At 43.4% G+C, this 144,179-nt stretch overlaps 2 protein-coding genes across 6 annotated transcripts; one reads left to right on the forward strand and one right to left on the reverse strand.

Moving 5' to 3' along the window:
* Nucleotides 1–629: 629 nt before the first annotated feature.
* Nucleotides 630–22,590, reverse strand: LETMD1 (LETM1 domain containing 1). Of its 2 annotated transcripts, XM_072991077.2 has the most exons (9): nucleotides 22,331–22,590; nucleotides 15,645–15,796; nucleotides 13,335–13,450; nucleotides 11,106–11,188; nucleotides 7,793–7,979; nucleotides 5,336–5,437; nucleotides 4,776–4,928; nucleotides 3,598–3,694; nucleotides 630–1,709 (listed from the first exon to the last, which is right to left on the reverse strand). In XM_072991077.2, the coding sequence occupies exons 1-9, from the start codon at nucleotides 22,468–22,470 to the stop codon at nucleotides 1,636–1,638; spliced, it is 1,104 nt and encodes a 367-aa protein (XP_072847178.2). In that variant the 5' UTR covers nucleotides 22,471–22,590; the 3' UTR covers nucleotides 630–1,635. The 2 variants fall into 2 exon arrangements, with proteins under 2 accessions (XP_072847178.2, XP_072847180.2); XM_072991079.2 differs by lacking the exon at nucleotides 15,645–15,796 and having other exon boundaries at nucleotides 22,331–22,460.
* Nucleotides 22,591–31,261: 8,671 nt separating this feature from the next.
* On the forward strand, nucleotides 31,262–97,337 carry SLC11A2 (solute carrier family 11 member 2). Of its 4 annotated transcripts, none has more exons than XM_078384618.1 (18): nucleotides 31,262–31,362; nucleotides 44,294–44,377; nucleotides 53,099–53,223; nucleotides 55,223–55,348; nucleotides 57,857–57,976; nucleotides 60,946–61,052; nucleotides 64,184–64,254; nucleotides 65,609–65,676; nucleotides 66,300–66,455; nucleotides 67,727–67,885; nucleotides 68,874–68,960; nucleotides 70,336–70,455; nucleotides 72,196–72,345; nucleotides 75,346–75,419; nucleotides 84,072–84,225; nucleotides 84,656–84,709; nucleotides 90,109–90,141; nucleotides 94,333–97,337. In XM_078384618.1, exons 2-18 carry the CDS (start codon nucleotides 44,344–44,346, stop codon nucleotides 94,408–94,410), a joined length of 1,716 nt encoding a protein of 571 aa, XP_078240744.1. In that variant the 5' UTR covers nucleotides 31,262–31,362; nucleotides 44,294–44,343; the 3' UTR covers nucleotides 94,411–97,337. The 4 variants fall into 4 exon arrangements, with proteins under 4 accessions (XP_078240744.1, XP_020640184.2, XP_078240745.1 ...); XM_078384619.1 differs by lacking the exon at nucleotides 31,262–31,362 and adding an exon at nucleotides 31,607–31,721; XM_020784525.3 differs by lacking the exon at nucleotides 90,109–90,141.
* Nucleotides 97,338–144,179: the final 46,842 nt, after the last annotated feature.

The following is a 144,179-nucleotide window of genomic DNA, read 5'->3' on the forward strand; positions in this document are numbered from 1 at the left end:
CATACTCTGCATCACGATTAAAGAAAACCTTAGACAACAAGCAACTCCAAGGTCTGTTGCAGTCTAAGCATGGCCACAGATCAAGAGACACTCCTGTGCCCTGCCAGGATGGATAAAAACCAATTTTTTAAAAAATAACTTTTTTGATTTAAATAATCAAAATCTGATATTTCTTTAAAGAATTAAATCAACCCCACCCTGCCTTCTAAAGTCATTTCTGCACTTGGAAGTCCTGGCTTCCCATACTGGAGCAAGGAAAGCCCTTTCTTTATAGTGACATGCCACATGGTGGTTTCCTACTTTAGGTAATTTTTTTAGCCAAAGCAGATCCTCCATTGTGAAACTTTTTTCTCAAGAGCTGGGAACAAGTAGGCTTGGTTTGTTGCAGTGAACAGCTACTACTCCCTATCACAAGAAATGAAGTAGGGCATGGTTTTATTGGCCTTACTGCTGCTTTAGCTACACTGCAATGGGAAAGGACACAACCCAGTATATTTTATTATTCCAACAACACACTTGTCAGTGTTAAATCCTAAAGTCCAATTCTTTAAAGTGCTCTCTCAGTAATCAGAATTGAGTCACAAAAGGAATCAAGTCCAGGTTCTTGAAGGACACGAAAAAAGTATATATTTGTGTTTTATCCACCTTTAATGGAATACTCACATATTCTATACAGTTCAATTAGACATTGACCATTCACTCCATGTCATTTTCCTACATCCTGAGAATGAATTCAAACACTAGATGACCCAAGGTGGGTGTGTTTCCCTTAATGTATTCCCTTGCCAGTTAACAGGTTTTGGTGTAGAAGACTTCCCTCCCTCCTAGTTGAAGGGCTCCTTAGACCTCCCTAGCGACCACTACTTTGAAGTATAATAAAAATGCCTGTGTCAATTTATAGTGGAGATGTGTAAATTCTCTCAAGTCACTCTGTATAAATATGGCAAGTAATATGCCCATCCATTCTGCGCCTCCTTTTCAAACACACTTCATGATGCCACCTGGAAAGGGATGGTGCTTCTTTTCAGAACAAGAGCATGCTTCAAACACCAGCAAGATTTGAAATACAGAGGTGCTGCTCTGAAGCAATTGGTTCCTGCTCTTCTAGAAAAGGGTCACAGTACTATTCCCCCAGCCTTTTGAAAGTAACATTATCCCTTAACACTTAAGAGGGAAGGTCTATTAGATAACTGCAGCAAAAGCCATAGAGAGCTTAACTGTTCAATACTCGTTACCTCCTGAAGTGTTGCTGGCTGGCGGGGATTCAATGTAGTATGAAGAAGTCACTCCCCCCAGGCAGTAGCCAGCACCTCCTTCAGCTGCCCTCTCTTGCTGTGGGGCCTACAAGGTACTTGCAGAGCCAGACTTAAATAGAAACCTTGTGGGCTATTGTTCAGTGATACTCTGGCAGTTCTCTAGTGTGTCTGCAGTGTAGTAGGAAGACTTTTAGTTTTCATGTACTGGTTCCTCTTATCTTTTCCTTCAAGGATAGTAATTGTTGGAGAAACCTTGTCTTCTAGACTCCGGTCCTTTTGCCAGCGTAAGCAAACATCCCATTTCCTCTTCTGGTTCACCCAAGAGCAGTGGTGCAGCATTTTTTTCAGTAGTTGTCCAAGGGAAGCTACCTGGCATCCGTCAGCTCTTGGAGGAAGGGGCAAAGTTGGTAGACAGTAAGACCATGCCATGGGCTAAGAGTGACGCCTCGGAATCTGAAAAGGATGAAGAGTATCTCCACTGTATTTACATAAGACACGCATGGATGCAACACTGGGTGATATACTTGGACACTACAGAAGGGCTTTTCTAAGAACAACAGGAAGGGGGCAACGTGGCTTCTCCTGAAAACCCATGTCCTCAATAAAGCATTCGGACAGTTGCCTTTAACAGGACCCCTGACCTACTGCTCAGACTTGGGTGCGGGGGACCAAGGACCTTGTTCCCACTACACTACTGACAACTGGCAGGCTTGTGAGGCAAGTCTTTTTGTGGCAACTACATTCTGGTTGCAAGACACTTCCATGACACACACCCCCCGTGACATTTCATTGTTTTCCTAAAACAGTCTTAAGAGTCTTTAGGCCACAACTTCCTTTCTCCTCAACAGTAACTCTGCAGTGTTCTGAACTGTTTAATCTTGATTGTTTCCATTATTCTTTTAGTGAGTTTTTTTTTTGTAAAGCGTTAACCAGATGGGTTTTTGCTTAATGGTGCAGAAAAGGTGGGGTTTATATTTTGATAAGCATCCTCACACTCTGCTATAACTTGGCCCTCATTCTTCATTTACTATTGTTTCTATTTGCCCTCCTTCTTTCTCTGCCAATCCCCAGACCAAAACTTAGATTACAAATTTACTGGAACAAGGGCCCATCTAGTTCAGCTTCCTGTATCTCACAGTGGCCCCACCAGATGCCTCTGGGATAACACGAGGCAACCAGATACCTGTCTCCTGATACCCCTCCCCTGCAGCTGGCGTTTGGAGGCACCTTCCTTTTAAACCTGGAGATTATACATCCCCATCATGGCTTGTAACCTGCAATGGACGTTTCCTCCAGAAATCTGTCCAATCCTCCTTTAAAGGCATCTAGGCCAGATGTCATCACCACATCCTGTGGCAAAGAGTCCCACAGACTAAAAACACGCTGGATAAAGAAATATTTTATTTTGTCTCTTCTTACTCTCCCAGCACTTAATTTGAGTGGATGTCCCCAGGTTCTAGAATTACATGAGAGGGAAAAGAGCTTCCCTCTATCCACTTCACCCATCCCCTGAATAATTTTATACATCTCAATCATGTCCCAGGGATTTGTTAGGTTGGCTGTTTACTTGGCTTTTGCAAGCTTTTCCTACTTTCCTTCTCTCACTCATGGATACAGCACATAACCAGTTCAGTATTGCTTCCACTGCACGGGGGCTTTAAAAAGGATATTCTTAACAAGTAAATTATTTCAAGAGTACTAAAGCTGGCCCCCTCCCTTTTATCCTTCCACTGACAGCTGAAGACTAATCTTTTCATACCTGCTTTTAACAATCATGACTGAGACCCTGAATGCCTTTTAAAGTTTAGATAGTTTTTAATTGATTTTAATTATTCAAGTGTACTTTAATTAGCATATAGTTTTTTTTAAAAAAAATGTTTAACGTGTGTTTTTAATTTTTTTTCCCCTCAATACCGTGAGCTGTTTGGGTCCCCTTATCGAAAGAAAGCCAGCCTATAAATAAAATAAACAACAAAGCAGAATCCCTTGAATTTTGGCACTTTGTGTTTTTTTTAGTTACAGAATACTTTTCCTACCAAAGCTTTCAACAGTTTTCTGCAGTTTCCACTGACGGCAAATAGCCAAGTTCACTGTCTAGCGCAGCCCATTTTGTGAACTTAAGTTTTTGTGGCCAGATCAATCAGTGCTTCCATGTCCAGCTATGAATATGTGAAGAGAGGAAGCCAACTGAAGTTCTGATATGCTAACAAGCAGCATCAAGAGTAGAAGGGAGTTAGTAGCATCCAACTTCTGACATGCTAGAGGGGTAAGCCAGGGATGCCATGGGAACTAGAAGGGCAGTTCTAACACAAGCTATTTCCCCAAATTCGGCTGTTCATACCTTCCAGTGAACAGGAGAGTGCTAGCCATTGGTCCAACCACATCTTGCATGCTGATGGGCTAACGTGAACCGAATTCAAGCCACGAACATAGCAAGCCTGCAAAAGAGGGGCACACGGTGCTGGATACAAAGAGGTGCTTTAAAATAGTCATTAACACTAAGGAACCACACCTAACTTTTTAAGGTAAGGACTTCAGATTATTTTTTTAAACCTCTCGAGCAGTCTTGATTCGACATGGGATGTTCTAGTGACAAGGAGTAGTGGCATTGAATTCTGTAAATATGGCTGGATAGGGGTCTTCTGGGACAGAACAGGACAGGATGAGGTACAAAGACCCTGCTACTAAGGGATTCAGACTTTCAGAATCCAAAGATGCTGACTCTGAAAGCATCTTTAGAACATTCAGAAAAAAAGTCCGAGTTGTCTGGCTGGTCTTTCCTTCATTTTTCTTGATAGGCAGTCCTCATTTTTAATGTGTGATGAAGCACAACAGAATTTCAGAATAACAGGAACTTATGCTCCATAGTGCTTCCAACAGAGACACCTTTGACAAGTGCTTAGTGGGCACTATCCATCATCTCTTGTATTCTTTGTCATTTCAAGTATACTTTTTCATTTGGAATAGTAAAAGGTAAAGGTTCCCCTTGACATTTAGTCCAGTCATGTCCAACTCTAGGGCGCGGTGCTCATCCCCGTTTCCAAGCCGTAGAGCCAGTGTTTGTCCAAAGACAGTTTCTGTGGTCACATGGCCAGCGTGACTAGATATGGAACGCCACTACCTTCCCACTGAGGTGGTACCTATTTATCTACTCACATCTTTACATGCTTTCGAACTGCTAGGTTGGCAGGAGCTGGGATGAGCGACGGGACCTCACTCCATTGCGTGAATTCAATTTTACAACTGCTGGTCTTCCGACCTTGCAGCATAGAGGCTTCTGCGGTTTAACCCACAGCGCCACCACCTTTGGAATAGTACCTGTATGCTAAATTTATTTGCCACTACTAGCATTATTTAGTCTCAAGATACATCAACTGCATCAGACACATTACCAGTTTTCCCAAAATATCCACTTGGCATAGTTCCAGGTATAAACACAGACACGCATTATCAGTCTCTGTATCAGAAGATACAATAAATGTAGGCAAGTTTTCATGTACAGTAAAGATTTTATCTCACCACTTGTGCTTCTTCATCTGTCAGCTGTCTGACCCCCAGTTTAAGCATGGCTCGGTCCAGTTGGTGAACCTCTTTCACGTGGGTCCGCAAGCGATATCTTAAGAAGAAGGATGGCAATCGAGGGGTCAGGAACAAAACTCGGCTGAGAACTTTCTGAGGATGAGAGCGAAACATGAATTTACAGTATGGGAGGCACATAGCAAGGCTTTTGGAGTCACCCTGCCATTCAAATCAAAGCTGAGTATTAAAAATAAAAAATAAAAAAGGTGAGCACCTCCTTTTATGAAGGGGGATCTGGGGTGAGTGGGTGGATCACTTATACAACCAGGCAGCACAGACAGAGAGCAAATGCAATACAGTCCCAATTTAAGGCCAGGATATTAGCTGTGGCACTTCCAAGATTTATAACTAGGAAGAAACATGACACTTTTGGTTTTCCAAATGTCTCCAGCAAGCCACAGCGATAAAAGCTCAAATTGGAGCAGTCAGTGGTGGTGGATTCATCAATGGATACCAGACGGTCGGTACAACCCCACTTAAATTCTTTGAATGAAACTTACCACTTGCTGCACCCTCAGCTGCTGAATGCCAAAGGGATGCCCCACAAATAAGGTCCTCACAGCTTTAAGTTCTCTTACATTGGGGTGGCATCCGTCCTGGACCTTGAAGATGAAAAGAGCCTTACTGACAGAAAATCACCTTCCAAATCAGAAAAGGATGTTAACAACCTCATCTGGAGATTACCCGCAAGAACCCGAGTAAGACCAGGCTCTGGTCTCTTACATCTGAGCGTATTCTTATCCCTTGTCCCTCACTGTTGTGGCCATCAATCACAACACACTCTGGTTCAGTGTGAATAACAATTGCAAGCCATCAAGTCCATACCAATTTATCTGATCCTTTCCAGAGTTTTCGTGGTATAGACCAGTGGTTCTTAACCTTGAGTGACTCAGGTGTTTTTGAACTGCAGCTCCCAGAAACCCCAGCCAGCACAGCTGGTGGTGAAGGCTTCTGGGAGTTGCAGTCCAAAAACACCTGAGCAACCCCAAGGTTAAGAACCACTGGTTTAAATCTCCAGGTTAAACTCACCATGTTCTGGTTATCTGGCTGTGATGCCAGAGGTTGTGAGTTTGATTCCCCACTGTGCCTCCTGGGAGGAAAGCCAACTTCTTTAGCCTTGGGCAAGCTGCACAGCCCCAGAGTTCCCTCAGAAGAAAGTAACTGTGGTAAATTACTTCTGAGTACACTATACCAGGGTACACCTGGGAAGGGTGACAATAAATCAGAATCAACTTGACGGCACATAATAATAATTGCTATTACTGTTTGCAAACATTTGATCAATCTCTTCTAATATTTTATCGCTCTGCATGAGTAAGGTGCTTTACCTGTTACGCAGAGGCAAATCTGAATTTGCCACTAGTTCCCAGCTCCCTTGCAAGAAAACATGCTGGAGACATTTGCACATTCAGATTTGTTACTATCTTGCTTTACTCTTTGGGGTTGGGTTTTATGTGTGTTTGTGTGTTTGTGTGTATCCTGTATGTGCTCCAAAAGTAATGTGAGGAGAGAACAAAAGACTGCTTTCTATCGAATCAGAGTGTTTCGTCATGAAGCCCGGGTTTTTTTTAGGTGTAAAGTACTTGGAAGCTGTTTACCCTTCCTGAAGGCAAGTGGGACACGGTCCCTTCAATGATGCCACCCCTGCAGAAAAATGGAGTACAGTAGTGCGGAAGCCTGTCCTTCAGTTCAGTTAGATGTTAAGACACTGTACTGCCATGGCAAGGAAACAGGAAGGAAAAGAACAGAACAAAGCAGAATTAATTAAGGTGCGTCTATGCCACTCAGGGATAGTACTTTGAATCCATTTTAACTGTCATGATCCCATTCTGTGGAATCCTAGGATTGATATTTTCATCATGCCCTTATAGAATTTGCTGCTATAGAGCAGTGGTCCCCAACCTTGGGCCTCCAGATGTTCTTGGACTACAACTCCCAGAAGCCTTCACCTCCAGCTCTGCTGGCCAGGATTTTTGGGAGTTGAAGTCCAAGAACATCTGGAGCTCCAAGGTTGGGGACCACTGGTATAGACGATTCAGAAGTGGTTAACGGTTCGCTTCTTCTAGCTTGCTGGTGTTGTGCAGCTTGCCCAAGGCCACACAGACTGTTTTTTTTTTTTACAAAGCATAGTGGGGAACTGAACGCCAAATACCTAACTAACTTCACCATTTACTGCATCAGAGGCAAAGCTATAACCAGAAAACATCTTCCATCCATCTGGCTAGGACTGTTCGCCATCTAGCTCCTCCTTTCCAAGAACTATCTCTCACAAAGCCAAAAACACTTAAATTTATTTATTTGTGTCTAGTATTTGGTCCCTTTTGTATCAGGTCTATTATAATAATAATCCATTGTTTAAAACTGTGAGGCACTCTTCAAGGGTGCACACTGAGTGGCCAGTATGTTCATGTCAAAAATGAAAAATGAGGAAGGATGATGTATAACTTGGACTCTCGTACAGGTGTTAAATTAAGGTTTTGCATAACAGCAGTTTTTAAAACCTATGACATCTTTCCAAAAGGATTTCATGATAATTTTTAGAGATTTACAATAATTCTCTGTTGCTGAACTGACAAAGCAAACACAAAGAGTGCTGATTATATATAGTCCCTTAGCACTTAAAGCACTCTTTGGGGATTTAGAATTTAATTATGAAGGTTACCCATTGCCTCAACCCCTATGAGCTGAGTACTCAATTTACTGAACTCGGAAAGCTGAGTAAAAATTGAGATGGCTACCTGGGACTGAACTTGGTTTGTAAGCAGAGTTTTGGCTGCAGTACCGCAGTATAACCACTGTGCCATGAGGCTCCAACCACTAATAGGAATAGGCCATTAGGAAAAGAAGAACTTGAAATAAGATAAGTATACTGAGACCCTCCTGAAGAGTGAAACCTATTTGTGAAAACCCCACAGAACAGTCTCTCTATCAACAGGGACTCCCTAGACACGGCGTACCTTTTTGCAGAGATCTAGCATCTGTTTGCGAAGCTGTGGATCAGCGATGCAATGGGAAAGACTCCTCAGCCCATCAAGCACTTCAGGGTATGCCTCCCTCCTCATGTTGTGGTAGGTGTCCAGGAATTCAGCTTGCTGTTTGGGAGTCCAAAAGTGCCGTATCAAGAGTTGCCTTGGGAAAAAATACCTTGGGAAAGGAGAGAAATAGCAAGATGAACACAAATGGACGAAGGTGTACAATACACTACTATGGGACATCCAAATCTGGGCCTGAGACACCCCCATTTCATACCAAGAAACTGGCTCTTGTTATTTCTACCCATCATGTCCTTCTCTCGTACTTTACACTATTCAGGAAGCTTCTGTCAGGCTAAGGGAGGAGGAACCACCTAGGCAGTGACTGAAACTTCAGGTCCAGAAAGCTAAAACATCCTGTTGAGCCTTCCTTTGAGAAACCAGCCTTTGCCTATATGCTCAGAATTTTTTCCAGACCTTCCCCACAAACATTTAAATTAGCTGGAGCAGTTTTAGAAAGCCTCACTCCAATCTGACATCCATAACCATGTTGGGCTTTTCACTGCACCCCTCTCTAGTGCTCCAGAGGTTTTTTAGAGCCCCCGGAGCAGAATTTTTGGGTGCTTGGGTTTGCAGCAGGGAGGAGAGATGGAGCCTACCACTTAAGCTGGATTGCGCACCATTGCTGGAATGGGCCATCAAGTCGCTTCTGACTTATGGTGACTCACAGGATTTTTCAAGGTACTGTATGTGAGATGCCTAAAGAGTGGTTTTACCCGTGCCAGCTACCTGGATAGCTCAATGGTTTAAGTATATATCTGCTGGGCAAGAGGCTGAGAGCTGGATTCTCCACTGTGCCTCCTGAGAGAAGAGACAGCCTGTAAAGCTTTGGGCAAGCTGCGCAGTCCCAGAAGAATAGAATGGTAAACTGCCTTAGAGTGGTTGTTGTAAGTTTTTTTGGGCTGTTTGGCCGTGTTCTTAATGCTTTATGCATGGAAACCATGGAAAAGTCACCATAAGTTGGAATCAACTTGACAACACATGATTATTTATTAATACTCACCAGCGTCCTAAAATAGTGTCACAAGTGTAGAGTCTAACAGAATATTTTACTCTTTCACTTTTAACAGTCCACTATGGATGAACTTTGTGTCACCTCTATCTTTCACAAAATTTAAACATCTAACTTATTTTGGGTGGATACTGAGCTGATCTGCTACAGGTGCCTGAAATCTAGATTGGGCTTCAAGTCCAGACTGCTGTCCATTGACCACAGCTGTCTGTGGCTGCTGCATGGGAGCTGTGATTCTGCACAAGTACACTGGCGATTTTATTTAATTGTCCCCCTGTATTCTAGGGATAGGGATGTGGTAGCGCTGCGGGCTAAACCGCAGAAGCCTGTGCTGCAGGGTCTGAAGACCAGAAGTCGTAAGATCAAATCCTCGCGACGGAATGAACTCCCGTCGCTTTGCCCCAGCTCCTTGCCAACCTAGCAGTTCAAAAGCATGTAAATGTGAGTAGATAAATAGGTACTATCTCAGTGGGAAGGTAAAACAGCGTTCCCTAGTCATGCTGGCCATGTGACAGCGGAAACTCGTCTTCGGACAAGTGCTGTCTCTATGGCTTGAAAAGTGAGATGAGCACTGCGCCCTAGAGTCAGACACGACTGGACTAAAAATGTCAAGGGGAACCTTTACCTTTACTATTCTAGGGAGAGTTCAGGCTTGATGTGAAATAGAACCTACTTATTGATCTTTCTTGTGGTCTGTGTTATTTATCTCCAACTCCAGACTGTCCAGCTTTCACATTTGATCAGAGTAACTGGGAATACTATAGGGTAGATGAACTTCACCTTGGTCTCCAGGGACACATCTCTGCATTTGAGGATCTTTTCTAGTTCCTGCTCTTCCAAGTCTCAGTTTTCTTCGGATTTCTTGGGAGCACTCTCCATTTAGATTGAGGAGTGAACCAAGATACAGAAAATCTTTAACAATTTTGAATTCTTCATTTTAAACATTAAAATTATTTAGCTCTTCTGTAGCCATGATTTTTGTCTTCTTAAAGTTCAGGAGCAGTCCTCCTGTGGCATTTTGTTCTTTCCCTTTCATCAGAAATCATTTCAGGTCATTGCTGCTCTCTGCCAGTCGCTTGTTAGTTGAACTCACGATTAACATTATCATCTAATTTAGCTCTAAGTCATAATAACTGAAGGAGTGGATAAAGTCAAACTTGGATCATCTAGAAATTATTTACCTTCAAGATCTATTCTATCTGTAACTGAAACTCATCTATACAGTTAAAATTAACTTTTATCCTGGGCACAATTGTGCGACTCATCTGAGCAAGGTTTCTTATTGTGAACTTTATGTACCAAGCAGCAAAATCTTTTAGCAATCAGTGTTCTTTTTTCAATTACAATATACTAAATCTGTCTCTCAATGTCTGCATTAAAATATTGGCTGAAATCCTGTTGCACAGTTACGCAAGTGGCGTAACTTCCATAAGCAAGTTGCCATAAATTAAAAAATCTTCACAGATTATCAGTTGCATGCTGAATCATGAGACTCAGCATGCAGCAGGTAAGGTCCACAGAGATTTCTAAACCTACAGTAATTTGTCTCTAGAAGTTGAGTCATTTGCACCAAAAGATTTTAGCTATTGTTAAGCGTGTGTGTCATGCGACGGCTGATAAAAGCAAGCACCAAAGAAATGTTCGTTTATGCCTTATCAACTTTGAATTCTCAAGCTGCTGGAACAGATTTGTAATAGATGGGGGAAGAGAGGCATAAGCTGCTGGACGAATGCACAAGGCAGCACTGATAAGGACACCCTTGAGCAACGCTCCCACAACACCCCAATTTTTTTCCTATTTTATCTCCTGGCAGATTTTAAAACAGCTTGAAAGTTCCTCTGGGAAAAGAGCAGAGAAAATTTGCAAGGAAAAGGTTGGAATGGACATATGATCATGTGGATTGTTGCTGAGAACAGCAGGCGATTCTTTATAGCTTAGGCATCAAAATTATAAAAAAACATAGAATTATATCATTTGGACGTTTTCCCCCAATTCCTAAAATATGCCTTCTTTAGTCTTATTGTTACAGCTGCTAAGCAAACAATTGTACTGCAACAACCCTCCCACCAGAAGAGCCAGGAACTGTGTGTAAGTGAAGAGAAAGAAAGAGATGAAAGCCCTGTTCATACTGATGGATATTACAAAGGTTACCAGTCAGATTTTTTTTCTACACAGTACGTATAACTCAAGGACCCTTCACTCGACTAGGCACAAGGATGTACTTACATGAGTAAAAGAACCAAATAGTTGGCAAACGGTGGAAGAGCAAGAATCCCAACTGGAATTGCCTTGATCAGGTCTCTGCGAAACTATAAGAAAGGAAGAAAGGAAGGGAAAAGGGGAAAAGGAAAGGAAAGGAAAAGAGCTTAATAAAGCATTAGGTCTAAAGCTTTATATTTGTATCCCAGCGGATACAAATAAGAATCTTGACACCACAGGTGCCATAGTGGTCCATTCCTGCCCCCCAGAACCAGCCCGGTCCACTTACTGGGCTCCTCACAGTACATGCGTCTGTTGGCAGTGACATCACGCCCACTGCAAGAACTGGTTCCGCCGGTGCTGCCCTGCCTCTCCCGTCAGCCAACCACTCAGCAGCTGAGCAGGGAGACTCGTCTTCCCGCCTCCTTGCCAGACTGGTCAGCTGTAGGGAGAGGCAAGGCAGCACCAGTAAGATTACTTCCGCAATTGGTGCAATGTCACTGCCAACAGATGTACGTACATGCTGTGAGGAGCCCAATGAGTGGGCTGGTTCTGGGGGGCAGGAATGGATCGCTATGGCACCTATGATGCTGAGCTTCATATTCATATCCCTCGGTATACAAATATATATATATAAAATTAAATCCAATTTTAGATCACACTTCAGAATTATCTCTGGGACACACAATGGTAACCAAACACATGAATAACCTTCTCTCTCTCTCTCTCTCTCTCTCTCTCTAGTGTAGATTGAACAGTAACTGCATTCTGATTTGTGTAGTGTGAATATAAAAGAATTTGGCTGGAAATACCATCATCATTTTAGAAATGCAGAGTTGGAAGGGATCCTATGGATCATCCAGTTCAGCCCCTGTCAAAGAGGCCAAGTGGGGAATTTAACTCCCAACTTCTGTCTCTGCAGACTGAGCTATCTGGCACTGAGCTATCCAGCAATCCAGCTGTTTTGTGTAAGACAGCACTCTTGTCACCGCAGGATGACGTTTTCATTCAACAATGACTATTTCTTCAAGGGTAGCACTGCCTTTTTTTGGGGGGGGGACTATTTGTTTATTTATTTAGGCAGCCTATCATTTGGACTGGCAATAATGACACCAGTGATCCTCTGATGCATCTGATTTAAAATCAGGCAGCCTCAGAGTGCCCACAGCCTTTTGGTTAGCAAGTTCAAATAAAACTGGGCTGGGGAAAATATTCCACCAAACGGGCTGGCAAACCATGTCCAAAAGCCAACTGTACTTTTTGTGTGTGTGTGTGAGCGTTTCGTCCTTCTCTTATGTGTCCTACATGCTAGCTCAACTCAACAAGAGCATAAGCACCTATCAGGGCTACTCTCTCTAATAAATCGTGTGTGGGCCAAACAGCTCTTGGCCCGGAGGAATTACTAAAATCTGCCAGATGTAAAGCTGGACATGTTTTTCTTCTACTTACAGAACATCACAGTGATGCTTTTGACCTCATCTACTTCACGGTTTACATGGCTATTGTTGAGATATTAGTATTAAAACTGTTGAGTTACTACTGGTGAAATCTGAACTGTCCATGATCAAACGCATCACTGAACATTTAACAAGACAAAAGCAAGTTCACATAAGGAGATACCTGGGTGGTGGCATTACTGTGCATGACCTTCACTCCTATGTATGAACAAGGAAAACTGACTCTCGTGTGTAATCTTACGGAAGACCCATTCTTTCGGAAGGGCTATGACCTTTCTTTAATGGAGAAGAAACAATACTGCTTCCTGAATTGTTATTTATTTATTACTTGAGGTTTTGCCTACAGATATTTCAATTAGAGTGACTGCACCCCTGGCAAAAGACTTCAGGTGACCCCTCGGTGGGACTGAAACAACTATCTGGGCCCTTGAAACCAGTTGCACCTACAGTAGTCTAACTCAAGTGCAAAAGGATACACAGCCTAAGATTGTAAACCAAGAAGCAGATGACCTTCCAGAACAGAACCAAATGCGTTTAATCAACATCCTATGAAGCAGGAACACATATCCTTCCAAGTGCAGGGGCATGTCCTCAGTTGAACATTTGGTTGATTAGACTGTCCATTGAGGAACTGTTGCAAGACAAACATAGAGGGTGGCTTTCCTTATGTAGGAAAGCTGGCCATTATACTCAGACTGCCTAGAATAATCAGTCATCTTCACAGCAGAGCACACTGAGCTTGGCTACAGAGCCTCAAGAGTTCAGTAAAGAAACCAAAAAGTATTGAATAAAAACTTACTTGTCTTAGTCTCTCCATCTCCCTGTATGGAAGCTGATGAAATTGAATATTTTTATGTGACATGTTTGTTTGTATTTTTCTTATTTCTCTCGCTTCTGAAATGAATATCCGGACCCCTGTACAAAATAATAATAACAACAATCATCATCATCATAACAATAATAACAATAATATTTTTTTAAAAAATATGTTTTCCCCTCAGATCTCAAGCTGGGTTATTTATTAACTCCCAATCCTATGGTAAATTATTTTCCAAAACAGTCATCTTTCCAGTTATCAGAGAGCATCTCTTCTTCATGGTCTCTGTGCCTAAGTCATTTGGCCGGTTCTTGCGCAGAGATGTCAAGAGACTTGTAGCACTGAGTAGCATGTTTTGCTAGAAACCTCCAACCCTACGTTGATGCACGTGTCTACACTGGGTTCTCACCTTTGCTCCTAATTCATTTTACCTACCACATTGGCACCAGGCTGAGAAAAATCTCTCCTTGAACAATGCATTCTACTGTGTGCGGCTTCCTTTCTTTGATCCTATTTCTTTTGTCTTTGTTAATCGTCCATCTTTGCCTATCACCTTTATCTCCACCTGCTGGCTTCATCTGGCAAAATGTTCTGCTACTGGGGATCCAGAATAGTCCTAGGACCAAAAAAGGCCTTCTTTCAAATATGTGTGGAGTGCTAGGCCAAAATCCCACACACCAACAGCTGCTTTTTCTGCTTGGAACTGTAACATGCTGTGGAGAAGATGCCAGCCAAAATCTCTCTTACAGTGGCACATACAGATTACATGAATCTGGCCTCTTCATATGGCCTTTACAGCAATCTGTTCCCACCTGTCTCAGTCAATGGAGCCCACGTCAGCCTTCTCCTCAACCACTGGTTTTGGAACAAGCTTCACCCACATCCGAGTCAGCTGAAATGCAGGCCTCCCTGGCATCACGGCTTGTTGGGAGCTTCCCCAGGTGACGTCTAGAAAACAACAGCACCGGCCGAAGCTTCAGCCTTGAGGAAGTGTGCCCCCCTCTCCCTACTAAAGCACGACAGGAAGAAGGTATCCAGGGAGGATCCTTCTAAATTCTCTCCACAGGACTGTGATCAACAGGTGGTAGTGATGGGTCTCTCCTCTGGCCTCATGAACTGCAGGGTCTGCTTCCCACTCTTTCTTAGTTTGTGCCCTCTGCTATATTCTGTCTCACTTAGGTACCAGATAATTAACCAGGAGAAAGTGTAAGAAAAGCTTGAAGGCATTGCCTTCATGGGAAATGTCACTGCCTACTAAACTCTCTCTCTCTCTCTCTCTCTCTCTCTCTGTGTGTGTGTGTGTGTGTGTATGTGTGTGTCAAATTCAGGTATGGCTTTGTATGCTGCTCCTAGCCCATCAAGGGCTCACCCATTCATACACAATGACCTTCATTGTGGGTAAGCTCCACAATGGCCTCAGTTGGCCAGCTTGCTTCTAGACTGGTGTCAGAACAAGCTCAACCTCACTTGAGAGCCATCATCTCCCTCACTGTTTTCCTTAGAGGTGTTCCATTTCAAATAAGTTCTGCATGACTGCCACTCATTCTCAGTTTTCAACTTTCATCAGGTGTTAGCAACTGGACATAACAGCACGGAATCATGGAGTCTTTGGACAGAGTCTGTGTTTTTGGTTGCCAGTCTTATGAGCCTCTCCTCCCACCCTACGGTAAGCCACAGCTTACTCATCATCCACCTTGGGGAGGCACAGAGATCATGAAGAACAAGCTGTTTACCATAAGTGGGCTCTCTAAGTGGTCATAGGTGCACTCACACAACTCTCCCTCCTCAATCTGGAAGGATCTGGTGTGCTCAGGGGAGTCCTTTTCTGCAGCAGACTGGAATGGAGAGGAAATCTGGAAGCCTAATGTATATACAGTACTATGTATCTTAGCATGGGAGCACAGTTCCAGCCAAAATGGGTTGCTCAGCTCTCAATGTTTCCAGATGTCTTTGTGCAGGCACAGCATCAAACACGTGCAAGTCCACCGATGGCAACTCAAAGCATCACAGTTTACAAAATACTTTTTCACATTATGTCTGAACTACTGTATCTACATCCTCAGTTATTATGGTAAGAACCTATTCCATAAGTTTCGCTGTGATGCAGCTGTTAGTTGCAACTGCCCTTCTATGAGACACAACCCAGATGTTAAGGCAGTTGAGCTAATAATGAAGATATTATTCCCACTCTATATATGAACTTCATTCTTACAGTGTTGCTTGAGTAGTACAGCCATGAAATGCATGAAGGGATATTATGATCTGCCCTTATTTCTCCAAGTGAAAACCCACCTTTTTTAAAAGTTGAATATAGCTGATGGAAGCGTGGGAATGTTCTTTCCAAATATCTTTCCCATTTGTTATTCATGTGTTTGACTTTTGAAACCAAGGTGGAGAGGAAGGTTTTAGAATGTGCCTTATCAGAGAACTGGTACACTGGAGGTCTACAACAAAAAGAAATGCAGGCATCTCTGAGCACTACTGTCATGCAACGCTTCTTCTACACAAAAAGACACAGCCACAGTACTTATAATGGTGAGGATCTGCTGCACCTGACCAATGTGTAATCTAACAGCTGCACAAAACTAATTTATGCCCCAAATTCAATAAGCAGGAACACATTTTCAAAGGCATCAAGGATAACTATTGGTAGTATAGGTCCACAATTTCATGCATTTCTGAATGCATTTTTACCCAGGAGGAGCCTCCTGGCATAGTGGTTAAACAGCTGTACTGCAGCCAAAACTGAGCTCATGACCGAGGTTTAATCCCAGGTATCCGGCTCAAGGCTGACTCAGCCTTCTGTCTTTCAGAGGTCAGTAAAAATAGTAAGGGGGGGGCAATGTGTAGCCTGCATAATTAACTTTTAAATCACCCAGAGAGTGCTTTAAGTGCTATGGGGCAGTATAGAAGTAGCACCTTTTGCCTTGCTTTTTACCCAAGCACACCCCTGCCAAACTCTAAATGCAAGGCTTGTTTTTAAATGACCATGCTTAATAAGAACGCATAATAAATACTTTCCAAACCTTCTGAAAGACAGTATGACTGTTCCCTTTTAAAGGTCTGCTTTAGAAAAATAAAGATAAAATAAGTTTTTCTGTGGAAAGACAAAAATGCAATGAGGAAGCATTTTTTACAGTCCTGACTCCTGGAGTCAAATGGTTACAGGAAAGACTTCTCTTTTTAAAGCTTAACCCGGCAACCACAAAAATGGATGCTGATAAACAGTTTGCATGTAATTCTAAGTGTTTATTATGTTTTAGCCATCAGTGCTGCCACATGATTAACAGCATAGATTAACTTGCATATCAGCAAAATATATCAGTGGGTTCCTTAAATAGGGAGTGGAAGGGCAAGCATGTAAGCAATTGCCCAACTCTCTCCTCCTCCCATGACCAGTGCATAATTGATCTTGAATCCAGTGAGAGAACAGCCAGGAGACAGGCAGCCTTCCAGAGCCAGGAAAATACTTGCATGATTGCTCTTTTACCCTTTTTTAGGCAACAGCATACTGGCCACTGCATACTGCAATACAGGTGCCATTTTGGAATGCACAACTCAGTTGTTACATGACCAAGCATAATAAGAGCCCTACTGGATAGGCAAAAGGTCTCTCTTTATCCCAGCATTTTGTTCCCATGATGGCCACATACTTGCCTCTAGCAAGACTGTAAGCAGGACAGGTGAGAAAGAATGTCACCACACTGGTACATCCTATATCCAATATTGGGAAGCATACTTACTTCTCTTACTGAGTAACATTATTACAGTTGATACTGAAGTAGTACTGTATGTAGCCATCATGATTAGTAGGCATTGGAAATCATATCACCATTAAATTGTCTGATCTGTTTCTAAAGTTATCCAGTTGACAGCCCTCCCTGCATCTTGTAGCAGCGAATTCTAGAGTCTAACCGCACTGCGGGAAGAAAATGCTTCCTTTGATTCACCCTGAATCACCCACCATTCAGCTTTAGTGCATGACTCCAAATTCTAGTATGATATAGATAGTGAGAAAAGCACATCTTTAACCTCCTTTCTCTACTTCCTAATCCTTTTGGACCTATGAAGATTAGGCAAGACTCACTGGAGAAATCAATAATGCTACAAAAAGTTGAAGAATGGCCTAACATGAGATGAACTGACTCAACAAATGAAGCTATGCAAGATATGAGCAGAGCATAGGAAGTTTTAAAGGTTATTAATTCATAGGCTTCCCTATTTGGAAATGACTTAACACCACACAACAAAAAATATGCTTTCCCTTATTCATGCTTCCCCCCCTTCCACAAGTTAAGCATTCCCAGGTAAAGTAACCTTTCTTCATACAAACACTGTTCAAGACCCTTCTTAATTCAGGTGACGTTCCCCAAAGTAGTACAAATGTTTTGTGATATCCTTTTCGAAGTGTGGTGACTAGATCTATAAGTAGAGTCCAAGGCATAGTTCCATCTGTGACAAGAAGCCTTCTCTCATAAACCAGGGTTAGAATCCCCCGACTGAAATCCTGTTTGTGGAGCGGAAGGCAGTGACAATTTCCAGAAATTCAAGTCTCCTCTCCTTAGTCTGCATCCCCAATGGCTTCCCCCATGATGAAAGTGATTCAAAGGGGACTTGAGACCTTGTGGGGAGGGATCAGAAATCTGAGGACATCAGCCTTAGCATTCCAGCCACTGGTGAACTGGAATGCCATCTCCCCCCCCCCCTCTTTTCTTTCTCTTTTGTTCCATTCTGGTACAGCTGTAAATCAGAACAGCAGCAGTGAAAAATAAAAAAGGTGCATCTGCTATTTAGTTTCTGTCTTGCCATTAAAGATTGCCCAGTAAAACTTAATTAATCAACCACTGAAATTTAAAGTTCACGTGACCTTCACTCCAAACAAAAGGGCAGCCCAATCAACCCACCTTTAATAGAAATAATAGTTTTAACCAATTTTACATAGAAAAACGTATTCCACCCAGCTGAAGTATGGCTTCCAAAACCGGAGTTGCAACCTGTGTTACATGCTAGACAGACAGAAGTGATCACTTCAGGCCACAAATGGAAGACACTGAGACATTCAAAGGAATAAACTGCCTCCTAGGGACACATCTCCCATGTATCATCACCACAGAGAGAAGCCATCACACAGGCAAAAGGGAGAGAAATAGAAGGCTGCAGAGACGACAGTTACATGGACAGATGGGGCTCTGATGTGAAAGGGGTTAAAAGAAGTTTAGATAGCCAGGGTTCCACTGTGAAAAGCAGGCAGATGAGATTTGGCAGGTAGACCTGATCTCTGGCCTCCTCGGGCCAATGAAAAAACTAGAAAGAGTAAAGAGCCCCATATTCATGGGATCAGAGTCTGCCATTTTCATTTATCCACAGTCTGAAAATATTAAAGAAAAAAAACTAGAAATACTGCACGTATTTGACAATGTATTTACCAGAACTGTCCTCTAGAGGGAGCCAGAGGCCATGTAGTCTTGTTGAAGACTATATTTCTGGCTCCCTCTAGTGGCACGTTCTGGTAATATAAGTGAAAATACATATTTCTGGATTTCTTTTCTTTTTTCTTTTGCCCTGTTACCCTGTTTCTCCAAATATAAGACCTAACCTAAAAATAAGCCCTAGTGTGATTTTTCAGGATGCTTGTAATATAAGCCCTACCCCCAAAATAAGCCCCAGTTAAGTGAAACCCCGCCCTCCACCATTATGCAGCAACCAGAAGAAAATGACATGATTACCTGAACAAATGTAAATTGTTGCAAATAAGTCCCAATGCATTTGAGAGCAAAAATTAATAGAAGACCCTGTCTTATTTTTGGGGAAACACATAGTATTTGCTATTATCCATGGTTTTCAGTATCGGGGGAGGGGGGCTTGGAATCAAACCCCAGATATGGGGGTCCTACTGTATAAGATTCTTTCTCATTAAGATGAAAAACTAAATGCCAATTAAAGGAAAGATCAAGCTTCTCATAAGCAAGTCACATTAGCAGAAATATCAGTGTTGATAGCAGATACTGAAAGAAGAGAAATGTGCCTGGATTCTTCACATACCAAGCACCTCTCTGAAGAACCAGACCACGTTAGGGGGTCCCCTGGACAACAACAGCCCCTGTGCATCCTTCCACTTCAGAAGCACCAACATGAGTCTGTACAAAAACCACCAATGCAACATTTGATGTTCTGTGCCTTGAAATGGTCAAAACCACTAGCTCTGAACTCTGAGTAAAGCAAAAACAAAATTATTTCTTCAAGATATTGCTGTTGCCTCAGAATATGTTTCATCAACCAAGTCAAGGAATACACCAGAGAACCGAAAGATTTAAAGGCTATTGAAATTAGTCCAAACATTACACTACCATCAGTTTTACTAAAAATGAACAAACCAAAAAAAGTGTGCAAATTTATAACCCTTTCTGATTTCAGCAATATAATTCCACTCCAAACTCTATTAATTTGGCATATGTATTTATGTTAAGTTTAACCAGTTCTGGAGTAAAGAACAAAAATACTGTTTAAAAATTTGTTGGGTATCATCCTATTTAATAATAAACTAAAATGAATGAAACAAACAAACAAACAAACAAACAAACAATGCCTGCAATAAAACACTAGTCTTGACAATTGTAAAAGAAAATATTCTCCCAAGAGAATGTTGGAACATTACAACCTGCAAATGATACTTTCAGAGGCTTTGGCTGGGAAGGAGCTGCAGTGAATGTCAGTCAATCCAGTAATAGCCAATAAAAGTTCCCTCTCTATCTCACACTCTTTCTCCCTGCCTTTTTCCAGTCTGGGTTCTGTCAGTGTTAGCAGTGAAACATTCTGTCAGCTATGCAACCAGTCAGTTAGTTAGTAACAAAGCTAATTAGCTAGTTAAGCTTAGTGATATAAGTTAACATTTTTACATTATGTTTTTATCTGTGAAAAACTGTGAGTAAACAGAAACATTTTATTCTTTCTCATTACTCGTCACTGAGTGAACATATTGAGACATAAAGTGCCTGTTGAGGTAAACTAACAAATAAGGGGTGGTCTGCTGAGGGGGATTTGTAATTCAATTTGCTCTGTAGGTTCCTGGTCGAACCATTTATCCATTGCATAATTACAGAAAATTACAAAATTTATCTTTAATTTTATTAAGGGAACACTCAATTTCCTCATACTGTCTGCCCTAAGACAGAAGACAAATTAATACTGAGTACACTTCTAGTCACCACACATCAAAAACTGGATGCTCCAAAATCAGAATTACAACTAAACCCCCAAAACAATCCTATAAACATACTCTTGGGAACACTAGACCAAATACAATGGACACATCTTCTGGAGTCACAAACCTATGACAAACTCACAGAAAATGATACATTTGTCAATATACCATAGCTGAAGTTTTCAGCACAGATTAGCTACAGCTCTTCAAGGTTTCAGATAGCAGTTTTCTCATCCCTATGTACCTGGAAATGCAGTACTGTACTGTACTTACTAAACCTGACATCTTGTGCGTACAAAGCATGGGCTGCCCTAATGAAGTGCAGCCTCCCTTTGACAGCAGAAAATTGGCCCATCAGGGAAGTAGCTGACTTAACTTGAAACGCCTTGCTCCACAAGTTTTGTACATACAGCACAGCACAGGTGGACTTAACAGTGGTATTTCCTCTACTTGTAAGAAAGGGCACCAGCCTTATGGCTTCCTGGAATTTTGAGGTTATGTAGAAGTCAAGTGTTTGGGCTGGTTTAACAGTACTGCAAAGTGAACTGATATACAGTGGTGCCTCGCAAGACAAGTGCCCCGTTTAACGACGAAATCGCATTACGACAAATGTTTGCAATCGCAAAAGCGATGGCAAAATGATGTTTCCTATGGAGGAATTTCGCTTTGTGATGATTGGTTTCCTGCTTCAGGAACCGATTCTCGCAAAATGATGATTTTCGGCCAGCTGAGCGGCGGTTTTGCAAAATGGCCACTGGGTAAAAAAATGGCTCCCCACTCTTTTCTGGGACGGAATGCCCGCGCTATGGAGGATCTTTGCTGGACGGTGAGTTTCAAGCCCGTAAGAACACATTAATTGGGGTTTAATGCGTTTCTATGGGATTTTTTATTTTGCATTATGTTTTTGTTCTACAGCGATTTCGCTGGAACGAATTAACGTCGTAATGCGAGGCACCACTGTAATTCTGAGACTCTGCTCTGCGTGCGATTGTAATCACATTTTTTCATGTCAGGTTTTTGCTTCAAAAGACAAAGAAAACCTAAGATAACCAAAGGGCAGGTTTTGTTCAAACATTCTGTCACTCATATACAAGTGGTATTATAGGTAAACCTTTAGGATCTTGCACATTTTAGATAGATGCTGTTGACAACCCCTTAGATTCTGTGGTGTCCCCTTTATCACCCCGTTCTGTTACCAATCCAATCCTGGTTTGCTTAGCAGGACCACATGATGCAAGGCTAGAAACACCTTAAGTCTCCAGGTGCCTGGGTGACTTTTCGTGTTCTCTTGCATAAAAGCCAGAGGGGGGAAAAACCACTTTCTATACTTAAGAGTGACTTAAATACGTGTTTGTTACTTACTCTTCTAAGTCTATGCTTACATCCCTACAGCTTGCTTTGCAGCGATTCTCAACAGGGCCTACATTTCTTTCATATAGTGTTTATGGCCGTGTCCGCCCCCGCCCCCCCCCCCCCACACACACAAAGGAGAAAAAAAGGCTGAGAATGGCCATGTTAGAGAGTTTCCCTGCACAGAATCCAGTAGTCGTTCTTGCTCCTCGTAGGGCACTTCGCTGCTGTGGGCTGGAAGGACGATGGAGCTCGGCTACCCCAGCCGCCTCCGTCTGCGCCCCGGCCTTTTCCCACCTGGGGACCCTCCGACCTGGGCGCCAGTCCCGTTCCCAAGCCCTCGCCGGGCAGGCGAGAAGCGCCCACGGGTTGCTGGACCTGCGGGAACGCGCCCCCCCTCCCAGGAGGCGCCACGCCCGCCACTCACCTCCACGCCGGCCCGGGGGGAAGCTCGGGCGGCCGTGAAGCCCGGCAGAGGGAGGCGACGGGGCCAGGAGCGCGGGAGAGGCCGAGGCGCCGGCCGGAGCCGCAGCAGCGGCGCCAGCGCAGCAGCACCAGCAGCGACATGGCGACGGGCCCGAGGCGCCCCAAACGAAGGAGGGAAAAGGCAGTTCTTTCTACTCCCCCCCCCCCCCGGTCCTCGAGGCGCCGCGAGCCGCTCCAGTCCCTCCGGAACACGCCTCACGTGACTCGTGCGGGCGGAAGAAGCTCCCGCGGAAAAAGGGAGAGGGAGAGGCTGCCCATCTCTTCCCTCTCCGGATGGAAACCCCAACCAAGGGGTCACCGCAGTCTCCGTCTCCCAGTCGCGTTGAAGCTCCGTGTTCGGGCTTTTTATAGAGAGATGCGCTGCCTCAGGCTGTGAGGAACGACACTAGGCAACTCTGACTCGGGAGTAAAGCCCGCCGAGAATTCTTGCTCAGCAAACGTTGGATAGGATTTGCAATGTCTGCCGCAGCTGAAGCTGGACGGAAATCCGGGGGGGGGGGAGGTGAAGGGTGTCCTCCGACCCTTGCGCATATTTTTCCCCATGGCATTGGCTTTCTGAGAGGAAAAGCCACTTCGTGAAAAGGCGAGGCAAAACGCGCCTTGTCTTTTATCGGGCTTAAAAGTGGCCGAAGCCATCTTTCGCATTTCTTCACCAAAGGGACTCTAGTGGGTTCTCCTGGAGGCTTCCAGGCGCCGAGAATCGGCGAGGTCAGAAAGGAGCTGCTTTATTTGTAGGTGCAGAATCGACAGCTCCTGATCACAACAGGCACGCACAAGCGCCAGTCCCAATTAAAAATAAGCTTTTGGGGTGGGTGGCTTCCAAGTTGCGACTCGACTCTAGTCACTGGGGCACAACAACAACAACACTCCAGTCGAGTCACTGGTGATGAACTATGGTTCCCATTATCCCTGGTCAGCATGGCTGGTGATTGGAGAGAGTGGGGCCTGTAACCTATCAATATTTTATTTATTTATTTATTTATATTGTCATTGTAAGTATATACACAGTATACCCATACAATGAAATTCACAGAAACCCAGAGACCAGACACATGCACACACATAAAATTCCCCAAACACTCCCCACCCACTAAAAGTCCCCCACTAAAAATACAAACATCTACACTGCAGGCCAAGTAACACAGTCCAACTAACTATTCACTACTGGTGGTCTTTAAGCTCATTATTAAGTGTAATTATAGCTCTGGGATAAAAACTATTCAGAAAACGTGTGGTCCGAGTCTTAATTGTTCTATATCTTCTGCCAGGCGGCAACAGTTCAAAAAAGTTATAAGCAGGATGGGAAGAGTCTCTCAGGATGCTGTGTGACTTCCTCAGACAGCGGGATGTGAAGATGTCATCCAGGGTTGGTAGCTGGAGCCCGATGATATTCTGGGCAATTTTAATGGTTCTCTTTAGAGCGTTTTTGTCCGCTACAGAGCTACTCCCAAACCATGCCAGAATGCCATAGGTTAGGATACTCTCAATGGTGCTACAATAGTATGACAGAAGTAAATGCTGAGATAAATTTATAAATATCTGGAGACCGTCAGTTGGGAAGGGGTGTGGAGAAGGTGATGGCTTCAGCTGACTTGGCCTTCAGTTGCACCCATGAGATAGATACCTTCAGCAACCCGGCAAGTGCTGCATTTGCTTAGATACCTCAGTCTGGAAGACTCGGGGAGCCTGATGTGTGGGAAAGTGGTGAGCAGGGTGGCCCAGGAGCAGTGATGCAGAAGAAATGAAGGAGGGTAGCCTGAAGAAAGTGGTGGGTGGAGGTGGTTATTTCAGAAGAGGAGACAGGTATGAGAGAAGGTAGAACAAGAATATACTGTAACTCCAAGGTTGCACTGTACAGGGAAGAAAAAGAAGATGTTGGCAGCACAAAGGGAAGAGCTAGAAATCTGCAGCTGATGTGAAAGACAAGGTGGAATCTTAAAAAGGCACACTTCATGCTTGTGGAATGTCCTTTCTTTAAAAAAAAATACACCTAGAATTCTATGAGATCTGACTACGGTTGCTTAGTGCAAAAGATGCAGTATTAAAAAAAGAATTAAATAATTCTCAGCCTAGGAATTCATTATGAATGCCTGAACTGATGCTAGTCCCAATGCCATCAAACTCTCTCCCCCCCCCCATTTAATCAGTATAAATTGGGCAGAAGGGATACTTTCCATTTATCTCTTGTTGAATAACTGCGAGTCAGGTATCCTGCCAATCACCTCAAATTACTCAGGGGTCTCCTGGTAGAACCTCATTTGCTTCTGTCCACCCGCCATTGCAGAATTGCCTTTAAGCACGGGCAGGGGTCAAAGTCACCTTAAGATTAGTTAAATGTCTTACTCATAAGAATGTATGTTTGTAAAAGACCTTTAATTTTGCAGTATCCCATAGTCTATTACATTTTATCTCTGAGTAACCTTTTATCCTTGTGTTAAAATAAAGCCATAGAGCAAAACAGGGCAGGTGCTGGTAACTTAGGTCCAGAAGAATCCTGCTTCTAACTGTGAATTTCTCTGGGTAACTGAATTATCTTTCAACCTTGCCAATTTAACAAAACTGTGAGAATGAAGTGAGATAAGTCCTGCCTATTATGTCCTGAAGTATTTAAAAGAAGGGTAGTATACAAAGGTGACTAAGAGTGCAGTTGTATACATGTTGACTCAAAAGTATGTCTGATTGATTTTTAAGAGTTTATTCCCAAGTAAGCAAGCCTTGGATTGCACGTAAATGGTGGCAGTTATCTCAATGTCACCTCAGGTGACCAGAATCCCATCTCATTTCCTTCTAAGCAAAGAACACAGTATCTTTTATTTTGACCTTTATTCTACTTCCCCATCCATCATAAGTATTAGCATCTGTCACGTCTGCATACAGGTGTAACATTCCCCAAGTGATACTATAAGAACTGCTGAGTTGAGGAAAATTTCAAGGAAATGCTTGCTTGCTTTTGTGGATGTGTTTAAGTTTTTTCACTTTTCTAGTGGCAATTTCTCAGCCTCCTTAAAAAGTAAATTTTGTTTTACCTCATGTCGATATTTCCTTGCCATTGTGCCAAGGACTTTATTCTCAGTACAGGAAAAGAAGGCTCAGTCTCCCTGCTTGACAGTAATCCAGATGGAAAGGTGGCGGGGGGGGGGGCGGCGGCGGCGGTTTGTACAGGCAATGAATGATGATAGGAGGAAAGGTGGGGGGGAGAATGCAAACTAGGTCACAACTAACAAAAGTCCCAGACATTTTCTTCTTAGATGAAGCTGGCTAAAAGATCTCCCAGATTCCTGTGCAGTTGTGGACTAAGGAACAAGGAGGCAAGGAGGTCTTCTAATCTCTTGGAATGATGAAAGTCTGGTTGGCCATCTTGGGGATGTTTGAGTTCCTTAATGGAAGACAGGAAGGATATAGAAGGATGACATAAATGTATCTGAGAAGGTGAGTTGTATGGACAAGACATCTCCTATGACAGGTATTTCCATCTTCTTCAGCTCATGGATCCTTTTGAGGGTTGTTGCGATTTGTTTCTTCTCAGTTTTCTTCCATGACAGAGGCTGGATATGTGCTCAAGTAAAACTTACAGTGAAATCCTATAAAGCTGTCTACTTGAAAGTAACTCCCATTTAATTCACTGGGACCTACTCCTAGGCCAATGGATAGAGGATTGGAGCCTGAAATGCATACACTATTGACTTTTGCTTCTGCTTAGTTTTCATGTCTGCTTTCCTCACTTTCCACTACTAAATTCACCCTTCAAACCCAAGAATAATATGGAGGCTCAGAGCCCACACCAGCTTTTTTCTCAAAGACATTATATCATAACTTACTAAAAATCTAAGAAGAGGTCTGTGGATTGCCAAGGGCCCTGGAATCCAACATCTTGTGACCCACCATGGCAAATCCTAGGCCTCCATTATGCTCCCAAGCAGGGCACAAAGGCTACAGCCCTCACTTTTTCTTTGTTCCTCAGGAACTCGTATTTGCCAACAAGGTTAATAACTGTTAACAGCCTTACTCTCCCTGAACATTTCTAATCTCCCTGATTAAGGTTGTGCAAATCTATTCATCTTTTTTCTCTGTCATAAACCAGTTAAACGCAAGATGAGAAACCCATTTTCAGTCAAGAGGTGCATATTTGCCACTGCTAAAGTTCGCCTCTAAGCATGTTAGCCCAGGCTCCAAAAAAAGTCACAGATTAATTGAATGTCCAAACTTTTCTTTAAAAAGCCACTCATCTTCAGAAAACTTTTAAACCAACATATGCTGCTTATATACTGCCCCATAGCTCTTGACGCACACTCTGAATGGTTTAAATCAGGCTTGTCCAACCTGCGACCCGAGGGCTGCATGCGGCCCAGGTTGGCTCGTAATGCGACCCAGTGCAATTTTTTATTTTTAAAGAAATTCCAAAGTTTCAAGCTGCGGCTGGAATGCGGCTGGGGCACATCACAAAAGTGGGGGAGAGAGAGGGAAGGAAGGAAGAAGCAGGAGGGGAGAGGAGAGGGGGGCTGCGTGACTGCATTGCGCCATCCCCATCAATAGATGGCCCCATAAAGCCGCTGGAGTCGAAGCTGGCAGCCTCTGCTGTCTGAGATCGCAGCTACTGGTAACCGCGCTTGGAGCAGGGCTGCGGAGGACGGCTAGGGTTGCCCCCCCATGCGGCCCAAACCAAATGTATGTGCGGCCCAAACCAAATTTTCATCTTCTAATGTGGCCCAGGGAAGGTGAAAGGTTGGACACCCCTGGTTTAAACTTATGCAGGCTACACGCACGCACGCATGCACACACACAGTGAGCTGAGTACTCAATGGTACTGACCTTGGAAGGATGGAAGTCTGAATGAATCTCAAACTGGTTGCCTAAGCCATTTGGAATCAAACTTAGGTCATGAGCAGAGTTGACTGCAGTTCAGTCCCTGTGCCACAGGACTCCTATTAAGACTGAAGAAATCTTTTCATAAAAAATTTAAGAACTGGATCTTCTCAACATTTTTTTGTTGGAGGACTCCGTAACAGTCTCCAACCAGGAGGCTCTTATCAGGCATCAGCTTCAACTGGAAAGTGGCACAGGACTAAACTCTGTCCCATCAGAATGAAGCGATAGTAAAACGATGTGTTTTCAGGAGGAACAAAGAGGTATTGAAAGTCACAGAAAAAATGACAGTTGTAAGTCAGTTGAGGGTTTTTGTAGAGATGGTGAGAAAAATAAGTATCAATAACATCAGTTAAACAGGCAAGTTAAGGAGAACAAGTGCTCCATTTGGAAGGACCCTTAATTAGTAACAGCATTGAAACTGCTTGCCCTGTAGCTCCCCTCCATGCTGCTCCTGTCGTGTAGGTTCGGGAACTACACAGGCAGAGTAAATAACCATCTTCATCTGTCACTGTCTTTTCTACTGGAGCAAATGCTAAAAAGTGTGACATTAGTTGTATGTACCACATGACCTCCGGATTCAGTGCCCACCCTCACAAAAGCAGGCGAGCAGTTGTGCTTCCAAACTCTTCTTTGGGAGGAATCCATGATAAATTTTTCAGCTGCCTTGACATTTCTCAGAACACAGTCTGAAAGCCTGTTCTAGGAGGATTAAAATAGGATTCTTTGTGTAAATTTTTTAAAAAATGTCTGCTTATTAATCCTTGCAGGGCGGAATGGTGGCATCTTTCTCCCGCTCCTTGTGTCAAAGCTAAGGTCTAACATTCCATCACAGAGTAGATGCACTAAAATGGAATTATGCAGATAAAAATCTTGATTCCCAGTGGTTGAGTTCTCATCAAAAGCAAGTACAGTAGCAGTTTCTATCCTTATCTCAGTCATTTCTTTGGAAATCTTACCCATTCACAATCTGTTATAGAAGTACTGGCTACTATTCATTCCTTTGGTAAAGAAGTAATGGACAGAACTTGGAGATGATATTATACATGAGGAATAAGGAACTCCTTGGCTCTATAAACTCGTTTGGAATTTCAGCTCTAGGAAGCCCAGAATGGCCACATCAAAGAATTATAGCAGGTGTAGTTCAAAACACGTAGACAGACAAGATTCCTCACTCATAGTAGAGAGAACAAAGCTTTTAATACTGGATATGCAGACCTTCTGTTCCCAGAATTGGACATTTCAAATAGCACTGATCAGTGACACCATTTATCTTATATTGATCTGCCTAATGGGACTTATCTGGACTGTGTGCACCAACAATGGAAAATGTGTAGCATTGCCAAGTTTTGATACTAATAATCAAAATAAAGAAAAAGAAACCCACCCACAAATCAGCCCAAGCCAGTTCAAAGTTCACAATATCTTACGAGGAAATAATGGCAACGGTGCTTCAAGTTTCACCAAATGGCTTTTTAAACCCCCATCACAGTATCAGTAACATTAAGAATAATCCTGTTGCAGCGAAGTCTTGGACTATCAACCGCAGCAGTGAACAGGCCTGGTGTCAAAGTTCCCTGTGGCCAATTAATTCTCCATTAATCATGAGTCAGTTGCATAATTATTTTTAGAGCAATCTGCCCTTACTAGATGTAATTGTGTGTAGTTACAATTTTTTTTTACAGGTAGAGGGATAATGGGTTTGGCTGCAGTATTTCAAATAACCCTGCCCATTGCCATTCTGAGAACCAGCAAGCCAGAAACTCCCTTATCTTATCAATCAGAGACACTTGTATATATGGAAGAGATGTGGGCTTTCCTTGTTTTGTGGCGGGAGCTGGGGAATAAGACACTAACTTTGTTTCAGTATAATGCCTAGAAAACAGCTCCCTGAGCAAAACTGTGAAATGCGTAAGTATTATTTATTATTTGAGATACAAAGAATGAATAAGAACTCAAACTGAGATCAGATTCTGTTCTGCTGGGCAATCTACTTTTAAAATTTTATTTAATTTTAAATTTTGGCTGTAGCATTCAGCTTGACACAGTTGTTTTAACCAGGTAGGGATAGTTACATTGCTGGTATTTTCTTGCTGTCTCCAGTAAAATGGAGTAGATTACATGAGCTAGTCTGATGTGTGGACAATAGAGACTTCTGTTGGATTTGAGAGCTCTTCAATTTGCAAAGTGATTATCTATGAAGGAAGAGAAGATATACACAGAAGCAAGAATGTCTGCAGATGCTTTTTCCACCACTGTACGATAAACTGAAATCCTCCTTCCTACATGTTAAAGATACAAATGCCCTGTTGTCTGTTGTGTCTCCTCACTCTTGCCCTGGCTTTGATATTTATTTGGTTTGTTGATTCCTTGCCTAATAATTGTCCACAAACCTTTGTTCTAAAACCTCCGGGAATTCAGTGGTTCTAGGGCATGGTCTGTATGTGTGGAATACATTCACCTTCCTAAAGCTAAGGACATCTGGATCTGATCAGCACGTGGATTGCAACCACTTGAGACCCCTATGTATGTATAACTTGTTAAATCCTATGGATGGAATAATATGAATGATGAACAAAAAAATAACCTTAGTTTCTGAAGAGAAGGAACAAGAACTTCACATAAGAAATCTAAATTTAAGCATTTGTTCCATTTGTTTTTTTTTTATTTTGTTCCAGACATCATTGTCACAGCTTCTAAAAGCTCCCAACTCTATTGTTTGAATGGAAATTCTTCACAGTGTGGAAACTCAAGTGTTAATAGTGTTATTATGATTGTAAAGATTAATTAAGTTCCCACATTGAGATAAATAATTCCAATCTGATTTTAAAAAATTGGCAGCTGAATGGACCCTCTGTAGATGTTACAGCATAGTTCATTCCTGGGAGCCCTTCAAGGTAAGTGCAGACAACATTCACCCTGAGGCAAAAAAGGTGAAAATCAACTTGATTTGATGGGGAGGCTGCCATGTTAATATGTCTGATCATTTCACATATAAAACGGAGGGTGGGTCTGATTTGGGCATCAAAAGTGGTACAAACAGCAAACTAGTTCTCACCAAAGCTGCATTCTCCATGCATAAGAGACGAAGTATCAGCAGTCTTGAGGAAATATGTATTAAAATATTTAATTAAAAGTAGGCAACCTGAAAACAACTTGGCAAAGACTAAGCATCTATTTGATGGTCTGACTGTTGGGGATGGTGGATGAGGGAGAATGCAATGAAATAAGCAAGAAGAGGTTCTGGTTTACAGATCCCTGAACTTGACCACTCCAGGTCAGGATGCAATACACTACTGTGTTATAAGCGAGCCTCAAGTTATTTATTTCTTTTAATTTGTATGCCACCTTTCTCCCAATTAAGGGACTTGTGGCAGCCCATAAATTATTAAAATACAGCCTGAACAAAACAACAATAAATTACAATACAAAAACAAATATATGACAGCATTAAAACAATTACAGTACTTAAAACTTTTTTTAAAACCTTAAAATGCACATAACAGTGTCTAGTACATGAAAGCAAAAGTTATTCAATTAGTTTTTAAAGGCCTAATAATTGGGGAGAATAAGGAAGGGCCCAACGGGGCAGCCACAGGAAGGTTCTCTCCTGCCTCCCCACCAAACATGCCGGAGAGGATGGTGGTGGGACGGAGGGAAGGGGCTCCCCTGAAGACCCGAGAAGGCTCATAGGAGGAGATACGGTACTCCAGATAGCCTGGACCCAAACAATAGTGTATAGGACTTTCTAGGTCACAATAACCAGCATGGGACAGGCAGCCCACGAAGGGGTGGCCAAAAGTACAATACGTATAAGGTAATGCCACTCCCCGCCCGCGTGGATTTAGTACTGTACCAAGATACATTTCTGGGGCCTGCTCCTCTATCGTGTAGTAGCTCTATGGTTACATTCGTTTCTCTGCCAGACCTTGGTGGAGTTGCACTAGGGGGCGCGGCGCCTCCTCCTCCTCCCTGTCCTCGCTGTGTCAGCCTCTCTATGGTCACAGGTAGACGGAGCCAATAAGGACGCGAGGGGCGGGGCGGGCTTCGCTAGTTCTGAGCCATGGAACAGGGTCAGGCATGGCTGGAGGACGGGCGGCCGTGGCTAAGGTGAGGCGGGGGGTGGGGTTGCGCGCGCCTCTCTCTCTCTCCACCGTGCATGAATTATGTATATGGAAGTTGTGCATCGGAACGGGGTGCTTTCATCGGGGTGGGACGAACTCGGGTTGTTCTTTTGTGGCGCGTATATTGGTGTACGCGTGTCTCTTTGTGCATACGTGTAAGGAATGTCCCACGAACGTCAGGATCGATGGGTCCATAGGTTAACGTGTATCTTGGGGAGGAGACGCTGGAATAAAGGAGGCGAGTGGTGCGGGGAAAGGAAAAGCGAGGCAGGTCATCAAACAGCCCCTTTGCAGGTCATCCGATACACGAAGGGGAGGCTCTGTTTGTTCCACTCGAACAACCGGGTGAGGCGGGGGGGGGGGGGAGAAAGACTGTTTTGTGGTTTGGTTTTCGAAATGAAGAGGGACGGCATGAAGGAGAACCCAGGAGTCCCGAGTTTGCCCTCCTGGGCCGGTGTCTGTAGAGAAATGGGGTCTCTTTCCCCTGCCTTCTGCATTTTCTTCTCCGGAGTCCAAGGTCTTGGGTGTGTGTGTGTGTGTGTGGTTTTTTTTTTGGGGGGGGGGATGTCTCCCGTTAAGAACTTATGCGAGTTTTCCGCAGGAAGGGGTCTTGCGGTCACTTTCCACCACAGGACGCGGACCCCGTACTTAATGGGTGCTCAAAGTCTCCTGGCGGAGTATTGCCCCTATAACGCTTACCCCCCCCCCCCGTCTCTGTTCTGCTCTTAGTAGTGGGCAGGATCCTCCCTGAGTGCGGGGAAAAGAAGGGGGGTGGGGGGAAGATTCTGCCCGGCGCTTCTTATCTGGCCTCTGCGCCCAAGGAGAGGGCTCGTCCTCTTATCGCTACGGGGCCCCAGTGTCTGGCTAGGGGACAGAAGACCGCTGATAACCATTGTGTTTTTCCAGAGCAAACTGGCTAATCCTATCGCAACTGAGATCCGGGGTGGGGCGGGCAAGAAGATCTCTCCCCCCCCCTTCTGAGTTGCAAGGCAAACGCGACCTGAGAGTTGTAAATGCCGTGATAATTTACCTTTTCCTTTCCTCGCCTTCCCCTGTTGGATCCGTTCCGTCATCCTAGCTAGTAACGGTTGGGTGAGCTAGCCATTAGCGAAGGAGATTTTTATGATGGACTTCGAAGACTGAGGCTGGGTTGTAACTGTTTGTATGTGACTTTTTAACAAGTCACTGGAAGCTTGCATCTCAAGGCCACCGCCTTATTTCCAAGGCTCCGTATATAGGGGCAGAATATATCTCCCTTCCAGTTACAGAGACCATATACCTAGGAACACAAAATGTTGGAAACCAACAGATAGAGTCACAACCACCATGTCCTGCCTGAGAGTGAACTAAATGTGCACAACTAGCCCTTGATGGAAACATAATACATGGGCTTAGGTGCCCCAGCTGGATGCCTCTGAATCATGTTCTTAACCATATAGCAAAAATCTGCTGATAGCATTGTTTCTTGTATACCTTAATGTATAACATTTCATGCAGAAAAGGCATATTTTTGTAGTAATGGTGTCTAAAGGAAAGGTAGGAGTGTTTTTTTTTTTTAAAAATTCATGTTTTGGAATGTGATTGTTTTAGTGGGGCATCATTCTCTAACTCAGCAGATGGGTTGTTCAAATGTGAAAAGGTCTCTTGATAGAGGAATGGATGTACTTCTGTGTTCACAGGTTTATAGTAAAGACGCTAACCCCCAAATCCCAAAGGTGCTCTCTGCTCATTATCATAAGCTATGGTGGGGCAGGGCTGCTGTGTCCTAGAAGAAAGCTCAATGGGATGAGTAAAATAAGGGATCTTGGATAAGCAGGAGATCTTTCAGTTTGGGGCTAAAGCAAGCAATATCATAGCAGGATTGTTTCTTTTTACAGCCTTAACATGACTGCCACTGAGTTTTAGTACAAAATCCCCAAATCTTTCTAATCCCCAAAATCTTTCTAAAAGGCCTTTACTGATTCTGTTTGATCTGGTAGCAAGAGAAGCACCCACCTTTTAAGGTGCCTCTAAGCAGGATAGTAATTATGGCTCCATTATTTTCAGTAACAGAGCTGCTATAGCTCAGTGGGTTGGAGCACTGGACTACAAAGCCAGGAGCTGGGGGATTGAATGTCTACTGTGTCTCCTCCTACATCACCCAGAGCACATGTGGTTGAGCTGGGGTCACATGTCCTGCCATTATGTGGTGGTGGGAAACCTGTATTGGTATCAGAGCTCCACCAGAAGGAAGGATGAGGGAACTACTTTGGAGTCCTCTTATACTTTAAAAAAAACTCTGGGAGGGTTAACATGTCAGAAATGATTTACAGCACATCATGATTAAGATTTCATGATTGGGGGAGTTCATAGCAAGATTTAAAGAGTTATTCATATGATTAAGGTGTATCTTATGTAATGGCAGAACAGTCTATTCTGAGGTAGGCACCTCTGAGTTCAGTGGCACTTAGCTGAGAATATAGTGGGATTTACTTCCAAGTAAATAGGCCTATGACTGCACTAGAAATAGCACTCCCCCGCCATGACTGTGGTTTTTTAAAAAATAACAATTTTTGTAAATAGTCAGGTGTGTGACGCAGTTCAAGTGCTCACTTTAAAAAATCCAAAAGGATGGAATTGCTTTTTGCCATCTGAAAAGAATGCCATGTATGAAGAGTAAGATACTCAGAAGTATCTCCTGCTGAGGAATAATTGTGGGCAGTCTGAAATTTGGGGGGAAGTAGGAAGAGAGTCCTCAGCACTTTTGCCATAAGCCCCCTTCCCCCCCACCCTTGAAATTGAGACTTAGGAAGTAATGAAACTGTTCCTCGGTGTGGTATTTTCCTGAGAGCAAGAAGGTACATTTCATAACAGCTTGTGTGGCCAAAGCTCTTTCAGTTTAACAGGATGCCTTTGATTTAAATGCTGCTAACTGCATATTATTTCTCAACTGAAATAACGATCAGTCCCATTCATGGAAGGAACCCAAAAGGAAGAGGAAGTAAAAACATGCAGTTGTGCTCCCTTTAGGTCCTAAACTAAAAGAATGGATTTAGAAAGCTCCAATGCCAGGTTCACATGAGTCTCTGACAAATATGAATACTGGCCTCCAGAATGCAGGTAAGGGCCTTCATTGTATGGGTAAGTTATTAGGAATCCTGATAAATATCTTAGAAAGGGTAGAAGCAGGAGAGGAATGGAGTGGCAGGCCTGGCTGGCAGGGGGAGCAATAGACAGTGACAGAAGAGAGATGTGGCAAACCCTTTTATTTTGGATCATGTGGAGCTCCCATATGCTATTAGCCTCATCCCCAAAGTCAGTACTGTAGTTCCCAAGCTTGGGATCCCTGATGTTCTTAGACTACAATTCCCAGAAGCCTTCACCACTAGGTTTCTGGGAGTCATAGTCCAAGAACACCTCAGTTACACCAAAGTCGAGAAGCCCTGCCATAAGTGCTTCCTTGACTGTGCCTTGCAGGAACTTCTAGGTGGAAGAGGAATTCACATCCCTCTCCAGCTTGCTTATGGGAATAGTCTGCTTCTCCTGTCCCTCTCCTCAGGTGTACCTTGTAATGTAGATCATAACCGTATAGCTTTTCATGTTCTCTGAACTCTGCCAGAATTGCTTCTGCAGCTAGATTTTAGAGACTCTTGCTCAGATTTCTGGTCCTGAACATAAGCGCTGTGGGTTACTTTGTACAGGCTTGTCTCTCACCTGTAAAGTGGTCCAAATACGTTTGAAATTCCTTGATAATCGGCTTTGATCTGACTTTATTTTATAAAGTCAGATCTCTGCACATAAAAGCCTTGGCCTAATTTAAGCCAGTAATTACTGTTGGTGCTGAGTCATACATGTTGGGCATCCTATTTATAAAGAAATGAAGAGCCACAGAAGTTAATGAATCATGATCATAGGATCTTGGGGACAGGAAAGAGCTATGTAATCATTTCATGTCTAGCCACCTTCTTGTTCAAAACAACATCTCCTTCTCTTCTGAACAGTAACTTAGGGAGGGGGAATTTTATATATGGAAAATAGGCTGAGACAGAAAAACCTCAGGAAACCCTCTTTTCACATATTGCATTTGTCCTTAGCTCAAGACTGTAGCTTCCGTTATACAGTATCAGAGTAATTCCTTCTGTTGATACAGAATGAAGAGCAATAGCCTCTTCTGTTACTGCTTTGTTTCTTCCCTGGCACTTGCTAAACTTTCTCCCACCTACACCCCTTGGTGGCTTTCCCTGGAGCAATCTCTTTCCTGTGTTTCCCTTCTCAACTTGTTTCTTGAGTAATATTACTGAAATTAAGTGAAAACTAATTCTGGAAGCCATTTTATATGCCAACTTTTGTATTTCCAGCATGTAACAGTGTGCACTGGGAAGCAGAAAGAGGTGGCTAAATTCATTTTTGGCTACATCTGTTCAAGCAGATTCTTCTATTGAAGTAGTTTCAGAGAATGTTATTCAGCATATTTTGTCCTTCCATTTTAAATCTTTTTTTCCCCTTTCTGACTCCTTACTTAAGATGTAGCTCTGTGTTTCTCTGTTTATATGGGTACTCAAGAAAATAATGTCTTTTTGTTTTATTAACCAAATCGAATTTTACAGGCTTGAAATGAAAGGCCTTTTAAGACTTCTTTTTCTTGGCCTCAGGACCTCATAGATCATGATTACTTTAGGCACCTTGCTATAAACATTCCTTCCCCCAGTGGAAAAATTCCACACCTGGAAGGGTTCAGAAACAGTACTTCTTAAAAAAGGATGCTACTCCTTTCACCTTAAAAAACTTTTTAAAGCATTTTTTTAAACGAAAGATTTTCCCCTCATTGATATAGTCCTGTGATGGTCCTGGACCTGGAAATTGGCCCCCAGAGTCAATTATTGTACTGTACATGAAATGTTGCTCAGCATCAGATTAAGGAATCATGTTTCCTTAGTTCTTTTCTAATATTATTGTTTCATGTTAATGTTGGCAGTGATTATGTTTAATTTTAAAATTAATGACATTCTTAAGTAGAGAATACATATATGTTAAAAACCATAAACTCTGTTACGTGTTATGATTTTCCCAGTTTCTATGTGTTGATCATTTTACAGAATGATAAAATGTCTTAAGTTATAACACATGAATTATAGGGTGTAGGAGGACGGTTAATTCCAGAGTTCAGTGGCAAATTACATTTGTAAATAAGCTTAAAAATTTAGGCTCCAGTTCTGCCCACTCACCATAGAGAGCAAACCCTATTGAACTCAATAGAGCTTACTTCTGAATACATGGATCCAGCATGGCAGTGTTAGTATCGTGCTGTCAGTCACTGGACACCTCCCAATGTCACTATTAATCCTGTTATGAAGATGGAAAATTGTAGTGAGGAGGTATCACTTGATGCAGTCCATACACAAACTCCCAGACAGAAGTGGGGCAGAGTCAACTTTGACATGCCATCAGTTAGATCATACTATCTCCCAGTCTTGTGCGACTAGATCTGTATGCCAACAGTTGAAGAACAACAGACAGGAGCTGAACTATTATGCTATTTCAGGTTGTTTGCAGAACCCAGATGAAAATTTTATTTACTCTAAATAAAGCCTTGGCCCCATTCTCTGCTTCTCTGCACACCTGTTCATGCAAGAGGGCTATTGAGAAGAGGGGATCCATAGTTTTTTGGCACAGCATATGGTTTACATTGATAAGGCTTGAAAATAAAACTGAAAAACTGGATATTTTTTTTTAAAAAAGCACACATCTGTGAAAGACTTCCTTAGAAAGCTGTTACTTATTAGCCTGCAGTACTAAGCGAAATGGACAAACAGTTTGATTTGGAATAAGATTCAGATGTTCGTATTATTTTCACGGTGGTTCCTCTTGTGGATGTTTGAGTCCTCTGTGCACTTATGAGAGAAATCCATCCGCGGAATCAGCCTCTTCATCTTCCTTGCAGTTACAACCAAACATTGGAAGTAACAAATTAAAACTTTAGGACAGCTTAAACTTTAGACATTAAAACTTTAGGACAGATTTACTGCCAATAATCCCTTGCTCTTCAGTTGTGCTCAACCTTAGAGAAGGATTTTCAAAAGAGTAGAGCAGAGGAACAGTTTTCAAGCAATACGTGCGAAGTGGCATGTACAAGAAGATGCTGTCTATGTAAATTTGAGGCATTCCCGAGCAATGCACAGAACCAGCCATCTTGGCTGTTCTCCATATTGTGGCCAAAAAAGCCACCCCATACTGATTTCTCACATATACTGGTGGGATCTCGTGGGCTATCCAGGAACGGAGGGCTGAAGCTGTGGATAGAGGATTCCACAAAAAGATAAATTTGGGGGAAAATCAACTTGACTGCTAGGAATTATGAGCAAAGGACTTGACAAGCAAGTTGGCAGACTTATAATGCCATAAAACAAACATCCCGAATGGCAGTATTTGGATCATTTTGTGGAGTACTGCACTCTGTTTGCCCTGTCTGAGAAAATAACTTTAAAAGGTGCAGAATACAAGAGGCCTGGATTAAATTCTCTGTTGATGAAAACTTAGTTTGTGGGTGGGTGCAATTACATGGGTTTTAAACAACTTTTTTTTTTTTTGCAGACTTTTAAATACAGTAATTATGCATGGTTTGGAGAAAGCGAATACAGCTTCTTTTCTCCCTTGCCTACTACTGAAACCTGAGATCATCTCCAGTAGGACAGAATGCCAATAGGATGCTCAAAAAGAATTGTCCACATATTGTACGGTTAATAGAATTCACTTAGTTCCTAGTCCATCACTCTATCCACTGCACCACACAGGCTTGGAATGCTTCAAAAGGGGATCGGAAAGTAACATTCATGAAGGAGCATACTTGTTACTTTTTAGCCAGGATAGATAAGGCATCTCCAAATTTAGAAGCAGCTTGCCTCTGAATGGTTGTGGTGGCAGCAATATAGCAATAATTATATCATGCATTCCTTGTCGGCTTCCCAGAAATATAAGAAGAGCAGGCCCGATCAGAGGAATACGGTGCATGGAAAGTTTATGTTAAAATTCCTTTTCTAAACTATGCATAGGCCCAAATCCTTCTGGTGTTTGCCTACCTTGCCATGGCTAATTGCAGCTAATTGCCATTGTGCCAGAGTACATCTTGGTCACATATGTGATTTTGTGCCTAATGGTGCAACAGAGATATATCCTGACATCTCATCTATTTGCTTCAGTTAGCCAAAGCAAATTATGTACCGTAAATCTTGTGTGGACACTGGTAGATTCCTGCCATAGCTTGGAATTTGCTCAATCTCTGAAATTAACAACAGATCTACTCTGGGGTGACCTTTTTTCATTGAGTTGTCTTGTATAACCATATGATCTTCTTCCGGCTTGATCATTGTCAGTGTAGAATCCGTCACCATTAATACATCACTTTATGTTTGCTTATAATTTGATCTTGTCAGCAAACTGAACCAACCCCGCTGAATGCCAGTCTAGAATTGGGAGCTACAGGTTCAGCTCCTCAGTGAGACATTACAGTTTGGCCTACCTGACAGGGTTGTTGTGATAACAAAGTGGAGAGAAGAGCCATACATACTGTCATGAGCTCATTGAGGAAAGATGGGATCTAACTTTTGCTCTTAAACAACCATCTTTTCTGGTTCTATAAAAGGACTTATTTTCTTATCCTGTCATTGCTCTGTTTGCAGCGCTAGCTACCAGCTGGCTATGATGAAGGCAGGTGATTGGATTATACTGGGAGGAGTCCAGTGTGGTTGTGGGGTTGCTTGCAGCTCTTGCGGCTGTTGTTGTAGCCCCCCCCCAACTTCCCACACCTCCTTCTTTCCAGCAAATAAATGTGAATTTCAGCTTCTTTAATTCACCTGTTAAATAGGTCAGCGTGTTTCCATGGAACATTTAGCACTCCGAAATAGAACATTGTTTAACACTGAAGGTAAATTTCCATCCAACTAGGGTTTAAGTTTTGGTAGTCCTGTGGGGTCCTGGGGTACAGATAATAAGTCCCTGGATTTGCCAAAATGGTCCCAGCTCTTGGACCACATGAATCTTTGGTCTGATCCATCTGGGTTGATCTTCCATTCTTAGGCACTGTTGCGTTTTAGACTATGGAGTGCAGCTTCCATTGCCTTCATCACATGGCTTCATGTCATGATAGTGCTGTAGTGAAACACTTCTGTTTGCTGCACATCAAAGGCTTCTCTTTTGCCTCCAAGGTAGATTTCTCAAGTGGTGCATGTTGTTTAATCAAGCAGTAGGTCAATGAAGTTGGATTGAATGGGGACAAATGGTTGGGCTTCATTGGACTGTGTTCTGGCATGACTCCCTGGGAAATGCTCTTGTAGGTTGACCTGCAGGCCACACCTTCCTGTAGCTCAGACAAAGTGTGCTGTGTTTTCATATTCATACATACTCTTCTTTGGCTCTGGAAGCCCTCTTTGCTGATTCCTTTGGGAAAATGTGAGAGCCACTAGGCAAACCTCCCGTAAGCTTCTTATCTTGAGATATTTTGGATTAGGTGGATATAAACCAATGCATCTGGGGGGGGGCATCAGGTTGGGGGAAGCAGTAGTAAGCCACTTTAGCAAAACACTCAATACAGAATGGGACAGTGTTGCTGGAATTACACATGCGTATGCAGACACTCTTGAGGAAACAAAGCTTTTGAAAAAAAAGAATTGTTGTTAAATTGGAGTGTGCAACTTTGATTTTAAGGAAAGATTCACAAGATCCGTACGAGATGTCTGTCTTGCTTGTTAACCCCTGTGAATTTTGCCTTCTCGTGTCTATAAAACCTGTTTTCACATGTATTTCTTCATGGTGGTGGTGGGGAGATCGTGGCTGAGACTGAACTAGTTCTGTCTGCCCCTTACATCTGCTTGCTACACTTTGTGCTCCAGGTTGAGGTTGCTGAAAAATAAGAACGTATATGCATATCCAAATGAACTTTATCTTTTGATTACCATTTCGTCTTTTGCCTTTCTGAGAGCTTTGAAGTCCTGGACCCCCAAACTGAGTTCTTGCACCCATCCTCATCTTATTCTTCTGTGCTTTTTAACTCTAAATTTCTTGGGTTTTTCATCGCCCTGTTCTGTCTGTCACCCTCTTATTAGGCACTCCAAAAGGGGTGCAGGATTCTGGAGACAGTGCAGCGTGTCTTTAAACTTTCCCTCTCATTCTGAGTTCTTCTGTCATAGCCTTAGAATGCCCCATTCGGTGGGAGGTCTGGGCTCTAGACTTTCAGTTTCAGTTTGCAGCCATCCTTTGCCTACCTTTATTTTTGTCCCGTATCCCATACCTGAGAAAATATTTTAAGAAAGATGGAATAGCTATCCAGTGCCTTTCAGCTAAGAGCAGTAGGAGCTCTCAGTCTAGAAACACCTCCATCCTTGGATGTGTTTCCATTGTGCCCAAAGCAGAACTCAAGGTCTATGGAGAATGGCCAGCGTTGCCCCAAATGTGTTCTGGTTTCTGTGCTGTCAGGTGGTTTTCTAAAATGGGTTCTGCCCCATGAACAGCACCATCCAGTATAACCTAAAGTACGCAGTGGGTTTGTAAAGTTGGGAGAATGATACAAATTTCCCATGAAGCTGTCCTTTACACGTGTTTGCAGCTATTCCCAGTAAAATCCTATGCTTTTGAAATGTTGGCACAGGTAACATCCTCTACCATTATGAGATTTGCAGAGTTTATTATGAAGAAAGTGTTCCTTTGTTCTGGGGAAAGATTAATGGAGAGCAAACAATTTTAGGAAAGTGCTAAAACAGCAATTCATTATCTAGCAAAAGATATGAAGGTCTTAGACAGAAAATTGGAAAAACATGGGGCTTATTAAACATTTTGGAAATATATGGGAAGTAATCTTTTATGATTTTTTAAATTTTGGAATGAAATTAACGATTTTTGAGACAAAGTTTTAAGATGTGTAGCGTGAAGTCTTTTATTCTAATCTTCAGCATTAGAGAAGGATCGTAATTGTGTGTACCTCACACACATAAAATTCAAAAAGGTTACTTGTTTTATTATAAAATCTAACTTTATATGCAAATAAGTTGATAATGTTACGGTTATAATAATAAAATACTGTATTTCTTCAGCTAATCTATGCTGTAGTAGTAAATTTTGAGGCATGCATAACCACACCTTGAAGGAGAATTTTGAAAATGCAAGTTGCTGGTTTGATTTGTATCAGCAAAACCACTTGTAGCAGTTTTGATCTCTACCAAGAAAAGGCCATTGGTAAAACCAATGGGTCTTGCCCAAGTCCATATCACCCCATCAAAGTGTAATACAACAAAGGTAATGACAATGAGTTTGGTGTAGTGGGTAGGATGTCAGTCAAGACTTTAAGAGATCTGGGTTTGAATCCTCACTTAACCATAGAGATTCACTGTCAAACCACTTAAATATCACACATACCTCGGAAACCCTACTGTGGTCACTGTAAGTCAGAATCAACTTGATAGGCCCAAAACACACATACACACAGCAGATGTACTACTAATGAGGTACTAATGAGGTAATAATTTACTAATTACCTAATGAGGTAATAATTTAAAAGTAAGTTGCAACTGGAGTAGATCTATTGAATCAGTGGAGATCTGGTGAATCAACAGCTATTGATATTCAAAAGGCCTACTCTAGTTGTGACTTAACTACTGAATTTCAGCCATTGTTGCCCAAGAGCTATTGTGAGAATTTTCACCACCAGCTACTGTGAGACTCCCTCCCGCCCTGCATTGTGAACTGTTAGAGAAGTTCAGAAGGACATTGAGGAGGTGACATCATTGTTCCTGCTAATAAAAAAAACCTGCTTTATCCCTGCAAACTGTGGCTCTGCTTCAGCAAAATGAGTAATACTTTCTTTTGGTTGCTGCAGCATTTGTTTACAAAGGTATTTTTCCACTTTTCATATGGTAGAGAGTGAGATACATGTGCAGAGTAGAACAATGAGCAGCATTCTCTTTTATCCACCTTTTCCCCTAGTAAAAGCATTCATCTATGCTTTAATGTCTGCAGTCATATATGCCTGCTACTCCGAGAGTTAGCTCCATGAAACAAAATTGACTTTCCAAGTAAACATGCATAGAATTGGTATGAAAATACCATAAATATATGGGCTCGCACCGTTTTAGGTACACACTGTCTGTTGCGTGTTAAAACAATACAATACGTTTAGGTTTGATAACAGAGTAATTATTGCCTTTAAAAGTTTCTGTGGCTATGGCTTTAAGATCTGCAGAACTTTTATACCTCCTTGTGAGTAGCAAAGGCAAGCAGTTTGATTTCTGTAGTTACTTTTGGTGACAATAAAAGCTGGTAGGAGTAAACAGAGCATGAGAAACTTGGGAGGAGCATCTATAAACTCTGATAACCTGTTACCCATTTATCCACTTTTCCCCAAAAGTCTCCTGTCCCCCATACATGTGTTAAAATGAAGCAGAGATGCATGTGTTTCTTGTATAAATTAATCCTGAAAAGAACCACATTTACTGATCCGTAAGGTCCGACTGAGTCCCATTTAGCTGCATCAAAATGTTCTATTTACTTCAGGGGTCATAGGCTACATGAATGGCCCCAAGTATGTTCCTGCAGCTTCTGAATCCCTCCTGGAACCCCCACTTTCATGGGGCAGAAAAGATGTCAGAAAGGGAGACTAAAACAAATTCTTTCGTCGCAAAGTCGTTTCTGATTATCTGCAGCCTTGTGAGTCAAGAGACTTTGCCATTAACACCCCTACTCAGGTCATAGATTCATAGAACAATGGAGTTGAAAGAGGTCTGTAAGGCCATCGAGTCCAATCCACTGCTCAAGGCAGGAATCCAAATCGAAGCAGATCTGACAGATGGCTGTCCAGTTTTCTCTTGAATGCCTCCAGCCTTGGAACGCTCACCACCTCCTGAGGTCACTGGTTCCGTTGTTGTACTGCTCTAACAATTAAGAAGTTTTTCCTGATATTTAGCCTAAATCTGGCTTCCTGTAGCTTGAACCCAATATTACATGTCCTGCACGAGATGATCGAGAACGGGTCTTGCAAAGACTTCCTACTGTCTTCCTTCTGCTTTTCCAAGCATTGTTCTTCTCCCATGAGCCTTGTCTTCTCATGATATATCCAGAGTACAATCGCCCACATTTTAGAAGTTAAAAATAATAGATCTTATATGTGTTTCCTAGTTTGTTTGTTTTTTAGATGATGCTTAGGGACAGATGTACCACCTCATCCCAGGGTATGCTTTTGGTTTGCAGGTACCCATTGGTTGCACACTTCAGATTCTGTGTGTAATACTGATACTTTGTGTAACCTCTTCCATCACAGCAGATGCTGGGAAGGTGGGCTCTCCCGTCATCTGTCTTCACCTGGGTGGCAGGCAAGGCTTATGGAGCGATAGACCCATCCACACAGTGGAAGCATGGGCTCTAAATCCTTTTTGATCCCTTCAGCTTGGGTTTCATGAGTTGAAGATGTTGCATTGTGTGACTGTACAACTATGGTTTGAGGGAGGGAGCAAGGTTGCTGCCATCCTTTAGATCTAATATCCGTATGTGTTAGACGTGTACCAACCCTCTTTCCAATGTGCCAACATCCTCTGTCTGGTTAAATGCAATATGTGTGCAGACTTGTGCAGGGTTCGGTACCTTTTGTTCCTTTTTTACACACACACACACACACACACACACACACACACACACACACACACACACACACACACACACACACACACACACACACACACACACACACACACACACACAGAGAGACAGACAGAGAGAGAGAGAGAGAGCTTTCCAGTATGCCTTTTTCTTCAGCTCAGACTTCTGAGGGAGAGTGAAAGATGATGTATCAAAGGACAGGAGGCCGTAGCAGAGCCTCATCAAATTGCTTGGTGTAATCTTGCCCTAATTGTGGATTTAATCTCTCTTTCTCTGTCTGTCTCTCTCTCTCTCTTATGCAGTTGATGTGACTCCTTCTGAAACATCTGACCCTAAAGAGAAAGTTCCCGCCATGACGCCTGGGAAGGAGCGTGAAGCATTATATGGTAAGTTTACTGTTTCATCAGTGTGTTCGCTAGGGATATACATTGTGTATGGGGATGATTACAAGGAAATTTTAAGATGCACTCTAGCGTATGGGATCATCATGTTGAGTGCTGTGGATATACTTACTGCTGATTCCTTTCCCTTTCTTTGGAATACATCTACATAGAGAGGATCCACTGAAATAAATGGGACTTGTTAATCACCAGTGATCTCCTTTGGTCTCTTGCTTCCTCCAGGACTAATGTTGGGTTTTGCCGTCCAGAAAGACTGGGTAAGAAATGGAGGCCAGCTCTCTAGCTGACCCTCATTAGCTCAAGTCTTCTGAAAGGTGACTTTGTGGAACTGAGAGAGAGGCTCCAGAAATTCTTTATCTGTCACCAGGTAAAACAGCCCAGTAGTGCTCTGCAAGATAATTATTCTGGCCTCTAAGATCCCGTTATCACTGCTTCCCAGCCATTGTAATGAGCACGTCTCAGTTTGTCTTAGATTTCATTGGCTTATATAGCGGGCAACGTCTCCACATAGGCCACAAACTGTTTTGTGTCTGCAAGACTTTCTCAGAGGTTTGTTTTGTCCCTGATTTTCAATTGTTTGAACCTTCCTTCATTATAAAAGTATATAACTTAATCTAATGTAAATATAGATTTTCCTTATATCCAAAACGAGATGTTGTTGTAAGGAGCCTCAGTCAGCTATGATGGGGGTAGTTGCTATGTGCTGTCAAGTTGATCCCGACCCATGGTGACCCTAGGAATGAGTGACCACCACAAAGTCTTGCCATTAATGGCCCTGCTCTTCTCTTGTAGACTCAAGGCCGTGGCTTTCTTTGAGTCAATCCATCCCATATTCAACCTTCTTCTTTTCCTGCTGCCTTCAACTTTTCCTAGCATTATTGGCGATGATTAAATTTATATAAATGACTTCTACCAAAATTATTTTGGCCTTTATTCATCTACGAAGAAAATAATAATTCTCCTGAACCCCTCTCCACAAGGTGACGACTGTACCTTTAACAGTAGATTTAAACTAGAGGATGTTTCAGATTAATTTAAATAGACCAGTTTAATAGAATGGTGACTTATACTGGGCCATTTATTGATGTGATTTAATGTTTAATCCTGGCTAGTGGTGGCTCCCCAGCCCTTCTTGGAAATGCTTGGGACTGAATCTGCGATCTTTTGAATACAAATGGTGCGCTCTGCCATTTCAGCTACAGCCCTTTGCTAGTTGGGTTGAGTCTCTTTATTCTAACTGAGAAATGTTTTGCAGTATTGTTACTCAGGCCCTTGTCTGTATAAGCCTGTTAGTTTCTTATTGAGAAGAAACAGAGGATGATTCCTACTCTATCCATGCCATGTTTTCCTAATTATAAATGGTTTCTAGGTTGGAATGAATTTTGCTCCATGTGGACTAGAATCCTAGCTGCAGGCATGCGTGAAGCTCAGTCCTCTGTTATTGTGTTTTCACTGAGCCGCTTGGAACAATAGATCCCTTGGTTCCACTTCCAAAATTCCAGCTGGAATTTTCAGCATGTATACATTACTGAAACAGCGATGTCTACGTTGGCTTGGTCGTGTCATGAGAATGGCTGATGGTCGGATTCCAAAAGATCTCCTGTATGGAGAATTAGTGCAGGGAAAGCGGCCCAGAGGGAGACCACAGCTGCGTTACAAGGACATCTGCAAGCGGAATCTGAAGGCCCTAGGAATGGACCTCAACAGATGGGAAACCCTAACATCTGAGCGTTCAGCCTGGAAGCAGGCGGTGCATCATGGCCTCTCCCAATTTGAAGAGACCCTTGCTCAGCTGGCTGAGGCAAAGAGGAAGTCACAAAAGCAGCAAAACTAGGGAGCTGGACAGGGGACAGATTGGATTTGTCTCCAGTGTGGAAGGGATTGTCACTCTCCAATCGGTCTCCTCAGCCACACTAGACGCTGTTCCAAGTCCTCCATACAGAGCACGTTACCATAGTCTCTCAAGACTGAAGGATGCCTAACCTAACTTCCTAAATGTCCTTAGCCTGTTCATTTTTACTTTTCATACAAGTACTGAAAATTCAGTTTGAACTTGAAATGCTTTCTCCCTTTCTTGGAAGGAAAAATCTATATTATTTTGCGTGCTGTCTCCATGCCGTTCATTTGCCTGAAACAACCTTCCTTTAAACAGGCCTGAAACTCAGCAAAGAGTCTCTCTGCTTTTATTGGCCTGACAAGGAGGCATGAAACGACTTCTCAGGGCAGAACTGTTATGCAAGTGTTGGAACGCCACAGCGTGCACTCTTTTTACAGTGAGGAATCCAGTTGTGTCAGGAGGGCTGAAGTACTGAAACAGTGCATTAGAAATTGGCTGGCATTAGTCTGGTTTCTCTCACCTCCTCAGATATGTTCCTTGCAGGTTTTTTGGTCAGGATGGATTACAGTCAGATATGGACGAAGGGAGTCACGGGCAGTGCATCCTGGTGTTAACCACTTGAGTCAAGCCGTTCTTAGTTACATAGCCACTTGACTACTGCCATGCATTCTACATAGAGTTGCCCTTGAAGAGTGTCTGAGAAATTTATTTGGCATAGCATGCCGCATGATGAGTTTGTATTATTAAAATTGTAGAGTCCCTGTATTGAAAAAACTGCACGGGTTGTTGTGCCCTGTTCAAATTTATTTTAAGTTTTTACAGTGCCAAATGGCTTTCTTGAAAATGCTAATAGCTGTGAAATCCTGTTTGAGAGGACTTTCTTTGATGTTGCTCCCAGATTGTGTCAGATTGGCTGCTGGTTCCCTTTATCATTGATTTAGAAAGGGGTGTGAACAGAAATGTCTTCAAACTGACCTTGCAATGCTGTTTCATGTTTACTGGGTGCTGTGTTATTTTAATGGCTTTATTTATTAGGGAATTTTAATTGCATCTGGTTTGTTGGTTTGTTTACCTTTCCTTCTTGAGCCTGTAAGTTGACTTGAGTGCAATTGCTCAGTGGAAAAGCACATTGAGAATGCAGCAATTAAATAAATAAATAAATAATGTACTTCTGATCCTACTTGGGGACAGTGGAAGAGGGGGAAACTGCAGTGGCAGAAGCACTGCATCCTGAGCCTTACCAACTTCACATCAGCCTGGTTGGAAGGTGGAAGGAGGTGGATGAAGAGAAAGCAAGTCCTCCTGCTCTACAGCTGGCATTTCCCCCCTCTGTTTTGTGGTATGTTGGCAAGCAGAAGAAAGTTTTGCCCCTCCTTTCCTTGGAAGAGGAGAGATAACTATGGGCGTTTCCTGGTTTTCCACCCCACCGAGAAGGTTAACAAGACTGGCCATGTATCATGTTCCCCAGGGGATGCTCCCTTTCCTCCGAGACTGAAGATGTAGGCTGTGGGTCCACAGATGATTGTATCACAACAAATCTGCTAGCCTTAAAGATGCTGCATGACTGTACTAGAGGAACTGTGGGACAACCTTGTGGAAATTGCCCCAAGTCTGTTATGCTATATATGCACACGCTTGGAAATAAGTTTCAGTGAATTGAGATTGGACATGCATCTGAGTAGAATCATGTTGCATTGCAAAAGCAGAATTTTCCAGCGTTGTGGAATCAATTGAACAGCCCTTACATTCCTTCTTTCTGGGTTTTAACGTTTCTTTCTAACAGAATGCTCTCAGGGAGCCTGTGAATGCAAAGTAAACTAGTTAAACAATGCCTTTCAATCTTTTCTGAGATATCAACTTGTGAGTTGCAAAGAATGCATTTCTAAAATACGATTTTTAGGAATCTGAGCTGGCTTTTCATACATAGGAAAAACTGCATAGTTCATGCATTTGTCTCTTTTTTCCCCTGCATTGTCAAAGCTGTGATAAATGGAGAATAGAAAGCAGTTTTAAATTTGCCAGATATAGTAGACTAACTCAGATGTACTCACTACCAAACATGTTGCAAGGATGTTTTTTTTTTTAATATATCTGACAATATTTCATCGATTGTAGCCCAGAAGAGGATTGAGGGGTGCTCCATTCTGCATGCAGAACCCCATTGTTCTCCGATCTCTGCAAAACTCTAATTTCCACCATGATTTCACCGCGCTGTTAGGTCAGGACAGTTGCGTTATTGATAATACTCAACAGTTGCCTTTAGTTTATGATCTAAACTGTCCTTGCTCACGTTACTTGTGTAGAGTCTACTGACTGGATGAATCATGAACATGAGGAGGCTTGACTCATGGCCCTTTGCATCTGGCATTGTTTTCATTGGTATCACACAGGGGTCCATTCTCTTATTATTCACACTAGAGGAGATAGGCTAATTATAAAATAACTGTGGAAAGAAACATTTTTCTTAACCTTGGCCAGTTTCCTCTGGCCAAGATTAAACAGTTTTCTCTGTTTCCATTTTACATACGTGAGCTTTTAAAGGTGGGGTGAAAAAAGCATTACCCTCAAGATTTTGTTGGACTGCAGCTCCCGGGGGCTCTTCCCCATAACCGGTGCTGACTAGCGTTGGAGGGAGTTGTAATCGAGCTGCATCTTGAAGTGGCCATGCTTTGCCCACCCTTCCCAGAGGCCTTCGTCATTAGCTGTGGTGACTGGAGTTTCTGGGAGTTGTAGTCCAAGAACACGTGGGTTACGCACATTTGGGAACCACTGCAGTAGATGACTGATAATAAACTATGGCTTGTTTGCTCCATTTCTGACCTTTATGTCCATTTTGTATATTTTCTGTTCAGCTCTTTTTTTTTCTCCATAGTTGAGGAATAAACCACATTGACTGGCGGAAACGTGCCAGAGGCAAGCCTCATTTCTGGGTTCAGATCTAATGGCAAATCAGCATTCATTAGCCAACAGCAAATAATAGTTTATCTGTGTGTGGTTTGGATCTCTAACCATGTCAGTCTTTCCTCCTGTCTCGTGTCTGAGCGAGGGGTTGTGGCAACACATATGTAGGAGGAAAACCTCTAGTTCTTAATGTGTAAGACGGATGATAAAAAGATGAGGAGGAGGCAAAATGGACATGGAGCTAGAGTGTCTGCATTCTCCTCTCAGTCAAATACAGTGGTGCCTCGCAAGGCGAGTGCCCCATTTAACGACGAAATCGCAGTATGACGAAGGTTTTGCAATCGCAGACGTGATCACAAAACGATGTTTCCAATGGGGTTTTTTTCGCTTTGTGATGATCGGTTCCCTGCTTCAGAACCGATTCTCGCAAAACGATGATTTTCCTACAGCTGATTGGTGGTTTCAAAATGGCCACCAGGTTAAAAAAAGGGCTCCCCGCTCTTTTCTGGGACGGATTCCTCGCTGCACGGGCAGCGAAAATGGCCGCGCTATGGAGGATCTTCACTGGATGGTGAGTTTCAAGCCCATAGGAATGCATTAATCGGGTTTTAATGCGTTTCTATGGGCTTTTTAATTTCACATTATGAGGTTTTTGTTCTACAGCGATTTCGCTGGAACGGATTAAGTCGTAATGCGAGGCACCATTGTAGTTCATAATTATGTAAATCAGTGTTTCCCAAGGATGGGCAACCCATGTGTTCTTGGACTGCAGTTCCCAGAAGCCTTCAACACCAGCTGTGCAGGTGGGGATTTCCGGGAGTTGCAGTCCAAGAACACCTGGGTTACCTAAGTTTGGGAATCATTGATGTAGGTGATGAAGTAAGGGCAGAGTTATTTTAATGGCTTGCCTTGCCAGTGGAAACAGACAGACAGACAGACAAACAAACAAACAAAAAGAAAATGTCTGTACCATTTTGGTGTTCCCTGTCATGCAGCAACGGAGAGATTGCTTATTCAATCCTCCTTTGGCCCTGGCCGGTTGTAGATAGGAGTCACTGCCATGAGGTCAAAACCTCCTGCACTGGCCGAAGTATCCCCTGCCCACTCCAGACTTGATGAAAGCCTTGCTTCCTCTGGCTTACCACACAGTGTGGCTCATTGTGAGCAGAGAAGGCTCAACTGGTTCCTCAGGCTTTCCATGGAATGCAGTACTTTATTTAGCAATCTACGTTTGCTGCGCAGTATACACACCTTCCGAAGGTGAACATTCCAGCTTCTTGCTCTCTGCCACAGCCATGAAGTACTAACATAGTTTCTGTCCAGGAGCCAACTTTTCAAAGCACAACTTCTGAGAAGTTGGTTCACAGCAGGTGGATCTTGTGTGCGACAATTAGTGTTCCTTAAGAGTTTCCCGTCTTTGTTTCACTTAGCTGGACAAGGTGAGTTTGGCCCCTTCTGGGGGTGGCATTCTTCCTGCAGTGGTGGTGGTGGTGGTGGTTGTGGTTTTCGTTACACAATGAGGCTGTTCTTTGAAATTCTCCAGGTAAACAGATCGGCTGAGTGGCATCTCCCTTTTATTTGGGAGGCGGGGAAGGTGGAGATGGAGGAGGAGGAGGAGGAGGAAACCAGTTCACTCTTGCAAGAGGAAACTGTGTGTTCACGAGTTTATTGTTCACTGTTTCTAACTATAAATTGATCATTTCCACACATCCAAGGAGGCAGGTGTAAGGGAAGCTCTGCTTTCTTGGTCTCTGGATGCAGAATGCCGCATGCAGAATACAAGCTAGAGTATAGGAGTGAGTATAACTGGAGTGCTGGGAGCTGCTATGGAGAGAGGAGGGTGGGGGAGAGCAAAGTTTTGGGTCTTGATCTAACATTATTTTTAGTCTCTTGTAATTTCTCCCTCTGATAGAGGGAAATGTTTTAGGTGGATTCCTCCTGTGGAACTATAGCTACATAGCCTTTTTTGATGTATTATTCACTAGGGTCAGAAACAGGAAGCGTGTGGCCCTTCAGATCCTGTTGGGCTGTAATTCTTGGTATTCCTTGTATTTTGGTATGCTGGGTAAGACTGAGGGGAGTTGTAGTCCAGCAGTGTCTGGAGAGCCAGAGGTTGCCAACTACCGCAAACAAGAATGGGTGAAGGAAGTCAGCTCTCCTCCTGTGCCTGCCGTGGATATAGATGGGTTCTAGGTCATGCCAGAATTTGTTTCATTTTCTAGGTTTGTCTAAAAAAACTGCTATCTTGCAAGATTTTAAGATCAGATTTTCATCTAAGACAGTGGTTCCCAACCTTGGGTAAACTAGGTTGTTCTTGGACTGCAATTGCTAGAAGCCTTCACCACCAGCTGTACTGGCCAGGGGTTCTGGGAGCTGTAGTCCAAGAATTGCCTGGGTTGCTCAAGGTTGGGAACGACTGATCTAAGAGCGACTCAGAGTCAGTTTCCTTTCTCTCTAGCAGGCTCCTCTTAGGTTGGCTTTCAGAAGCCCACTAGAAGAGTATATAGGCTGTACTGTGATGATTCCTTAAGGAGTGCTTGAATACTTTCTAAAAAGTTGTGTGTTGTGGATATACCCAGTCCAAATCTCAGGGCGCATCTACAACACACAACACCGCTCTCTCTCTCTCTCTCTCTCTCTCTCTCTCTCTCTCTCTCTCTCTCTCTCTCTCTCATTGGCCTCAGTGCCATTTCTGGGATGAAATCTTGCCAGTTCCCAGCTGCATCGAAACAACAGGTGGGGTCCTCTTGCTAGAAAGGCATTATTTTGGTGTGTTATTTTGCAGATGCCTAGGTGACACCATCAGTTCACCTTTCCTTTCCCCCATCACCACTGTGAGGAATTCTTGAGAGTTTGGGAAGGCACTTTGCTTCACCCCTTCATGCTCTCATCTTTGGGACTTGGTTTGCTCTTGGCTTCAGTGTTGTCTTAGCATGGAAAAGAAAACTTCACAATTTGATTTGGGAGTGAATCCTTTTTTTAAGTGTCAAATTTTATGTCAGAATTTCATCTGATGAACCTCAGTTATGGATATGAACTACTCTAACATGTTTGATGCTACCTGGATGGGATCGGGTGGTAAGGGTCCTCATGTGAATCAAAGTTGATTGTGCTCAGGTTGGTCCCAGGCTCTTTATAATCATCATCTGCAGAGCTGGAAAGGGACCCTCTGGATCATGGAGTCTAGCCCCTGTCAAGGAGGCCCAGTGGGGAATCGAACTCCCAACCTTTGGCTCCACAGCCAGAGCCCTAAGTTACTGAGCTATCCTGCAGTTCATTTGCCTGAATGGGGGGGACGTCATAACACATGTAGATACTCAAAGGTAAAGATAGTTACAACCATTATTTCTGCTGTTTTATTACTGAAAGATAGATAAAACAGTGACAGACAAGTCTTTCCCCCAGATCTTTAACTTAATTGAGAGTATAATTCTAGGCATATGCATTCAAAAGTAAATCCTGTTGTGCAGTGTAGCTTACTCCTAGGAAATAGGAACAGTTTAAATAGGCAGTCATAATTTTTTGAAAGAGTCTTGTCTTACGATGTATCACATGTATGATGTTTGTACTGTATGTGTTCTGCCTTGTGCCCATAGTAATTCTGTAGGGAATGCCACTTTTTCTGTGCCTCTGTTCGAAACACTGGCGCTGTGTGTGGGGAATCAAGTCAGATCAAAACTCTCCTGGGTTTTGGGGCCCCAGCCATTTTCCCTCTAATTTTCCACCAGTGCTGGGTGGCAACACTGGCTGCGGGTGCACAGCGCTGATGCATCGCTGCACGGCTGCCGCTCACCCGCACAGCTTAGAGGGAATGTTGGTCCCTAGTCTTGGCATTGGTGAGGGCTGTGATGTAGAGGCAAATGTTTGCTTTGGAATTTGTGGCTAGGGGAGCCAACAGGATGCCCCGTGCATTGCTTCTCTCTTTCTACGGGCCCTTTATAGAAACGTTTGTCGTTGTGTATTTGCAGAAGATTCCTCTGGGGATGGTGTCAGCACCATTTATAGTGGCACAGCACCACCGCAACGGTCAGACTCCACCGATGAATTCACTACCTACTTTGATCAGAAAGTGCCTATACCTGAAGATGAGAAGGTCAGTGGGGGTTGGGCTTGGCACCACTTCTGATTTGGAGCGGGGTGAAATCTGTAGGTTTCCCAGCTCCTGCACAACCTCATGCCCAAAACTGCCAGTATGTAGAGAGCAAGTAACTCTTTTACAGTGGAGGCTGCCCAGTCAGTCATGCCCCTCCATGACTGTGAGTGCTTTGACTTCCTGGGGAAAAGTTGTGTCTCCTGCAATAAACTATGATTAGAACATTCTTTCACTGATGAGAAGGACACCCGGCAGAACCACACCAAAGGCAGCCTCCTTCCACGAGACTGTCAGCTGTATCTCTGTGTGGCCCGATGGCCCTGGGGCTTGCTGCTTTCTGGTTCAGGTTAGTGATGTATAAAAACACAAGGATGGATGCTTCTGAGATGGGGCAGCTCCTGTTCTTTAAATCCTTTAAAATAACCTCTCCCAGTTTGAGTCTCTGCAGATGATTTTAACTTCAGCTTCCCCTGTCCCATTGGCCCTACTGCTCGAGGTGGAGGGACCTAGATAGAGGGGAGGGTGTTTTGAAAAGTAAACCGTAAAAACGAAGGCTGTCTTTGGTGTTTGGCTTTAAAGGAACATGCTTTGGGTACCTGGGTTTTAGAAGCATGACGCCAATGGCTCCCAAATGTGGATCTCCAGAAGTTGTTGGGCTTATGACCCAGGCACCTTGGCCAGTGGTCAGGGATTATGGGACTTGTAGTTCAGCAGCATTTAGGGCCCCAGTATTGGTGATCACTGCATTCGCCTCAGACTCATGTGAAAAAAGTCTCCCAGAAGATGTTTGTTTGTTTGTTTGTTTGTTTGTTTGTTTGTTTGTTTATTTGTTTATTTGTTTATTTATTTATTTATTTATTTATTTATTTATTTATTTATTTATTTATTTATTTATTTATTTATTTATTTATGGAACCAGGAAATTGCACAGGGGCCTTTCCTCCCCCCGCCCCTCTTCCTCCAAAATGCAAAACATACATCTTGACTCATCTCACTATTCGAAGGCCTTTCCAGTAAGAAATTGCTGTCTGTTCTTTCCTGTTACTTTTGCGGGTGTGGTGGGGAGCAGTGGCCAGCAAATTTCCTTGCTACCTTAGAGTGACGGTTGAATGAACCAAACAACAATGCTCTTTAGAATCAGCAACCAGTTTTCTTCAATTTTTGAAATGACCGGATGAATAGCTGCTCATTTTAAGCAAGAGCAGTGCAGGCAAAGCTAAGTGCTCAGGAACGAGCCCTTTCAGCCTGTGAACCCAAAGCCCTCCTATAATGAGGGGCTGCGCCTTGGAATTCAGCACAGGAGTCTGTGATTATCCAAGGCTGGTCATTTCTTTGTGAGCAGAAGGTTCTCTCTGTCTTCGCTTTTGGCTTTAATCAATAGGGCCACAAAATAAGAACCTTTGCAAGAACCTTCCACCTCCACCAGGTAAAATGCATTCCTTTCCTTTTCCCTTTTTATTCCAGAGAATGTACATTTAGCACATAATTAGGTATCATTTCTGGGAAGCACAAAATTCTTCCACTGAGTCATTGGGCCCCATGGTTTCTCCACGTCAACTGCAAGTGGTGCCTAGATTATTCCCAATTGACCCCTGCAGTCTGGCATTAGTACAGTATGTTATTCAAGGCTATTTGCCAGTCCATATCATTACATACACACGCACGCACACACACACACATCCTTGACACCACTAACATTTTAAGGAACCTCAGTTTTCCTGGATGCAGTTGGAAAGACCTGGATTTCTGCTATCCAGCAGAACAGGGCTCTGCCACATATACTCTATAGTTGGCATGCTGCAGCGTTTTTGTGTTGCTGTTCTCCTGTTCCCACTCCTGGAAATTAAAACACTAATAAAGGAAAACAACAACAATAACAATAGATCAGTTTTCTGCGTTGTTTGATATTTCACGTTTATTGTCCTACTTCTTCTTTTATCTGTGAACAACATACATTTAATATCTTTTTTTTTCAATCTCTTCATCCCTATTTTTATAGCACCCATGGTTCAGTTTTCGGAAACTCTGGGCCTTCACTGGGCCAGGTTTTCTCATGAGTATCGCCTACTTGGATCCAGGCAACATAGAATCGGATCTGCAGTCTGGTTCTGTTGCAGGGTTTAAGGTAAGTAGCTCAGTGGTTTCTGTACGTATTACATTTCTGATCCTGAGCATCCAGTTCCCGCCGTAGAATTGCAGAGCTGGAAGATGATGTAATCAAGTGTACTCCCAAATCAACACTCTCTGGATGTGTTGGAGTATAAGTATTAAATTATCTCCAGTGTCCAGAAGTGCCCATTCTAGCTGGGGCGGGGTGGTGGTTGATTTGTTGTTGAATGCCTCTGAAGGGCTGCAGGTTAGGATATCCTGCTTTAATTCTAGTTCTTGCATCAAAGCAGAGTTAAAATTTTAGCCTGCTGTTGTCTTGACAGATGCTTGCCTTAATCTGTGTTTGTAAACACCTGATGCAGTCAGATTTATGGGAATTGTCCATGTTTTAAAGTAAGAGGAGGTGTTCTGGCAGAACTGAGTTGACATGTATAACTTCTGAGTCACATTGAAACTAAGCCACACTGAATTACACTGGAGATTAATTGCCGTGAGATGGGATGGCTCTGGCAGGGTGTTTTTCCCAACTTACTGATACGTGGGTGTCAAGCATCTACTCCATACAGAGTGAGAGGAAACAGTCTCACTCCGTCCTTCACATCTGGGAGTTGGTTTGGTCCTGCCATTGTTTCCTGTGCTTATTTCTCAGTCAGAACCAAATCCTGATGTTCCGACAGCAGCATACGGCTGGGTGGCAAGGCAGTAAATGCTGAGCAGCTCCTGCAGAATAATAATCAAAAACAAAAAATATCCCTTTATTGGTTTTATCAGTGATCAACAATTTGTTAATCACTAAAGCTTCACAAACAGGTGAGCTTTTAAATTCTGCAAGACTCTTGATCAAGCTGGGCATTACAAGGCTAGTAGTGAAGATAAGAAGTCCAAAAATCTGGCTGCATGCTCACGCTGAAGGGTGTGTAGTTAAACCAGGTTTAACCAAGGTTGTGACTGGAAACTTGAAGTATCAATTTCTATTGTAGTGACCGACAGGTTTCACCTCAGGGCATCTAATCAATTGTCTTTCTCCACCTGTGTAGACAACAGAATGCTGACTGGGGAATTCTTCGTAGCCTCTTATTTGTTGCCATGCTTGGGGGGGGGGATCATACTAAACCTTAACATATTCATTTTTAAATATTGAAAGAGGCAGATCATTGCACAGCTTAGATAGAAAAAACACAGGGTGCAGCCTTTTACTGCTGATTTCCATGTACATAAAAAATTGCATTAACCTTAGCAGAGATACAATGACACTTTTCAAGCACTTGTAAAACAGTCATACAGAGGAGGGATCAGCCCAGAGTGCCAGATACATAATAATGGCTACAGAAAGCTCAATTCGATTTAGGTTGAATGTTAGGTCAAACTTCTTAACTGTTAGAGCAGTACAACAATGGAACCAATTACCCTGGGAGGTGGTGAGCGTTCCAAGGCTGGAGGCCTTCAAGAGAAAATTGGACTACCTTCTGTTAGATCTGCTTTGATTTGCATTCCTGCATTGAGCAGAGGGTTAGACTCAGTGGCCTTATAGCCCTCTTCCAACTCCATTGTTCTATGAATCTATGATTTTGTGACTTACACAGTTACCTTTAGCTGAGAATAAATCAGCAATAAAATTCTGGCTTATACCTGTAGCTGGTATAATTCAAAAAAAAAAAAAAAGTAAGCTTGACTGATTACACAATATTTTTTGAAGGTAGTGCACGCAGGTTAGCTTGCTCCTTAAGGAGCTACCAGAGTAAAATTGGGTGTTACATAACATAGCCTTGTTGCTGGACTGTGACTCCCGGCATTGGGTATGTTGCCTATTGCTGATGGGAGTTGCTGCCTTAACATCTGGAGCCAAACCTAGTCCAGCAGCTGTGCTTCAGGAGACTTGGGTGGGGAGGTTAGCTGTTTTTAGTGGGCTGGTGTTGGAAGGGACTAAAGACAACTAAAAACGCTGATGTATAAGCAGGCCTTCCCAACAGAAAACTCCTGACGATCTTTTTTTTCTCTATATCTCTTTTCGATCTCTATCTTTGTTCAGGTGTAACGTTTTTTAAAATTATATTGTTGCTTTTTATTGTAAGCCGCCTAGAGTGGTCTAATATGACCACTAATATGACCAGATAGGCGGGATAGAAATGAAATGAAATGAAATGAAACGAAACGAAACGAAACGAAACGAAATAAATAAATAAATAAATAAATAAATAAATAAATAAATAAATAAAGGGAGCCTGCATCGATGAAGTTTTTAAACTAGCACCTTGAATTCTTAGGTTGAGGACATATCGAGGAAACATTGGTATTTATCTAATAAGCAGTATTATGCTTGAGCAGTGAATTCTTGAAAAAGAGAACCACATGTGCTGAAATGCTGTGTTCTCCACACTGGCTCTGTGAGGAAGGCTTTAGCCTGGGGCCGAAATGGCTTCTTGCAGAAAGCAGGCATTCTTCAGTAACCAAAATCTTCAGTCTTGCTGGATGACTTCCCGATTTCTCATAGCCTGCCTGCTTTTCCCCTTCTGTGCTCTTTCAGCTGCTGTGGGTTCTCTTGCTGTCCACAGTCATTGGGCTTCTCCTGCAGCGCCTCGCGGCAAGGTTAGGGGTGGTGACTGGACTTCACCTGGCAGAAGTATGCAACCGGCAGTACCCCAAGGTGAGCGAGTCAGCTGTCCAGCTGGAAACCATCTTGTGTGAGAAAGCTTCGGAGCCTGAGGATCCCACCTTGTTGTAGAATCAGGTCTCCTAATGTGTTTAAAATCCCAGGCAGGATTACGTATTAGAATATAGGATGGTCTTCGATTTGGGGGCGGCGGGGGGGGGGTATACGTAGAGCCGAAACAGGCCAGCAGGGTTGGAGCCTTGAAATGAGATCAGTGCAAGGTGACTCATCAAAGGACTAGGTGGTTCTCGAAGTCCTAAGTCCAGCTCGAGCCCCAGGTCAGAGAGGCACTTCTGCATAGGGGAGCTGATACCGTGAGGGAGGCGGCAGCAGACCCCGAAAGGCAAGAACAAGAGAAAGAGGAGCAAGTTAAAAGAGCAGAGTCCGGTTGAGTTAATGTGACCTAGACCCCAAGTTGGGGATGCTGATTGTGAAATCTGTGATTCCCAGATCCCCCTTGCTGTTGCAGTACTTCCCTAAAATAACAGAATCGCTAAACTTATCAAAAGAGCCTTTGCGCTTGATGTATCTTAATGGGTTTCTGCTGTTCTGCTTGTTGTTTTTTTAAAGTCATTGGGACGGCCGTGCTGATTATGGAGGTTCACCTGCGCAGGTTTTAATTTTTTGAGCCAGGACCTGCTTGTTTTTTTAAAAAGCAAATAAACAAACGTTCTCTGAACCACTTGCAAAGAAAACCTCTCTCCACAAAGTATTTCCAGGCACCTAGCAAGCAAGGGGTTGTGTATCTCCAAGAAGGCTTACAGGGAACTCCTTTTTTCTCTTTTGTCATTGATCTCATAGCGCCTGTGTGGCTTTAACTGTTCCCTCCCTAATTGTTCTAATTACTGTTTTTTGTAGAAGTCAGCTAAAGCCTTGATTTTCATTAGCAACGTATAACATTTTGTTTATGATGATTTTTTTTCTGGGCTTGTTCTGGCAGGACACAATTCCCTTGGCATGTAATACAGTGGTGCCCTGCATGACGATGATAATCCGTCCCATAGAAATCGCTGTTTAGCGAAATAATCATCATGCAAAAACCCGTTCCCCATTGGAATGCATTGAAACCCGTTTAATGCATTCCAATGGGGAAAATACCTCGTCGTTTTGCGAAGATTGCCCATAGCACAGCCATTTTGCAAAGTGCCGATCAGCTGTAAAAATGGCTGTCCTGCAAAGCATGGTCCGGAAAACACAGGGCAGCCATTTTGCGAAGCCGCCGATCAGCTGTAGAAATCGTCGTTTTGCGAGCAAACGGTTCGCGAAGCACAGACCAAATCGTCATCAAGCGAAAATCGCCCATTGGAATGACTGTTTTGCAAATCGCTATAGCGATCTCAAAAAGTCATCGTTATGCAGATTCGTTGTTTAGCGGGGTCGTCTAGCGAGGTACCACTGTATTCCACTACAAAATTTTCCTTTCTTTCAGCAGTGTTAATTAATCTCTTTTTAGTCTTTCACAGCATTATATGTGATGGGGGCGTACATCCCTCTGTGTGTGTTGTGTGTGAGAGAAAATGCCTTATTGCTTAGAATATGTGCAGGTCCTGACATATCTACTTGCTTTCCTCTGGAGTTATGTCAAAGCACATTCAGTAAAGAGAAAAGTGGGTTCTTGTTGTCTCCCAGGTCAAGTGAGGTCCCTGCAAGAATCTATTTTTCCTGAATAGATGAGAGGAGGAAGTACCTGCAAAGACTTGATTAGAATAATATGTAGTATAGGAACGACTCTTTCCTGCACCAGAAAGAGGTCACATCAGAAACCTTGGATCCTGCATGGAAAGAGCTGGTTTTTGGGAGGGGTGATCCAGCGAGCACAAGGTGTTATCTCCTTCTGTGTGGCCCGGGGGAATGCCACTGTTTTCTTCTTTGTGGTGGCATAGAAAGATGGGAAGGATCTTACACCAGTTAAGAAGTTAAGATGTTAGAGAAAAGATCTCCCCCCTTTTTTTGTTAATATTCTGGGTGTTCTTGGTTTCCCGCCAGCAGAGAGTAGCTGCCACATCTTTTGACTTAAAATCATGTGTGGATTTTGCTCCCGCTCCATCCTACCCTTTGAAGTGAAAGTTGGCTTCACAGTCACAGATTTCATTGGTGCCTCTCGGTTTGTGACTTTACCAGATACTAGGAAGTAAAAGGCATGTAGGCACTTGTTGGTCAGAAGGTGCTGAATCTTCCTTTCAGCCAGAATGTTTTGATTTCTAATTATGGGCTTTTTATTGTGTGGCGCCTATGGTGATATAAGATAGGGGCCAAGGGAAAAACTTGAAAAAAAGGCTTGTATAACCATTGCTTGATTACAGAGTTGATTAGCTGGAATTGCTTTGAATCTTTCCACCATCCCCTGCCTAGATCCTCAGCCTGGAACAAGGGGCTGGACTCTCTCTCTCTCTCTCTCTCTCTCTCTCTCTCTCTCTCCTGTTTTCCCCACTGTGTTCCCCCCCCCCCCAATGTTCTGGGTGGGGCTACTGCCCATGATGGACAAGGCTATTTCCTGCCCTCTCCCCTTTTCCTCTTGGCCACCCCTTTCTGTCACCTTGCAAGTGGGGTTTTTAAAGAGATTCTTGTGCCTTATTGCTTTGAATGTGTTTTTAGTGTTATTTTTGTTTACCGTCTTTTAGTGTGGTATTACTTTGATCCTTTTTAGCATTTGTCTACTTACTGTTTTTAGCTTTAAATATAGTCTTTTAATGATAGAACCCCGCTTGGGTCCTTTTTAAGGAGAAAGGCTGGGCAAAAAATATTTTCAATAAAAATAAAACAAATGACCCCCCGTTCCCCCCCCTCATGCATCAAGCTACTAGTGAAGAGGCAGACACTCCTGTGAAGGATCTGAACAGAGATCATCTGCAAAGTATTCTGTTGCCCCTGGGCTGAGTGCCACCCCCATCTCCCCTTCCAGACATCAATTTTTGTGGGGAAAGGCGAGAGGATCCCATTTTCAAAGCCTTGTTCTTTCCTAGGTCCCTCGGATTATCTTGTGGCTGATGGTGGAGCTGGCCATCATTGGGTCAGATATGCAAGAAGTCATCGGCTCAGCAATTGCCATTAACCTCTTGTCTGCTGGGGTGTAAGTTGGTCCCAATCCCTTCTACCTTTTCCCATAGCATTTCACGAACCTCTTGATAATGTGATTTGCCCCCTTTTCTGCACCGTTTCCTTTTCTATGACATCTGGCTTTTTTGAATGAGGCAGCAAGAACAGCACATTGTCTTTCAAGAACTGAGGCAACAGCATGGGACCTGTAAGTCACATGCCCTCAGAGTCATTTTCTCAATTCCTCATTCTCCCTCACACACTCTCCAAAAACTGTTTTTTTTTTTTAAAGAAAGATACTCCTTGTGAGGCAGATCAGAGAATAAGGATCCAGGCTGTCCCAAAGGAGGGTAACACCTCCGTGAAAACACAGTTATGCACCTTAGGTCTACTTCTGGATCCCTGAGCCTGGATGCCCAGATTTCAGCAGTGGCCAGGAGTGTGTTTACACAGTTTAAATTAATGCACCAGCTGCACCAATTGCTGGAGAGATCTGGTTTAGCTGTGGCAATACATGCCTTAGTTACATCCTGACTGGATTACTGTAATGCACTCTATGTGGGGCTGCCTTTGGAAAAGGTTCGGAAACCTCAAAGGCCGCAAAATGTTGCAGCCAGATTGCTGACTGGGGCTGGTTACAGGGAACGCATAACCCCCTCTTGCAAAAGCTCTACTGGATGCTGGTCTGTTTACAGGCACAGTTCAAAATACTGGTTCTTCTTTGTGGCCTCTGTGAATTCACACAATTGGGTTGTTCTGTGCCTGTGCAGGAACTCTCGGAAGTTTCTAGAGCTTAGAGACATGTAATTAGTGGGATGTTCCCCCGTGGAGTGCATGCCCCGCCCGCCAGAAGTCTCCTCCTCCAGAGGTCGATGTCGAGTGACCTCCTCCATCTTCCGTCTATCCCCAATCTCCTTACGTGGGACAATGGGCTCATTTATCATCCCGATCTCGAATCTCTGAAACTGACAGCATGGAGGGTTCTCCCACAATAAGGGATATACTTGACAGGACTCAAAAACCATCAACAAAAATCCTTTACCAACATAAATGGAGAGCATTCCTCTCCTTTGTCAAATCAAAAATCTTACCTGCAGTACCAGTTTCACTGAAGACTCTACTTACCTTTATACTCCATCTTTTTCATCTTGAATTCGCCCATTCTACTTTGAAAGTTTATATTGCTGCAGTGGTCACGCACCAACCATCTCATTCGGAAGCAGCTAAACTTTTCTCCCATCCAACTTTGAAAAAAAAAATTCCTTAAGGGACTTAGCAATATCCATCCTCCACGTCAACCTCCTCTTCCCCAATGGTCATTACAGCTTGTCCTTAATGCATTAACCCGACCTCCCTTTGAACCAATGGCTACTACTAGCCTCAATCTGCTTTCCTTGAAAACATCATTCTTAGTAGCCATAACGTCGGCTAAACGTGCTAGCAAACTGACAGCTCTTAGATCAGATCCACCTTTTCTGCCGTTCCATCCGGACAAGGTCACTCTAGATGTTTCATTCTTACCTAAGGTTGTATCTGATTTTCATCTTAATCAACCTATAATACTGCCTACCCTATTTTCATCTCCCTCTACACCTTTTGAGTGCACGCAACACATGCTTGATGTTAGACATTCCTTGGCCTTTTACATTGAGAGAACCAAATTGTTTAGGAAATCATCAAGGCTTTTCCTATGTTTTCATGGCCCTAATAAAGGTTCACCAGCTTCGCCCCAAATGTTGGCTAGGTGGATTGTTCAAACAATTTTACTGGCATAGGAACTGGCAGGCAAACCACCACCTGAACCCTTGAAGGCTCACTCGACTAGAGCGCTGTCTACCTCCACTGCCTTCCAACGAGGAATAGAAATCCCTCACAACTGTTGTGCAGCTACATGGTCAAATCCATTAACGTTTGTCACACATTACCGTTTGGATGTCTGGGCAAAGAAAGATGCTGCTTTCGGCAGAGATGTCTTGACTTCCTTTCTACTGTGATGTCCCACCACCCCGTAAGTGAGCTTGCTAGTCACCCAATTGTGTGCATTCACAGAGGCCATGAAGAAGAAAGAGAGGTTACTTCCTTGTAACCATGGTTCTTCTAATGGTCCTCTGTGAATTCACACATCCCACCCTGCCTCCCGTCTGTCCGTCACGTTGTCCTCTTATATAGCTCTTTGACAGCGGGGGACGCTTTTGGCAACTGAGGGGACTTCTGGCGGGCGGAACATGCGCTCCACAGGGGAATGTCCCACTAATCACATGTATTTAAGCTCTAGAAACTTCCAAGAGGTCCTGCACAGGTGCAGAACTACCCAATTGTGTGAATTCACAGAGGACCACTAGAAAAACTATGGTTACAGGTAAGTAACCTCTCTTTTTGACTTATCAGACCATAGATGGCTTGGGCCCAGGTTATCTCAAAGACTGCCAATTAGTGCAAATTGGGGTGGGCAGAGTGTTAATGGATTGAAAGTCCCATCATCTCCAGCAAACCATTCCAGTGGAGGAAAGATTCTGGGAGTTGCAGTGTGTTCCTCTTCTGTGGTATAGAAAATACTGAGCTAGGTGAACTACTGATTTTATCTCACTATAAAGCATCTTCCTACGCCCTTGTGGCTTTGCATAACCCACTAAATATGTTTCGGCTCTTTTCTGGACAATTCTTAACAACAAATTTAGATCTCGTTACGGGTTGTCAAGCATATTTTTGTTATCTATAAACCAATGGCTGCCATGCAAGGGGAGACATGAATGGTTGATGTAGAAAAACATCATTGATGTAAGCCTGGTAATTTTTCTATTTTCTGTTCCTGAAAGATCAGGCTGTAGATTTCAGATTAAAAGCAGAAATAGCCAGTTGCAGCAGGGAAGCTGCCATTAAAGGTCCATTTTCTTTTACTTGTGTGCCTGGAAATATGTGTAATGTTTCGCTCCATAAACTGGCAACAAGCTGCCCAGCTGGTTCAGGTGGCTCTCTCCTCCCTGAGTTGTTTCTGTCAAATTAGGCTCCCAGCCATCTTCCCTCTAAAAAAGGAAGTAACACTGTCCGGTTCTCCAAGCACATCCTTGAGGTAAATGTGCCCTGCATTCCTAAAGCCATCTAAATGTTATGGAGGATTGACCAAGTCTAGCTGAAACCTTACATGCCTGTTTTGTCTTCCTGCAGAATTCCTTTGTGGGGTGGAGTTCTCATAACCATTGCCGATACTTTCGTGTTTCTGTTCCTGGACAAATATGGTAAGCCGCTTTCTCATTAAGCAAACCACCTGAAGTTACTGTTTTCTAGTAAGGGAATAAGTTCATGGTTATTCTGGGTTTTTCGGGCTCTTTGGCCATGTTCTGAAGGTTGTTCTTCCTAACATTTTGCCAGTCTCTGTGGCCGGCATATTCAGAGGACAGGAGTAGAACTCTGTCTGTGTTCTGGTGTAGCGTGTGGGATAGTTGAGTATTTGTAATTGTGGGATCAGCTTTTGTCCTTTTCAGGAAATTGGGTGATTATGGTGATCAGGGTGTTTTTTTGTTATGTATGTATTGATGTGATAAGGGGGGAGATGATCTGTCACTGTGATTGATGGGTGTTGTTAGCTACTCTTTTGTGTGAAGTGACTGGGTAGAGTTCATTGACTTTTTTTTTGCAGGCTGTATTTTTGAGTGCTGGGAACCAGGCTTTGTTGAGTTTTAGAATTTTTTTTTCTTTTCTTTTCTTTTTTGTTGAAGCTATGTTGATGTTTGTAGATTTCAATGGCTTCCCTGTGTAGTGTAATGATTGCTGGTGTTGTCCAGTACTTCTGTGTTTTGAAATAGGATTTCATGTCCAGCTTGTTTCAGGAGAAGTTCAGCTACTGCTGATTTTTCCAGTTGTTTTAGTCTGCAGTGTCTTTCATGTTCTGTGATTCTGGTGTGGATGCTGCATTTTGTGGTGCCAATAGGTATCCGGTATACTCCTGCAGTGATGAGGGAATCCCTTTTGTCCTTTGCTGACCATAACATTAGTTGTATTTTTGTGGAGTTTCCCTCTGCTGTACCATCAGCCAACAAGGCCTCACTGGCATGTGTTTAAAAATGAAACACCAGCATGGCTGCCTTCTTCCTCCTTGTTGCCCAGTTTATGTACCCTTGCGAATAGGCATGTTTTAAAAAGAAAAAAATATTTTAAGGCTATACATTTCACCTCTCTAGCGCTGGAATCCATGTTCCAGGGTAAGGGTGACCCCAGTGAGCCACAGTTCTCCTTTATTTGCAGGGGTAAGCAGTATAGCCATTGCCAAGGAATTGTGTGAATAGCGGTTTACCAACAGTTGAGGCCCAAATATTTATGACTACAAAGATGGTCCCCTCCCCATCTGAGTGGAACAGGATGTAGTGACGCAGATGCTGGGTCAGGAGTGAATTTTCAGATGTTTCTCTTCCCATGTGAGTGTGTAATGGTGCTAGTGTTTTCAGAAGCACAGTACAGTTTGACGTTTAAGTCTTTCTTTGGATTATGTGATGAACTGAGAAAACAACTTGGCTCTTACACAGATGTAACTTGTTGTCTTTTGGAGCTCCCTGAGCAGCTCATGATGTGTGTGTGTCTTTTTCTTTTTTTCAGGCTTGAGGAAACTGGAAGCATTTTTTGGCTTCTTGATCACTATTATGGCCATCACGTTTGGATATGAGGTAAGGCTGCTTTTGAAAATTTTAGAGTTAGAAATTGAAATAAGAACGGCTGTCTATGCTGTGTAAGGACAGATAGACAGGTAGAGTGTGTGTGACTACATCACCCATCAGCCCCAGCCAACTTACCAATGGTGAAGAATGCTGGGAATTGCAGCCTAACATCTATTAGACTAGAGTACCCCAGCGATAGACTTCTCTGTTTTGACTGTAACAACCCCCCGCACTGGTAGGGCAAGTTTTCTGGTTTAGATCTATAATATAACCCTAGAAATGCAGAGCTAGAAAAGACCCTATAGATTATGGAGTCCAGCCCTGGCCAGGGAAGGCACAAGTGGGGAATCCAAATCCCGACCTCTGCCCCTGCAGCCGGAGACCTGAAGCCATGAGCAACACACTCTCAACATTATGTTGTGCTGGCTGTTTGTATGAGCCTCACCTTCAGACTAGGCTGGGCGGGGGGGGAGAATGTCACTCCTAGAAAATGAAAGGGTATCTTAGCAGGGCATGGGCACAAAAAAACACGAAATGAGGAGAAGGCCTCCAGCGGGCCGAGATTAGGCTCGACTCAGGAGCGGTGGTGGTAGTGAGTCTTCGTGATATTCCCCTGTATACATTCCCCACAGTATGTTACGGTGCGTCCAGACCAAGGCCAGCTCTTGAAAGGGATGTTCGTGCCGTACTGTGAGGGTTGTGGGCCGCCTCAGTTGGAGCAAGCGGTTGGGATCGTGGGTGCCGTCATCATGCCACACAACATGTACTTGCATTCTGCTTTGGTCAAGGTAAGTGTGTGGGAAGGGGGGTTCATTCCCCTGGGCAGGGATGGGGTGGGGAGAGCCTTGTTTTCACAGAGTACTTTTTCTATTCGCTGACAAAATGGCCGTGGTTGAAAGCCTACGTTTGCATGCTTTGCATTGAAAGAGGCTGTACTTTCTGCACCCATCGCTCCTTGAACCACGGTTGCTTCTCTCTCGGCACATGCCCGCTTGAAAGGAAATGTAGTAGTTGAGCTAAAAGGGACACCTCTGTGTTGGAGCGAGTTTAGATCCAACTGTGGTGAAAAAATGCTAGGAGGTCTAGGAAGAAGAGGTTACAAGGCAGAGGCCGTGTGGCAGCACCCGGCTCCCACAGGATCCCTAGGCAAGGATGGCAGTTCTCTCCCCCACCCCCTTTGCCTATCCTGATGATGCACACCGGTGGATGCCGACCAGAAGGCATCATTCAACACACAGCAACAACAGAACTTGGAATAATTACCTTCTCACACTACAGTACCCCAGATTGTCCAGCCCGCTCGGCTTGGGGGAGTTGAAGTAGTCTCCTCCCACCCCCCCAGAAAGAAGGATATTTCTTAGTTATGAACAGGAATAGAAAGACCTCATGGGAGCCATTTTAAATGCCATGCCCACAGAAATCCTGAGCAACCCAACTAGAACCATCCACAAACGCAAATCTCCATGGTGTTCAGAGGCCAGCAAGGCAGCTGCTGTGGGCTCCTGTGATTTTTGCCACATCCCCTCTTGACCTCTTCAGAGTTTCCTATTGTGTCTGCAACACACATGGTGTAAGGGGGGGGTGTTATTGTTGCAGCCTGTTCACAGCATTTTGAAGCAGAGCCATATTAATTTTTTTCTGTTGAAGCTTGGTTTAGGATAACAGGCCCATCTGGAATATTGTACAGCTTTAAAAATAATTACTGTTTTTCATTAGGGATGTGTTTTCCTTCTATGTTTATATATAAAGTCTTGGATCAGTTAGACACAAGGAGTCCTCTTCCCTGAGAGACTGACACAGCGAGAGGCACCCCATCCTTTGCACCCGTCCCTATTTGCACCACAGTTGCTTCTTTCTTGGCACACATCTCCCTGTCTGTCTGCAGGATCCGTGGCCTCAGTTCAGCTCACCTAACCTTTGAAATTCAGAATACAGGTAGATATCTTCTGTGTTTGCAGCAGGTGCCACCAACTAGCCATATATCAATTTACCTGGGAATAGCTCTCTAAGGAAGCCTTTTTCTTGCTGCCCATTGTGAATCTGTTGCCTTTCCTTCCAGTCTCGACAAGTGAATCGGGCAAACAAGAAGGAGGTGGCTGAAGCCAACAAGTATTTCTTCATCGAATCCTGCATTGCCCTCTTTGTCTCTTTTATCATCAACGTCTTCGTTGTCTCAGTATTTGCCGAAGCTTTCTTTGGGAAGTTGAACAACGATGTGGTGAGTGTCCCTGTTCTTCCTGTCCCTCTTTCTCTCTTTCTCTGGTATGGTTGGTTTGTTCGTGCCTCCGAAAGGTTATAAAAGAAAAAAAAAATAGTAGTGGAGTCATTATATGAACTTGTCATGCAGGAGTGGGCAGCATGTGGACGTCCAGATGCTGTTGGATTAGTTGCTCGTTTATTTATTTTAAATATTTTTACCCTGCCTTTCTCCTTTAAAAAAGGACCCAGGTGACTTGCATCCTTAAAAGACAGTATTTAAAAGCAGAAGTACACAAGTACTTTAAAAAAGGTCAAACAAATACTACACTAAGAAAGAGTAAACAAAAGCAATTGTAAAACACACATTCAAAGCAGTATGTCATAACAATCCATTTAAAATCTCACTCAGACAGCTAGTCACTAAGGGAAAGCTTGCCTGGAGAGAAAGGTCTTGGTCTGCTTGCAGAAGGACACCAAAGATGGGGCTAGCCTGGGAGCAGCAACAGAGAAGGCCCACTCCTGTGCCCCCCCCAAAGACACACCTGGGAAGGGGGCAGGACTGAGAGAAAGGCCTCTCCTGAGGATATTGGTACTGAGTCAGGCTCATAATGGAAGACACGGTCTCTGAGATAGTTTGGACACAAGCCATTAAGGGCTTTTTAGTGGCAATTTGGACTCTTAAAGGTTCCTCTCTCCCTATCCCATTCCAAGGCTCCCAAAGGCTTTTCCAGGGTGCCCTTCGGAGCCTTGGAACCTGGAAGGGAGGATTTGAAGCTGTTGATTCATTCCAATTATTTCCAGTGCCAAATCCAGTGTAGGCCAGCATAACTTGATGCAACAGGATTTTGCCAATGAAATCATTCTGTAGACCAGAGTTTGGCTTTTCTCGCCGTGTTCTGTCCTTCATGAAGTTCCTTGTGCATTCTCACACATGTGCCCTTCCTCATACCCAGATCTGTCCTTTAAAATTGTTGTTTTTTAAAACATGTCTCCGCTTGCGTTTTCAGCATGAAGTCTGTGCAAATGAAAGTTTCTCTCAAGCCAGACTGTTTCCAGAAAACAATGAGACCCTGGAAGTGGATATCTATAAAGGGGTAAGCAAAGTCTTCAAAAGCATTGTGCAAAATAAAATAAAAAGTAAAAAAAATGTAGGTTTGGGGTTGTTTAGAAATTGTTTCTCATTTTTGTTTAGCTGAGGAAGGAGAGCAGCAAAGCCAGCTGAAGGATGGAGAGCAAAAGGGCCAGCCCATAGCTTTTTGGTTATGATGAGCTGCTGTGGCTGAGAAAAGCCTTCCCCAGAGGACAAACAATTTTTGGTGCTCTTTTATTTTATTTAAAATATTTTCTCCTTAAAAGGACCCAAGGCGGCTTTTAGCAGCCACTGCTACCCCATGTTGCAGGATACCGTTTTAAGTTTTCTAACTGCAAAAGCCAGGGATGCACAATTGTAAAATTTTACATCTTTGACGGCAGCAAGTTCAGGGTGACTTAATCTGAATTAATCCTACCAGTGGTCTGTTTTGCTAATCGCAGGAGGCAGAGTTGGAGCACGAGCTGGCTGGCCCATAGTGGTGGGGAGTAAAACAAGTGGGAAGGTATAAGGAGTATCAGACCTATAAAGGGCGGGACGTATTGGAGCAGGCAGGCTGGATATAGCTGAGTGGTAGAACCTGGCCTTTGTGAAAGGTTCAACCCCCACCAAGGCCAAGTAGGGCTAGGAGAGATTTCTGCCTGGAGCACAGCTGCCCAGTCAGTCACAGCTGACCGTGGTGGTCTGAATGGCCCAATAGTCTGACTCCCCATAAGGTAGCTTTGTGTGTGCCGGTCAGAGGGATAGTGCAGCTGTTGTCATGTGCTGACAACTTATGACACTGCCATTTTATGTCTGTGGAATTGACCTTCAAGGGTTTCAAGGACTTCACCTTGGGGAAAAAAAAAACCTGGAAAACTGAAGGGAGGTTTTGCTGGGCATTGATTGATTCAGCAGCCCATTTTTTTAATTTTGGCTTTGTTTTAAATTGCTGCCTTTGTTACCAAGATGGCTCCAGGCTAATTGGCAGCTGTTTTTTTCTTTTCTTCTCCTCTTGGATTCAGCTGCCAAGGGGGAGGCAGGTGGGGGAGTTGTTTTTACTGTAGGGAGGCATAAGCCTCTTCTCCCAGCCCATCCTCTGTCAGGGACGGTGGGGAAAAGTGTTCCTCCATTCTTCCCACCCAAAGAAGCGCTCCCTTTGCTTGGAGAAAATGAACGGTGGCCTTCGTTGCTATCTTTCAGCATTGTGTTGCTTATGAAAAGATATACACACGGTAGCCATGGTCACCCAGCTTGTATAGGGTTTTCACAAACGGCCATGCTAGTCTAAAGAGTGTATTTTGAATAAAATGTTGGCAAAAGGAGCTGGCAAGCCTGAGCCTAGGTTTCTCCTGCGCTTGTCTTTCTGTTTTTTACTTTTGCAATGTTTTGTGGTTTAGGGTGTCGTCCTTGGCTGTTACTTTGGCCCTGCTGCTATGTACATCTGGGCCATTGGGATTCTTGCTGCGGGTCAGAGTTCGACCATGACTGGAACTTACTCTGGGCAGTTTGTCATGGAGGTATGCTATCCTTCTTCCTTTTCACTGGCTTCTGTTTGTAAGCAGGACATTTTTTTTCCCTACTGAGTCTACATTATACTTACTGCACAAGCTCTTGTGGGTCTGGTGACTTTTTTTTTAAACCCAAACAACATGTCCGTACAATCATTGAACACCATTAATTTAAGTATTCAAGGTTCATCCATGGCATCCTTTTTTACTCATACTTGCAAAGATAAAAGAGCACTGTTATAATAATACTATAAAACTAAAATATGGGCATGTGAAGATCGAACAAAACGAAACAGAAAGGGCATGTTTAGGGAGAGATCCTGAGCGTGGAGCTGGACATTGATTGGACTTGTGAGAATTTATTTTTTGTGAAAGTTGAGCATTTGCTGGATGGAGGAGATGTTTCATGACAATACTAGAAAGAAAAGGATACTATGCTGACTAAAATATTCTCCATAATTAACCCTTTAGTGATTTTGTCAGGATGAACTACAGCTGTTCCTTAGTTCATACCAGTTGGCTGATAAGGAGTAATCAGAGATATTCATCAGAGCTCCGAGAGATCGTTAGCTACCCTGCTCCTGGTTCCATTGCTTGCTCCTTCCATAATATTGGTTGATCTTGAGTTAACAGCCCCAAGTCCCTGGAAAGATATTGTCAACTCTGCAGAGCTTAAATGGTTAAAAAAAGAATGGCCACTATCCTGTGCCATCCTAATGGAGTGATATTGTTGGCAATAGCAGATTGCTTCTAATTATAAAGAGTGTTTTTTTTTATTTCAGTGTGTGTGGCTCTTGCACAATGAGACAAAGTCACACACACCACAACATTGGAAAAAATTGCTCTTGAATTAAAGGCAACCTGCTGCCAGCAGTGATGTTATTTCTGCTGTGCTGGCAGAGTTCTGTGAGAAACGGGAAACTACAAATGGACAGTTGTGAGATATTTTTGTTTATCCCTCTTTGCAGTCTGAAAAAAGAGAGGTGAGCGAGCTATTCACTGAATGAGCAACAGTGTTAGGGTTTTAGTGCATTATCCAGTGAATCCACCACGTTATTGAAAGCCTTCATTTTTAAAAGGCGAGGCAAGGTCCCGCCTCTGGTGAAGCGAAGCCCAAAAAGCTGACAACAGTGTCTACGGTGACATTTAGTAGGAGTGATATTGTACAGAGAACAGAACTCAACTCCTTATGAGTCACAGTCTGTCTTCATAATCCTACTCCAGATTTAACTCCTGGCAATAAACTACTAATCTGAGTTTTTCTTTCCTGCCGTACTATATTGCAGTTGAGTCAGAGAAAGCATTGGTAGCATTGTGTAAAAAGTTTGTTCAGTACCAGCTCCTCTTTGTGTCCACAGCCTCATTACTTGACTACAGTTTTTTATTTCAGATAACAGCTGTTCATTCCGCTTCAGGCAGAACTAGGCTTGTTTTCACTGGTGTATGTAAAATTTGCAGTCAGATGTTTTGGGCTGACCTTTCCCCGCAAGACAACCTCTTAGCAGTGTGGCAATCGTGGTTTCAGTTTAGGTCAGCACACCCTGTTTTGTGGCATTTACTGCTCAGCTGTTTCCTTTGGACACAAAGCATTTTGCCCTCTGCATGTGGGAGACAAATATTGCTGCAATGTATCTCTGATTTCATTCCACAGATTTCCCTACCCCACTGTTTTTGCTGCTTCGACCCCTACGGTTCTCTCTTCTAATCATCTTCTCCTTCTGCCCCTATACCACAACTCTGTTCCTTCAGGGTTTCCTCAATCTGAAGTGGTCCCGGTTTGCTCGAGTGGTTCTGACCCGATCCATTGCCATCACCCCAACCCTTCTGGTTGCCATTTTCCAGAACGTAGAAAGCTTGACTGGCATGAACGATTTCCTCAATGTTCTCATGAGTTTACAGGTAATGGCCTGCCCTTAATGAACAGTTATGGAGACACGTTCAATCCCAGCAGTTAACGTAGGTACGGTGAAAGAAGACAGAACCCAGGTTTGGTCCAGTTTTTTAATGGCTTAAAAATGAAATGGTTTAAAAAACAAATTGACAAGCAATCCAGAGTAGGAGGTTCAGCAACATGCATATGTTACCCTGAGGCAGCTCAACAGTATGTTTCTTCTGTAGAATGATCAGACACCAAGGCAGAAATCCTGTTGTTTTGGGTTGTAAGTTGCATTAGAGTAGGCCTGTTAGATTAGGCCCATTTGAATCAAGGGAATTTACAGAGGAGCTGATTCACCCAAAGCCCTGCTGATTCAGTGGGCCTACTTTAGTTGCAACCTACTACGGTAAGTAGCAGAGTTTGTGCTTAAGATCCATGAAACATAACTTTCATGGAGTGGAAGGGATAAGGCTTCATCCTGAAGCAACAGGCACAAATAGCTTATTAGAAAAAACACTGGGCTCTCCATTGCCTTTGTCTCTTTTGGTTTTTAACTTTCTTCTGTATGTTGAGGTTTGGTTGCATTATTACTTTCAGTTACATGAGGTGCATTTGGTTTATAAAATGATGGGGTGATGGGATTGTAATACTGTTTCTGAAAGCAGTTTTATGTAGACTATCTTGTCCTCGAGCGTTCTTTGCTTGAAGGTCTTTTTTCAGAGATATGGGATTCCTTGTGATGGGACATTTGACAGAAGTTCTGGGATCTCCTTCACCTTTATACGGTGTTGCATTAGAAATCATTAGGGATGCTGCTCAGTTTACCTAGAATCAAAACAAGAGTGAGTGTAGCAGGCCACTCTTAAGCCTTTACCCATCCAGGTCTCTAAGAGTGCTCACTACCTTTCAACAAAAACTGCTGCCACCAACCTATCCTTAAAATCAAAAAGGACAAGTGTTTCTTTCAAAACAAACAAAATGTTTATTGATTGTACAAAAATAAAAGGGTAAATCACTGGTATAGAATCAAGTTGTCAATTACTGTTTATCAGACACTAGCTCACACAGACTTTTCCCTCACTGACAGGCACTTTCTCACTCTATCAATCACTCTAATCACTCATCTCTCAAAACTGATCTCCTCTCACACATCGCACACACCTTATATAACCAAGCTCCTCCCACTTCTGCACCACCCTCCATCCTCTCATTGGCTGAGGTTCCCCTGCCCAGCTGTGACGGACAGGTGAGAGCAGAGCTGAATGCCAAGTGAGATACAGTTTTTACAGAACCTTGCTTGTCAAAGAAAGAAAAGAAAGCCCATGCATCAGATTTGCATCTTGTAGGGGCAGGGAACACTTCATGGACAAGTGTGAGTTGGGATTGTCCCTGAACATCAAGATACTACTACTACATCTTGCGAACTCAGTGTTGAGACACGGAGTGGGGAGATGCCCCAAAAAAGATTGGATGATTGTTTTGCACTGATTCCCAGGTTTTCAAGGGCGGCCATAAAAAAACAAAAGCAAAACAAAGCATTGTGCTTATATACCATCCCATAATGCTTAAAGCATTCTCTGGGCAGTTTACAATTTAATTATCCAGGTTACACATTGCCAGCCCCCAGCAAGCCAAGGACTCAATTTACTGACCTCGGAAGGATGGAATGCTGAGTGAACCTTGAGCCTGCTACCTGGGATTGAACCTGGGTCATGAGCAGAGTTATGGCTGCAGTACTGCAGTATAACCACAGTGCCACAAGGTTTCTGTGAGTTGTAGGTAGTGCAGATGAAAATGCTCCCCCTCACATACTCTTGTTAGGATTGTTCTAATGCAGGAGAGGGGAACTACCAGCCAGTGGGACCAGCCAGACTGGCAAAGAGTCCCCTGTCCATCTGCCCACTCAGGATGGAAGTCAACAAGGAGCTGGCTTTGCTCTCCTCCCTTGTTTCCCCCACTCTAGAAAGGCAAAATAGGGATGTGGGGGAGGCTGTAGAGCACACTCAGCTCCAGCCAGCATTTCCGCTGAGGGGGATCAGTGATGTCATGCAGGGTGCTGAGAGTCAGCAAGATAGAGGATCAAGTTGGCTATCTTAAAGCCATTCCCCAGATCTGTCCTAGTGAGAAAGAACTTGTGAGGAAGTTCTAGTGAGAAAGATCATTCAGAAGTGACTGTAATTTTTTTTTGAAAAGTGTCATAAAAACTATTAAAGAAACACTGAGCGTGTCATTGATTTGTGAGTTTAAAGGCATGTTTCTTAGAGACCGGCCAGAACTAAGGGCTGCCCTTTTCAGCAGCCATCTTCCAATAGCCTTTCAGGACACAAAGATCGTTCCTTCTGAAAAGGAGGCATTTACTTCCCCGGCTGCATACCCTTGCCCATCCATTTCTGGCTGCTTGTAGTCTGACGGAACAGGGAAAATTAAGAGGATGCATCGAGCGCGCCTGGGTTCTTCAAGAGGCTCATCCACATCCCTATTGAATAGCATCTCTCTAGATGAATTTGAAAAGCACCAAAGGCCCCTATGTTGGCATTGATCTCAGGGTAACATCTGAGTGGGAGCATATATTTATTAAGTTTGTATCCCATCTATTCTTCGGTTTGGTCAAGGTGGCATCTATGGCTTCCCAACATCCTTTACCTTTACAACCACCCTGCGAGGTAGGTCAGGCCAGAGTGAGCAACTGCCCTAGAGTCACTCAAGAGAGTTTCCATGGCCAAGCCAAGTGGAGTCCTGAACCAAGCTCTCCCAAATCCCAGTCCAAAATTCTAACCACTGTATCCCACTGACTCTCATGGGTGTGAGTAACCTTATATCTTGCAAGCTTGCAGTTATGTCATTGCTACTGGTGTTGAGCTGTCCCCCCATATACTTGAGGAGCTATGGTAGCAAAGACATGAAAGAGGGAGAGAGAGAACTCTTAATTTTCACCATTATGAATCAATTATTTCCTTTTTGCATGAATAGCAGATGAAAGAGTATCTTCCTGCACATAATTCCTTTTTTTTCATTACTTCCAGCTTCCTTTTGCATTAATCCCAGTCCTCACCTTCACCAGTTTGCGTCCTGTGATGAATGACTTTGCTAATGGCCTGTAAGTATAAAGAACTGTGTGCACAGCCCACTCCTAACTTGAGGACCATCGGAATCTGGAATGTACAATAGATATAGCTTCTCAGTGTCTTGAAATGCATTACCTTTTGGTGCTTTATTTTCACATACACCATCTGATTTCCTTTCCTTTCCACAGCGGCCATGAACACCAAAGTGGTGCTGTCTTTCTGTGATTCTTCCCGCGTGTGTGTGTGTGTGTGTGTGTGTGTGTGTGTGTGCGCACACACTAGAGATGGACATGAATCAAGTTGTCGCACTTCATACGAAGTGTGCCATACAGCACCAAAGGTGCTGCACAGACCCCTTCTCCCCTAGCTGGCCCACTCACCATGTGTCACAAGCTGCTGGGGTCCTCCTTCTTCAGTGAGAGTCCAGTCCGGGTGGGTGCTCAGCTTGCCCTTCCCTGCCTCCTCCTGCAGCCGACCACTGCAATGAGGAGGCAGGATGGGGACTCCCCCTGCGGAGCCATGGAGGGGTCGGCTGTCAGAGAAGGGCAGGCTGAGCTCTTGTCCAGACTAGAGTGCTGATAGAAAAGGAGGACCCCTGTGGGGCAAGACACACAGTGAGTGGGCCAGCTGGCTGGGGTGGGTGGAAGGTGCCATGCAACGTGCTTCACATGAAGCACGACAAATTGATTCATGCCCATCTCAAATAAATACATATAGATACAGGTATAGATATATATGTGCATACCTGTGTCCCACATTTTCCCTTTTCAATATTTATTTATTTATTTAAACTATTTTTAACTTGCCTTTCTTCTTAAAAAGGACCCAAAGTGACTTACAACAATTAAAATACAGTATTTAAGCTAATTACAGTGAGTATACAGTACTAAATTAATCAATGAATAAAATAGCAAAAAATATAAGCAACATCAAAACACATTCACTGCAGTAAGTTACAACAATCCATTTTAAAAACCTCACTTAGCAACCATTCACTCAGGGAAAGCCTGCCTGAAGAGAAAGTTCATCGCCTGCCTGCAGAAGGACAGCAAAGATGGGCCAGTCTGGCTTCCTGTGGGAGGGAGTTCCAAGGTCTGGGAGCAGCGACAGAGAAGGCCCTCTCCTGTGTCCCCATCCAAACGCATCTGTGAAGATGGTGGTGTGACAAACCCAGACCTACTGGGATCTGTCACACAGTTACACTAAGCTGCCACCAACCATTCCCTGTAAGAAGTCACACAGACCAGGGATGGATTTTTAAACAATAAAAAGAATAAGGTTTATTTAAATACACACAGGGAAAATAAAACAATCAGGTGAATAGATAAAGTAACGTGGCTTAGATTCACTCAGACATACATACAGTTTGGTTCACCCAGAACCTTAACTTAAAGCACAGACCCTGAACCCATCAGTTCTGGCTAACCCACAGACACCTGAACTTATCAGGTTGGTACTCTGACACACAGTAGTACCCTGTCAGACACCCAGACTCCCACAACAGCTTCTTCTTCCCCAGCTGCTGCTTCGTCCCAACCCAGTGTCTCACAGTCTGTCTCAGCATCTCCTTCACCACACAGGCATCACATATTTATACAGTACAGCCCCTCCTCCTGATGTCCCGCCTTCCACTCCCCATAGGATGGAACTTTCCCTCCAAACCCATGACAGACAGGTAACATCAGTGCTGTTATGTAACACCTCCCCTCTTTAAAAGTTGTTTTGTAGGGGGAAAGCTAAAAGTGCTTTTCACCAAAAAACAACCTGTATAAAATACACAACAACAGTTATACATACCATATTATACTTACTTACCCTTACACTCTAAGTTAAACCATAGCAAATAAGCATTTAAACATTTACCATATACATTACATCAATTTACCTTTATTCATACAAACCAAATTCAAAACCAGGTACATTTAACTTTTGTCACCATTATATACACAAAGTCCATGTTCTTTCGCCGTCTTCATTCTTCAGGTCTTCTTGATAAGGCGTCAGCAACACAGTTCACTAACCCTCTGACCACCTTCACTTCAAAGTCATAGTCCTGTAGGTTTAAAGCCCACCTCATAAGTTTGCTATTGTGGGTTTTCATTGTCTTTAACCATTGCAATGGTGAATGGTCAGTACACAGAACAAAATGTCTTCCCCAGATGTAAGGCTTGGCCTTCTGGATCGCGTAGACTATGGCCAGACACTCCTTCTCCACGGTTGCCAAATGTCTCTCACCTTTTTGAAGTTTCCTACTCAGGTAGGACACTGGATGCTGGTCACCATTCTCATCCTCCTGGCACAGAACTGCTCCTACCCCGCTGTTAGACGTGTCGGTGTAGATGATAAACTCCCGGTCGAAGTCTGGAGCACGCAGGACAGGATAGTTGATTAACGCCTCCTTCAACCTCTGGAACGCCGCCTCACAGTCGCTGGTCCACGGGATGCGGTCATCAGCCTTCTTCCTCGTCAGATCGGTCAGCGGAGCCGCAATCTCGCTAAACCTCGGGATGAACTTTCTGTAGTAGCCCACCAACCCAAGAAATGATTTGACTTTTCTCTTGGTGGTGGGTCTAGGCCAATCTCGAACAGCTTCTATTTTGGCCTCCAGGGGTTTTATCATTCCTCCCCCTACCATGTGACCTAAGTATTTTATTTCTGGGCTACCCAGCTGACACTTGCTGGCCTTTACTGTTAGCCCTGCTGCACTTAACCTCTGCAGCACTAACTCCAGGTGTATCAGGTGATCTTCCCAGGTATTACTGAAGATCCCTATGTCGTCAATGTAGGCCACTGTAAAGTCACTGAGCCCTGCCAAGGTCTGGTCCATCAGCCTTTGGAATGTGGCTGGTGCATTTCTGAGACCAAAGCTCAGGACTCGAAACTCATAGAGACCAAAAGGGCTGCAAAAGGCAGTCTTTTCTTGATCCCTGGGATCAATTCTTAATTGCCAATATCCCTTTACCAGGTCCAATGATGAGATGAACCGACAACCCCCTATGGTTTCAATCAGGTTGTCTAGCCTGGGCATTGGGTAGGCATCAGGAGTGGTTACACGGTTTAATTTCCTGTAATCGACACAAAACCTAATGCTCCCATCAGGCTTGTCCACCAGGACTATCGGAGAGGACCAAGGACTAGAAGAGGGGACGATTATGTTCTCCCTAAGCATCTCGTCCAGCTCCTTCCGCACCTTGTCCCTATAGGGTCCCGTTACTCGGTATGGGGATACTGCCTGCGGGGGTGCATCCCCTGTGTGGATCCGATGCATCACTCCCTTCACTATCCCCGGCTTGTTGGAAAACACCTGTTGATATTTACTAAGCAGCATTTTTAGTTCTTGCTGCTGGTCTTGGGTGAGTGCAGGACTGATCTTTACCTCCTCTGGGTTGTATTTTACTTCCCCTCTACCCTCCCAGAAGGGTAATTCAGCTTCCTCACTCTCAGCTGCTTTTATCGCGAATAAAACCCTCTGTTCCCCTCTGTAGTAGGGTTTTAGGGCATTCACATGAACCACCCTCCTTGCCTGGTTCTCCTCCTGCTCTATTAGGTAGTTCAGGTCTGACATCTTGGAAATGACCCTATATGGTCCTGCCCATTTGAGCTGCAGTTTATTCTCTCTGCAGGGCCTAAGCCAAAGCACTTCCTCCCCTGGGTCAAAGTGCCTCTCTCTAGCTTTGCGGTCATACCATGTTTTCTGTCTGACCTTCTGAGCTTGCAGGTTTTCTGCTGCCAGCTCTAGATTTCTCCTTAGGTCATTCATCAAGGTGTCTATGTAAGTCACAACGTCTTGTGGGTCATCCTGGGTGATCTGCTCCCAATCTTGCTTGATCAAATCAAGGGGCCCTTTCACCCCTAAGTGTGCAGCAAACATGTCAGAGTGACCCCTTTGTAAGATCATGGGGCGATACGTTTCAGGTACCACTAGCTGACTTCTGATCCCATCTCCCCCTTTTGAGATATTTCTCAGGGTCTCTCTATATAAAATCCCCTTTTTCTCCAGAAATCTCACTGGGGTTTCAGGTGTTAGCTGGGCGTCAGTCACCTGTTCAAAACACTTTTGGAGAGTGGCGTCTGCCTTTTGCTCCTGTCCAAATCTGCTGTCTGTGGTTAAGGTTTCCACCACAGCTTCTGAACTCCCCTCTGCTTCCGTCTCTGGCTCATCATTACCCCCCTGAACTGTCCCCGTGGTGGCTTGTGAGCGTGTAATCACTAGCACCCGTTTCACATGTTCAGCCAGGTCATTTCCCACGAGCACGGCTGCTGGCAGAGTCGATGAAATCGCTAGCCGCCAAACCCCCCTCCAGCCTTGAAAGTTGACAGGTACCTCTGCTACTGGCAGAGAGATTACCTGCCCCTCAATCCCTGCCACCTTCATGCTCTCATTTGGGATTATAAACTCCCTAGGAATAATATCTGGATGGCACAGGGTTACCTGGGAACAAGTGTCCCGCAGCCCCCTATACTGACGGTCAAGTATTCCTACGTCCACCCCGGCTGTCTCAAACAACTGAGAATCTGTTTTTACCAGCAAGCAGCGCTTTACCTCCACAAGAGGACCATTTTCCTCAGCCTGATCAGCAGCGGTAGCTGTTCCAGACTGAGTAACCATGGCAACAGGCTCCCTCAGTGAGACTGAGCCTTGCTCTTTCTGGACACAGAACACAGCTTTTGGCTTGGTTCCACTAGACTCCTGAGGCACCATTCCTTTTAGCTGCTTTAATTTCTCACACTCTGAGATCAGATGGCCCTTTCCCTGACAGAAATAACATTTTCTGGTGTATTTTGAGTCTTTCTCATCCTGCTTTGGTTTTCCCTCCAAAATCTGAGGTCTTGGTTTCATGTCTGAGGGCTTCCCTTCACCATGGGCCCCTCCCCCTTGCTGCAATTTCTTCCCTTTTATTCTCAAATCCAGCTCCTTTCGCTTAGCCTCAAACTCAGCCCTGATCTGTAAAATTTCTTCCTCAGCCCTAGCTTTTATCTCTTTTACTTTTTCTTCAGTCTTATCTCTGATTTCTTTTAATTTAATGTCTTTTTGCTGAGTATATTTTTCAAGATCTTGCTCACTTTGTCTGGCCTGAGCCTCATACTTTTCTTTCTTTGACATTTCTTCCACTGATAAATTGTTAATAAACTTATTTAGGAACTTCAATTCTAATTGTACCATTCTAATTTGGAGTTTCAGTTCCATCTGTTTGATCCTCATGTCCATTCCCCTTGTCTTGGCATCTGCCTCTGCCTGACTGATTTCAGCTCTTTCTTTTCTTCTGATTTCCATTTCCCTCACCCTCAGTTCATTCTGTTGGGCTAGGATCAATTTTCTGAGTTCTGGGTTCTGCTCTCCTGTGCTGTCACCCTGCACTGAGCCAAATTCATCCTCAGAACCTTGGTCAATCTGGGGGTCTTTCACTTCACTCATTTCGGCCATCTGGCTTCGAGTCAAGGGCATAATCCCCCCTCAGAACAGGCTGCTTTAAAAGTCAAGCCTCAAAATAAAACGACCACTTTTTTCCTTCTTGCCTCAGAACCAGCTCTCCCTAGAGATTGCTGCTGTTCTTCAGCACTAAACTTGCAACAGTATCGAGTCAGAGCCTACCCCCCTCTGCTGGGCCTCTCAGCTGGCAAGCTAGCTCACTGTTACTAGGCAGTTTTGCCTCAGCTTTTTCCCGCCAAAACTAGGCTGCCTCAGAGCACCTTAATCTAAGTCTCCCCAGTTGGCACGTTCTTCTACTAGCGCACCTCCCCGTGAGGTACACCTAGAAGATTACCTACGCGCCTCAGACTGTCCCTGACTAGACCCCCCTTGCTCTGGGCACACTTGCCAAGGCTTTGCTGGACCACTGGACAACTGGACCAGTCGTATCCCACACGCTGGACACCAATCAATGTGACAAACCCAGACCTACTGGGATCTGTCACACAGTTACACTAAGCTGCCACCAACCATTCCCTGTAAGAAGTCACACAGACCAGGGATGGATTTTTAAACAATAAAAAGAATAAGGTTTATTTAAATACACACAGGGAAAATAAAACAATCAGGTGAATAGATAAAGTAACGTGGCTTAGATTCACTCAGACATACATACAGTTTGGTTCACCCAGAACCTTAACTTAAAGCACAGACCCTGAACCCATCAGTTCTGGCTAACCCACAGACACCTGAACTTATCAGGTTGGTACTCTGACACACAGTAGTACCCTGTCAGACACCCAGACTCCCACAACAGCTTCTTCTTCCCCAGCTGCTGCTTCGTCCCAACCCAGTGTCTCACAGTCTGTCTCAGCATCTCCTTCACCACACAGGCATCACATATTTATACAGTACAGCCCCTCCTCCTGATGTCCCGCCTTCCACTCCCCATAGGATGGAACTTTCCCTCCAAACCCATGACAGACAGGTAACATCAGTGCTGTTATGTAACAGGTGGAACTGAGAGAAAGGCCTCCCCTGATGTTTTTAATGACCAGACAGGCTCGTAGAATCACTTTTGAGTTCTGTGCAGAAAGAAGATCAGCAGCCGGTGCACCTGTTGTAACGCTGTGTGTGTGTGTGTGTGTATGTCAATCCTGTGTCCAGCCCCAATTAGCAATCTGACTGCTTCGTTTTGGATCTGCTGAAGTTTCCTGAAGAAAGGCAGCTGACTAAATAGCTCAGTGATACGGAGCATGCAGAGCCAGGGGGTCAAGAGTTCTATTCCCCAGTGTGCCTCCTGCGAGTAGAGCCAGCCTGTGTGGCCTTGGGGAAGCTGCACAGCCCCAGGGCTCCCCGGGAAGTGGTAAACGATTTCTGAGCATTCTCTATCTGGAAAACCTGGAAAAAGGCCACTATAATGTAAATTTATTTTTATTTAACTTATATGCTGCCCATACTACCCAAAGGCCTCTGGGTGGCTTACAGCAATTTGATGGCACATGATTATTATTAATAGAAAGGGAACCTCCTATGCATGGGTTAAGTTGGCTTGAGTACTAGAGCCAGAAGATTTTCAGGTCTTCACCTAAAGCCAAGCCCTAACCACAGATTCACTTCAGCTTGCAAGTAGGTGTGGAGTTGAATCTGCACAGGAGTTTTTCTTTCCTTTTGGCCCAACAGTCACCTTCATCTGATGCCACCACCCAAGGCAGAAGATGCCGGTGGTGGTGGCTCATGGTCTGAGTTGAACCCTGTACATGGCAGTGGTTTTATAAAACGACCTGGCTAAATTCTGAGAATTGGCTTGTGTGGGTTTGCTTTCAGAATTTGGGATTGCCTGGGAGCCCTGCTGAAATCAGTAGGATCAAAGCTGTACCCACAAGGCCATTTCTTGAAACAGTTATCACTGGGTTGTGCTGTGTTTCTTCGTCAATGAGATTCAGGGAAGGAACCGTGAAAGTGTCAATCCCTCTACAGTATTGTAGTCCCTCACCTATTCTGCATGATTGAATTTCGGAAAGGACCACTCCCTGTGTGCATAAGTGAAATTGTGCAAGTCACCATGGCTAATTGCCAGCAATTAATGAGGCGCTGGTTTCATTCACACAACCAGGAATGTGACTGGTATCTCATTCATTAGAGACAATTTTCCACAAAGACAGTTTCATTTACATGTGTTTGAACTCACCAGTAGATTCTGGCCATTATATACATTTGTAAGTGTATTCCTATGAGACAGGTAATGAACATAGTTTAGGGACCGTAATGCATTATACAGATACATTTTCTGAACTGGATTGGGCCTAAGCAAAACTCTGCTTTAACCTGTGCACTCTTCCCTCCTCTTCTGTCAGACCTATGAGGAAGACATCAGAAACCATGACTACATTTTAAAATAACTAATTTATTGTTAACTTAAAATCCAGACAACCTATTCATTTTAACTATAGTTTAGAGAAACAAACCAGAATTGGAAACAGTAATTTAAAATTCACTTGTTTCCCATTGTTTTTTAAAATATTTATTTATTTAAATAGAAGATACGGGGATACAGAAGGAAAAAAGGCTAAAGGAAAAAATAAAATTTTGGGGGGGGGGGAAATCAGGTATCATAGGTTCTTACATACAACAAGGGCAGCCAAGAATGTTTATAATCATACATTTTTCAAAGATAAGACCCATTTATACAGTATCATAATATTAAAAAATATTTCCTCCCCCCCACTTCTTGGTTACATTACTTCTGCTTATATTGTTCTAAATGATCAAATTAAAATCAAAATTTATATTATCTGCTATTATACTGTACTTACTCTAATTATTATAATAACCAGTGTCCAAAAGAATAATATAAATATTTCAGAATGTTGAAAGAAAATCTAACAAAAATACAGAATATCTCATTCAAATTATATTTAACATGGATTTTGAAGCTTCGTTTCTATCTGCCTGCACATAACCTTAACTGAATTTATACTATGAATATATCTTAATTTTATTGATTATTTTAGATAATTAAGCAGCTACTGAATGAAAAAAAACTGGAGGACTGAAAAAACCAAGAAGGCCTGGCGTGATCGTACTAGAAAGGGGTTGAACTGCTGGTGGTCAGCCTCGTTCATGTAACACAAGACCCTAGCAGTGTGTCTGAATGAAGTATTTGAATTACAGGCAACTGGTTAAAAAAGAGCAAAACTCAGCAGTGATTGACGGACGGTCCCCCAGTCCATCTCCTCCTGTTGTAATGCTCTTTTCCCAATTTGATTTCTAGGGGCTGGAAGATCGCTGGAGGAATTCTGATTCTCCTAATCTGTGTCATTAATATGTACTTTGTGGTGATCTACGTGACTGCCCTGGGACAAGTGGCGCTGTATGTGTGTGCTTCCATCATCAGCATTGTCTACCTAGCCTTCGTGGCCTACTTGGTAAGGGAACAGTTTGTTGACCTACACCCTTTCCTTATAACAGGTCCCCACAGGACCTCCAGATGTCCTGTCATACCTGGCCAGGTATCTTGCTGCCTGGGCCTGACAGAGGGTTGGGAGGACCACAGGAGCAACTGTGCCAGACTCTAGAGAATCGTATCATTTCAAAGAACTGGGTGCAGGCCTGTAGTGGCAAGAAGCCGCCCCCCCCAGGGCAAATTCACCATGTTAGCCCTGCTGAAGGTTGATTTGGCCTTCCATCCTTCCAGGGTCTGTAAAATGAGTACCCAGCTCACCGGGGGGGGGGGGGGTCAAGTTGTTTGAATAATTATGTTGTCAGCCACCCAAGAGAGTGCTCTCTATAGGTTAGTATGTAAATTGAAGCAACAACAACAACGAGATTAATGTTTAATTTCCTCTCTTTTTCCAGACTTGGCAGTGTTTAATTGCTCTCGGGATCTCCTTCCTAGCCTTTGGGCACACGGTAAGAGTCACAAGAACCTTGCTTACCGAAGAGCCACCTTCCTCGCCAATTAATTAATTAAAGACTGGGTCTGTCTGTGTGCACACAACAGGTAGCCATCAGGGCCAGTGTGTTTCTATGGTTTACTCTGTGAACATATCCCATTGTATGTGCGATTTTGCACAAAATTTAAGATTATGGTAATGATGTTAAGAAAAAAAAGATAACCTAGATGTATATAATAAGAATTATTTTGGTTGATCTTTTCTTTGCTGTTCCCCTACAATCACACTCAGATAAAATGTCTATTCTATTGTAGCATCTGGCTATCATTGTGAGATTTGCCAATAAGTTATTAACACTAAAAAAAACCTTTCAAATTCAATTAATGAGTCAATAATATATTCAAGCTGCAACTCCTCCAGTTCATGGAGATTATCTCCTTCACCAATATATGTTAAAAGATTATTACAATATAAATCACGTTTAACAAAGATGAGGTCACAACCTGTGCAATTTGAATGCAAGAGGTTTTGAGGTAAAGGCAGAAACCTTCCATGCTAAGGGGAGCGTATTCACCTCTGCCATATATTCTAGATCAGCCCAATGGGTGGGGATGTGAGGAGGGGAGAGAACATAAGAGTGCTAGGCTAAACCCTGTTGGCTTCCATGCTTATTCTCTATGGGTCACGAAGGAGTTTCCCTGCAGGAGAGCAACCACATAAACACACAGCACCCCTCCTCTCTGCAGGCCACGTTGAAGTATAATCCAGGTCATGCTTTCCCAGTTGGTTCAGCTGAGTATACAAGTGGTGGGGCTTCTGCCCTGAAATTGGCAAGCCAGTCAAAATTGCATTTCATTAATTAGAACCACCTGACCATTCCTCATTATGATTCAAGGAGGGTGTTAATTAGCAATGCTGAGCCTGCATTTCTAGTTTCACATGGAATCTTGGCCAAGGGGGCTGAGTCAAGTATTTCTCCAGCTAGCATGCAGATACTCTTGAGGTACACCGGCCATTTCTAAAAGCAGAAGTTATTCTAGTGTCCATCAGGTAGCCGGGCTGTCGTCTGCTGTGGCATTTCTGCCCCGCAGATCATGAAAACAGAATAACATGAAGTGGCTGCATATTTTGGCTGAGAAATGATGGGAAGATGGCCAACCTTTTGTTCTTTGATCGAGAAACTGCTTCCGACCACAGCAAGGCGCAGGGTCTCAAGACTGAACATGTACAATGGGCACTGGAATCTTTCCACAGACCTTTCTCTGAGTAGCAACCCCCGCAGGACCCCCCCCCCCCAAATAGCTTTTAGAACAGTCATTGCTGGCCTGTGGATCTTCAGATGCTGTTGGGTTACAGTTCCCAAACTCCCCAAATCCTCATTGGTTGTACTGGCTGAGGATTTGGAGAGTTGGAAGCCCAACAGGCAGGGCTTTAGCAAATATTGCTCCACAGTGTAAAAGCTGTTCCTGTATTTAAAGGGTTATGTTAATTAAAAGGAAAGTGTATTCCCCAGGTAGCCATCAGTAATGTGAGAATTCAGCCTCAGGTTTTGATAGCTTCCAGAATCACAACTGTGAGAGAGAATATAACCAACAAGTGTGTTTCTCTACAATAGAGGATTCTTGCTGGATTCGACTAAACTTTCTTTACCAAAAAGTATGCTGGGAAGAATTAAAAATAATTCAACCCATACATAAGAGAAATGCTAGTTACTCTACTGAGTGCAGTTCTGGTGAACAGCAAAGGAGAAAGAATTCTGTGTACAGTGTTTACCTGTTTTTGTCATTAATCTTCATGTATTGCAATGAAGTAGCATCCATTTTCCCCATAATTCCCTTGCGCCAACAATGTCAAAGATATAATCAGGTTTATTCGTATTTTAACTTCCCATAGAGAAGTTAAAATATCAATACCTTGAACAGTCTTCTCTTGGCATCTTCAACACAGATTTTGAAAGACGTGTTCAATTAATGTGGTATGTAACTTCCTTCTCCGCCTGAAATAGTCTGTATTTCTATTCATTGGCCTGCTTCCTGGAACTGCCGTTAGTGTTGCAACGTCTTTCCTTTCTCCCTCCTCATAAGGTTCACAGAGAGATTAGAGATGAGAGAAGGCCAATGATAACATTAAAAATTGCACTCCTTGACATTAAGTAGGGTGAGTGGGTAGGTCTGGGTTATGTGTTAAGTATGGTGAATAATTTTTTGGTTGTACATACAGATTTGTTTTTCTCAAGGAATATTGTTTAGTTGGAATCTCCACAGAAATCCAGAGAATTCATAACATAGCTCCCTCCTTTTGTTTTGGAGACGTGGGCTGGTTCAGAAATAGATCTTCATTGTTAACCGAGGTGTGCAGATGTGTGTTTTGGACTATAAATCTCAGAATTCCCTGGGCTTCATTGGGAATTCTGAGAGTTGTCATCCAGAACACAAATCTTCACACTTCTCATTGAAAACCATTAACTCTCCAAGTAACTCCTCTGTTCTTAAATAAGCAAATAGAATATCATAAATAATAATGTAACACTAACTGCCCCTCCCTGGTGGAAGAGGGCCTGTGAACACTAGCAAATAGTAATCACAAATGAAACCCATAAGGAAACCAGACTGTTGTAGGACTGGTGTTATCGTCAGACATCCTTAGGCTCCAGGTGTCTCTACAGTTTTAAAATGGGTGAATATCACTCTGACCCCTGAATGTTTGGCAGTTGGAGAAGACCGTAAGTTAAATAGTAACTTTTTATCAGGGCTAACCTCTGTCCTCTTTTGGACAAATATGAAAAATTGCACATATTCAGCACATACTTAAGCAGGCTTAAGCCCTTTTCAGACTGAGGAAATTATAGGGCTTTTAAGTACTGGGCTGGATTTGAACCAGTGAAAATCATTGTAGCATCTTATTAGTAAACAAAGAAATTAACCCATAAATCAAGAGGAACCTAGCTACCCACAGAAATTTCTGGTCATACTTTTTCAAAGTGGAAAGATATCTCCCCCAGTTGTAGCAAATGTAAAATATTCTCAGCTGTGTATGTGTTCATAGGTACTGGGCACTAGGTCTGTTTGAGGCCCAGAATAGATTTTTTTTTGTTTTTCTTTTGTCTGCTGGTAGGGTGCCAAATTAATGGCTTCTACATGAATTCTTTGCCTCAAGGAGGTAAAGCTGTGTGTACTTAAGAGTTATGTTGGAATTTAGTTGACTCCTTCCCATGTCCCACAGCAGTGTGCAATTGTACAAGTGGGGCAAAATGCACTAATTCAGGCATAGTTCATAGTACTAGACCAATCTGGCGTTCTACCTCAAACAGCTAGATTAAGCATTAACTGGAATTCCGCCCCCTCCTCCTCTGTCTCCCTCCATGAACACTAAAATTTAGTTTCCCATACAGGGAGGTTTTCTCTTACGGAGATGGAACTTCAACATGTAAAGTGTTTGATTTAAGTGTATAATGGGGGGGGGGGAGTTGCAGCTGCTACACAGCAGGGCTGTTGGCATCCTTCTGTTCTTTTCAAAGGACTTTGGTCACTCTTGATGTAGAGGGTTTCACATCCCATTGCAAGCTTATTAAAGTTCCTACATTTTAAGAGCTGTTGATCTGATCATCTCATTTCTTCTGGTTTCAATTGTGCTGGCTACATCTTTGACCACATTTTCTGTATATTAAAGAACCTGTTTGAAAGCCCAACTCACAGTAGGTAGTATTTGTAAAATTCTGTTTTGCAAACTCTGAGAATACATCCTGCCTTTTCTCGTGGAACGTAGTGGTATGACTTGAAACACTATGAACAGTGCATGGATAAATGTTTTCTGTTTGGCATAGTAGCCTAGTTTACACAGAGGCTGGTTGGAGACTTGCAATATTTACTTGCAATATTTAGCAGCCTTCAGCAACTCTACATTTTTCTTCTATGCACTTTAGTTTTATAAGTTCTCAGAAGAAAAAAAGAACAGCTGCCTCTTGAGATGTCAATTTCTGTCTGACACTGTTTTCAGAATGGTGCATGATTCTGGAAATCAAAGCTATGTAGCCGTCGCATAGTAAAACATCTGTGCTACATTTGGGCTTGTATAATCTGTGAAGCAAATGTCTATTTTTATCTAATATAAACTAGTCTGTATAAATAAGAATTTCAATTAAAAATTGAACATTTTTCAACTTGGGTCTCTTTCTTTTTGGGAAGTCTTACAGGACCTTTCTCTGAAACGCACACAATATGTTGTTGTTTGGTAAAATCTGTACACACACGTATCCTAATCTAGATGCAGGCAGTTTCTCTCTTCCATTCGCTTGTGGAAGGACCAATGCACGCACTCCTTTGCAAAATACATCTTGCCATTGAAGGGAACATGGTAGCTGCCATTCCTTCCTAGGGAGCTTCATACATGCATCAGGTTCTGTATCACTATCCTGTGCTCTGCAAAATAGAGATACATCGTAGGAAGAATGCTGCTGGTTGGCTGTACATACTTTCTGATGGCCAGGAATGGTGTACAGAATTAAACTTCAAGAGCATCACAGTTCCCTTAACAGAACATATCCGAGGTATGACAAGGTATTGCTCTTTCTTGCTTAACCTGCAGTCTGCTGATTTTAATACTCCCTCCAGCATAAGATAAAAGTGCAAACCAGCCAGGTGTTCATTTCACGTAGAAGGAGTAGGATACTAAGCCCTTGCCAAGATTCACTGCTGTCATATTTGGGGATAGGAAAAGGGAGTGCATGCTTTGGGTTTGACTCCTTATGCATCTGCCAGGAGTCTAAAAGATTTCATGAAGCACACTCTGTTTGCTTGCAGGTGATCGTATTAGAGATAATAAACATGCTGACTTGTCTTTAGACCCATTGTTGGCAGTGTCTATATATATATTTTTTAATTGCTGCTCCTTGCTTAACCTGCAGTCCTACTGGTTCTAATATTCTTTCCAGCATAACAAGAAACGGGCTGCGGTGGGGAATCTCCTACCTTTTTAAAAAATGCATCTCAGTGGTTCATTCAGATCCAGGCTGAAAAAACAAAGAGTGCAACAACAAAGGATCCGTCAGAGCCTCTGTTGGCGTTAACTTTTGAGAGGAAATGGAACAGGAGCCCTTTCCCATGTTTTATCGTATACAAGTACAAAGTAACTGAGGTGCTCAATAAGGATGAAATACGGTTTGGGGCAAAGTATGCCTGATATTTCAGGCCTGATACTGGAATATATAAACATCCATACTAACCAACCAGCCAATCAAAGGTCAGCAGATTCTATTTCCAAGTTAACAAAATGGCGTCTGGGGCTGGGCAGAGGGGTAAACTTCACCTGCAAAATGAAGAGTTGTCTTCCTCCTACACAAAAGTTTGTTCAAGTCATAGCACCTGATATATTATGCATGATGGGAATTTTCTCCCCTCCCTCTTCTTTTGTTACAAGCTTTCCTTGCCAGTTTTAAGGGAACTAGAAGGTGTAAGTAATTTTCTACTTTCCATAAGAAGTACTCCGTTGAAACTTCATACTCCTATTTGGTCATGCAATATATTTTAATTGTTAAATATCAAAAATGTTGTGTAGATTGCAATGTATTCAGCCATTGGTTTGTCCATTTTAATTTGTGCCTTTGTAATGTGAAAAAGTTGATGCTGAAAACAAACTCCTGAGGCTAACTTCAGTTTTTAGAATCCCTGGCTGAGAACCACTGATCTAGGTCATGTGTGGCAATATAGATGCAAACATTTGTTTGTTTTTAAAATCAGATCTATATGCATATATTCATTTATCTTTTAGGTAACTTAGGGTAATTTTTTTCTGTGTACATTATTGTTCTGGAAGAGTTACTTAGGACACGTGAGTTGTGTCCATTTACGGTTGTGTGCTCTCTCTGTGTGTTTCTTTTATGAAGTCAGTCAAGAAGCCATGTTTTTTTTTTACCTTTGACATTTCTTCAGAATTCTCTGTCTAAAATTTGGACAGTGCAAAGTAAAACAAAGGAACGTGGAATCAAAGGAATGAAGTAACACTATCCATGTCTCCGATTCTCTTGGTGTGATTGTAGCAATTCATAGCTGGTTTAAACTGAAATCTATTTATTTAAATAGTCCAAATTCTGCATGACTGACAGGAAGATAGAGAAGTAGGTGGCTTTTAATGATCTGCCTTAGGAGGTTGAACTTTTTACCAAGAAATTAGGAAGTAATTTCCTAATTACTTATCCCACAGTCAATGTGCAGTATGGCTTACCAGTACGTACATGAATCGCCTGCCACAAAGGCACATGCTACTCAACGCCGCACAGGAGAACATGTTGCCAGTCACTCCTTCCTACCATACATCCATTTAGAAAACTGTATTATTCTTAACACTCAAGCAAAACTCTGTAAGAAGTTTGCATATCTAAGATCGTCTGTTGGGGAAAGTTGGCAGCACCACTTGGGTTTTTGTTGTTGTTTGTGGCATCAACGTATTCAACATTTGGCTGAAATATGAGAAGCCAGGCCCCTGCGCAGCTTCACTGTTCTAAAAGTCTCATGACACCACGGTTTGTCCTGATCCATGGGGCATGCTGCAAGGAATGGAGTGACCTTCAGTCTGGAGAGGAAACGCCGTGTGTCCCCAAGGTGTCCGGGCTCAGATCTCCTTCCACTGAAATCCACCAGGAAAATGCTTGTGACTGTTCCTAGATCAGCAGGCTACCTGTACAGCTTATCTTATCCCTGATGTAGTTACCACATGGACAAAGGAGAGTTTGAGGCATGTTTAGAAAGCGAAGAAAGCCAAGGCACGAATGTCAGCCATTCACCTTAAAACTGTAATACTCCTCAGTTGAAAGCCATCAGAGTGTTTTGGGTAGAGTGATGGACTAGGACACAGGAGTTCTAATCCCTGATCGGCCATGGAAACTCACGGGGGAGCAGTGGTAAATGCACTCCCCTTCAATATCACATACCTTGAAAACAGTAGTAAGGTTGCTATAAGTCGGATTCAACTTGATGGCATCTATAACACAACACACACTTCTTTGTTAGAATGCTGTATGGGTCAGGGGAGGGGGACTGAGAAATCAAGGTTCTAATCTGCACTGAGCCAAGAAAGTCAGTAGTCAGCATGGCCACGTTGTACCATCTCAGCCTACATGAGTGCTGTGAATACAGAGTAGGAAACGAGAGAGCCCTGTGCAGTCTTGAACTCATCAAAGCAAAGGCAAGATACAAGGGTTAAAAACCAAATGGTGTGTGTAGACACAGGCTGATTCTGTAAATAAGGTGGGGGAAAAGAGTTAAGGTGTAGCTTAGCTCAGAAGAAAAAAACCCCAACCATCATTCTGGTTCTGGAAATAGGGCAGCAGATGCAACTAAAGAGAAGAAGTAACAACGTTGTGCGTTGAACAATACAGAATTTGGAATACCATATGAATAAACATATTCCGATATATGTTTTCATGGACCAAAATCCATTCCTAGTTAGGTTGGTACCTAATGTCCCAAGAATAATGAAGAGGGTGGTCTTTTCCGTTTGAAGTGATGCTAGGTCCTCAAGCAATGCCAAAGAGAAGGGTAACACTCAAAGTCATATACTGTACATATAATACTGATTTCCATAGAATATATTCAAACAGATACAATATCCAGTTAGTGTGAATGCGAGTCCCAGCCATAGATGTTGTTAGGATAAAGTTCCTATCGGTACTTGCCAGCACACCCATGATGGGGGGGGGGAGATAATGGAAGTTTCAGTTCAACATCTGGAAGGGCACATGTTCTCCACTGTGATAGTGAACAAAACCCACACAAAATGCGCAATGGTAGCTGCATTTATAGCTGAGCTAGAGCAATGCTTCCTGTTAACATCTGGACCCACAGAGAGGAGGCCTTCAATAAATTCCACCTGATCTTCTGTTATTTTCATCATACTATTAGCCCACTCCATGCAGTTGATTAATTTTGTGGATACCACCCTTACAACTGTATGAGGGGACAATGGAACAGCACTCTTATCCACTCCCCTGAAAAAACACTATTACACCACAAATGCCTGCATGCTAGGAGACAACAACTAACCAGCATATATACCACTTGCTAGTTGGATACAGCCAAACACATGATATAAATGCATTTCCTCCAAGGTGTCCTTTGGGCACAGACAAAACACTTGGCACAGTCTGCAGTGTGCATTCTTGAAGCCTGCCATGCAAACTGAGGAGAACGAGAAAATATCAGCAAGCTGAGAGGGCAAGCCCAGCAAGACGCTGTGACAGAACATGGGTTCTCATGCGTAGTGCTCACCTGAAATCTCATTCAGGATATGCAAAATGAAGGTCCCCACTGAGCAGGCCTTGCATGGAACATCTGCCCTTGCTTAAGAAGGCAGGCCCTCAGCCCAATGATATCACTCGCCCTGCCAGCACAGGGACAAAACCTTACAACAAATCCCAGTGCTACAGCCCTCATTTAGGTAACACAATCATGTGATTGAATGACATCAGCTGTACTATCAAAGATTCATTCACCTACCTATCATCTAATGGGATCCGTGGCATCATCTGCCTACAATGGGCATAGACAGCTCAGTGTCTTACACAAGAGAATACTGTAATTCATGACAATTAGTGAGAAGTCCCTGTCTTTGTGGTCATTCTATTTGCTGTCAAGCCAGATCTGACTTACAATGACCTTTTTCAGGGTTTTCTAGATTTAAGAGTACTCAGGAATGCTTTACTTTTCCATTCCTCTGGGGGCAACCTGGGACTCGGCCGCTTGCCCAAGACTATACAGGCCGGCCCTTCTCAGATGCACCGTGGGGGACTGAATTGTTAAGCTCTGGGTCCACAGCCAGATACGTAGTAGGCATAAAATCATAATTGGTTTAATTAATTAGCTAGTTAATTGTGTGCCATCAAGTCAAAGTCAATTTCAACTTCTGGTGGCACTTGGCCGTAGTTTTCTCTGTGTGTGTTCTGTGCCGTTAAGTCAAAACTGACTTATTTCAACCCTAATAGACCTTTCAAGGTAAATGAGATATTCAAGGAGAGGTTTTGCCAGTTCGTCTCCCCCAGTGAGTTTCCATGGCGGAGTGGGGATTTGAATTCTGTTCCACAGAGTCCTGGTCCATCACTCCATCCACCACACCACACTGGAGTTTCTAGGTACAGAAGATGTAGATCACAGTGGCAAATTGTCGCTTGTTAAGGAGTCTCTGCTTGTATTCCTTGTTGAACACCAAGTAACATGGATTGCTGGTACAATTAACTGATAGAATATTGGCTATGGATTTCCAATGAAGATTGGTAGTTTGACTAGTTTTTCCTCCCACCTCAGCAACATCCAAATGTACTTGGCTGGCAAGTCCCACCCTCTCCCTGCTGGCTGAGTCTGGTGGAGCCTTGGATCCAACACATCTAGAGGTTGCTTCGTTGTGGAAGGCTGACCCTAGTACTCTGTCCATCCGTTCTGAAGTGATAGAACTGCACCGAAACGGGTGTACTTAGTGGAGCAATTGCCTGGAAAAATAGGGTGCTGAGTGAGAAGCTACTCACCTTCTCTTGCAAATGCTTGCCCCCACTCCAGAGGCTAGCCTTAGAGGCATGATGCCAAGGGCCTTTTGGTTTCCACATCCTAAATAGCATCTCTAATTGCCTCTTTCTCCTTTGTCGCCCATATCTAGTATCACCTGGGACTCACTGGTCACCCTGAACTCTTCCTCCTGAACAACGTGGATGCTGCCCCAGTCTTGAGTAAATGAATCCTTCTGAAGCAGAGGACATAAAAAGTGGACTTCTCGTTTTAAAAAAAGGAAGAAAGCCCTCCTATGCTGCACAGAACAACGTTTTAATTGGTTCCAGGAGGAGGATGTATGGTTGAGAATAGAAGATGGAGGCAAGCTTCTTTTGCTTTAAGAGGAGCACAAGTGAGTAGGGACAGTGGATGCCTCTTAAGGTACTCTTGAAAAGAGAATACACTCATGGTCAAACTCAAGGTCAACTGTGAAGGCTGTTAAAAGGGCTACTAACATCACACACCATAAAGGAGCAGTCTTGTATGTAATGGTGACACATACATATCTTATTGTGTGGGTGACCACCAACTAACTGTGAAATGGTGGAAGGGGTGTTGATAGATACAGAAAAGCAATTAGTAGATGCTTTTCTCCAGCCCAACATTTCTCCTGTCCCCTTACCCCATAACTGGTTTTCTCTTTGTTGGGCTTATTTTTTTAGTCTTGGAGCCCAATTGGGTTGAAAATGGCTGGAGGAGAAGGTTCATCTTCTGGGAGAGCAGGAAACCAAAGGAAGGTTTGGGACCCTTTTCCCGTCTTCTGTTCTTCCACTTGAAATTTTGCTCTTGCTGTAGAAATGGTGGGCAGTGATCCATTCTTGAAGATAGCCGCGACCATCCCCTGTAGTTTTGAGCGTCCATCCTCAGAGAAGGAGGTCTCCTGCTCTGATCCTCCCATGACCAGCAAAGAGGAACTCGGCCACCATGTCTCCCTGAGGGACACAAGAGCAAAGGAGGGCAGGGTAGGTGTTCTGGAGCCTTTCTCATGGCTGAGGAGACTACCTGTACTTGTTCAGAGCATAGCTGTGACTACAGGCATTCCAGCACCACCTCTCTACTGAGCCTATGGATCTGGAGAAAAACAGTTTTTTTTTTTTTTGAGAAGCAGGGCAGTTTGCTAGCATTCATGGTGTTGAACAGCTATCAAAAAATGCAAACCAAAATGTTTTGTAGAAAGACCAAAGAGTGACAACCTTTCTGACTTCTCTTCTGACTGCTCCAATATGTCCTTTAATCTAGGACCACTGTACACGTACGTTGTGCCTTTTAACTACCTTTCCCAACCAACATGGTGCCCTTCCAGGAATACTGGGCTGAAGCTTCTACCTTTCTCATCTGGCTTTCTTTCCCTTTCTTTCATCCCTTGCTCTGTTCTGCAGCTAGAGTAGAGCTGCTGAAATAGTGCAGATTTCCAAATCTGAAATAAGCTGACGACTTTAGCAGACCTTGACTTTTAATAATTCAGTTCTAATTATTAGATACAATATAAAATAACAGAAGTCTAAAATTACTGTTACAGAAAGGGTGGTAATTTGCATTGTTTAATCCACTTCTAATGAAAAGTTTTTGTTTTGTTTTTTAAAAAGCATCTGTAGCAAACTAAGGCCACTTCTGGCTTTTGTTCTTTTGCCTTCAGTTTTACAGATAAATCATGATAACGAGGCCATATAGTTCAGACGTAGATGGATCTGAGAAAGTTCAGGATAATTCTTGATGTATAAACAGACTTATCCACCCCTTCTGTGTATGTAGAAAGCAATAGCAGTTGGTGCTGAATTTTGATTCCTGCATCAGTTTTCATCATGTTCTCAGTCTCGTATGCAAAATGAAGGATGCATGTAGCAATGTACAATGGCCAAAATCTTATTGGCATTCCTGTAAGGTTTGAATAACCTGCTAAGGGCAGCTAATTGACAAGGTGTTGCAGTGCTTCAGGTGCATGACAAGATACATGAGTGAGATGTGTCACAACATCTCATAAATTGCCTGCAATTAGCTGCCACAAGTTATTCAAAGCTTATGTGAACATCAAGAGAGTGCTGGCCAAGGTCTGCAGCACTTCTCTATTTTGAACCTATTTTAGTATGCAGAGCACATGCAGGCTCCATTTATTAATGTCGTCTGAATGTTGCCTGTGATGAGGGATAACCTGGTGGTAACAGGGCTCTAGAACAGTGGCTCCCAACCTTGGGCCCTCTGATGTTCTTGGCCTAAAACTCCCAGAAGACTTCACCATTAGCTGGGCTGGCCAGGATTTCTGGGAGTTGCAATCCAAGAACATCTGGGGACCCCAGTTTGGGAACCGCTAGTCGAGAAAACAAGTCTAGACGCTGATGCATGGATTTAGTCTGCAAATTGCACTTGCTGGCTGCATAAGGGCAGTCACACAGTTTATAGTCAGCCTGGAGAGTCACCCTTTTTGCAGGCAGCCATAACCTGCAATTCTGCTTATGATTCAGTAAGCCTCAGTGAACTCAGCATGACGTTCTTCTGGGTAAAAAGGGTGCTGTAGTTGCAGTCTGCTTTAATCAGACGATGTAAGGCCACGAAAGAGATAATAGTTGAATTGATGTCCCTTAACATATTACTGTACTAAGTCACAACTGGAGTAGGTCCACTTGAACCAATGGAACTTACAGAGGAGTTGACTTACCAAATCCCTACTGATTCAGTGGGTTTACTCAAGTGCAACTTACTGAGCCAAGCAAGAGCATATCGGCCAGTATTTCATCAGGATTTCACGACCTTATCCAAAATAGGTATGTTTGATCTGAAAACATAGGTTTTACCCTGTGTACTTTGGACTAACATTAAAAGCAATAGTTCCCACCCCATCCTGTCTCAAAATGTCATTATCTGTATCTGAAAGCACACAAAATATTTGACAATGTGTTACAAAACATTCAGGAGAAACTGCCCATTGTCATCATGGTGTTTTTTTTAAAAAATATCTCTGCAGTCTAAATTGTGCTACAAATCTGTTTCCTGTTTTGGTTTCTGCTATTTTTATTTTTATGTTTGGCACTAATTTATTTCAGAGGTACTGGCTATTATTTTATTTGTTGTTTATTTCAACTTTGGTCAAGAATTTCAAATAAATATGTCAATTATCTACTTCTTCTTGGGATTTTGAACTTATTCTCTAGTACTCACAGTTACCACTGACTCACTTTGGTTCCAGTCTTTCATTCATTCATTTGTTTGTTTGTTTGTTTGTTTGTTTGTTTGTTTTTAAATGTGACATGACTGTTTCTGGTAAAAGAAAGCACAGAAGTGCATCAAATAGTTTCAGACTTGTAGAGAGTACAGGGCTCCATTCCTCTTGGTGAACTGTTGGGTGGGAAAGGGAGATGAAGTTGAAGAAGATGGAGCGCAGAAATCATTATGGCATGAGCGTAAAATAGAAGGAGGTTGAAGGCATGGAAAGTGCTGGCAGAGGAGTACTAAAGAAAAAAGGTAAGTGAAAATGCAAAGTCCCAAATGGGTGATGCAGAAAACCCTTGGCCCCTATACATTTTCCCACATTCTATGGTATATTTTACCACACATTATCCCCAATTTGTAGAATCCTCATTGCTACGTGGCAGTAGATGTAGAGGCTCAAACTTGCCTGGGTGGGAGCAAGGAAGTTAACTGTATGAACTTCCAGACTGAATTTAATTGCACTGTATCTAAAGGCCATTTCTCACACGACCCAGAGATAATCCAGGAATGGCTGTCGTAGACATGTTCAGCAAGGAGCTGAGGTTAGTCCTGACTCTCTGAAATGGGCCACTTGGGTTCATACTTACCAAGAAATACTGGTCACACATCACATCATGTGTATACGCTGTAGCAATATGTAATTGGCCTGTCTTTTAAAAAGGATTCATTTTGTTGTGTGTTACCTAACTTTCTCCCATCCCTCCTTATCTTTAACCCCCAAATCCCTTTTTTTAAAAGTGACTTATTTTACTTGTAATTCTCTCATTGCTTCTCAGTTTTTGGGACAGGACAATAATCTGCAAAAGTAAAAATATGGTGTAAGAACCAAAAGAAATCCCTTTGAAAGAAGGGGGAATGTATCAGTATTACCTGTTAAATGAAAACCAGTTAACGCCATTTCTAGTCATTATCTTACTGGTGAAAGGATTGTCATTACATCCACAAATGGAACATGCCACAGGTACATTCATAACATATAACGCATTGCTTCCAAACCCTGGCCTGGTCAACCTCAATCTCTGAAGCCATGCTCCGAAGCCAGGACAGGCTCTGTCTGTCGCTCCAGAGGTTTTGAACTACAACTCCCAGTCTTCCTCTCCATTTACTGTGTGGGCGAAGGTTGATGGGAGATACAGCCTGCCAATTACAGGAGGACCACAAAGTGCCTAGTTTTGTCCTATATAGACAACACAGAGCTATACATTTATATGTTATACTTATATATCTGTTGAAGGTCCATCTCCAATAGTTGGTTTAAGCATATAGTCAATTTTTGGAGCCAATGGGAGAACCAGCAGAAATCCTAGTACTCTGCTTGTGGCATGTTCTTAAACACTTTTATACACACAGGCACACTGAACTCTAAGTTTTGTTCCCTCTTTTTACTCCCATTAGAGGGGTCATTGATTTGGATGTACTTTGCGTACAGAACACCTAACAAAAAAAAGGATGGTTTTGTTGTCTGTGTTTATATCAATAAACCACCTAACAGGTCACTTTTTCGAGTCTGTTACCACAGATAATGGCCCTTCAAGGCAACAGCCTTGCTAGTCACCACGGCCATAAACCTTTTCCCATCTATCTATCTATCTATCTATCTATCTATCTATCTATCTATCTATCTATCTATCTATCTATCTATCTATCTATCTATCTATCTATCTATCTATCTATCTATCTATCTATCTATCTGTCTGTCTGTCTGTCTGTCTGTCTGTCTGTCTGTCTGTCTGTCTGTCTGTCTGTCTAAATGAATTGGCAAAAATCGGACCGAAGATGGTCCAGAAGATGAAGGATGTAATACGCAACAAAAAAGTGAGATTGGATTTGAAAATGTGCAGGTCACCATTAAAAAAGATAGAAGTACAGTAATTGGAATGTGTATTTATTGCAGAATGCCAGGAAATTCTTGGATCAAAACAGTAAAAAAAGAAAGAAACTAAAGCAAATAAAGACCAAGAAATCATCATCATAATTATGCCTTCATGTCAGTTCTGAGACATGGTGACCCTTCCCAGGATTTTTTAGGCATAAAGTCTTGGGCATAGAATATTTGTTGTGATATCAAGTAGTATAGCCTATGTATATGCTTCTTATCCTCTTGGAAAAAATATGAAATGTTAATGTGGCAAATCAACGATATTTATAAAGCCTCTTTCCCTTCTGTTTTCCTGTCCCTTTTCCTGTGAATATTATTTTTTTTGGGGGGGGGGAGGACTCAATAGATTCACTGATTGTCTGACCTGGGGCAGGAAAGTATTTCCCCAGAACTCATTGGCTCTGGAACATGACTTAACCCTCTTTGAAGAGAACCATCCAGAGTCTGCAGAAGTTACCTTAATCAAGAAAGCCTGCAAAAAGTTTGACTGAGAGCAACCCTACAATCTCTTCACACACAGTAAAGACTTGGCTTTTTGCTCAGGCATTTTAAAGGAAATAGTGTAGTCTTGTTAGTCAATGCTCTTCCAAATACAACCTTTGTTCTCCTTAAAGCATTGGATTCTGCATTGACATTATCAGAATTTTTCTCACTATCCATCTTATGTTCCTTATGTCTTCATTCCGACAATGGTTTTTCTGTGAATTTCAACTCCATTTCATTTTTCAAGAAAGCATGGTTTAATTTTAGTATCACTTTGTAGTGGGATAAAATCTGGAGTTCATGTCCCCAGTGAAACTCTCCAGTCAGAAGCCTTTAATTAGCATTCATTTAGCAGAGAGGAGGGTTTCTTAAAGAAAAGCAAAATTATTAAGAGGTTTTTAAATACATAGATACGTTTGGACACATATTACAATAAATCCAATGCTCTTTTTAGCACAAAAGGTGCGACTACAGGCAAGAAAAATGTGATTTTATTCACTGTGAAGTCACACCAAGGAGTTTGGCTTTGCCTGGTCAGTTTGCATTAACTGGTCACAAAGTGAGAGAGGAGGAATGCTTTGCTTGTTTGCAGCTTTATTGAAGCACTGTAGGAGGCACAGTTACAAGGGAACTGCCTAACAAGCTGTAAACAAGGCTTTCCTCCTCCCATTTTTTCCTCTTGTTAGCTTTTATTTTTGAGTACCTATTGCTAGCACCAAGGTGTCAAAAAAGAGAGAGTCTTGTATTCCAGTAACTATTTCATTAGATTACAGAGAAACGCCCCTTTAAACTCTGGAGCACTCCAGCTGTATTTTGTTTCCTTTGTACAAAGCAGCTAAGTCTTTTCACTGCAAGGGGACTATAGGCAGCCCTGTGAGTTTTGATGTTCTCAAATAAAGGAAGAGGGGAAAGAGGGGGTAACATTTTCAAGTATGCTCTGGACTTTTGCTGATGGAGAGAGGCTTTACAGACTGCCCCTAAGCTGTTAAAAAAGAAGTTTTGCTTGCCTTTAGCTATTTTTTAAAAAAGCCTTGCCGGCAGGCTTTGCTCACCATTGCCTGAGTGTGTGCTGACATGATGGCTTTTCCGCTTAAGTTCAAGGAATTGCACATCTGAACCAATGCAAATGGATGAGTTTTGGTTAGAATTGGAAGCCCCAGCAGCAGAGGGGAAAACTACAGATGTGGGGGGGGCGGAACTCTGGGCTGATTCACATCTTCCTTTGCATCATGGGGTCAACTGGAGGAAAAAAGGGCATCAGCCCACCCCAAAGCCTTAGCCTTTCCCACATATTTTGCCAACATGGTCACACCCTAAGTAATAGAAAACAGTGTGGAACAGTACTACATCTACAAGAATCCTTCATCTGTTGCTATTTGGCTTGATATTTTGTTTTACAGTTAATCACTCTTTTTGTTAGATTCATTACATGAACCACCAGCACCACTCTGTCTTTCCTGATAGTTTAGCGTTTTAGCACATCAGGGTGTTTTAAATATATTTACCTTTGAGGTCCTTTCTGAGACTCACACGTGGAATGAGTAGTACTTGCAACTCAACTTCCCAGCTTCAGGCTGCAAGCCCAAGACATAATTAGTTTCTTCGGAGCAAGTCCCATTGAACTCAATGGGCTTTACTTTTGACTAGATGTCATGTACAAGCTTTGCCCTCTTGTTTTGTCTTTTTTTAAAAAAACTAAGTAAGTGCTCCAGTGTTATTTGTCTATTTTTTAATTTTGTTGTTGCTTTTTTAAATAATTTTCAGACAATTTTTAATATCTCTTAAAAATCAGCTGTCCAGCAAATGACAAACAAAGCCAGAGTGAAAGCAACAATAAATAAACATAAAACATGGCAATATCAGAACCAGAGTTTACTGTTCAACTCTGTTCTTTAACAGTGCTGATTCAGTGACTAGTTTAGTGAGACTGACTCAGGGAGCTTCCTAAGAAAAGGAACAACCGAGGGAGGCCCGGAAGGAAAAAAAACAAGAAACCGGGCCTTCTCGGCAGTGGCTCCTCGCCTCTGGAACAACTTACCTCCTGACATTCGCACAGCTCCCTCGCTGGGTATTTTAAAGAAACAACTGAAAACATGGATGTTCAGGCAGGCCTTCCCCCTTTCCACCTAATACCTAATTATTCTTTTTTCTTTCTGTTATAATATATCCTGTTTCTTGCCATCCTTGGGAAAAATTTTATTCTATCTTTTAATTTATGTAAATCATGTTATGTGATGTGGTATGTTATATGTTTAATTTTTAAGTGTGTGTTGTAAGCCGCCTAGAGTGGTCACAACTGACTAGATAGGTGGGGTATAAATAAATAAATAAATAAATAAATAAATAAATAAATAAATAAATAAATAAATAAATAAATAAATAAATAAATAAATAAATAAATATAGTGGACCTACAGGTGAAATGATACAAGAGAGTCAAAAGGTATTATTTCTTTAAAGCAGTACATCATAATCACTACCACTTGTAATTTATATGCCAGTTCTCCAGCATATGTGCCCAGTGTGCCCCACAATAGACCAGAAATACAAAAACAGGGATACATGTGGGCACACAGACACACCAAGTCACATTACAATAATAAAACAATGCAAAGTGTGCTACTTATATACAGTGGTGCCTCGCACAGCGAGGTCAATCCGTTCCGGATTAACCCTCGCTGTGTGAAACATCGCTCAACGGAAAGTAAAAAGCCATTGGAACGCATTAAACAGCGTTTAATGCGTTCCAATTCGGCCGAATACTCACCGTTGTGTGATGTTCCTGGATGGCCGGCAGCCATTTTCGTGCCCTCCCCTCGCTGAACGAGGGCACGAAAATGCTGTGCGGGGCCATGCGAGACCGTGGATCAGCTGTTAGGCGGGTCCAAAATGGCCGTCGGAACAGCCGAAATGGCCAGGCACAGCGTTTTTGCGCCCTTGGTAAGCGAGGGGAGGGCGCGAAAACGCTATGCCCGGCCATTTCGGCTGTTCCAGTGGCCATTTTGGACCCGCCTAACAGCTGATGGGCGGGTCGCAAAGTGAAGGTCGGTAAGCGAACCGCTTACCGACCTTCGCTCTGTGATTTTCCCCCTATCTAGGTGCCGTTTTGCGATCACATTTGAGATCGCAAAAACGGCATCGTTGCGCGGATTCGTTGCTCTACGGAGCAACTGTTGCGCGAGGCACCACTGTACCGCCCCATAGCATTTAAAACACTCTTGGAGGTTTACAATTTAATTATGCAAGCTGCACGTTGTCCCCCTCTGCCAGTGAGCTGTGTACTCAATTTACTGACATCAGAACAATGGAAGGCTGACTCAACCTTGAGCTGGCTATCTGAGCCCCGTAGGGATCAAACTCAGGCCATGAACAGAGTCTCGACTGCAGTACTGGAGTTTAACCATGGTGCCATGAGGCTCTAATTCTTTACATCATTGCAAAATAAGTAGACAATTTTATTAATACTAACATTATCACTTTTTGAATTTATTATAAAATGAGTAGTACAACCCTAACTGAAAAACTCGGGGCAGTTTCTGGGAGAAAATCTAGACAGGATAAATATCAAAGTATTTCTTCTATGTTCTACATTTGGATTGCATGTGACCAATTCTATCAATTGTTTCTTGTATTATCTGAAACAGAAAGATATTTTTAAAAGTTCTGCTTTTAATTTAATTGTTGCTTGCTGTAAGGGTTAGTAAATAATAATTGTTTGTTTGTTTCAATATGTTTCATATTCTTAGGCAAAGGCTGTATTTTGCTTCCTGGACTGTATCCATAACAACCCTCCTTGAATGGAAAATATTTTTTCCTCAGAAATGCATCCAGTTTTGATCTCTTGAGCAGTTTGGGCTTCTTGGGAGATGAGTCATGGGATATACCCTATGGCTTTATGCTTCTTCATGTTCAATGAATGAATTGAATATAAGGACATCCCCCTTTTATCTTTCAATAGCAAACATTGTCTGAGGGAGGGAACCAGCGTCCTTGCAGCCGGCTTAATTGGCAACAGTGCTTACAAATTTAAAAGTGTGTTTCTGGGCACCGCATGTACAAATCACTTTAAATTGGAGGAAGGTTCCCGTTGTGATGCAGTTTGTGCCGAAGCTGATAAACAAGAAAGAAGACTCGTGGTGCTGGTTGGCTGTAAGGTTGCTCCCTACCCCTTCCAGTGTGGACGCTTTAAAAAACAGTGGGAGAGAGGCTGCAGTCAATGGAAGAAAATATGGCATTTCTTTGTTCAGATCAGGGGTGTATAGTCTGAAGCTGGAAGGCTATTCGTGGCGGCTTGTAATGCACCTGCTGAAAGTTCCTCCCCCGCACAACAATTCATGGAATAGAAGCCCTACCCCCCCCTTTTTTTAATCTGGTCTCCCTGGCAGTGGTGAGTGTGGAAACAGACTCTATCATCCTAATATTATAATAGGTAATCCTAATTGTGCGCCATCGAGTCAATTCTGACTTATGGCAACCCTTGGTAGAGAGAACTCAGGAGTGGTTTGCCCTTCCCTTCTTCTGCAGGCACCCTGGGACTGCATGCTGCTTGCCCAAGGCAGCATGGGCTCGCTCTGCTTTGCAGGGGGCAGAGGGGGGAATCGAACTCCCAGCCTCTGGCTTTGCTGCCAGATACTGTACCTAAACCAGCCAGCTGTCCTAATATGTAGTTTAATCAACATAGGGCAGTGGGGTGAGGTGTTCTGTGTTTCTACAAAGTGTTTACTACCCTGAGGCCCTGCATATGTGTGACTCATCTCTTTTGGCCCTTCAGGTACTGTTTAATTATTAACCCGTGCTTTGAACAGTCTGTCCTGTTGAACGTCAAGAGTCTGGCTGCTAAACTTACTGGGTGTTGCTAGACTCCAGTGCCCATCCATCACCCTCAGCCGGCCTGCTTGCCTGCTTGCCTGCCCAGTGGTGGGGTTGATGGCTGGGCAGAGTCGTTTTTCCACACATCGGTCTGATTATCCACTCAGTGCCTGATTTACATATAGGCTGAATAAGTCCTGTAATGGAATGGCTACGTTCAGACCCCGGGGAGGTCCCTAGAGACTTGTCACACCACAACAGTATCATGAAGAGGAAAACATGGAAAAAATGGCCCCTGGCCAAATGTCTAAAACCCCCCCCCCCCCAATACAGCACTCGGTGGTTCCTTCCACATACTGGGATTCTCTGCCAAGGCAGGCCTGTTCAATTCCACATCTGGTTCTTCTGCCATCAGGTGGCAAAGACATTTGTATTCAGACAGGCTTCTGGAGCCCCAGCAAAGATGAGTTCTGGGGGGGAGGAGGAAGTGATGGAGCACCACAACCCACCATTTTGAGGTGAGGTGCCCCCCTCTCATTCCAGGCCACCAGCTGTCCTAACCTGAACTGGTGTATTGTGGAAACAGGTTTTAATTTGGCAAGTGCTGTTCTTTCCTCCTTCTCTACATATGTTTCTGTATTACAATTTTGTTAATATTTTAATGATCAATGTTGCATTTCTATTTATATTACATTGTTAGCTGTTTGGGGAACTAATTTTAATGGGACATCAATTTAATACCTGCATAAGCACTTCAAAGGATGTAGCATCACTTCTTATAACAAGAACAACAACAGGAGAAATGTAGGGAACAACAACAGCCATTCTTGGTGGCCTTCATAGATCTCACAAAGGCCTTTGATTTGGTTAGCAGGGACGGCCTTTTTAAAATAATTCCCAAGATTGGATGTCCACCTTGACTCCTTAACATCATCAGGTCCTTTCATGAGGAAATGAAGGGCACTCTAGTTTTTGATGGCTCAACATCAGATCCCTTTGACTTTCGAAGGGGAGTGAAACAGGGCTGTGTTTTCATGCCAACTCTGTTTGGAATCTTTTTTGCTGTCATCCTGAAGTACGCCTTTGGAACAGAAGGTGTCTATCTCCGGTCTAGATCAGATGGAAAGCTCTTTAATCTCTCTAGATTGAGAGTGAAAACCAAAGTCCAGTTGAAATGCATGCGGGGCTTCCTCTTCGCTGATGATGCAGTTGTTGTTACCCGTTCTGCTGAAGACCTCCAACAACTCATGAACTGTTTTAGTAAGGCCTGCCAAGATTTTGGATTAACAATCAGCCTGAAGAAAACACAAGTCATGGGCCAGGGCACACCTGGACCTCCCTCTATTACCATCTCTACACAAGAACTGGAGGTTGTTCATGACTTTGTGTACCTTGGCTCAATGATCTCTGACACTCTCTCTCTAGATGTTGAGCTGGATAAACACATTGGCAAAGCAGCCACCATGTTCTCTAGACTCACAAAGAGAGTATGGCTCAATAAGAAGCTGACGACACATACGAAGATCCAGGTCTATAGAGCATGTGTCCTGAGTACACTCCTGTACTGCAGTGAGTCCTGGACCCTTTGTGCACGTGGGAGACAGAAGATGAGAGGGATACCCCAGTCGCTGGAGAGCCGTCCCTCCTCCACAACAAGGACAAGGAGGCAAGACCTCAGCCAGCACCAGAGCTTACGGCAGAAGCTCAGCAAGGGACAGAAATAGAGGAGCTGACCAGAAGAGATACAGAGAATAACGATGAGAGAGGTTCAGGAGGAAAAGGCGGGAAAGGAGAGGAAAAAGAGGGTGGAGTTTGAGGCAGGAACAGGGGAGGTAAAAAGGAGAGAGAGTCAGTTGTCGCCCGGTGGGGAATGGGTGTGGATGGAGGATCCCTGGACGGGATTATGGGAGAGACTGAGAGTGCCTAAGGAGGAGGCGGATTACAGAAGGAGAGCAGAGATTCTCCCTTTGACCCTCCTGTTGGGGAGAAGCCGAGGCTAGAGAGTGGAGGAGGAGATTGAGAGAAGAGGAAGAGAGAGTTGAGAGAGAAAGGAGAGAAAGTCTGAAATGGAGAATAAGAGAGATGAGGAAGAAGAGTTACAAGGAGGAGCCTGGGAGAATTGAGACCCCGAGAGATGAGCCCTGTGGAATGGCAATCGGGATGACGAGACCATGCCCTTGATGGAAGGTTCGATGGGGCAGACTGTGAGAGACTGGGTCCCCACCTATTTACCAGGACCATGGAGTAATAGTTATGGTAACCCGTTCCTGTTTGACAATTGGAAGCCCCTTCTGGACCTGTTGGCAGAAGGAGAAAAGACTCACGATCATGTTGTGGACACTTGTTTATTGTTACATGCACCAATAAACCTTTCACCTGTTTTGAAGCAACAAAAATCTACTGATTTCTTTGAACTGAATGTGGAGCCGAACCCTCATAGCACGGAAGGAGAGGAAGCTAAACACGTTCCATAAGCATTGTCCCCAACACATTTTTGGTATCACCTGGCAGGACAAAGTGCCATACACAGTAGTCCTAGAACGAGCTGGAATTTTTAGCATATCTACGTTACTGAAACAGCAGTGTCTACGTTGGCTTTGGCATGTCGTGAGAATAGCTGATGGTCGGATTCCAAAAGATCTCCTGTATGGAGAAAGTGCAGGGAAAGTGCCCCAGAGGGAGACCACAGCTGCGATACAAGGATATCTGCAAGTGGGATCTGAAGGCCTTAGGAATGGACTCAACAGATGGGAAACCTTGACATCTGAGCGTTCAGCCTGGAGGCAGGCGGTGCAGCATGGCCTCTCCCAATTTGAAGAGACCCTTGTCCAGCAGGCTGAGGCAAAGAGGCAGTACCGAAACCAGCAAAATCAGGTAGGAGGACAGGGGACAGATTTTGTCAGTGTGGAAGGGATTGTCACTCTCGAATTGGCCTTCAGCCACACTACATGCTGTTCCAAAACCACTATTCAGAGCATAGTCTCTCGAGACTGAAAGATCCCTACCCACAATCATCATCATCATCATCATCATCATCATCATCATCATCATCATCATCATCATCATCATCATCATCATCATCATCATCATGTTTTTTCGTCACATCCAGGTGAATGGACAGTTATTTCCAGTTAGAATTATAATATACTGTACATAATTTTATTTTCTTAACATTAAAGTGGGCAGACGAGGGAGCAATTGAAAAATTATGGGAGAAAAAAGCCCTTTCAAAATATATGAATTGCATTCCAATGCCTATGAGTCACAGCATCTTACAGCTTTATTATCGGAAACCAGACGACTTTAGTGGAGCAAAAAAAATTTGATAAAGTTGTTTGGTGTGATAACTGACACGTATCAAAATGACTCTGTAGCTGCAGACTTCTGTCACTGTAGTTATCCAACATGAGACGCCACATTGGGTCACAATGTGTGGAGCAATGTGTTTATTAATCATTAATAGAGAACCTGGAACCAGTCAGGAAATGATTTGTAATTGAGAGGAAACTATTTTAATCCTTCACGCTCTCCTGTTTTTGCTGCAGGCGTTACTTTGATGTGATACACTGTAGAGTTCTCTCTCTCTTTACTGCTGATTTTATTCCTGGGTTTCAAGATGTGTTGTCTCCAGTCATTTTCTTAAGCTCTGTGTATTATATGCTAATGTATTATATATTAACGAGCAAGGGCAATTAATTTTGCTTTTGCTCACCTCCTCTTCCCTTGCAGTGATAGCAAAAATCTTCAATGGAACTACAAAATACTACGAAGTTAACGGCAGGTCCCAAGCAAACATGCAAAGACCTCTCTAGCTACTGAAAGACAGACTTCAGTGTATATGAGATTCACATGGTGTGATTAGTCCAGACAGCTTCCAAACCCACATGACATCCAAGTCCTTAGCCAGAATGGCAAAAGTCACAGATCCTGTATTTTTAAGAATCACCATGATGAAAAAACATGAGTATGGCATACAGAGCTTGGATGAGTTGTTTTTCTGGACTACGCCTCCCACCTCTCTGAGATGGATTTTGGAATTTTTAATCCAAAAAAGGTAACTTTTCTAAGCTCAGGAACCAAAGTACAAGTCCTTGTATGCCTTTATGATGTTCAGTGTTCTCTTGGCCAAAGTATTTTCCAAATCATCATCATCATTTGTGAATACTGTACATAGGTGGCATATGACTTGATGGTAGTTTGTGGGGGGCATTTGCAAAAATCATGAGAATCTATAAGAGTCCATGGATGGAATCCATGTTTTTTTACCTTATCGGTGTTGTTGTGCGCTGTCAAGATGGAACCGACTTATGGTAACCCTAATAGGGTTTTCACAATAAGTGAAATATTTAAGGAATGGTTTTACCAGTTCCACTCTCCCCCGTGAATTTCCATGGCTGAGCAGAGATTCAAACCTTGTCCTCCGGAGTTCTACTCCATCACATGACACCATACTGGGAAGGTGTGTTAGGAAACACCAGATCCAAGATTCTTACTGTGCAGTCTACAGAGTCATCTTTTAATGGTGGCCCTACGAGTACACATGTTGTGCAGTCATACTCTTTTTAAGTGAATTATTTGAAATGACATTCTTCTTTCTAGCACTGCAGTGGTTTAATACAAATTAGATGTGGACAACTGGGTATATTCCAGAGTTTGCTGGACTGCCTCTCCCATTAACTATTGTCTCCATGTCCAGGCATGAGAGGTAATGGAAGCTGCAATCCAGAAAGACCGGGGGGGGGGGGTTGTCCTCTCCCAAGAGATATGTATCATTATAGTGAACCTCCTGTAAGTGTAAGACATCTTTATTCTAATTCCATCTCTCTCTCTCCCCCCCCCTCCTTTGTTTCTTTTTGTAAGATTAACCCATCCAATTAGATTAGTGCAGGGTTAGGAAAAGTGCAGTCCTCCAGATGTTGGGCGGCAACATTCATCAGGGCTAGTCAAACAGTGAGAGCTCCAGGCCCACAACATCTGTAGAGCCACACGTTGCCCACCTCTGCATTAATCGCAGCTAAGGGTGGAGGGCCTTTGAGAAAACAGAGCAGCGTGTGTGGCTTTGATTTGCCCAGTAGAGGTCACCATCTCCTCATTTGTGTGTATAAGCATCCTTCAGTCATGCAAATATATTTCCGTGTCACAGACGCTTTATGTAATTGTTCTCGTGTCCTAATTAACTGTATAATCAAAAGATGATGGCTTCGGAACTTCGGGTTCCTACGGGAACACAAAGGCTTCTCACGTGCTAGGATGACTAGTGCCAGCTCCTTGCTACCTGCCAGTCCCGATGGGCGGCTGAAGTGCCAACAGAGTTAAGCCCCATAACCAGCGTGATCTCAGGTTTTCCCTCTTTGCTGGTGTTCTGTTGTTTAAAAGCCAGCAAAATTTGCATTCTACATTGCTGAGGGAAGAGCCTGTCTCTTCCTTTGGGAAGAGGAACCCTTTGAAGTGTTTAAAACCCTCATGGACCTGCTTACTTAAAATATTCTGTACAGGTTAGTATGAAAAATGAAATTATCATTTCGTTTTTCCTGGCAACATTTACAGAATATTTGAAGTGTACTATATAAGGATAGATTTGAGTTATGAGGATAATGTGTGTAACGTCTCTGAATGGCTTTCCCCCTCTCTTTCTCCAGCGCAGCCTTCATCATGCTGGCTCATTAGTCCCACCAAATCCCAAAGACGTGGTTCCATGTTTTTACAGTTTTCAATGGGTTCCCCTCCCCTTCCCTCAGCAAAGTATATTACAATTTCCTTTTTTTTTACTAGCTCTTGGCAAAATTGTCATTTTAGTTTTATGTTGCAGTGATACAAATACGGAGACCCAGCCTTAAGGTCTATTTTTTATATCCCTCATAAAGAGGCACAGTCATATGTGGCAGCAGTGCCTAATTCATGGTTTCCCCACCAGTCCCTGGTCCTCTAACAACCTGGCTTCCTCAAGAGGGAGAGGGAGAAGGGTTCCCTAAGCTGAGATATCTGGGCTTCTCTATGAAGTTGTGCCCAGCTTTTCCCATGTACCTGTGGCAGCAGCGTGACACTACATATGATGCAGCATCTTTATATCGTTCTGAAGACAACTGAGGGTGGGGAGATCTCAAATGATGACCTAAGCCCTTTGAACATTTGTTCCCCTAATGGGGAATTTGTTAAGGTTGGCAGCCCCTATAGGCTGGAAACCCAGTTTGCAAAGAATGGAGATGTCATAAAGAAGGAGGCAGAGGCAAAGCTTCCTAAATTACATTGCTCTCTGACTGTTCATAATTCACTGGCAAGCCTATTGTTCTCAGAAATCCCTGGAATTAACACAAGACAAAAACTATAAAGTAGATTCAATAGAGCTGGGAAGGTGTGAGAAAAGGTTGTAAACCTTACTGTCATATTTAATTACACACTGCTTGGCTGCTCCCTGTATGAACGAAAGAGCCGAGGATGGTTGAACTAAAATACAAAACGGGAGCATTCAAATGTGATGAGGAGAAAAAGACCTATAAGTAGATAATGCTTACTATTAATATTGCAGTGAAATTCAGAGATCTCCACCCACCCAAAGAGTTTTTGAAAAGAAACAAATGAAGGATAGATATTTTAAAACTTAAAAAGAGGTAAGATGGAAGGGTTTATTGGATTTTACTTTCAGAATTAGGGATTTGTGAATGTAGGAGCAGGGTCGTTTTGGTGATGGCACCAAAGGTGGCTCAAGACAGTTTGGTGCCTAAAGCAGAAAATCCAAATAGTACCTGCATCGACCCATGTGGATAGTTCAAACAAACAAACAAACACATAATAATCAGCTAAATGGTTGCTAATTCATGTCTCCTTTAATGGTAGTGCCAATCAGAACCAAGCTGTCTTAATCTGTCCTGTTGTAGGTTTGTGGCTTCAGTGGGAGTCTTTCCACTGGATTCGTTGTCTAATGATACTTGTATAATGTCCAGTGTGGTAAAAGTATTTTGGAAGCAGGTAAAAACTTCCCAATTTTGGAAGGCGTTTGGTTGACTGGCTTTATTGGTATCACAACAACCATATTATGTTACATGTGAGATGTGGCTGTTTTAGTATTTTATCTGCTTGCTTAATTCTTTAAAAATGTGTCTTAATAGTTGTTGTCGTTAGCTTTCTTAAAGAACATTTGTTGGCGGGTGCTGTACAAAATATAGAATAAAAACAATGCATCGTTTATTGGTAGAAAATGGAAGGGGTCGAACAATCTTCAAGTATTGGTTATAGTTTGGTAACTGATGCTGGTCCTGCTAGTTAATAGCACAGAAACATGAGACAAGACCAGCCAGGTGAGACCCAAGGCTTACCTGTTCCAGCACTCTGTTCCCACAGTGGCCAGCTCCACTCCCTGACCTTAAGGGCAATAGCACTTGCCAGTTCATATGCCCTCTGAAACTGGGAGTGATAGCTTCTCTGACTTATAGGCATTGGTAGTCTGGTCCTACACAAGTTCATTTTCCCCACTCAAGCCATCCTCCCAGCCTAAACCAAGCATTTTGTCTGTTCGCCAAGGTTGGGCCAAGTATGGCTTGCCAGGAGTTATTCAGCTGGAATGCCCATTAGCCCTCCATAGCCTACCAGTGGTGAAGAGCAAGGAGCTGCTTTCCAACAACATCTGGAGATCTATAAACACCTGCCCCTACTCTCAGCCATTATAGGCTAAATCACAGGAAGATGCTCATAAGACACATTTTCATTTCAAATATCCAGAAGTTAGAAAGAAGAGAAAAAGTCTGGCAAGCAAAAAAATTAAGGCAAGGTTGTTTTTCTTGTTGGAAATGGTGACATGCAGTTATTTGTACCTGTGGAACTGGATGGAGGTGAGTTCAGCAAGCCACCTGGTTAGCTGAGCTCAGCTGAGAAGTGGTGGGTGGAAATCACAGCAATCCTCTTGTTACACCTCTACTTAAACCTGTGCAATATTTGTGATCCTATATAAAATATTTGGGACCAGGTTTTGGAAAGGGATAAATAAAGGGCCTGATTAGTCTGCTTGCATGCACATCAGCTTGTGGCGTGCCGACCTGCAAAACAAATATTTGCTTTCTTTGACCAATAATTCAGGGGAATTTTTGGCTTGTGTCCCTGTAATTGTGCGCCCCACCCCCTCAGCCCTAATTAGAAGGCAAGAAGAGCGCTATCTCTTCCAAGCACGGTGCAAACGAAGACCTTTCCGTCCGCACCGGGCAAGCAAAGCACCTTGTTTTTCGACAGGCTGCCAACAAATGCTTTTCGCCGACAGTCCTTGATGGTACAAATGGAATCCCAGAACTGGCACAAAGCCGTCAGGGAAAGACGCCCAAAGAGATTAAAACAAATTGCTATCTTAAGAGCATGGATCAGATCAGCACACTTTAAGTCCCACTGATTTTAATGAAAGAAGGAAGCCCATTATTAACTCGCAATTACATAAGCAAAGGAGTTTCAGAGCTGCAAAGGGGAGGCAAAGTGTGGCCCTCCGTCTATTCTTGGGCCGGAGCTCCTACCAGCCCAGGCCAGCATAGCTGGGAGCCAAAGAGCAGCAAGTCCTTCAGCAGTCTTGAAGGCAGGAACAGCTCAGGCTGCTTAAGGCACGACACATTAAGATGCCACAAACTGTGCACCACATGGAAATATGGGAAGAAGGGAGTGGAAAAGCTTCACACAGCTTACCAGGGATGGGGTCTCAAGTCACAGGACTTCCTGTCAAGTCGGACTTGAATCGCCCCGGTGACTCAACTCATGACTGAGAACCCAGCTACCCCTCCCCGTTTTTTGGAAGTGTGTGTCTATTTAACACGGACTCGGACTTGGGGTTTGGTACCAAAGAGTTGGGCTCAGACTTGGGACTCGGACCCAAAGACTTGCCAACATTCCTGCACCTTACCGTATCTAGGGTGGCCAGTGTCCTGTTTCAGAGGCAGAGATTTGTCCCCTAATTGAAGGATTGCCACAGAATAGTCCTCTGTTTGAAGGTATGCCCAGTGTAAAGGTAGAGGACCATCAAAAGGGAAAGCAGGGCAAGACCTTGAAGTTGCCCTTCAACAACTTTCTTCTTTGGTGTCAGAAACATCCGAGATCAGATAGTTTTGCCCATTGATAAGTAATATCAAGAGCGCTGGGGCAGCTCATGTCATATTCTCCAGGGAAGATGCTAGACAGCATCTTAAAAAGCAGAGACATCGCCTTGCCGACAAAGGTCCGCATAGTCAAAGCTATGGTTTTTCCGGTAGCGATGTATGGAACTGAGTGCTAGACCATCAAGAAAGCTGACTGCTGAAGAATTGATGCTTTTGAATTGTGGTGCTGGAGGAAGCTCTTGAGAGTCCCCTAGACTGCAAGGAGATCAAACCTATCCGTTCTGAAGGAAATCAACCCTGAGTGCTCACTGGAAGGACGGATCCTGAAGCTGAGGCTCCAATCCTTTGGCCATCTCATGAGAAGAGAAGACTCCCTGGAAAAGACCCTGATGTTGGGAAAGTGTAAAGGCAGGAAGAGAAGGGGACGACAGAGGACGAGACGGTTGGACAGCATCATCGAAGCAACCAACATGAATTTGACCGAACTCCGGGAGGCAGTGGAAGACAGGAGGGCCTGGTGTGCTCTGGTCCATGGGGTCATGAAGAGTCAGACACGACTTAACGATTAAACAACAACAAAAAGATGCTGAAGGGCACAGAGTACCCTGGCATAGGTATGAAACTGTCTGCTCTCCTCAGCACTGGCAAAGGACTTAGTATGTCAGTGGGGGTTTTTCTTAGATTCACTTTCATTTTACCAGCTCCACTCTGTAGCCTATTAAATGACTTCCACACAACTCGGTTCTTTGTGTGAACAGGGGCTAGACTTCCCTGGGGTTACATCTGTTTTTTTTAAAAAAAAATGTGTATATAGGTTACCTGATCCCAGGTCTTACCTGTTGTGGGTTGCTGTATTTTATTTTATGTCACATTTGTCCAACTTTTCATCTCTCCATCTATTTTAATGTGTGGAAACGTTACGGAAATCTGTGTCCTCTTTTTGCCTGTGAGGGGGCAAAGTATGATTCTCCTACCCCACCAACCAGAGTGACGCTGCTGAGTGATTACTGCAGGAACGTTTCCATTGGCATGCTGCTGTTCTGGATCCTTGCTTCTAAGGAGCCTCTGTGCTATGAAAAGCCAGTAGTAGCTGGATTATGATACCAGACCAATTAACAACAGCAAAACCATGCATACTAACAGCTGCCGTACAGACAATTTGAAGGCTGCCATCTCTAGAATTAAAAAATTTCTGGGAATTCTAGGAGTGACCAAAACACAGTGCCAAGATTGGGGTTTTTTCACAGGGTGGAGCCCAGTCCTCCTCCCCCTTCTTCTTCTTTTTAATGCTTTCAAGGGCGGTAGCTTGTTGAGAACCCGAATAGAGTGCCCAGTGAAAAACTTTAACTAAAAAAAGGGAAAGGTGGTAGCTTTCTTTCAGTTTGGCAGTTTTGGTTCAGCGCAAGGTACCAACTCCCTCTATACTAGACAATTCTAGTGTAAAAGACAGGATTAAGAAGCTGAATGGTATAATGGTTAATAGCATCATAAAACAATGGGACTGGGATACAAACTGAATGAATGAGTAAATGAATCAATCAATCAATCTGGGGAAACTCAGGGTTGAATTGCCACTCCCCCACTGAGCTTGCTGAGTGAGTTTGGGACAATTGTTCACTTCCAGCCTAACCCCTCTCACAGCAGTAGTGTAGTGGAATGAGAGCTCGCAGGAACAAAGTCCTGGGACTCTCAGAGGGACAAGGACTATGACATCACCTATCCCATCTTTCAGGCTCCCTTGTCCCCTCTGAGAGATCAGTCCCATTATCAAAAGAAACAGGATTTAGTCTGTTTTGACTCAATGTCAAAACAAAGGACGTGGTGGCGCTGTGGGCTGAACTGCGAAGTCTCTGGGCTGCAAGGTTGAAAGATCAGCAGCTTGAATCCACGCAACGGAGTGAGCTCCAGTCGCTTGTCCCAGCTCCTGCCAACCTAGCAGTTCAAAAGCTTTTTTAAAATTGTTAATTAAATTTATTTCTAAAGAATGAAAAGACAATCGACCATATTACAAATAGTAAATACAAAGCTATTCCCCACAATTCTCCAAATCACATATATACCATTCCCCGTCACCTTTTAAAGAAATATTGACCAACAATCTAAATTTCTTTTCAAACCACATGTCTCAAAGTCTATTTTGTTGGCATATTTTAATAATGGCTTCCAATTTTCAGTGAATTTACTATGGCTTATTTCTCCTCTATGTAATCTAACTTTATTAGTCATTTTTTCCATCAGCAATGTATGCCATATTTTACTTGCGAATGTTTGCAATGAGAGATCTTGGGCTTTTTTCCAATTTTTAGCGATTTCAGATCTTGCGGTGCCTATAAGATTTGCAACTAATTCTTTATATTCTAGTTTCTCATTTCCCCCTGTGAATGGTCAGAAGTTAAAGGGGGTGGAGAGTTTGGGAAGGGCAAATAGAGGATAAGATCCCTTTCCACCCCTCAACAGCCCACACATCTCCCCAAAACATAGTGGACTCCCAGCCTTTCAGCGTAGCAGGGTTTTAAAAAACCATCCGACTGCTGCAGGTAGTATTCTAGGAGGTGGGGGCAGCAGGAGATCTAATGGGGAGGAAGGCATCTAAGTTCAGGTGCAGTTGGGAAAGAAAGAAAGGATGCTCTTGCCAGCAAGAATGGGGGCATGTGCATGTTTTACAGATTACAAGTCCAGAACACCCCAAGAAGTGAATGTTTTTCTCATGCAGGGACGCCTGGGGGAACCAAACACACCACTTCACCTAGCCGCTACCTGCAACAACACTGCTTCTCCCCCCCCGAACCGCACCACTACCTGTTCCATGCACTGACTGCTCATTTTAAAAAAGATTAAAAGTGGCCCCAAGGAATGGGCACAGTGATTTAAATACCACGTTCCTGCCACATGACTTCAAATCGCTTTTAACCACTACATATTCTGAATTATTTTACTAATGAAACCAGACCCTGAGCTTAGCTACTATCCTGACAGTCATTGGAAGAAAATGGATTTTCCCAGGAACAATATATTATGGCATGCTAATCATGTTGTAATCCCTCAGAATATTGAGGGTGGTTTCACCATAAACAGGAATTAGTAGCCATTAACTTTAGGAAAGGTTTGCCTTCTGGTCTTTTATTTTTGATACAGACCAAGTAAGCTGCCTGCAATTTTGGACTCTCGGGTGGGGCAGGGGACCCACGTGGCTGGCTATGGGGATTGTCATGATAAAGGTTCCTTTCAAACTTTCTGCCGTGGCCCTGCCTTGCAGGGTTGTGAGGATAAAATGGTGGTGCGGAACCAGATATTTTACTGCCTTAAGCTCGTTGTAGGAATTAAGTGTGGGCTACAACTGTTGTATGAGATGAATTTATTATGTGAAAGCATTTATTATGAGAAAAGACTCTTAAGAGTTCAAGAATCATCAGAGGCAGAGCATCTACTCCAAGGAGCTTTTGTGGGCCTGTAACTCTGCCAAGCTCTGAATTCCTTGTGCACGTTATAGTCAACAAGGCTGAGGTCCAGGGCAGGACAAGCAATCTTAATTCCATAATTTCCCCTTCTCCTCATGCCAGGCCTTCTAAATCTACCCAGTTTTAGTTGATGTTCTACACAGGCCTATTGAAATTCAAAAAGGGTTTTGTATTTTCTTTGGGCTTTTGTTAAGTCCTTTCAGTGTTGTCTCTTTGGAGGCCCAGGTTTCTTTCCAGCTACCCCACCCACCTCTAAAACCCCTTCTGTCTCATTTCAGCTGGAATACTTCAGCCCCTGTTTCCATCTCATCATCACCCCAATTAAGATGGCACTGTCCTGAATTCCAGCCAGGTATTCAGAACTCCCTGGATCAATCACAAACAAACCCATTCCAAATGCATAGCAATAGGCTGAGATGGGATTAGTCTGGAAGGAGGACCAGGAGTTGCCCGTTGTTGCTGTATGAACGTTTAGTATCTGAGTGTTAAAATTCACACAGTTTAATGCCATCTGAACATCCCACTCCTTATTCCCAAGATCTCCCGTCCTCAGTCTACAGTGATAACCTGCCCTGTATTATTCTTCTGATACACAGTCAGTTTCCTTCAAATTTTCCATGCTTGTTGGTTGTGAACTTTTTGGCCGGCTGGGCTTGGATCAAGGTTGCTGTTCTGCTCCTCTGCTTTTTTGACATCCTTCACTTGTTTCTCTGCTTTGCCTCTTTTTATTTTGGCCAAGAGCTCAGTTCCACATTTTAGTCATTATCCTAAGTCTGTGTCCTTACGGGGCCGGACTGGGCAAAGTGGTCTCTTCCTTTCGTGAGCTTCATTTTTGCCAGACCTTTCTATGCCTTGCGGCTCGGTGAAAGGAGCAGATCCAAAGAAAAAGAATTTCAAAGTATTATTGGTAATACTGTCATTTTTTGCTCATTTCTAGCACACAAACGCGTATCTGTCGGGCACACTATGCTCTGTTGTCGACATAATTAAGTACATAAATGTGTTGATCATGTGGCTGTCACTACATTCTTCAAATTACCCCAAACAGAACATAAAAGCAACAGGTATGTGTACCCCTAGAGATGCCGCAGCATTGGAATTACTTACATACACACTATCCCAACTTTTAATTTTAAGAAATTCACAAGACAGCTTAAATAATAAAACAAAGATAAAACATAATGGAGAACAAATGCAACAGAAAAACCAATATAGATGGAGAAAAATATTTTAACAAAAAAAAAACACAATCAGTATTGCTGTTTATTAAAGGCCTAGGCAAATCAAACTCTTTTCAAGCTTTTGAGATCTGGAAAGTATATGTTTTTAGACAATCCTGCTGACTACTCTTTGAGTAGCAAAATTACTTGGATCTCTAGCTTCTGCTCGATGTGTGCTTTAAGTTTCACACAGCTTCTGAAACGAAAGCAGGCCTAACTTTTCAAAGAAACAGTTAAGTTTTCTGAACTGAACATAGTTCTCAGATTTTGATTTGTCTACATTACCTGTGTTTCAGTTTCTCTGAAGATCATATAGATTTTTCATCTACATTACGGAAGTTCAGTGGTGAATTTAAATGGATTTTACAAGCAAACTATTTTTCCTAAAAAACATTTGAGAATTGATGGGGGCCACATTGTATGTGGTCATTGCACACACCAAGAGGTACCACTTAAGTAACATTTTTCCAAACAGACATCCAGGTTAACCTCAGACTCTGCTCTCATGGTTGATAGGTATTCAAGAATCTGGTCTGTCCTTGCACCTTCCCTTAGCCTTTCCATATTCCTGCTGGCAAATAAGGTGATAATGTACTGATCGTGACTATTTTCCATCTGTGAGGGTGGCAGCCAAACAAAATCACTGCCAACAGCACTGAAGAATAAACCACACTGGCAGAGCTAATCATTTCGGGGCTGGTTTAGCCCACTGCTATGTAAACACGGGGGCTTTCTGTAATTTGGAAGTAGTTCTAAAAGTAGGTGGTCAAATATGAAAAAGTGCAGTGTGGGCAATCGCCCTAAGGCTAAGTCTGACATACAAGCATGCAAACCTACATGACCTTCCCTGATGATGATAATGATGATTAACCCAAAGTGGCAGTTGAATGTGTTGATCTTCTGGTCTTCAAACCATTGCTTCTGAGGAGAACTGAGGTGAAATTACCGTTCTTTCTGTGGGCTTGTGTCCGTGATGAAAAAAATTCTCATACTGAAGTCACTGCATGAGGAGCAGTCCTTGAGTGATGAAGAAGCATGTGGGATCTTGGCCTTTGGTCTCTTTTATTTAACTTATTCATTTGTTCCATTTGTATTCTATCTCTGGGCAGCTCATGATCAGGTGAGCACCCTGCCCAAAATGTCAGAGTGAGGTGTTTTTCACAGCCTGCAGATGATCTTGCCTCCTTGCCAATGAGCTCTAGGTGGTGTTGATGACTCTCCTTTTCTTATATGACTGGCACAATAGCTCTGTGAGGCAGATTAGGCTAAGAGGAAGTGACCAGACCTAAGGTCACCTAGTGAGTTTCATGGCTCAGTGGGGACTTGAATATGCATCTCAGTTCAACGCTACGGTCTTTGTGTCACACTGATGGTTCAATGGATTTTATACTGTCCATGATTTGTAATGAGCTGGCCGATAAGCTCAGTGAGTTAGGTGTCGGTTGGGAGTTCGATTTCACACTGTGCTTCCAGCGAGTAGAAGCAGCCTATATAGCCTTGGGTAAGCTGCCTAGTCCCAGGGCACCCCAGAAGAAGGGGATAAGGAAACCACTTCTGAGTACTCTTACACCTGGAAAAGCTGAAAAGGGTTGCCGTAAATCAAAACTTATCTGATGGCATTTGATTATAATTATTGATTTGTAATAGCGGATGTCTTTTGGGTTGCCAAACAAGGAGAACAAAACTGCTCAGCTTTTGCAGCTGTTCAGATCACCATCACCCAGCCTTGTGATCTGCAGAAATCAGCAGTTACTGCTTTTCCCAGCTTGTTGATAAACATCAGTTAACATATACAGTACAGGTCAATCTGCTATTTAAAAAACCGCAAGAACAGGGTTTGTTAAAGAAACCAAACAGCTTCAAATGGAGGCGAGGGATCTATTTTATCACAGATAAATTCTCATGATGTAGAACTTCCCCCAAGAAAGACAATGCCCACATGGCAAGAAGAAGGGGGAAATACAGGCAAGGAGGAGAGACTGCCTGTATTTCAGGGTGATGCACTGATGTGGAGGGCATCAAAGCAAAGGCCTCGTTTGCTCTTTGAAGAAGGGGGGGGGGTTAAGGCTCCATGATGGTAATTTCTCTTTTTCTTTTTAAAGAAAAGAATGTCTCTGCTCATCCCTGCACAGATGGTTTCCACATTCTTTGGCAAAGCACGGCAGTACAGAGGTGGCCTCAGAGCACATCTTACACAAAATGGTGATCAGTCAGAGAGCCGGTTCTTGCTTCCCTGCATCAGTCCAGCAGCCACATTCAGATAACAGCCAGAGACCTAGGCTTGAGCCAGAGTAACCCTTCCTTTAAACTAGAACAGCCGATTTCTTTACCTCTGGGCTTGGCAAGCATTCTAGGGTATTGCAGGGTGAAAAAGGGAGGCAAAAACCCCCAACACCATACTGATGCTATATCTCTACCCAGCAAATAGGAAGCCTCTCAGTCCCCTCTATGGATCTTAGGGCGTGTCTGTTTTTCCCCCCCAGATCTTCAGAACGGGTGCCTCAGAGCAGGGCTCTCCTTCCTCAAGACCTGACCAGCATCTCCGCCTTTTTTTTTTAACAGGAGAACGCTGTTCCTTTAAATCCCCGGCAAATTGAGAAAAACAAGCGGTGATTTATATAAGCTGGGTAATCATGTGATTTGCCGGAAAGCTCCCTCCGACCCCTCCCAGCCTCTCATCCCCACCGCGGGCCTCCCAACTGGCAGGGCGCCGCGTTCCAAGAAAGAGGCACCAGGCGCTGGGGCCTGATCAGGGGGCGGAAAGGGAGGCAGGCAGGCAGGCAGAGGTGGTGGTGATGATGGTGGTGGGGGGAAGCATTCATTCAGAAGGATAGGGAGAGAGCGAAAGAGAGCAAAACAAACAGGAGCAAGGCGGGAAAAAAGGCGAAGCAGAGAGAGAGAGTGGGATGGGCGGGTAAGGAGAAGCAGGGCCCCCTGCCTGGCTTTCCTTCCTGCAGTTTTCTCTGTAATAGCAGGGAATCTCCGAGAAAAGCCAGCTCTCTGCCTCTGAAGTGGATGCCAGCCCTTCGAGGCCCGATCCTTCGGTTGTTTGCAAAATTGTTCGCCTTTGGTAGGGCAGTGAGGCAGTTTGGGGTGGAAGCACTTCGCACCCGCAAAGTATCATGCGTCCTGAGGAAAACAAGTCTGGGGTGGCGCCTGAAAGACTAACCAACTTTCCTAGGCCTAATATTTTGTGGACTTCAGTCTGGGCTTCGAGCATGGCAGGCTGGAGTCCACAAAAGCTTATGGCTAAGGGAACCTGGTCATGATGTCACCAACCGTGTTTCGTTTTATGATTGCTGCAGGAGACTTAACTGGACTGTCAATGCTGCAGCAGAGTGTAAGGGTCAGAGGGGGAGAAATGTTCATATCGGATTCCATGGAAGACTGCTTTACTGGAGCAATCGCCCTTAAGGTGACCAGGGTTGGACTTATTCACTATCTCTCATGTCTTGTGTGATCGCCATGGAATCGCTCACACTGGTGGTCCAAAATTTGAGCCATTTCCCCTTCTGATTGCTCCTTAAAAGTCCTTGCTGAGGGACAGCCCATGCTGCTAGCCTTGCCTTGCCGTCCTCTGCGACAGTGGCTCTCAACCGGCTATTTGGGTCTTCAACTTCCAGTGTCCTCCACAGCTGGTTATGGTGGCTGCAGTTTCTCAGAGCTGTAAACCACAGCACCGAAGGAGGGGAGCCACTGCCCTACAATGCAAAGATCAATCCACCCCACACAGCTGTTGAAATATATACATTTTAACTCACATGTTCTCTTGTTAACATTTCTGTGTAACTGTTGAGGGCATGTCTGGTGCACACATGCCCTTGTAGCTCTGTTTCTTCTATCAAGGCCTTTTATGGGCTCCATTCATCACAGGAACATCAGAGCCTTTCAAAACAAGGCTAGGAAGCAAGTCTGCAAATAGCCTTTCATAGAATCATAGAATAGTGAAGTTGGAAGGGGCCTATAAGGCCACTGAGCCCAACCTCCTGCTCAGTGCAGGAATGCAAATCAACAGATATCTGCCAGGTGGTTGTCTAAATTTCTCTTGAATGCCTTCAGTGTTGGATCACTCTCACCACCTCTCGAGGTAATAGGTTCCGCTGTCTTACAGCTCTAACAGCTAGGAAATTTTCCCTGATATTCCGCCGGAATACTGGCTTCCTGTAACCTGAGCCTACTGTTGCGTGTCCTGCACTCTGGGATGACTGAGAACAGACCCTGCACCTTCTCTTGTCTGACTAGGTAAAGGTTCCCCTTGACATTTAGTCCAGTCGTGTCCGACTCTAGGGGGACGGTGCTCATCCCCGTTTCCAAGCCGTAGAGCCAGTGTTTGCCCGTAGACAGTTTCCGTTGTCACGTGGCCAGCGTGGCTATACACGGAATGTTGTTTACCTTCCCACCGAGGTGGTACCTATTTATCTACTCGTATTTACAGTACTTTCTTTCGAACTGCTAGGTTGGCGAGGAGCTGGGACAAAGCAACAGGAGCTCACTGGGATGATTGAGAACAGATCATGTCCCTCCTCTGTATGACTGCCCTTTCAAGTACAGTGGACCCTCTACATTGACCTACAATGCATTGAAAACAGATTAATCCCATAACTGGCAGTTTTTATTCTATTTTTGTTGCATTTTAGGTTTTTTTCAGTCTGTAGGTGGATTCTCCGGCTGCAAGTCGAATCTAAATTTTGCAGCCAGAGAAGTCTGTAAGTCGAGCCGTCTGTAAGTCGAGCCGTCTGTAAGTCGAGGGTCCACTGTATTTAAAAAGTGCTATCACCTCTCCCCTCAGTCTTCTTTTCTGAAGGCTAAACACGCCCAGTTCTTTCAATCTTTCCTCATAAGACTTGGTTTCCAGCCCCCTGATCATCCTTGTTGCCCTTCTCTGAACTTATTCCAATTTGTTAGCATCCTTCTTGAAGTGTGTCCAGAACTGGACACAATACTCAAGGTGAGGCCTAACCAGTGCTGAATAGAGGGGAACTAGCACCTCGCGGGATTTGGAAACTATGCTTCTGTTAATGCAGCCTAAAATAGCATTTCCCATTTTGGAGCCACATCACACTTTTGATTCATATTTAGCTTGTGATCTACAATGACTCAACATATCCTTCTTGTAGTATGTAGCTTGTAGTATTGCTGAGCCAGGTATACCCTGTCTTATAACTGCATGTTTGGTTTCTTTTTCCTAGATGCAGTACTTTGCACTTATCCCTGTGAAATTTCATTAAATTTCATTCTCTTGTGTGCTCAAGCCTATCCAGATAATTTTGAATTTTGTTTCTTTCTTCAAGAGTATTACCCTGTTTCCCAGAAAATAAGACCTAACCTGAAAATTGTTGTAATATGCAATCTGTAACATGTCCTTTCTCTTTAATGAACAAACTTGGAAGGAACCTCATGTGTTCCCTATACTATAGTCAGTCACCCTTATAAATGTAGCTTTGTTTCACCCTCACACACACACCCTCCCTCCAACGGTGCTAAACTACATGCAAGGCATAACCTTTGAGTTTGCCTATCTTTTGGCGTTACAGTACATGGAATGCTGTTGCATATGTTGCTCAATTGTATATGGTATGTATTATATTTTTTAGATGTTATGTTTATTTCTTAGGGATCCCCGTGTATCTTTTCCTAAGAGGCTTAGTAAAGTATATATTTAAGACAACGTATCTCGGTGTCTGGCAACCTCCTTTATAAATTACACAACAAAAATAAGCCCTAGTATGATTTTTTTCAGGATATAAGCCCTACCCCAAAATGAATCCTAGTTAAGTGAAACCCCGTGCCTCCACCATTGTGCAGCAACCAGAAGATGACATGACTGTATTTGAATAAATGTAGATTGTTGTATATGAAAAAATAAAACATCCCCTGGAAAATAAACAGTACTGCGTTTTTTGGACCAAATAATTAATATGACCCTGTCTTAATTTTGGGGAAACACGGTAGCTATTCCACCCAATTTTGTATCATCCACAATTTGATTTGCATTCCCTGCACCCGCAATCCAGGTTGTTAATAAAAATGTTGAAGAGCCCAGGGTCAAGGACAGAGCCCTGGGGTACCAAACTTGTTACCTCCCCCGAGTTTGAGAAAGATCCATTAATCATCACCTTTCTGTTTAGGCAAACTTTTCCTTAACAACTGGTGGGTTGAAAAGGGTTTTTAAATGAATGGTGGTGCTCTGTTGTTTTAAATGTGTTTTAGTATTGATTTATTACCGTTTTTAATGTAATACTTGTTTAATTCTTTTTGAATATTTGTAAGCATACTGTTTTTAACTTCTACATGTTATTTTTTTAATTATGTAAGCAGCTGTGGGTTCTCTTTAAGAAGAAAGGCGGGATAAAATACTTTAAATAAATAAATAAATAATCACCCTCTGAGTGCGATTTCATAGCCAACTATGTATCCACCTGACAATTGTTCTGTCCTGCCCACACCTAGTTAGCTTGCTAAATAGAATATCATGGGGCACTTTGTCAAAAGCTTTGCTAAAGTCAAGATATAAAAAGTCTACAGCATTCCCTCTGTCTATCAGGGAGGTTACCCAATAAAAAAATGAGATTGAGTTAATCTGGCAGGATTTGTTCTTGACAAATCTGTGTGTTGGCTTCTAGCTATTAGTGCATTGTTTTCTAAGTGCTTGCATAGTGACTGCTTAGTAATCTGTTCCAGAATTTTCCCTGGAATTGATGTTAGGCTGACTGGCCTGTAGTTCCCAGGTGCCTCCCTTTTTGCTCTTTTGGAAGAGAGGGACAACATTAGCCCTCCTTTGTCAAGTTGTGTGTATATATGTGCTTATATTTATTCTAATGGTGCAATAATAAGTGTTTTGCTTCTCTAGAAATGGAACATGAGTGTTCAAACAGGTAAAAAAATGAGGATATAGACATGGCTTCCAGTGCTAGAAAACCAGATATAGAATGGGGGCGCATGCACGTAGGAAACCACCCTATAATGTGCCATATTTTCGTCCATCTCACCCACCACTGTTGAGTCTGATTAATTATCTAAGCCAGAGTTGTTGATTATTATTCTGTAGATTTCAGTCAGTATTCTTTTGTAGCCATACCTAGAGATCCCTGGTATGCCACAGTAGTCATCATTCTACCTAGATCTTGGCTACATGTCATAATACACCTGCTTTTGCATCAGGTTTAGCATGCTTAAAATCATGTAAAAATATTTGCCTACAGAATTATAGAAGTACAGTGGTGCCTTGACTTACAAACATCTTGACTTATGACCATTTTGAGTTACGACCAGCTCTGACCACAAAATTTTGCCTTGACTTGCGACTGGAGCTTTGAGTTACAATCGGAAAAAAGGTGGGGAAAAAGGCAGGGAATTTAAATTGCTAACTGTTGGTCGGCGAAGAGGCTACTTCTTTGTAGCTGTTTTGCCCTAACCATTAGAATGTTCGTATGCCTTTGCAGAGAGGCTTTGGACTGCCTGATGCTGCTTTCTGCTTTTGAGTGAGTACATACAGGGTTTTGCAGGGTGGGTATGGGTTTGGGGGGGGCGTTATGTTTCTGTGCTGTGATTTTTGTTTTTGTTTTTTGGTGTGTGTTTTTTTCAGGCCCAAACGGATTAATCACGTTCTGATGGGTCTTGCTGTGGTGTGGGGTTTTTTTTTCTCCCCTCGGACCCAGTGTGTTCCAGTGGGGCTTCCAGTGATTTTTTTGGTTTTGGTGATTTTTTTTCCGGCTCCAGTGCATTCCGATGGGGCTTGCAGTGGTTTTGTTTGTTTTGTGTGTGTGTGTGTGTGTGTGTGTGTGTGTGTGTGTGTGTGTGTGTGTGATTTTTCCCCCCAGCCCCAGTGCGTTCCAATGGGGCTTGCATTTTTTAAATTTTTTGGTGATTTTTTTCCCCAGCCAGAACAGATTAATGGGGTTTCAATGCATTCCTATGGTACATGGTGCTTTGAGTTACAACCAACTTGAGTTACTACCATCTTCCAGAACCAATTAAGTTTGTAACTCAAGGCACCACTGTATGCTCTTTTTTAGTCAGAAAGCAAGTTTTTTTAAACATCTACAGGGGGTTTATTATGAATTGATTCAAGTCATGCTTTTAAAAAATCATTTTGGCACATGTGCTTGCCTGTGTTGGAGTAAATTGTCTTTGTGCGGTTGGTCAAGTATTGGATGCCAGGATCACAGGGTTTGGGCTGCAGGGTAACCTTGAACTCTGAACTGCTATATATATATATATTTGTAACATCGACCTCATCATTATCATCATCATCATAGGCATCCTTCAGTCTTGAGAGACTATGGTTACGTGCTTGTGGGAATGTATGCCATAGCTAAACATATAAAGGTATTTCTTGTCATGTTAATATCCATGTTGTATGAACCATGTTGATCTCCTCATGTGATGTAATATGGTGTGTTACTGAGCAGAGCGTCCTATTGGCTCATGTAAACCTGACAGTTGATGTTATGTAACCGGTAAGAGAATAAAAGGAGGTGCCAGGCATTATTGGGGAAGCTGTTACCACGGAGAGCTGAGCTGTTTTCACAGAGAGCTGAGCTGTTTTCACAGAGAGCTGTTATCACTGAACCATTTGAACAGCAACTTCAGCCAATGATCCTGAGCACGCTTTGAAAAGATTAATTCGACTGCAGTCTCCTTATTTCAGAGGTCTCTCCCTCCGGAACCTTTCAGGGACCTCTCCCATCACCACAGGTTGTTGGAGCCGGATTCCAACACGTGCTCTGTGTGGAGGACTTGGAACAGCGTTTAGTATTTTGACCCTGTACACGAAGCTGGAGTGTCCTCTCCAGGGCACAAAGCCAGGGTAAAATAATATGGAGGATAGGCTGTTACCCAAAAGCAGCAAATCCCCCCCTCTCCACAACACTGAAATGGTCCAATGGAAAGGCAAGAGCCAATACAACTGGTTTCAGTGACGTTGACACTATGCCATTTTGAAATACAGAAAAATTAAAACAAATATTAAAAATAAGTAAAATTAATAGAAAGATTGTTTATAACAACAGAAAACAATTCCCTACAAAACGACAAAAAAAGCAGAAGAAAATGGCTTTTTAGCATGATGAGGGACCTGGAAAAATTGGGCACTGAGGTGCCAATTTGTTTTAAAATGCAACAGTTTTAAAGCTTATGTATCCCCCTTGACCAATATACAGCAGAGCTTACAACCCGATTAAAAATTTGTCCCCCACACCAGCAGAAAAACAATGTGATGTTAAAATTATTTCAAAATTCTGACCCAGCTCCAGATTCATTTAAACAGTGTAGGTATGCCTTAGCTTCTGAAATCGGATGAAATTGGGTGTGTTCAATGTGGTTATAGTAGTGATTCATATATTCATATAATTTATTGTTGTGTTCCATCAAGTTGGAACTGACTTATAGTGACCCAACCAGGGCTTTCAAGGTAAGTGAGATATTTAAGGAGTGGCTTTACCAGTTCTGCTCCCTCCGTGAGCTTCCGTGGCTGTGTGGGTCTCCAGAGCCCTAGGTCTGTCACTGTATCCACTCCACCAAAGTGGATACCTCTAGGCTCATATAATATAGGGTAATAAAAGCTGATAGACTCTGATTTTGTCCATTCTTCTCTCCGATAACTTCTTAAAGAGAGTAAAAAGCAACCATTCACTGTAAGGTTTTACCTGGTTCCGAGGGTACATTTAGTGTTCCTGATTCCTTCTGTACTTTTGAGGTAAGATTACTACTTAGTTGTAACCAATGAAAGTGAAGCCTAAAACCTTCCAGTGTAAAACAAGGAAAAACAAATTAAAAAATTACTCCTTATCTCACCCCCCTCACTCATGACAGCTTTTCACATTGCTTGCAAGCAGCATTTGCCTCATTGTAATGCAGTTAGGTGTGCTTTGCAAAGATGTTTGGAATCCAGTACATTGGCAGTGGTCCTGAGGGTCTTCTCCCCCCCCCCCCGTCCCGGCTGGAAGCTCATGTGGCTGCCTTTTCCAGCCAGGCACCCTCTGGATGTGTTTGACAGCAACTCCCTTTGGCCTCAGCTGGCCACAGATATTTTCAAAGGAAAAACAAAGAGTTTTCCCATATTCTCATCTTTGAGGGCTAGTAATTTTATTCATTTATTTTTTTGCTTTAGACTATTTGTAAAGCCTTACTCTGAACCAATAAGCATGTTTATTAAAATGATTCAAATGAACAGCAATCAGAGTGGATATTTCAAGGTGGGGCTATTTATAGATGGAGTTTTTGTCCTCTGTTGCATTAAGTGTCAAATCCCATCTGAAGGTTTTCAAGGTGTGAGAGATATTTAAGGAGCAGTTTAATTTCTGCAGCTGAATGGGGATTTGAACCCAGACCTCCTTAGTCTTAGTCTGCTCCTATATCCATTGCACCATCCTATAAGAACTATAGAGAGAACAAGGATTCTTGAAGTTGCTTGTCTAGTTAGAAGCACTTAGACCAGCGACCCTGTAGGCGAACAGCTTACTTAATCACTGCCTTCTCTGTTTAAGTAAGAGACACTGTATTTCTAGTTAAATTATTTTTAAAATTGCAAATTTTGGATCTGTATGTCTAAAGCATAATGTGGATAGTTGTATGCAAGTTACTGTCTTTTCTTTGTCCTCTTTGGTCCAGCCCACAGTATATTCCTCTCAACTCAACATAGGAAGATGGGAGTCCTTCCACCTCCACTACCACCACCCCACCAGCCCCAACACACAGACATCAAAGCCCAATTTCTTTGAACCCCTCTGGTCTCTTCTGCTCACTCCCCACACTTTAGGACAGTGATTTCCCCACCTTGGGTCCTCCCATGTTCTTGGACTAAAACTCCCAGCAGCCTTCGTCACCAGCTGCGCTGGCCAGGATTTCTGGGAGCTGTAGTTGAAGAACATCCATGGACCCAAGGTCGGAAACCACTGCTTTAGGAGAGCACAAGACCAAACTAAGTTGCCGATTCTCCAAACGAAACAGGGATATGGGCTTCGGGGTTGATCACTGGTACATTTGATATGAGGTAAGGGCTGTGACATCCCATTTCCTATACTAGATACCAACTACAGTGGTGCCTCGCTAGACAATGATAATCCGTTCCACTGAAATCGCTGTCTAGCTAAATCATTGTCTAGCGAAAAGCAAATTGTTGTCTAGCGAAAATCGGTTTGCGAAGCAGGGACCAAACATTGTCCAGCGAAATTCCCCCATAGGAATCACTGTTTTGCGAATCGCTATAGCGATCGCAAAAAGTCAATGTCTAGCAAAAAAAACCTGTCATGTGGGGTAACTGTCTAGCGAAGCACCACTGTATATTTGCTTGAGGAAGGATGTCAGAAGATAAGAAATGAATCTAGTCACAAACCTTTGGAAGATCTGCAGTGTGTCAACAATGGTCATTAACTCAGAATTATTTGTTGACAGCAACGACCAAATTATCCAATGTAAAGCATATACTTGAAGGGAAGAAAACTCTGGGTAACTAGGAGAGGATTTTATGCTGAAGGATTATGAGCTCCATTCATAGTTTTAATACTTCAAACAAACTCCTGGACTCAGAATTGTTCAATGTATACCTTTTGTACCAGATGACTCCAGTTGCTGAGCCTCAGTTTCCAGGGAATAACAAAACAGGTACTGCAGATACTGAAGCTTTGCCTCCCCACTGCTAGAGAAAGAATTTTGAGGCTTTCTGTCTCCAGGAGCTTTTCCCCCCTGAAGTTATCTGACCTGAAATCCTTATCCATAGCAAAGATTTCTGGAGTATATTTGGATGTCGTTGCCAGTATGCGTGGAGTGCTTCTGCCTTAAATATTGGATATAATGTATAATTTGACCTTGGTTCCTCTGGAAGAAAACAGCCAGAATGTCCGAGCTGCTTTTCAGACAACTTGGTCTGCAATGACCAATCTTCTCAATATTTCCATTTGGTTCTTGGCCTTACTATGTCAAGAGGTAATGATCTTGCTAACCTAGCAGCAAACTGTGCATCTTCTGCAGTCCCCCAAAGAGGCAGAGACTTGTAAAGGTCCCCTACCTCATTGCACACAAGATGATCTCTCGCTGGGCCCTGCCAATCTTCGTCACATATAAATCAGCCCCATTTGCAACCAGTGATTAAAAAGTGGAAGACAAGAGATTGAAACCTCCACGGGTCAATTACAGCTCTTATGTAGGTGAATGTTAAGGCCATTTCCCCCAACCACACAGTAAAAAGATGGTGACTGGCACTCAATTAGCATCTCTCTTTCTCTGCTGCCACGTCTGGTTAGTTGGATAATCATCTTAAAAATATACCAGGAATGGAGGTATAATTTGTTGCTATGCTATTAGTACAATAGGTTTTAATTTCATCATATTAGGGTTAATATTAAACATATTGCTATTGAAATCCAATGGCCCAAATCCTGCGGGTATAAAGTTGTGCCCAGGAGCCATCGCCAGACTCTGAGAATATTTAATTTCAGTTTATGGGAAGCTTCCTGTTTTCCACCCACCCACCCACCCTTTTTAGGTTCCGGGGCTCCTTAGGGCTCCATTTTGCCCTTGGGAAGCCTTTGGGAGAGGGGAGCCTGGAGGAGTTAAAAATTTCTACTGGGTCACAGCTGCCAGGATTGGGACCACAAGACAGCAATGGGGTGCCCTAACCAGGGCTCTCTCCCCCCCATCCCTGAGGTCAAAAGGTACCCTCAGAACCTGAAACTGGGGTAAGGAGGCTTTCAATTCATTTAAATTAAGTATTACCAGCAAAAGAGGAGGAGGAGGGCATCTAGCTCTGTGGTGTAACTCTACACCAACAGGACTTGGCCCAGTATTTAGTAGATTACATTTTTATCTAAGATGGCAATCAACAGTCTATGCCTTTGCCCAGTTAGATTTTCCCATAAACAGCAATTTTCAGAAGCCAGGTGTGTAACAGCTTTTGTCTGCTCCGCTATCCAAAGGTACAGTAAAAGGAATAGTAAGGAAAGCATTCCATCCAAATTCGTTCTGATCAACCTTTTTCTGTCATCATTTTTCAATTACTTTCATTTTTACTTTTTGTTTTTGGCCACACAAAATAGGGCTTCCTTTGTGACTTATCCGTTGCCTTTTATTTGGGAGGTGGGGTGAAGAAATGAATATTCGTTGCTATTAGCCTGAGAAGCTGGACAAAAGACTACGAGGAGCAGCTACGTCTCCGCACAAATCGGGACTAGTATGACTTCTCTGAAAGAGAAAGACTGACGGTCAGTCGACTCTAAACATGAATGCGTGACACAGATTTTTCTCTCAGATTAGTCTGCCTCTTGGCCTAGTTTTTTTTTTTTATTTTAGAATTTACATTGCTTTGAGGGATGACCTTTGCTGGGAAAGGGAAAAAGGCATAAGGCTGAAGAAAATTCTTCTGGACCTCACAACACTTTTCTGAACATCAGCTATGACATCTTCCCACTGAGTGTTCTGCCCACTGAGTTCCATGCAGTGTCATATTTGCATGAGGGCAGGGTCTTCTTCCCTTCCAAATCTTGCAGCTCTCAGTCTGCTCTAGAGTGTCCCCCCCACACACACATTTTCTTGACCCTAGAGCAGGAAGAACCATTACACCCCTCTGTGAGTGGCTGCACACAAATGGTTATCACTGATTCTCTGTAGCCTCCCTCACTTGGGAGGCTAGAAGCCCACCCTACCTCCTCAGTCTGCTCCAAATAACGGTTTCAGGAAAACAGTGCCACCGAAATGCTTTGCTAATTAGTAAATTGATCCATTTGTTTTAAAAGGCAGATTAATTTGGGTGTTGTATTAGACTGTTTTTCATAGACCGGTTGGAAATTGGACCCAGGGGAAACCAAGAGTCGAAAGTACTTAGCCTACATGGTCTGTTGACAGTATTTGTGACAAGCAATTCGGCTGTACTTCTTCCATCCCATCAGAGCTGTAGGCCTTCTTTGGAACACACACAGGGATACAAATCAAAAGCCAATTTCCTCTTTCTTTAGGAAAATGAATGAAAATTAGAATATACAAACCAGATCATTAACCAACCTAGACTGTTACTTTCCCTTTAGCAATTTAATCATGACATTTCTATGGAAGACATTTTAATGCATTGTTCCGTCTCTCCGGTGTTGTATATCGACTATCGTGATGAGCCATTTCCTACTCTTCAAAAACTGTCTTGAAACACAGTTTCATTATTCTTGTCATTATCTTATCATGTAAAATTACATCTATTCATAATCCTTAGCAAAGACATTTTTGTACACCACTTGGCATCACACAATTTTAGTAGCAGTGCTGCTTTTTCCTCACTGATTTGTGCGATTATAGTGGCTCAAAAAAGATCGTATAACCCACACAGCCTAGTGGTTTAGGTCTCTGGCTGCAGATTTTAATTCCCCACTGTGCCTCCTTGACAGGGGCTGGACTCAATGATCAATAGGGTCCCTTCCAGCTCTGCAGTTCTAAGATGACGATGATGATGATAGCAGTCCTTCCCCAATGGGGGAACCAGTAGGTGCACATGGAACCTCTCAGTGAACACGTCCTCTTGGGATAGGCTTTGGTTAGGATGCTTGGGAAGATCCTGTCAGTTGGTGACCAGAATCCTGTTGATAATTTACATTTACATAAAGTAAATCACCTTAAGTTATGATAGCAAAGTGTCATTCATTAACAAGCTGCTGGTTGCATTCCTGGGCACATGTTTGATTGTGTGATCAGGCACACTTCCATGAACACAGCCATGAACTTATGAATAAGGGGCAATTTGCTTCTGCAGCTTGGATAGTTTTCATTGTGCAAGAATGGGTGTTGTTAGGATCCTGGATGTTGTTAGGCAGCCCATGGCTCTCTTGTACCAAATCCATTCACTTGCTGGAGTTTGTAGAAGGGGTAGCTGTGTTAGTCTGTGCATGCATCATAGGTGAAATGAATGAAATGATGAAGTGGATTTGTTCTCGAAAGCTCACATTAAAATCTACAAAAGTTAGTCTTTATGATGCTGCCATGTTTTTGTTTTGTTGTACTTGGCATTTTACTTTAATAAAAGTAATGCTTGTTGAAATGTGTGCATCTGTCTTACACAGACTATCTTGGTTCAGATGAAAATTTCTTCTGGATTTTATTCTACAGAAAATGCACATCTGCCCATATGAAACCAAACAACAGTTATGTACTTCCATATTACTATCCTGAGGTTAAGGTCAAACACATGGATTCTCCGGTGGGATAGAAATGCTTGCTTTCCATTTCTATCCTGCAGCAGTCAATTAGCATTCCATGGGCATAATCTTGTGGGCACAGTTCCCCTGGCATAAAACAGATTGAGGTACTGGAAATATTTAATTTAAATTAAGTTAAAGCTTTCTGTCCACCTACCCCCCCCCCCCACCCGTTTCATCTTCCAAACTTCCTAACACTCCTTTTTGCCTAGGGAAACCTTTGGGATCTTTGGAATGGGGCAGGCGGAACTTTTAATAGTTCAAGATCGCAATCGGTTCTTGACCAAGTTGCAGCAAATTGTGGGGGGGTGTTTGACTTTAAAAGTTTCTTCCCCGTCTTAAGCTCTTAAAGGCTCACTTATGGCAAAAGGGAGCCTCAAAAGCTGTAACAGGATAACAGGAAGTTTTACATTAATTTGAATTAATTATTTCCATTGCCCCAATCCAGTTTACCCAAAGTTACGCAATAGTATTTTGCCTTGTATTTGCTAAGGAAAGCTTGGAAATAACTGGCTACAAGTAACAGTTGTCTGGAAGTCATTACTTTGGGTGTAGCTATTTAAGGGTAGTGGGTAACACCAAGTAACTTTTGGAAATTGCTTTTAAGAGCATTTTTAGAGGCAATACATTCTTATCAATCCTAAGCAGCAAGTGAAGTTTGTATTCTTTGTTTTTGCATTTTGTAATTTTTATAGATAATTCCAAGGATCAATAATGGAATTTGCTTCCAGAAGAAACCAGAAGACATTTCCTTGTGTTTTTCTGACCCATTGTTAAGGAGGAAAGTTTGGAAATGCACAATGGAACAAATCGCTTGTGCTGTTGGGAGCAATAATAATAATGACAATATTGTATTGGTATGTTCCCACATCAAGGGAGAAAACAAAGGATAGTGACCTAGAATCAATTCTGGGAGTGTGATGGACCTTCAATTTGTAGGCAAAGCTCCTGCCAACATCCCTTGCTCCTGTTATTTCTCCTAGGAAGCTATGCCCATCCTTCCTTAAATCCAGCTTGCATCAGTCAACAGCAAGAACTGAAATTAAAAAACAGCTGAAAATAAGAGGATAGTTTGTAATGCTATTTAGTAAAGGTTCCCCTTGACAATTTGTCCAGTCGTGTCCGACTCTAGGCAGCGGTGCTCATCTCCATTTCCAACCCACAGAGCTAGCGTTTGTCCACAGACCATCCTCCATGGTCACGTTGCCAGCGCGACTAGACACAGAACACTGTTTACCTTCCCACCAAAGTGGTACCTATTTATTTACTCACAGTTTTGCATTTTGCATGCTTTCGAACCACTAGGTTGGTGGGGGCTGAGACAAGCGACAAGGGCTCACTCCGTCACGTGGATTCAATCTTACGACTGCAGGTCTTCTGACCTTGCAGCACAGAGGCTTCAGTGGTTTAACCCACAGTGCCACCACGTCCCTACGCAGCTATTTAGAGCTATCCAATCAAAGCTCTCACAAGAAACTCAGTCATCTATAGTCACATGTGCACTGGCTGAAATCCTAGTAAGTTGCCTTAGGGTAGACCCACTGAATCAGTGAGAATTTGGTGTGTCAACTTCTCTATAAGTTCCATTGATTTAAATGGGCCTTCTCTAGCTATGACTTACTAGCTATGCTAAGCAACAGGATTTCAAACACTGAATCAGAAGTGCAAGGAAGACTCAGTGTAGTTATCTAAAAACAAGAAAAGGAAGACAATTCTGGAACACGGCCCATCTCGCATGTGAGAGTGCACCCTTTCTTCATCCTGCCTGGATGCCAAGTGGCTTCCAGTAATTGAAAGATTACTGAAAAGAGCCTCGTTGCGCAGTGGTTAAACTGCTGTACTGCAGCCAAACCTGTGCTCACGACCTGGGGTTCAATCTCAGATAGCTGGCTCAAGGTTGACTCAGCCTTCTGACCTTCTGAGGTTGGTAAAATGAGTACCCAGCTCGCTGGGGGAAGGAGGGCAATGTGTAGTCTGCATAATTAACTTGTAAACCGTCCAGAGAGTGCTTGAAGTGCTTTGGGGCGGTATGGCAGCAGCACATTTTTTTCCTTCCTTCCTTCCTTCCTTCCTTCCTTCCTTCCTTCCTTCCTTCCTTCCTTCCTTCCTTCCTTCCTTCCTTCCTTCCGGCTGTTGGGTGGTGGGAGGCCAGGCTGAGCCCTTCGCTAGGGTTCAGCGATTGGAGTTTCCAGTCAAGGTTTTGGCTTTCACTGGGGCTTCAGCTGTGTTACTTCCTTCTTTTGCTACAGTATGTGAAACCAAGTCTCCCCCTTCTCTCAGATGCCAGCATTTCTGCCCCACCCTACAATGTCAAAGCAAAGCTTAGTGATCTGTAGGGATGCACCAGCTGACTCAGTGGGGACTTTCTGAATCCCCCTGTGGCTGATCAAGGAAGGCACAAATATTCCTGCTTTGCCTTGTCTAGATAGACCTTCTGCTAGGAACCCAGCACATGTCTCTGATTTTTAGTACACAGAGTTACTCAGTGAGAGCCAGTGTGGTGTAGTGGATAGAATTGATGCGTTAGGACCTGGGAGACCCGGCTTCAGATCCAAACTCAACCATGGAAATTCACTGGGGCTTGTCCTCACTCAAACCTCCCCTTAAATACCTCAAATACCTTGAAAACCCTATTAGTTGGATGTGATTTGACAGCAGGGTGACTATAACGGCTGACTCACACAGGAGTCTTCAAATAAGCCTTCCATCTGGGTTAAAAGCCTCTGGATGAGTGTAGCAGCTATCAGATCTGATTGTTTTTACGTTCAGTTACAGAGAGAGCTGCAGGATTGGGGTGAGCCTGACCCCAGGAATGGCCTGGTGTTTGCAGGCTGAGGCCCTGGCCTGTATAGCAGCTGCTGGGCCACTCATGAGGCTCACTTGGAAACCTGGAGGAAAAACCTATTTAAGGAGTGGGTCTCCCTCCCTGATCTGGCCTCACCAACAAAGGTCTTTGGCTGTGTTGTCTGCCTTGCTGCTCCAGAGTCCCTGTGTTCCAGTATTCTTGCTCCTGCTCCTGCCTTGGCCCCTGCTCTGGCCTCTGCTGGCCTCCTGCATGTCGGTGCCTTGTTCCGGCTCTTTTTTCCTAGCCTTGTGCTCCTGCCTCCACGTGGACACGACCAGCTGTGCAGTGAGTGAGTGCCTTTGGTCTGGATACCCTGCATGGTGGACTGGGCCCTGGTGCCCTTGGCCCTGGTGAGAGGCTGCCTGGGATACCTTGGGCTGTGTCAGAACCATGCTGTTTCCATTTTAGTGGCATCACAGCCACCTGCTTTTCCACCTCTTGATGACATTTGGGGGGAAAAAGGTATGGGTGTGGAGAACATGTGGACTCCAGATGTTGTTAGTTCACAGCTTGCACTTTCCTTAGCTAGCAGAGTCAGTGGTAAAGAATGAGAGGACCTGTGGTTCAGCAACAGAGGGAGAGCCACACATTGCCCATCCTTAACACAGTGGCTCGATTGTTCCTCCATGCACCGGGAAGAAGCCATTGGGTGCTGGAAAGAGATAGGATCGCAGCGTTTAGATAAGACTGTAGGGTGGTCTTCCACAGGTGGTTGAAGTACCAAGAACTGCTACAGTCGCTTTTTGATTACTAGAAGGCTCACTTATGGGAATCTCTGTTCATCCAAAGACAATTCCCAATTCGCCTGTTAACAATCCAGATCGTCTATGATTCTAGACTACTTTTCTTTGAATTGACATCCATTTACCTGGAGATGAAAGCATACAGCCAAGAAGGAAAAGCCCAAGAACCTAGTTTGATTGAAGAGGACAATTCTGTGGTGTATAATGTAAGAGGGATGCATTGTGTAAATGTAATTTCTGAAGAAAACAGGCTTAGAAATCTTTATAATTCCACTTGGTTGCAGTCACCTCCTTCTTTCCCTCCACACCCCTTCGCCTGGCATCCTTTCTAAGTCATCCTCCAAAAAAAAAGAGCAGTCTGTTTAACTGTAGTAAAAAAGAACAAATCTTGTTCCAGTTTTCAGCCAATGTCTCAAGCCTCCCCCACCCCCCTCAACAGGGCAGCCTGTGGCAATTTCAGAATTCAACAGAGGTTGCACAGCCGTTAATCCTTCATGGCAAAGAGGCCCTCAAGAGGAGCTGTTCCCTAGGAAAATGCTTGTATTTCATACAGTTCCTTTCTTCTTCCCTCCCATTCCCTGGTTTTCAAAGTAAAAATCCACCCATTCCAAGAAAACTGCTCATTACTGATATCTGATGCCTGTAAAAAAAATGTCCTTGAACTTCTCATGTTTCTTTCTTAGAGACAGGAAATCAAGACATTTCTGCTGAATCCGTAAAAAAAGATGGGCTCTAAATATAGATCTTATCTGCCACAAACTTTTATATTCTGGTTAACCTGATTTTAACATAATTCTTCCAGGCAAAGGTAATAAAGCTTTAGTATTTCGTAAGTGCTCCTGTGTATTGCCAAGGCCGAGATGCACTTTTCTTGGATCCCCTTTGTGCGCTGCATCCCATTAAGGCAAGTCTTTAGGATCTGCCAGGGCCAGTCAGAGGTCACGGATATAGGAACCGATGGTAATTAAGCCAGCAGAGTGCAGTCGTTTAGTAAGGTGAGCTTATGACTATGAATTAGGAGTAATGACTCGGGAGGCTCATGGGGAAATTCAGAGTGGGGGAGGGATTAAATTTATTGTTCCAAGAAATCCAGTCAGGATAAAACAGGATAAATGCTAGACTTCAGTAGAGAAGCTTTCAAGCTGGCTTTGGGAGGTGCTGCTGTGCTGTAGGCCAACATGGAGGCCCCTTCATGGCCAGCCCTCCTTTCCAGCAAATGTCGAACAGAATTGTTGTTGTTGTTGTTGTTGTTGTTGTTGTTGTTGTTTTTAAAAAAAACAACCTTATTTCTGTGAAGAAAGGGATAGGGGAAGGAGTCTAATGGCAAAAATCTATTGGTGGTGATGCAAAGGAAACTAACTGTTCCACATCCCTAGAAAAGCAGATTCCCATTTGTCCCTGGCCCAGTCTGCCTTTCTGGATGCCACTATTTTGGGGAGTCTCTGTGAAGCCTTAGCTTAAGATGTGCTTTTCACTTTGAGCCTTGTCTGCTCCTTTTACTGCATACCAGTCTTTTCTTGCTTGGTGGACTGTTCCTTCTATCTCTGGAATCCAGGATTCCACAGAGTGTCCAGGTAGAACAACGTTCCTATAGCAGGTTCTGTGAAGGTTGTTCTGTGGCAAGAGTTCACTTCTGTTCAGGCGAGGCAATGTGTTTCTATGAGTGTATAGCCATTGCATAAGGGGCACAGGTCTCATCCAGCCTTTGCAGAGGCATGCTCTAGATCAGTGGTCCCCAACCTTGCGCCTCCAGATGTTCTTGGACTTCAACTCCCAGAAATCCTGGCCAGCAGAGGTGGTGGTGAAGGCTTCTGGGAGCTGTAGTCGAAGAACATCTGGAGGCCCAAGGTAGGGGGCCACTGCTCTAGATGACACTGGAAGGGGCTGCTTTCACAGGAGGGATCTCCCATAAAGTGACCCTTCTATTGAGGAATCGCTCCAGCCCAGCCTCGGAAATCCGAAGCTGTACAGCTGGACTGAAAAGGTCCAGCTTGGGCATGGAGCAGAGTTGGGCTGGAGTGCATTTCTGTACATACTGTGTGATTGCTAGGAACCAGATTGCACCAGACCAGTCCGTCAGTGCTTCTCATTGCAATCTCTTTCTCCATATGATCACACCTTGACTCTCTGGGGATAGCCCTTGATTGCTGGCCTGGCTTTGTCTCACTGGGTTTCTCCTTCTGCAGTCTGGCTTCACTTGCACACTACAAGCTTCTTGCCTATTGATAGCCCTTTGAGTGTCCAAGTTAGATGTTCTCCATTGCCTTGCTTCTGCTGCAGTCATTCTCTCAGTTTATTCCTGCTCTTGGTGGTCCTTCTGGTGCTGCTATTCCTACGAGGACCCCTTTTTTTGGGGGGGGGTCAGGCTGATTGTCTAAATCCTGAAGCCCTGTCTGCTTCTGTGGTGGCTTCTGGCTCTATACTGCCTCCTGCTTGCTCGGCAACCCCTCACTCTTGCCAATGGTTTCTGCCTCTCAGCTGGTGATAGTGGAGGAATAGACATTATCTCCATGCAAGGGTTCACACACCAATGGCTCTTTTTGGTTGTCAGCTCCTATTGTTTGGCTACCTGCACCATCACCTCTTGCATCTGCTCTGTCATCTCATCAAGGACCTGCTCATTGTGGTCCTTCCTGGTTTCAGATTCAGGATTCTCATCCTGAAGTGTAAATGCAAAGCAAAGTGTGCACCCTAGTACTTAAAGCACTCTCTGGGCAGTTTACAATTTAATCCTGTGGGCTATACATTGTCCTCCCTCCCAGCAAGTTGGGTACTCAATTTACTGACCTCAGAAGGGTGGGAAGGCTGAGTTAACCTTGAGCCTGCTACCTGGGACTGAACCTGGGTTGTGAGCAGAGCTTTGGCTGCAGTACTGCAGTTTAACCACTGTGTTACAAGGCTACTCTAACTGTAGTAATAGTAAATCTGCAAGCATCACTTATTTGTGCCACTCTTCCTTTTAATTAGCCATAATTTCAAATTTCTCCTCAACTGAAAAGCTATGATCAGCAACTTCCTGGCAAGTCAGGATATTAATCCCAATCAAGTGCTGCTTTAATATTTATTTATTTATTTATTTATTTAACTTATATGCCGTCCACTCTACCCAAAGCTCTCTGGGCGGCTTACAACAATTAAAATACAATTAAAATACAATAAAAGATAAAATGATTAAAATGCAGTTAAAATAGATACTCTAAAAATTGCCATCAGGACCCACAGTTGATGTTATTTTAATTAAAAGCCTTCTGGAACAGGAAGGTTTTGACCTGGCGCCAAAACGTCACCAGCGTCGGCCCCAGACGAATCCCAGTTGGGAGAGCATTCCATAGTCTGGGGGCAGCTGCCGAAAAGGCCCTTTGTTAACAAGCCATCCCTCTTACCTCCTTGTATGTACTAGCTTGATCTGAAGCTGGTAACCACGATTTCTAGATTTGGGTGAAAACAACAACCACCCTAATCTATGCCTGATGTAAGATGTTCTGGTTTTTTGCAACTGCCATGAAAGGACTCTCAAGGAACTGGCACAGAGCTGCATATCTAGGCAAAAGGTTTATTCATATATTGGTTTGTGATACCTTAAGGCATCCCCAAACACAATGGAGACTTTTGGGTTCTTTTAAGAAATCCAGCTGTGGTTTGGGGGGGCCAAGTAATTAGATGGGTTTCTGGGTCATATAAAATCTTGTGTGTGAATCGGGTCAGAGGAGAACTGATGCTTGAGGAAAGCCACTTGGTCATTAGTATGTTACTTTGAAACTCATTATGCTGTGGCTTCTTTGGCTCTGCGGTGTAGCATCAGTCTCTTCTCCTTTGCCACACAAGGCCCTCGTTCCAAGCATTCTGGTACGCTCCATGCTCAGCTCTGTCCCCAGCCCATAGTTCATACAGAGTTTTCTTGAATTGGCAGCCTGCTCTGCATGTATGTAGATGCCATTACAGCATTTCTCCAGTACGACTGGCAGGGTAATGTAGAGTCTAACAACATACATGTCATCATCTTGGTTCATGATCTGTATCACCATTTGCTTCAGGTGTGGAAGGTGTTGTGTGCTTATGTAAAAAAGTCCTGCTCTAAGGATATTTTGAGTGTGGGTCATGGTGTATTCAGCACCACTGTCAGCTTGAAAAGCTTGAGGTCTTCTGCTAAATTTGTTGCTCATGTTTGCAGCATAGTCCTTCCAGCAGTGATGGTGAGCCTATGGCACATGTGCCACAGTTGGCACACAGAGCCCTCTCTATGGGCACATGAGCCATAAGTCGCCATAGAGAAATACTTACCTGTCCTCTGATCCCGGATTTCGGCACTCCCCTCTGCTGATGCAATGGTCCAGCGGAGGGGTGCAATGGCAACCATTACCGGTCTAGCCCGATGGGGGATTGGAGGACCAGTAAGTATTTGTTAATACCACCCATGGGGGGGAACAAATATTTAACCCGTGCAGTACAGTAGCAGTTGTTTTTTCTAAACTAAAACTTCAACATTTGGGTTTTAATTTCAGTACTGACACTTTGAAATAAATAAGTTGATTTTGTGTTGCAGTTTGGGCACTTGGGCTCAAAAAAGGTTCACCATCACTGCACTAGGCACTTAGAGTCAGCCACTGCCCTCAAGCAGCAGATTTTGCAGTACCAGTGTATTTTTGCCATCTATCCATGGCATGGATCCACATGAATTTTAATGTACACTCAGCTCCAAATCATTGCCCATCTCCATTTCCTTGGTTGTGGCACTGGCGTGGGAGGTTGAACTGGAAGCTTCTTTGAACTGGCATATTTTCTCCACACTTCTACTCTGCAAGGAGCTGTCCATGGAGTGCTCATGGTGTTGATGATGAAGATGAGGCTTGTCAGGTCTCAGAGAATGAGCTGCTGTGCAAATCTTAGCACTAGAGCTCACCGGCTTCCTCTGTCTGTCCAACACGACACATAATATACTTGCTTAGGAGCTCAGACAGGGAATGCACAATGCCTAGCTCACTCCCTCACACATGCATGGAGAAATATTATGTTCCCAATTCCTGTGACATCACAAGGCCCCACACCATGACTTCACAAAGACCCACCCCAGGCATTGGGCCCCAGATATAATGAGGGGATGGGGAAGATAATCCCGTGACAGCCCCTGACAAACAAGGCAACACTTCAAAACCATTCTGGAAAAATTCTATTATCGGTTTTGGAAAAGAGGCTAAACAGGTATCCTCAGCGGAGAAAACGGCTTGGTTCAGCTCCAGCATGATGCCTGCCTCTTGGTCCCTCATATCCCCCTGGAGAAGAGGAAGCTTTAGGCCCTGCAAGAGAAAGAGAGAAAAAACAACTAAGGGGGCAAGCTCATCCCTGGCTGTCAACCAGCTTCAACCCCGGCGTATCCACCGACCAATGTTCTGGCTACTTCATCCCGAAGTTCTGCCTGCCAACATCCACCGGCTTCCACCAGGAATATCCACCCGTTCATCTCTTCCACTCCACTTCTGAAGCCAGCCTCCGCCAGCTCCCGAATGCTTGGGTCACACTCACACCCCGGCGACATGCCCATGGATTGCTAGCCAGCCCATTCACACAAACATTCTCTCTCTCTCTCTCTCTCTCTCTCTCTCTCTCTCTCTCTCTCTCTCTCTCTCTCTCTCACACACACACACACACACACACACACACACACACACACACACACACACACACACACACACACACACACACACACACACACACACACACACACACACACACCTTCACTCCACTAGCCATTCACACACACGCCTGGGCTTCCATCCACCGATATCCACCAAGCTTCCGCCAGCTGGTTTCAGGAGGCTAACATCCCCCCGGCTTCATCCGCCAACCTCTGCCGGCCTCCACCTTGTGGCCTCAGCCAGCTTTCGCAAGGAGATTCCACCAGTTTCTGTCTGCCAACGTCCACCAACTCCCCCTGTCCATTGCTGACATCAGCCAGCTTCAAGCCACAGATCTCTGCCAGATCTCCGTCAGCCTCGAGCTGTTAACTCACCAGCCCACTTAGCAAGTTCATCTGCTTTTGCGAGAGAACTTGCCTTGGGCAGAAGGGCTGGGTCACCTGCAGCCACTGCCGCTCTCTCTGCCAGACTGCCCTCTGGCCACTGGCCTCCCTTCTGGTCTCCTGCCCTGCCCAGCAAGACCCCTTTTATCTGCCAGCAGAGAGGTGGGGCCCTGTGAGGTCACAAAGACCCAGGTGATTTGGGTTGGGTTCCCAAGGCGGCGGCAGCAGCATCCTTGGGATTGGTTGAGTCCTGAAGATGATGTCAACAGACCCTCTGATCATGTGATTCACCCACAAAAGCTTGCATTTTGCATGATTTTGTTAAAATATTTTTTTTTAATTAATGACCTATAAATGTATCCCCTGTCACCAATCCTTCTGATTGTTAATTTTCCTGGCCTTCTGACAGAATTCTAGGCTGGTGCCCCAAAAGTTATCTTCCAGCATTTTCACCAAAAGGAACTTTCCTAAGCCCTGAGCTAGGGGGAAAAATGGAAGTAGTAAATGAATAAAGATGGGCACAGTCATACAATGCAGTCTTTTACCCCTTGGGGGGGTTCCCCCCTCTTTTTTGGACATTTTTTTTCTTGCCACTACAGGGAGCCTGAGACCATACTAGGTATTGTTATTGTTGAAGAATACATAGCATGGTCTCTGGCTCCCTTGGTTGGCCAGTTCTGGTGATATAGGTGAAAATACATATTCTTGGATTTTGTTCTTTTAACATGCTAGTTATTATTATAGTGTTCACTATTATCCACAGTTTTCCGCATCCATGGGGGGGGGGTTGTAACCAATCCTCTGCAGATATGGGGTTCCGACTGTGCTTTCTGATTCAGAAACTGTGTTTTCTAGTTCCAAAATCACTCCCCGTGTCAACATTTGTACACACATAGTGTGTTATGCATACCCGTACAAATTGTTTCCTTACCAAAATGCTGAGATCAAGTCACAGCCAGCGGAACTCACACCTGCTGACACAAGAAAGGGAATTCACTATAAAATTATGCAAAAGATGAATAAAGTGGATAGAGGGAAGCTCTTTTCCCTCTCACGCAATAC

The sequence above is a fragment of the Pogona vitticeps genome, chromosome 2 (assembly GCF_051106095.1).
Source record: "Pogona vitticeps strain Pit_001003342236 chromosome 2, PviZW2.1, whole genome shotgun sequence".
Classification (NCBI taxonomy): Eukaryota; Metazoa; Chordata; class Lepidosauria; order Squamata; family Agamidae; genus Pogona; species Pogona vitticeps.

Excerpts from the sequence above, each read along its gene's own strand:
- LETMD1 (XM_072991077.2), bottom strand. The coding sequence starts at position 22,470 with ATGTCGCTGCTGGTGCTGCTGCGCTGGCGCCGCTGCTGCGGCTCCGGC. Across the intron at positions 15,797-22,330 it reads CCCCCCGGGCCGGCGTGGAG|ACCTCCAGTGTACCAGTTCT; the intron begins GTGAGTGGCGGG and ends TTTTTGTTGTAG. Across the intron at positions 1,710-3,597 it reads ACTCTCCTGTTCACTGGAAG|ATTCCGAGGCGTCACTCTTA; the intron begins GTATGAACAGCC and ends CATCCTTTTCAG.
- SLC11A2 (XM_078384618.1), top strand. The coding sequence starts at position 44,344 with ATGACGCCTGGGAAGGAGCGTGAAGCATTATATG. Across the intron at positions 67,886-68,873 it reads GGAAGTTGAACAACGATGTG|CATGAAGTCTGTGCAAATGA; the intron begins GTGAGTGTCCCT and ends TTGCGTTTTCAG. Across the intron at positions 70,456-72,195 it reads CTGGGCAGTTTGTCATGGAG|GGTTTCCTCAATCTGAAGTG; the intron begins GTATGCTATCCT and ends CTGTTCCTTCAG.